Source organism: Triticum aestivum, chromosome 4D, assembly GCF_018294505.1.
Source record: "Triticum aestivum cultivar Chinese Spring chromosome 4D, IWGSC CS RefSeq v2.1, whole genome shotgun sequence".
Classification (NCBI taxonomy): Eukaryota; Viridiplantae; Streptophyta; class Magnoliopsida; order Poales; family Poaceae; genus Triticum; species Triticum aestivum.
The window spans coordinates 263,742,344-263,886,522 of NC_057805.1; positions in this window are offsets into that span (position 1 = coordinate 263,742,344).

Genomic DNA, 144,179 nt, shown 5'->3' on the forward strand with positions numbered 1-144,179 from the left:
CATGTACTACTACCATCAAGCATAACATGTGGCAATAATACTAGTAAGTAGTACAAGATAACAAGATGCATCGGAACATTGCATGAAGGTGAACAAGAAACCACGAGCATAACCAAAACAACGACGGTAGTAGCAAACAAGCAGGCACATAACGGGCAAACTTTTATTAAATATTCAAGTTGAATCCATGGCTACTGCATGGCTATCATGCAAGTGGATGTTGTGGCTTGCCTTGGGGTAACGAAGACTCCGGGAAGAAGTGCGGTGAAGCCACTGAACGAAACGTCGGACGGTTCTCTCTCGGAGGGGGCTGATTTGAGGAAAGGTCAAAATGGTCTTTATCACAGTGTGAACACCTTATGATAATGGTACCAACAGAAAGAGCTCGACGAGACGAAGACGTGAGCGTTGGTTTCACCTCAATCGGAGTTACGGTTGCGGAGTTATGAGGTGTGGAAGAAGAAGGACCAATATGTGAATATTTTCATCACCAACGGGTCCCTGGCAGAATAAAACAGAAACGCATTTTGAGAATACGTTTTCTGGACAGGAAAGCGTATTCTGATCCGAAGGAGAACCGAAGTACACTTTGACTAAGCGAAAGCGTATTTGGGGAAGTACTTTTCCACTTAAAACAGATGGGCCCGGGGCTCGTGTCACTTACGGAGGAGTCCCACGCGGTAGGGGGGGGGGTGCCAGCGTGGTCGTCTTCTTTCTCCCTCTGTTCCCTCACGAGGGAAACAGGAGGAGACGAGGCCAGGTAGGGGTGCTGCCGGTGGTGGCCTGGGCGACTTCGGCCACCGTTGGTCGAGGCGAGACCACCGACGGGTGCGGGAGGGCCAGCCGCACCCGTTCAGAGACGAAGGAGGGCGCGGGGAGGAGCAAGATGGCAGCGATGGGCGGTGACCCGAGAGGACAAGAAGTGGCAGGAGTGGAGGTCTCCGGCGATGGGAAAGGGGGTGGGGCGACTTGTGGGAGTGTTAGGAAGACGATTGAGGTGATGGAATGGTGAGGGGAGGCTCGGGATGGCCGGAATCAAGCCGAGGCCGAGGCGGCCATGGAGGACGGCGATGGACAGAGGCGATATGGGGGCACTCCGGTGGACTATAGAGGCGGGGGAGGGAGTGGTGAGGTGCGGGAGAGGTCGGGCATGCCTTAAATAGACCCAGGGAAGCCTCAGGGATGCTCTAGAGAGCTCCAGCTCAACGCCAATGGAGGGGACAGAGGAGACAGGTCATGGGCAAGCTCGACGGAGAGAAAATAACAGCGAAATAGGAGGGGGCCCGAGCATGGAGTGACTGAGTCGATCACGGGGAAGCTCTAGTACATGAATGGAGGTTGAGATGAGGAGGGAGCGGACGAGAAAAACGTCGAGGTCGTGCCAGAGCGCGCTGTTTGGCACTTCTGCCCGTGGTCACCGCGTTAGCTGGCTCAAGCGGCATGTTCTGGCCATACCGACTATGTCTAGTAGGATGACCATGGTACCCTATGTCCAAAAGAAGCAACAAGTCAGTCCAGGGGCAAAAAGTGATTTGCAGGAGGAGCCAAAACATTTTGGCTACAAGGTGTTTGTGCTGTCCAGAGGGGACACAGACTTGGCAACGAAGCAAGTGATTTGTCTGGTGATGATCACATACTAATGTGATGATGATAACAAAAAATCAGCTTAATAGGAGGAGTTTAGATGGGGGTTGTGTTAGAATGCACCAAAATGGCCAGAATTAGAGATTTGGATGATGCACTCGCATGAAGATGCAAGTTGAGCTAAAATTGTGCATGGCTCAATGATTTGACGATATGAAGATGCCCAAAATGTTTCATGCCATTTGGATGAACCAAACTAGCAGTTGCTTCACAAAGCTTTGCTCTGGACAGAAACTTGGAAAAATTGCACAGGGCAAATGTAGTAATGTATTGAGCCAAAACATGGTGGAGAGAGTTGATATGGATAGGAGAACGCCCTGGAAAATTTTCAGCTTAAATGATGCAATATAAAATATGGTTGCTTCACAAACTGAAAATCTGATCAGAAACTAAGATTTGGAGCTGAGCTCACATAGATGAGTTAGATGAGCTAAAATTTGGTGGAGAGTAAATATTTGATCATATGAAGGACCTTGCAAAATTTCAACTCATTTGGATATGCCCAATATGCCTAGCTAGTACTTCCTTCACAATGACTTCCCTCAGGCAGGAACTTTGAAAAATTGCTCAGGAATATTTACTAAGCAAAATGAGCTGAATTTTGGCATGGGGCAATGATATGGACAAGAAAAGATGTCCAAAAATTTGGGGTAAATCAAGCAAAGATAAATGACACTTCCTTCTCAAACCACCACTTAGGGAAGAATTCAGAAAAGGAATATTTGTGAATTATCTTTGATGATGCCAAGGAAGGATTTTGACAATTTTTAGCAAGATATGACCCAAACAATTTATGAGAATTATTTGGGAATTTTGGGAGTGACAAATATAGGTTGCTTCACAACCTAGGGGTTAAAGGGTTATTCCTTTAATAGAAAAAAGAATATTCCCTAGAAAAAGGATATTGGGTTAGATCAAGGATGAAAATGACATGATCTACGGATGATGATGAGGATGACAAGCCACTATAAAACCTACGAAGACATGATCTTCCCAAGTTTCAGAACCACATAGCCACAGAAAAGCAAATCAAGTCAATAAATCCAAGAAAATCAAAGGAAAAAAGGGCGAAATCAAGGGTGTTACAAACCTTCCCCCCTTAAAGAAATCTCGTCCTCGAGATTTGGTTGCTCAGGGATAAATATGTTTTCTTACTTGAAGAAACCGTTTCCAACTTGGGTTTCTTTTATTCATTCTCATATAATATTCCCACTGAATTGGATCTGACTGAGTGCCTTGATCTGGGGTGGTTTGCTTCACCGTATATGACATTCTGACAGAACTTTCCTCATATGTGCGTTTTCGTGTTGACTCAAATTTTCTTTCATATCTGCTGGCTTACCTGAGGTTTGAAAGATTATCATTACTGTCATATGTGTCCTTCTCGATACTAATCCTTACAGGAGATGTTATTCTTGTATCGAGTACCGAGAATATTCCACGGCGTTGGGGAACACAGCTTCCCGTGGAACAAGGAACTTCTTTTCTCCAGGCATCGGGTTCCTCGAATATATGCATGCCTTCTAGGTTCAAAACACTGATGTGGATCATACCTATTCTTCCAATGGGTTCAGAAATCTTGCAGGAGTTTCTTACTTATCTTGACTAGCTGCACAGTCTTGAGTATCCAATTTGTACCAATGGTTTGACTGTCGCTTGACGTGACTGATAGAAAAATTGACCATCTCCAGATAATCTCATTTTAGACTTGACTAACGGTGATCTTGGCAAAGAATCCCATTCACGGCAAACTATTCTTTAATTGCTTCCCATATGCGAGAGATAACAATCCTCAAAGCATGTGCTCTCACACTGATTCTTCATTTTGCCGGTATATCCATGGGGATAACAGTCCATGTGATGGTAGCACGATTACTGAGGTCAATATGTTGAGATGTCCTGCGGTCGGACTTGACAGACTCGGGTATTCAATGCTGACACCTTTGATCATATACTATTGACTGAGCTGGTTGCCTTACTGTGAGGTCCTTGCTACAATGGGGTAGACCTCTTAGGCGTATCTTCACTTGGGTTTGATGTGGAATATCAGACTCTCTTGGGCATACATACCACATTGCTCAAACAATAATCGGCATACCTGAGTTATCAGTCTTGCTCTTTCATTATTATTTTCTTCACCTTGATCCTTAACTGAAAGAGCGGGGCCTTATATATCCTTGATTATTTTCGCGGCCATGAGTGCTGTCATGAGCAATATCTCGCAATCATACCTTGGTCTTGTTCATGTCTCCAGTCTCGGTATGTTTATCCGGTCTTATAAAGATCTCATTACTATTGTTGACTATGTCGGACACTGACAGGATTAATAGCATCCCCCTGTCGGATGTGCGGGGCTGATCTCAAGAATTACTGCCAAGATTATTGCCTCAATGTCGTCTTTCTTCCAAACTTGTCGATTCTTGCATCACCCACCGGTTTTCCTTCACTTACATATTAATTGAGGTTGTCGGATGTGTACCGTGAATTCTTCCTTGTGCGAGAAATGTGCATAAACTTGGCAACATACTCATTGTATGAACAATTATCTGACTCTCGAGGCATACCTTTGTTCTGACTGATCCTTGTTTCTGACCCAACCGTTGCAGATCTGACACTTGGAAAATACTTCCATATGCTAACAACCCATTGTTTATTTTCTTGTACCAGTGTCGTACTGAAAAGGATTGGGCAGCTTGCGGTGGAAGCCACCGGGATATCATGCTGAGGAAGACTGGATAGCTTGTGCTCGAAGCTTTCTGCGAATATCTTGCTGAGGAAGGCTGGGTACCGTACTGTGACAGCCTGGTTTTTGCCCTTTCTTATTTGCTTGAAATTTCATTTGAAAGTTTTTGAAACTTGGAGTTTCTGAATCTTTTCATTTGGACTTAAACACTTGGGCATCCTTGGCTTTCACCCAAGTGTTCACTTCTCTCCCAAACCATCACTTCACTTCTGATCCACCACAAAATAACCTTTGGAATATTTTTCTTAAATGAAAAATATTCATTTTCTCTCAAAAACCCTAAGCCAGATCTGTTTGCTTGAAGGCAACCCTAATTTTTATGGCTCAGAAAATTCTAAGATGATTCACAAATATTCTAGGGACCCTAGGGCACCTCCCTGAGCAAAAATATTTCATCACTTTTTGGAATATTTTTGCTACAGAAAATCTTTTCTGTTCTGGATAGAAATGGTGGTTTCTACAGCAACTACCATTTTACTTGCTCCATTTGACCTGAACTTTCTTGTGCATCTTTACCTTAGTAACTTATAACTAGCCTCCAAAGCACAGCCCCAAACTCCCAGCCATTTGACCACAGTAATATCACAAAGTTACTGACCAGAAACTTACCTGGCTTGTAAAATCTTCTCTACTACACCTGGATCCAAACCAAACCATGGTAAACTTCAAAACTACCACGAACAACATGCCAGACATGATTTTTGGATGAAGGCTGGCCTGAGGAGAGAGTTCGCGCGGTGACCACGCATGTCCACGATGCCACACATGCGTGTCGACGCGCTCTCGGTGATGCTGAGCACTCTATTCGAGCGTGCTCGCTTCCCCCGCCTGCCCAACCATGCCAAACCCCGCCACCATCATCGCCTCGACGTCCTTAACTCCTCCCTGGCACTCGCAGACGCCGGAGCTCGCCCTAGCGAGCACGGGCAAGGTCCGGCCAGCCCAACAGTGCGGAGCACACTGTGCTCGTCGCCATCCCCTTGATCCTGTGCTCGTCTCCGCTCGCCCACGGTGGCCGTGTGACCTCCGTCGCCTTCTTCCCCTCTCACTGACGCTGCTCGTCACCGGGCGCCATGGACAGGTGTCCACCGGCGGAGCCCGAAGCACCCTCGCCGCTCGCCTATAAATAGAGCCACCCCCAGCCTCTTCGAGCACCATCCAGCACTCACACACACCCCACGATGGAGTAGGAAGCCGTAGCCCGGCCGGGCAGGCCTCGGGCCGCCGTCCCCGAGCTCGAGCTCGCCGGCGATCCCCTCTGGTCGCCGCGGTAGCTCCAGCCCCTCCCAGGCCTGGGCGACCCCTCCAAGGCCTCCGCCTCTCTCCGGTGAGGCCATCTCGCCCACTTGGAGCCTCTGGAGTGGCCTCTGCTCGCCGTCTTCCTCAACTCCGGCGACCTCCACGTTCTGCCTCCGCTTGCGAGCTAGTTTCCGACGCCGTCCGACCACCCCTAGCCAGGCTACGGGTACGGGCAGGTGCGCCATCGTCCCCTCTCTCAATCCCACCCTCTCGTTTGGGCCAAGGAGCCCTCATCGCCAGCGAGAGCTCCGGCGAAGCCGCGGCCCTCTCTGTTTCTCTCTCCCTCTTCCCCCACCTGACTAGCGGGGCCCACTAGTCAGCCACTCAGTACACGCGCGAAGCAGTACGAGTGGTGGCGCCCCTGGGCTTTACGCCTTCGACGTCACCCCCCAGCTGTTTCTGTTTATTCAAATTTATTTATATTCCAAAGAGCTTCAAACAATTTTATCTTTTTAACCATAAGTCCAAATGAGATGATTCTTTTTGCATTGTGTTGTTTGAAAGGAAATCTAACAGCTCACCAAAGATGAGATTTTTCTAAGCTGTTTAGAATTTCTGGTGAATTTCAGAAGTGTTCTTGATATTTTTTTTTGTCTTTAAAATTATTTTCAGAAGGTGAGGCTTGTCTTGAGGATCACTAGGAGGCTTGTGAACCTCATCTGCACTAAGGCAAGCCACAACAACATTTTTATGATGCCATTTCAATATTTGTGATTTTCTCACTTAAATGAAATGATTAACCCATGCATTTAAATAATTATTGAATTATTTGTATTCTGTTAAGTATTGGTCAGTTGTTATGCTTGATTTACAGAATAGTTGAAACTAGTTTAAGTGGGTAAAGCAAGTTAAAATTTATTTGAGGTGATGTTAGAAATAATTTTGTTATGCATGTTAGTAATTATTTAAAGCTTTGTGTTTGCATTCTTAAATTGATAAAAAATTGTTAGAAAATATTCTGTTAAATACTTGTTTAATCATATTACTTGTCTTACAGAATGTTTGAACCCAACTTAGTGATAAAGAAATTAAGAGTTGTTGATAATGATATCTTTTGGTCAAGCATATGAAAAATTTATCGGAGTTACTTTCTTGCGTAGGAAATTAATAAAACTTGTTGCAAAATATTTTGGTTAAGTTGTGAGTCATTTTGAGCAAGTAGAGTAATATGAGTTGTTGACGTTTATGCTTGGTGTGCATATGGATGATGTCGGTCATTTTATCAATATGTGATGCATGTGTTGTTATGCACTTCATGGCATGCTATGACACCGGTCATTTTTAGTTTAAAGTTAATCCTGAATATAACTCAACTTGAATATACCGTTGACTGGGTCATGGTGCCGCTGAATCGAGTTTCTTTCCAGTGCAACCACATTTGCCTTGTGGGAAGGCCTTGATTCGGTCCATTGACACGGCCTCTGGTCGGTGCCTCCATCTAGGGAAGATTATGTCGTGTTTGCCCTGGCCCGGTAAGCACACATAATCTTGTGTGCTCGTTGATGAGATTATGGTACCGAGTCCCCGAGTGGGAGTGTTTTGACCACGACGGTGGTCGGGGTGTCTTTGGTAGACACGGGGCCACCCAGGACCAGCCCGTTGGGGATTTGGGTCGGAGTGGCCGGGAGAGTGCTGTGGCAATGGAGGGGTTTTGTCGGAATGCCGTTGGTCCACCCGAATGGGAATGCGAGGCCATGGGTTCCGTGGTGTGGGTACAGTGTGCTACCTCTGCAGAGTGTATAATCTATCGATAGCCGAGTCCACGGTCACGGACACCTCGTACTAGGTCCCACCATGAGTCAACGTTTAATAAAAATTGCACACTAAGCTATGAACTTTGCATTGTCAATGGATGGCAGAAAGGCCATCGAGGTATTTGGGACCAAATGATGGTCGTGGTTGTGATCGCCGTAAGGATCACGAGTTGTTCTTGAGAAAGACCACTATGGTGGTGTGTTTGTGGTCCAGAGATGATCACAGTTGGTAAGCTGTCCTGAGGGACGTTCGGGCTTGATCACAGCATGTTGACATATAATGTTGCATTATTAATAATTGGTTAAATATCATGATATTGTTTGTCATTATGATTATGCTTGTTGTGAGCTTGCAAGTACATTCAATGTACTGACCTGACGTGTCATGCCAGATTTCAGGAAAGTCTCGTTGGAAAGGAGCGCTGTTCGAGTCTAGATCGTGTCCACATCAGTGTCCCTGTGATATGGAGCTTCCGCTACGACGTTATTCCGCTGCCACGTAGTTGTTCGAGTCGAGGCCCCTTTATGTTCACTAAATAATGTACATATTGTTCCGCCGCACCGAGTGTGCCGCTTGGCCTCGACCACTGTTGTAATATGAACTCTGTTCCGCTAGCATCAATAAAGCGGTTGTTTTCTGTACCAATATGTTGTGTGTTGCCAGAAGACATGATCTCTGGGGTAGAAATGCAGGGTAAACTGGTCGCTCTGAGCCGGGGTGCCACACGTACCTAATAAGCTTCCCCCCTTAAAGACTTACTAGGGAAGACTCGGTACCTTATGTGTGGGGACCCCGACTCATAAGTCGTGATCACCGAATGCACGTGTACAGTGATCCCAGAGATCAATGCTCACTGAACACACAGAAGCTGGATAACAAGAGTCTTACATCCATACATATCGTCTTACACAAATTATGACCATTATGGTCTAGTCTTACATAGATAAAGCCACAAGGACTGAATACCAAATAAACTTAAGCAGCGGAAATCTTTGTCGATAAATAGAACCCATGCCATCTGCCTTAACCCTACAGGCATTCTGACTGGGAAACGTCCTAGTTCGCATGTTCGTCTCCAAAGAACTCTTCTTCGAACTCCTGTTCTTCCATGCCTGGCCAATTAAATAACCAGTGGCAAGCCAATGAGTACTTTGAATGTACTCGCAAGCAACCCACGATTGGAACAGGGCACAATGATGCAATGATATAGCACTAAGTAGGTAGTTTGCAGAAAGCTAGTTTTGCGTGCAATGACATGATCTATCAACATTTAAAGTATGCATCATGAGAGTACAGACATCCGTATGAAGAAGTTACAGATATCAACATAAGCGGAGTTGGACACCAATCCAACTTGATCATCGTGTCAAGCCATCTGACTTAACCCAAATGGTCTTATCAACACACACACGCGCGGTTTGTAAAACTCTGGACGTAGTTTAACCAGCACCACCCAACTGTCCTTGACCTTGGACACGGCTATTTGAATAGTTTTACACTCTCCAGAGGTTGCACACTTTACCCACATGATCCGGGGAACTTCCGTGTCATCCACGACCCGCGGTACCTCAAGTACCCGGGGTAAGCACCCGATCACTATCTTTCCCTAGACGACACTAACATAGAGTCCACTCGATTGGTAGTAACCCCCGTGCTCAACATTTCACATCTTAAAATTGTGGATCCTCGCTCCCATATTCATCAGATACCACAAGCACGGGGTACCAACGGTGTGTCCGGTGCCCTGTGAAAATAGTCATGGCCGCCCTACCTGGCACGACCCCGTCCCGAGAGAGTGCAACAATGACTCTCCCGTCACTAGTAATGCGGGCTCCAAGATAGTATCGGCCTAGGTAATCGATAATGCCCTTTCCCATATAAGGGTAGAGTGGTTGCGCATGTAAGGTTGGGACAGTCGACAAATCTTAATCTAATCCGTTTTTGAAAACAACACACACACTTGCCTCGGTACACCACTTCGTCATCAAGTGGTTACCCATCTCATTATCTCCCTCGGGCATAAGTGGCACCCGACGGGGTTTTCGAAAAAGTCTTTTGAAATACTTTGTCTCCATCACCATGCATATACCCGCCCCATTTGCGTAGCATCTACTTTAGCATCCTATCTACTCCCACATGCATAACCCTCATAGGAAGGTAGGGTCATGCACAATGCAAGTATCAACAAGGAGGAAATGAAGGCAACCCACCAAAGTGGCTACCATCTCATCATGATTCCGATGCAACAATAATAAAGTGCTATATGAAATGCATAAAAAAAGTTTCATAGACATGGTCAAAGGGCTGCTTGCCTGGCTCAACAAAGTCTTCTGGGTCTTCAAAGTCTTCTGGTCCAACTCCTTCATCAGCAACGCAATCTATCGTCGCAAAATAATAACGAGAAAAATAAGGCAATAATAAAATAGAAAAACCAAAGTCCTCAGAAAAATGTCAACTCATTTTTGTTAAATACTAGGGTGAAAACTAAGAAGGGGAAAATTCCTATTTTTTGACTTGGAGTAGCAGAATAGATGAAATGGATTTTCAGGGGCTTTAAATATATTCAAATTTGAATTTGAATATGAACAGTACATAAAAGTTGGTTGGACATGAATGAAAGTTATACCATTAAATAGGTGGGATTTTTAGAAAAATATGGGAGTTTGAATTATTGCATTTGGATGAATATTTAATCCTCTGGAATTTTTACAAGTTTGACAGAAAAGAAAAAGGAGAAGGGCTTTGTGCCTGGTGGGCCAGAACAGCCGCAGCGTAGAAATGGTTTTGGGAGGTTTTGTCCAATATTTTGAACATGACCATGTGTTGAAACTCTTATATATGGAATATATATGTCCACTGAGTTTCCCTGATTTTGTCAAATATTTTTGAAACAATAAAATAATTTTTCCCTATTAAAGACCATTTCTGGTCTTAATAAAAAGCTTTTAAATAAAATAGGAAAATAACTTTTAAAATTATATTTTTGTGGTTTATGGGAATCCTATATCTAATAGGTTTCAAATATACTCTTTGAAATATTTTTCATACCCCAAATCAAGTACTTGTAGTGCAAACCTCAGTTGAGGGTTTTTTGGAAAACTAATTTTTGAAAATACTTTTTGGCCAAATTATTTTTGTAAGAAAATACTATATTGCACTATACACATGGTATGATCATTGGGCAGAAGTTTGGAGCAAAGGGATGAGGTATATAAGGTGGAGTAGTTGACTTTAAAGAGCACTTGAAAATCACAAAGAGAAAACCAACTCCAAAATAAAAAGCCAAATAATGCAAAAGTTTTTGTTGGTCCAAAATTTCATGCTTTATTAATGCAAATGACATGTTACAAAATGCAGGGTGTGACATTATGCCAGAAGATGTTGCGGTATCTTACTGAAGACTGAATATCTTGCACTGGAATCCATTCATGTCTTTCTGATGCAGACTGAGGAATCTTGCCTTGTATGCTTTGCTGATAAATTATGGAGAAGGACATGACTATTTTTCCTTTGTGAACCAAATAATATATATATATATATATATATATTCTTGTCATTCCGGCTGCTGATTGCTTGTATGACAAGAATTGTTTGACCATCCTTCTTGCCGAATTCATTGCATATTTGGGCTGACTTCTGGGTGTCGCATGCTTCAAATATGACTCATGGCAGTACCACTCACTTTGTACGGACCATACCTTTGACTTGAAATGCATTGTTGGACTTGGATCTAATTTTGTTCTCCTGCTGGTTCAATCATTGCTGCAATAAAGGTGTACCTCTGACTGGTACTTGTTATTGAAAGTCTGAGCAAAATATACCTTGTATTCAGACCGGATGTCTGCAATACAATGTTGTCATCTGAAAATCTCATTGCTTATAACTGAGTTCCTTGGTATATGTCTTTACTTCCCATGGCTTCCTCTGATCGGTGGCGGTTTATGAGCAATTTCCAAAAGGGGGTGAGGGAGTCCTAGATTAAGGGGTCCTCGGACGTCCGGCCTGTTTGACATGGGCCGGACTGATGGGCTGTGAAGATACAAGACCGAAGACTCTCACCCGTGTCCGGATGGGACTCTCCTTGGCGTGGAAGGCAAGCTTCGCGTCCGGATATGAAGATTCCTTTCTCTGTAACCGACTTTGTACAACCCTAGTCCCCTCCGGTGTCTATATAAACCAGAGGGTTTAGTCCAAAGGGACAATCATAATCATACACGCTAGACTTCTAGGGTTTTAGCCATTACGATCTCATGGTAGATCAACTCTTGCAATACTCATATTCATCAAGATCAATCAAGCAGGAAGTAGGGCATTACCACCATAGAGAGGGCCCGAACTTGGGTAAACATCGTGTCCCCTGTCTCCTGTTACCATCGACCTTAGACGCACAGTTCGGGACCCCCTACCCGAGATCTGCCGGTTTTGACACCGACATTGGTGCTTTCATTGAGAGTTCTACTGTGACGTCGAAGACAAGATTGATGGCTCGCCTTGTTATCAAGGACGGTATCACCTCCGGAGGAGCCCTGGCCTCAGGCCAAACCCTCTGGCTGGGCAGTTTTACCATGACCGCCCGTACGGCCGTCAAGCCGACGATGACCTCTCGGGTCATCGAAAATCACCTCCGTGTTTACTCCAAATACTCCAAACGGATGGATCCGACGGAGTTGTCGTCTTTAAACGAACTCCTAGATCGCGTTTCTGCCTTGGGGGTCGCTACAGACTACGATCGGATTGGGCCTAAACCTGATCAATGAGAAATCCAATCTCCACCGATCACCCATCGGATAGCGGTAGTAGAGGAGCAAAACGACAACTCTTCCTCTATATTGAGGACAAACTATGTTCGGATTTCCGAGCTTGAGTCGGATACCTGTCCACGGAACGACGTGCCCTGTCCTCCGAACATAGAATTGGATGATGGGCCTGAAAAATCAGTTGATATCCCGGAGCCCGAACCATTAAGCTCGGATATTTCTTGAACTCTGGATCCTAAATTGGGTCAGGGTTCGGATTTAAAACCACCCACCCACCCAGATATACGCGATCTCATGTACATACGGCAACAGTCTCAGGAAACAGTCCATCACTTTTGGGCCAGATTCCTCCTTGCCAAAGACAAGATTGAAGATTGCTGCGACGAAGACGCGATCTCAGCATTCTGGAATAAATGCACAGACGTAGGAATCCTCAACGCCATCAACCGCCGTCGCCTATTACACTTCGCTGACTTGGCAACCATCGTACAGAAGTACTGCCCAATGGAAAGCGCCTGGAAAACTCAGATAGCTCTCTGAGAACCACCGATTTCCACTCAACCCTTCGTCCGGGCAAAAAGGATGCACCCTCACGGGGCACCCGAACCAATAGTAAAGACATATAAGCACATGACGGGGTGCGGAACCATTCTGGAGGGATGGCTCGATAGGCCATGCAAAATACACACAAGACCGAATACCATACCAACCCACAGCCTTAGAGCATGTTGGATACTCCGGCAAGTGGCCAAGAGCGGTGAGGATATCCTCACCAAAAATACCCCAAAGCAACACCTCTCAAAACACGACGACCTCAGCGTATTGACGGTCTTCGAGACTTTTGCTTCAAACAATCGGCGCAAAAGGGCCCTCCACGACCTCGCTGAAGTTTGCCAAATTATGGCAACAAACCCTTGGAACAACACGGCCATAACTTTCAATGGCAGTGACGAACCAAAATTCCGGACAGTCGGGGCACCGGCCGCCTTGGTCCTCAATCCAATTGTAGACGGTTTTTGGCTCACCAAAGTGCTCATGGACGGCGGCATCAGACTAAACCTCATCTATGAGGATACACTCAATAAAATGGAAATAGACAAGAGCCGCATTGAGCAAAGCAGCACGACGTGCGGGAAAAATCATTCCTAGTCGGGAGGCACGATGTGCGGGAAAAATCACACTTGAGATGGTATTCGGCATGCCGGAGTACTATCGGTCCGAAGAGATAACTTTCCAAGTGGCCCCTTTGAACAGCGGATATCACGCCCTATTGTGGCGAGATGCATTTACACGCTTCCAAGCTATACCTCATTACTGGTACATGAAGCTCAAGATGCCTTGGCCCAATGGTATCATCACTCTTGCCAGTGATCCGAACATAGCGCTCCGCGCCCAAAACAAAGCCGCATCCCTGGCCCTCGAGGCATTGCTGAAGCCCTCACGGCCGAAGAGCTAACCGCGCTGCGCTCCACTGTGGATAGGGATGTGGTAATCCTGGACAAGCGACCCAAATCCACCTCCTTTACACTAGCAGATGAAATAGTCAAATGTCAAGTCCACCCGACGGCCCCCAAGAAGACAGCATCCATCGAGGCACAACTCGACCCAACAGTTGACACCGCGTTATGAGAGTTCCTGCGCGAGAATTGGGATATATTCGTTTGGCACCCTTCTGATATGCCAGGGATCCCATGTAGGTTGGACGAACACAACCTCAACATACTGAAGGGATACAAACTGGTCAAGAAAGCACTGCGATGCTTTTCCGAACCCAAACGACAAGCCATGGGGGAGGAGCTAGACAAGTTAATCAAGGCCGGATTCATCAGAGAAATAAAACATCTGGACTGGCTAGCAAATCTGGTGATGGTGCCAAAGAAGGATAAATCCTAGCGCCTATGTGTCGATTTTAAAGACCTCAATAAGGCCTGCCCTAAGGATCCCTTCCCCCTCCCTCACATCGATCAGATTATTGATGCTACTGCAGGACACGACTCACTATGTTTCCTCGATGCATACTCCGCATACCATCAAATCAAAATGAAGGAGTCCGACCAAGCCGCAACGGCATTCATTACCCCATATGGGCCAGTCTGCTTCAACACCCTGCCCTTCGGGCTCTAAAACACCGGGGCCACCTACCAACGCATGATTCAAACATGCCTGGAGAAACAGATCGGAAAGACTGTTGAAGCATATGTGGATGATGTCGTCATCAAAACTAGACATGTCGAGTCATTGATAGACGATCTGTGTCTCACATTCGACAACCTCCGTACATACGACATCAAGCTTAATCCGCAAAAGTGTGTTTTCGGTGTCTGTCGGTGTCAAAACCGACGAATCTCGCGTAGGGGGTCCCGAACTGTGAGTCTAGGATCGATGGTTACAAGAGACATGGGACACGATGTTTACCCAGGTTCGGGCCCTCTCCATGGAGGTAATACCCTACTTCCTGCTTGACTGATCTTGATGAATATGAGTGTTACAAGAGTTGATCTACCACGAGATCGTAATGACTAAACCCTAGAAGTCTAGCATGTATGACTATGGTAATGAGTATATCCTTTTCGGACTACACCCTCCGGTTTATATAGACACTGGGGGGATCTAGGGTTACATAGAGTCGGTTACATAAGAAGGAATCTTCATAGTTGATCGCCAAGCTTGCCTTCCACGCCAAGGAGAGTCCAATCTGGACACGGGTAGAGTCTTCGGCCTTCATGTCTTCACAGCCCACCAGTCCGGCCCATGGATAACAGGTCGGACGCCCGAGGACCCCTTAGTCCTGGACTACCTCAGTAGCCCCTGAACCAGTTTCAATAACGAAGTGTTCGGCACACAAATTGTTTTCGGCATTGCAAGGCGGGTTCCTCCTCCGATGAGCTCCAAGTAATGTATTCGGCCATTGATCACTGTTGCTCCCCTCGGCTTCTACGCGTCAAATAACTTCGTCTTCCATGTGTCGAGCGAATGCGGAAGGTCAGGGTATTTTTGCATGTAGCACCCCGTCCAGGCAAGGAAGAGCGCCTATTTAAAGAGATTGGATCCTAGATCCATTCGGCACCACGCAGAGAAAAATCCCCAGAGACTGCTAGGAGAAAGCATTCCAACATGGCTAGCGTTCCCAGCTCCTCCTCCCGTTCCGGCCCATAGAAAGGCGGGTGGGAGAGGTGTTCTATGTCTTACAGTCAATTGACGAAGCTGCAGATGCAGGGATTCCTTCCTCCTGAAGATCTAGTCCTTGTTTGAGCAGGGCTAGCTTCCTTCAATGGTGAGACTCAGGCAGAGGGCTTCCCCAATCCATCTGGGGGAGAGCGGGTGTGTTTCGTCCCCTACCTGCTAAGAGGCATCAGATTTCCAGTCCATCCGTTCCTCCGAGGGCTTCTGGAATATTACGGCCTCCAGCTGCACAACTTCACCCCTGCCTCCATTCTACACCTCGCAGGTTATGTCGCCTTATGCGAATTATTTCTGGACATTGAGGCCCATTTCGAGCTGTGGAGGAAGTTGTTCTGTCTTGTCCCGCGTAATCATGAGGGGTCAATATTTGAAGTGGGCGGAGCCGAAGTATGGCGTATCACTGACACCGGATATCTGTCCGGCACACCAAGGAAGGCATCTGAAGAATGGCCTTCTGAATGGTTCTACATTGAGGATGTCGCGCTTCCTGACCCAGTTCGAAAGGGTCTTCCTGAATTTGCGAGTATTCCGCTGAAGAAACGCCACAGTTGGCGTCCCCGGAGTCTTGAAGAGGATGACAACGCAGAAGTTCGTCAGCTCATGAGCAAGATAAAGACGCTCGCTCAGTCCGGACTCACAATAGTCGAGGTAATGGCGACCTCCATAGTGTGAGGGGTTCAGCCGCTACAATACAGAGGGCTGCCAATATGGCACTATAATGGGGAGGATGACGCCTCCCGCTGTGGCCGGAAAGGTCCGGATACCCCCGTTGCTATGGCCAAGATATTGGCCGAGCTGTTTAAAGGGGAGGAAGAGGAATTTCTTCACATTAAGCGTAGAGATGGGTATTCTATGTATGATCCTCCCTGTTGGGTAAGCCCCAACCCCTCTGTTTCACTCATTCCACTTCCAGATTACTTTTGATAAATTTCAAATCGGTTTGTTATGACAGCACTGGCGAAATGTCACCGAAGGACTTCATAGTCCCGCCCCACAGCCGGAGAATCACAACCGGGAGCTTGACCTCGGGTTTGAAGAGGATCCAGATATATATGTGGTGCTCGCGGAGGGGGTGTTTTACCAAGCGAGCTATGATGGCACAGAAGTGGCCATCACCGCCGACTACCCTGGCCTCCTTCCTGCTTCACACGTAAGTAATCAAGAGACACCTCCTCTAAAAGAGTGCTCTTATTCTGCCTCACCCACCGCACTGTCTTGTGCTCCAAAGAGGAGGCGTTCGGCAATTCCGAAGAGATCGGCTCCCACGCTGGGCAAGCCTTCGAAGAGGAAGGCCGGTGAAGACACAGCCAGGCTCTCAGCGAAGAGGTATGGATTCATAAATATGTTTTTCAGCAGCCGCACCCGACTGTGACTTTGTGCGTTTGTCTAGTTCCAGGAAAAGGGTCCGCAAAACTATGTCCGGGGGCCCGGCCGGCCGTGCTCCTATCAACCGGGATTTAGATCCTGCCGGAGAGACGGGGCCGGTATGAGGACAACCCCGGATTGTCCTTCGGCCTAGGGTTCGAAAGACATGTCCATCACCAACTCGGAAGTAGAGAGCGCTATGAACCATCGGCGCTACAGGGCTTTCTTGCGAGACACTAAGTTCTCGGAAGAGGCATTCAATGCCTTCAGCTTGGGTGACACATAGATCCGGGCTGCTCGAGATGGACTTAGAGAAGTCACGAAGCAATATTTGACAGATGTGCAGGTAAGTATTTTTTGTCCAAAAGAGCATAACCATACGCCCATATCCCCCGGGAGTGAAAGCAGTTGGTACAACTGATTTAATGATCATTGTATAACCAGGTCCTTACAGAGAAGAATGGCCTGCTAGCCCAAGAGCTGGAGCAGTGTCGGGCGCAACTGAGTGCCGCTACCGCCGATCTGGAAGAATTCAAGAAGGCGTCTTGTGGTAACGTTCCCCTCCATTGAGGAACAATAATTGTATCCCCACTGTACTAATACTGTGGCTGATCGGATAATAGGGTCGCCCGATCAACTTGAAGAGAAGTTGAAGATCGCCCAAGAGGGAGAAAAAGAGGCGAAAAGACTACACGCCGCAGGCGAGCGAGTGCAGACCCGAGTCAGAGGGGAGAAAAACAAGCTACAGGATTCCAACACTACATTGGGTGAAGAATTGAAAGATGTGCGAGCCTAGCTAGCCGACTCCATAAAGGAGAACAAGAAGTTGCGGGGCGGCATATTCAGTATGTGTCGGAACTATGTTTAAAGTAGTTCGGAGATAAATGGAACCGATATGGTTATGATTGCAGGTATATTGATGGGCTGTCCTGAAGGGGAGGTGTCCGGATCATCAAATGATCTATTGCAAAGACTGTCGCAAGTGCACGAGCATGCTCGGCTGGCCATGCGGACTGTTGCCAAGGACTTATGGCCATCCGCCTCCCCTCCAGGAAGTATGGAGGAGCTTGTAGAGCTGTTCAAGGGAGCGCGGCGGCGTATCCGACTATGGAAGATATCGGCCTACCGAGAGGGTGCGCGAGAGGCCTCAGCCACGGTGAAAACGCGATATACCAAGCTGGATCCTAATCACATGGCCCGGGTTGGACCGCTAGGGTCAAATGGGGAAGAAATTTTTGTTAGTTTAGTATATGACCAAGTAGAGGTGGCCGCCAAAAATTCCCAACAGGATTGTAAGTTAGACTGCCAGTTGGACGGTGTAGAGGAGGAAGTGTTTGAGTCCAAGTGACTATGTACTTTCCTCGTCATGTGGAACTCTAGCTGAATTGTATATCATTTGTCGTGGCAGACCTTTTCGCTTCAACCTCCGGACCCGAAGGTGCGGAGTGTTTCCGAATACCGTCGCGGCCAAATAAACAGGGGTATGCATGGAAAAATAGGCGTAGGGGTCATAGTTGCTTGAACAGACAAGTTGTATCCGGCTAGCTATATTATATTACATTGAGATTGTAAGAAACATCTTCCAGAGAGAATAGTTACGTTAAGGGTTCCCTTCCCTGGGTGTGCATGCATTTAATGTACATGTCCGGATTGTGATGGGAAAATCACAGTGTATGTAACTTCTGGGGGGTTCGCAATGGAGTAAATGAAAAGACGTCTTTAATTCACCGACCGAATATTCCCTTAAGAACACTAGCTTTCGGCTTCACCCAGTCTGAGGTACACATCCGGATGACCCGGCAGTAACAATCACAGAGGTGCTCCCTTGATGCCCTAGCCGAACTAACGGGAACGTAGGGCATAAGCACAGGAGCCACGCAACCCAGCTTGGCCAAAACTTAAGTCATATCGATGCATATAATGGCGAAGAAAAGGTGCATATGGAAAAACTCATATGTGAAGAGCTTGATGCTCGAGGAATAATAATAAAAAGCTTCTGTCCAAGCAAACCCCAGGTATAATAGACATACATCTTTAAAGATGTATGTGTCAGGGGTGTGCGGTCTAACCGTACGAGAGCTTTAAAGCGAGAAAGAAAAAGTAATCGGAAAAGAGAGAAAAAATAATGGAAACTACAGGGGAGAAGGAGACGAACAAGGAGTTCGGCGCTAGGCATAGAATCTTCGGAGTCTGGCCGCGTTCCAGGGGTTCGGCTCGAGGCGATCGTCTGATGCATCACGAAGACGGTACGCCCCTCCGGTGTGAACTTCATCAATTATGAAGGGACCCTCCCATTTGGGCTTGAGTTTGTCCTTTTTCTTCTCTGGCAGGCGTAGAACGAGTTCGCCAATGTTGTAAGTCTTGGCCCGTACTTCTCTGCTTTGATATCTTCGAGCCTGCTATTGGTAAAATGCTGACCGGGCTTTTGCGACATCGCGCTCCTCCTCCAGGGCATCTAGGTTGTCCTGCCGATCAAGCTCGGCTTCTCTCTCTTCGTACATACGCACTCGAGGTGAGTCATGGATAATATCGCAGGGCAATACAGCCTCCGTGCCGTACACCATGAAGAAAGGTGTGTATCCGGTAGTACGGTTGGGCGTGGTCCGCAGCCACCAGAGTACAGAGTCGAGCTCCTCAACCCAGTGCTTGTCTGATTCTTTCAAAGACCGCACTAGTCTAGGCTTAATGCCGCTCATAATAAGACCATTGGCTCGTTCGACTTGACCATTGGTTTGCGGGTGATAGACGGAGGCATAATCGAGTTTAATGGCGAGATTAGTACACCAGGTTTATACCTCGTCGGCTATGAAATTAGAGCCATTGTCGGTGATGATGCTGTGTGGGACACCCTAACAGTGCACAACACCGGATATGAATTCTATCACCGGGCTGGACTCGGCCGTTTTGACCGGTTTAGCCTCTATCCACTTAGTGAATTTGTCCACCATGACCAGCAGGTATTTTTTCTTGTGGCTTCCGCCTTTAAGGGGTCCAACCATATCCAGTCCCCGGACCGCGAAAGGCCAAGTAATGGGGACAGTTTGTAAGGCAGTTTGGGGCATGTGGCTTTGGTTGGTGAAGAGCTGGCATCCGACGCAACGTTCGACAAGGTCCTGGGCGTCTGCTCGGGTTGTCAGCCAATAAAACCCGGTACGGAAGGCCTTGCTAACAAGGGCCCGAGCTGCGGCGTGGTGTCCACTAAAAGTTGCCGCCCCTCTTCCTCGGAGATACATCTTTGAAGTACTCCGGTAGTACTTTTCTTGTAGAGCTCTCCGTCCTGAACCTTGTAGGCCTTCGAACGCCGGACAATGCGGCGAGCCTCGTTCTGGTCTTCGGGAAGCTCCTTCCTATTAATGTAGGCCAAGAAGGGTTCGGTCCATGGGGCAATCACTGCCATAATGAGATGGGTCGACGGTGTTATTTCGGTGGCTGAGCCCCCGATACTATCGGTGTGTTCGGGATTTGGGGTTGTATTCGGATCTGGACTGTTGTTGCCACCCTCCCCTTGCCACACCACGAATTGCTTAAAGAGCCTTTCCAAGAAGATGTTAGGTGGGACGGGGTCGCGCTTAGCGTCAATGCGTGCAAGGACGTCCGCCGCCTGGTTACTTTCTCGGGCAACGTGATGAAATTCAAGCCCCTCGAACCGAGCCGACATTTTAAGACGGCATTATGATAAGCTGCCATCTTTGGATCTTTGGCATCAAACTCTCCGTTTATTTGAGATATTGCGAGGTTCGAGTCCCCGCGCACCTCCAGGCGTTGTATGCCCATGGATACGGCTATCCGAAGACCATGCAATAAGGCCTCGTATTCGGCTGCATTGTGGGAGTCTGTGTATAATATCCGGAGTACATACCGTACGACATTTCCAGTGGGGGACGTTAGTACGACGCCCGCTCCCAGCCCCGCCAACATTTTGGAGCCATCAAAATACATAATCCAATTGGAATATGCGCCGTACTCTTTAGGGAGTTCGGCCTCTGGCCATTTTTTTGACAGAAAGACTGTAAGGGAACCCCTTATAGTATAATTGGTGCAACAAACCCAAATTGCAAGTACCATGCCTTGAACCTGGGTGGGTGGGAAGGCCTCTGTCCATTAGGCGACAAAGTCAGCCAACACTTGGGATTTGATGGCTCGGTGTGCCTTGTATGTTATGTCAAATGGAAGTAGCCCTATGGCCCATTTGGCGGTCCATCCCGTGACATCACGGTTGTTTATTATGTCACTGATTGGGACTTCAGAAGCCACCGTGATTGAACACTCCTGGAAGTAGTGTCGTAGCTTTCGGGATTCCATGAAGGCCGCGTATGCTATCTTTTGGTAATGGGGGTACCGGGATTTGCATGGTGTGAGGACAATAGATACGTAGTATACTGGTTTTTGAAGTGGGAATTTGTGTCCGTCATGTTCTCGTTCGACGACGAGCAAGGCGCTCACCACGTGATGTGTTGCCAATATGTATAGCAACATGGGTTCCCCAGCGTTTGGTGCCGCCATGATTGGGTTGGTTGCTGGGAGGGTCGTTATTTCCTCCAGTCCGGCAGTCGCCGCGTCTGTCCATTCAAAGTTGTCGGTGCGCCGTAAGAGGTGATAGAGTGGCAGTGCCTTTTCTCCTAATCTGGAGATAAAGTGACTTAATGCTGCCACACAACCAGCTAGTTTTTGGACTTGTTTGAGGTCTGTTGGCGTAGCCAACTGTGACAGAGCTCGGATTTTAGCTGGGTTTGCTTCTATTCCTCTATTGGAAATGATGAAGCCCAGCAGCTTTCCAGCGGGGACGTCGAAGACGCACTTTTCCAGGTTGAGTTTAATGTCATACGCACGGAGGTTTTCGAATGTAAGACGTAAGTCGTCTATTAGTGTTTCGACGTGCCTAGTTTTGATGACAACGTCATCGACGTAAGCTTCTACTGTCTTGCCGATCTGTTTCTCCAGGCATGTTTGAATCATGCGTTGGTATGTGGCGCCGACGTTCTTGTGCCCGAACGGCATGGTGTTGAAGCAAAATGGCCCATATGGGTAATAAATGCTGTTGCAGCTTGATCAGATTCCTTCATTTTGATTTGATCGTATCCGGAATATGCATCGAGGAAGCACAGTGAATCGTGTCCTGCGGTGGCGTCAACGATTTGATCAATGCGGGGGAGGGGGAAGGGATCCTTAGGGCAAGCCTTGTTGAGGTCTTTGAAATCGACACACATGCACCAGGAGTTGTCCTTCTTTGGTACCATTACCAGGTTTGCCAGCCAGTCCGGATGTTTGATATCTCTAGTGAATCCGGCTTCGATAAGCTCGGCCAGCTCCTCCCCCATGGCTTGTTGCTTGGGTTCGGAAAAGTGCCGCAGTGTTTGCTTGACCGGTTTAAATCCCTTTAATATATTGAGGCTATGTTCGGCCAACTTGCGTGGGATCCCTGGCATATCTGACGGGTGCCAGGCAAATATGTCCAAGTTTTCGCAGAGGAATTCTCATAGTGCGGCGTCAACTGTTGGGTTCAGCTACGCTCCGATAGATGTTGTCTTCTTGGGGTCCGTTGGGTGGACCTGGAATTTGACTATTTCTTCTGCTGGTTTGAAGGAGGTGGATTTGGGGCGTTTATCGAGGATTATGTCGTCCCTGTCCACCATGGAGCACAGTGCAGTTAATTCTTCGGCCGCGAGAGCTTCGGATAGCACTTCAACGGCCAGGGATGCGGTTTTATTTTCAGCATGGACTGCTATGTCCGGATCACTGACAAGAGTGATTATACCGTTTGCTCCGGGCATTTTGTGGAGTGTGTCCTCGTAAATGAGGTTTAGTCCGCGGCCGCTGTCCATGAGGACCTTGGTAAGTCGAAACGTGTCCACGATGGGACTGAGGACTAACGCCGCTGGCACTCGGTCTGTTCTGTACTTCGGTTCGTCACCGGCATTAAATGTTATAGCCGTGTCGTTCCAAGGGTTTATTGCAGCAATTTGGCAGACTTCGGCGAGGTCACGAAGTGCCCTTTTGCGCTTGTTGTTTGAAGCGAATGTCTCGAGGACCGTCAAAACTCTTGTGTCGTCGTTTTCTGGGGGATGCTGTTCTGGGGCGTCATTGATAAGGATGTCCTCGCCGCTCTTGGCTACCTGCCATAGTATCCAACATGCTCTAAGGTTGTGGGTTGCCAAGGTATCTGGTGTCATGTGTATTTTGCATGGGCCATCCAGCCATCCCTCCAGAACGCTGCCGTGCCGCATAGTGGGTTTATGTTTCTTGACTGTTGGACTGTGCGTGCCACCGGGATGCACCCTCTTCGCCTATAGGAGGAGTTGAGTTGGGACCAACGGTTCCCACCAAGCTGCCTGAGTTTTCCAGGTGCTTTCCATCGTGCTGTACTTTTTTATGATAGTTGCTAAGTCAGCGAACTTCAGTATGCGGCGGCGATTGATGGCGTTGAGGATTCCTTCGTCCGCGCAATTGTTGCGGAACGCTGATATTGCGTCCTTGTCACGGCAATCTTTTACCTTGTCTTTGACAAGGACGAATCTGGCCCAGAAGTGGTGGACCATTTCCTCAGACTGCTGTTTTATGCTCATGAGAGTGTTTATGTCCGGGTGGGTGGGCGGAATTAAATCCGAGCCCTGACCTGACCTATTATCCGGAATCTGAAGACCTTCCAGACTCAATAGTCCGGGCTCTAGAGTATCTTCTGATTGTTTAGGATTGCCGTCCGATTCTATGTTCGGAGGGCCGGTCGCATCCTTTCGCTGGTGAGTATCCGATTCTTCCTGATCGGCGATCCGAACATAGTCCGTCTTGGATATAGAATAAGACTCGCCGTCTTGCTCCTCGACTACCGCTATCTGGTGGGTGACCGGTGGAGTTTTGATTTCTCCTTGATTGGTTTTAAGCCCGGTCCGACGGTAATCTGTAGCGATTCCCAAAGCGGCGATACGATATAGGAGCTCGTTTAAGGACGAAAACTCTGCCAGATCCATATGTTTGGAGTGTTCGGAGTTGATGCCAAGGGGGTTTTCGATGTCCCGAGAGGTCATCGTCGGCTCAACAGCCGAACAGGCGATCATGGTAAAGTCGCCTAGCCGGAGGGTTTGGCCTGGGGCCAGGACTCCCACGGAGGTGATGTTTTAAGGACAAGGCGAGCGATCGAACCTTTCGTCGATGTCATAGTGCAACTCTCAATGAAAGCACCAATGTCGGTGTAAAAACGGTGGATCTCGGGTAGGGGGTCCCGAACTGTGCGTCTAGGATCGATGGTTACAGGAGACAGGGGACACGATGTTTACCTAGGTTCGGGCCCTCTCTATGGAGGTAATACCCTACTTCCTGCTTGATTGATCTTGATGAATATGAGTGTTACAAGAGTTGATCTACCACGAGATCATAATGACTAAACCCTAGAAGTCTAGCCTGTATGTCTATGGTAATGAGCATATCCTTTCCGGACTACACCCTCCGGTTTATGTAGACACCGGGGGATCTAGGGTTACATAGAGTCGGTTACATAAGAAGGAATCTTCATAGTTGATCGCCAAGCTTTCCTTCCACGCCAAGGAGAGTCCAATCCGGACATGAGTAGAGTCTTTGGCCTTCATGTCTTCACACCCCACCAGTCCGGCCCATGGATAATAGGTCGGACACCCGAGGACCCCTTAGTCCAGGACTCCCTCAGTGTCCCTGCTTGAAAACTGTTGGGCTTCATCGTTTCCAGTAGAGGAATTGAAGTAAACCCAGCCAAAATCCAAGCTTTGTCACAATTGGCTACGCCAACAGACCTTAAATAGGTCCAAAAACTAGCCGGATGTCTGGCAGCTCTAAGCCGCTTTATCTCCAGACTAGGAGAAAAAGCACTGCCACTCTATCGCCTTCTCCTATGCACCGACCACTTCGAGTGGACGGATGCAGCAACGGCCGGACTAGAAGAAATAAAGGCTCTTTTAGCGAGCAACCCAATCCTGGCCGCACCGAACTTCGGCGAACCCATGCTATTATACATATTGGCAACACACCAAGTGGTGAGCGCGGTGCTCGTCGTCGAGCGAGAGGAGGACGGACACAAATTCCCATAAGCTGGTATACTACGTGTCCACTGTCCTCACACGATGCAAATCCCGGTACCCTCATTACCAAAAGATAGCATATGCGGTCGTCATGGCATCCCGGAAGCTGCGACACTACTTCCAAGAGTGCTCGATCATGGTGGCTTCCGAAGTACCACTGAATGACATAATAAACAACCGCGATGCCACATGCCGGATTGCTAAGTAGGCCATAGAGCTCCTTCCATTCGACATAACATACAAACTGCGCGGAGCCATTAAATCCCAAGTACTGGCCGACTTCGTCGCCGAATGGACAGAGGCCAAACTCCCTAAAGAGTACGGCACATATTCTAACTAGGTCATGCACTTTGATGGCTCCAAAATGCTGGCAGGCTTAGGAGAGGGCATTGTCTTAAACTCCCCCACTAGAGACACAATTCAATACATACTCCAAATATTATACACAGACTCCAATAACGCAGTCGAATACGAGGCCTTACTGCATGGTCTTCGGATGGTCGTCTCCATGGGCACACAACGCCTGAAGGTGCGCGGGGATTCAAACCACACAATATCCCAAATAAATGGAGACTTTGACGCCAAAGATCCAAAGATGGAGGCCTATCATAACGTTGTTCTCAAAATGTCAGCTCAGTTCGAGGGGCTCGAGTTTCATCATGTGGCTCAAGAAAGTAATCAAGCGGTGGATGTCCTTGCTCGCATCGGCGCCAAGTGCGACCCCGTCCCACCTAACATATTCCTGGAAAGGCTCTTCAAGCCATCCGTGGTGTGGCAAGGGGAGAGCGGAAACACCATTCCAGACCCGATTATACCCCCAGATTCCGAACACAATACCGATATCATCGGGGGCTCAGCCACCAAAATAACACCATCGGCCCATCTTATCATGGCAGTCATTGCCCCATGGACCGAACCCTTCTTGGCACCTTCATAGGCGAGAGCTCCCTGAGGACCAGAATGAGGCTTGCTGCATTGTGCGGCGCTCAAAAGCCTACAAGGTCCATGACAGAGAGCTCTACAAGATAAGTGCTACCGGAGTACTTCAAAGATGTACCTCCGAAGAAGAGGGACGGCAACTCTTGGCTGAAATTCATGCCGGTCTCGGTGGTCACCACGCCGCGGCTCGGGCCCTTGTAAGTAAGGCCTTCCGTACAGGTTTCTATTGGCCGACGGCCCGAGCAGATGCACAAGACCTTGTCCAATGGTGCGTCGGATGCCAGTTTTTGCCAACCAAATCCATATGCCACCCACTGCTTTACAAACAATCCCCATCACTTGGCCTTTTGCGGTCTGGGGGCTTGATATGGTCGGACCCCTTAAAGGAGGAAGCCATAAGAAAAAATATCTGCTGGTCATGGTGGACAAATTCACTGAGTGGATAGAGGCCAAACCAGTTAAAACGGCCGAAGCCGGACCAGTGATAGACTTCATATCCGGTGTCATGCACCGTTATGGTGTCCCACACAGCATCATCACCGATAACGGCTCCAATTTCACAGCCGATGAGGTGAAAACCTGGTGTGCTAATCTGGGCATTAAGCTCGATTACGCCTCCGCCTACCACCCGCAAACAAACGGTCAAGTCAAACGAGCCAATGGTCTTATTATGAGCGGCATCAAGCCTAGAGTAGTGTGGTCTTTGAAAGAATTAGACAAGCATTGGGTTGAGGAGCTCGACTCCGTACTCTGGGGGCTGTGGACCATGCCCAATCGCACTACCGGATATACACCCTTCTTCATGGTGTACGGCGCAGAGGCTGTGTTGCCTTGCGACATTATTCATGACTCACCTCGAGTGCGCATGTATGAAGAGAGAGAGGCCGAGCTTGATCGGCAGGACAGCTTAGATTCCCTGGAGGAGGAGCGCGATGTTGCAAAAGCATGTTCCGCATTTTATCAATAGGAGGCTCGCAGATATCAAAGCAGAGAAGTGCGGGCCAAGACTTATAATGTTGACGAACTTGTTCTACGCTTGCCAGAGAAGAAAAAGGACAAACTCAAGCCCAAGTGGGAGGGTCCCTTCAATATTGGCGAAGTTCTCACCGGAGGAGCGTACCGCGTGCATGATGCATCAGACAATCGCCTAGAGCCGAACCCATGGAATGCGACCAGACTCCGAAGATTTTGCGCCTTGCGCTGAACTCTTTGTTCGTCTTCTTCTCCCTTTTGTTTCCATTACTTTTTCTTCTCTTTTCGCTTTTTTTAGCTTTAAAGCTTTTGTGCGGCTAAACCGCGCACCTACGATGTACACATCCTTAAATTTTTACGCCCATAATACCCGCATATGTACCTTTTCTTCGCCATTATATGCATCGTTATGACTTAAGTTTTGGCCAAGCTGGGTTGCCTGGCTCCTGTGCTTATGCCCTACGTTCCCATTTGTTGGCTGGGGCATAAAGGGAGCACCTCTGTGATTGTTACTACCGGGTCATCGGGAGGTGTACCTCAGACTGGGTGAAGCCGAAAGCTAGCGTTCTTAAGGGAATATTCGTTCGGCAGACTAAAGATGTTATGTATACTGCGATTTTTCCACCACAGTATGGACACGCATATACCCGCATGTTCACCCAGGGAAAGGAACCCTTAACGGAACTATTCTCTCTGGAAGATGTTTCTTACAATTACAATGTAATATAACATAGCTAGCCGGATACAACTTGTCTGTTTAAGCAACTATGACCCCTACACCTGGTTTCCATGCATACCCCGGTCTATCTTGCTACTCAGGTATTCGGAAACACTCTGTACCTTTGGGTACAGAGGTCGAAGCAAAAAGGTCTACCATGACGATCGTTTTACAGTCCGGCTAGGGACAAATCTGTCAAGGAAAGTACATAGTCTCTGGGACTCAAAAATTTCCTCCTCTATGCCATCTAACAGGCTGTCTAACTTGCAATCCTGTTGGGTTTATTTTGCGGCTACTTTTACCTATTTATATACCAAACTAATGGGAATTTCTTTTCCACTAGACCCTAGAGGTCCAACCCGGGCCATATGATTTGGATCAAGCTTGGTGTACCGTGTCTTCACCATGGCCCAGGCCTCTCGCGCACCTTCTCGGCAGGCTGATATCTTCCATAATCGAATTCGCCACCGGGCTCCTTTGAATAGCTCCACGAGCTCCGCCATGGAGGGGAGGCGGATGGCCATAAAGCCTTGGCAACACTCCGCATTGCTTGCCGAACTTGCTCTTGCCTTTGGGAAAGCTCTTGTAGCAGGTCACCTTGAGATCCGGACACTTCCTCTTCGGGACGGCCAGTCAGCATACCTGCAGACATAAATCTATCAGTTCCTTGCCTCGCCGAATTACAGGGAGACAAGTTTAGAAAGCATACTGAATATGTCGCCTCGTAGCTTTTTATTCTCCTTCACGGAGTCGGCTAGCTGGGCTCGCACATCTTTTAGTTCTTCACCCATCAGAGTGTTGGAATCCTGCAGCTGATTCTTCTCATCCCTGACCCGTGTCAGCACACGATCGCCCGTGGCCAGTTGCCTTTTCGCTTCTTGCGCGACTAGCAGGGCCTCCTTCAGTTGATCTAACGATCCTACCATGGGAGATACAAAAAGCATTAATATTGTTGGTGCATGATTATATTTTCTCGATGGAGGGGAACATTACCAGGCGATTCCTCCTTGGATTTCTCAAGTTTGGCAGTAGCAGCAGCCAGCTAGGTCTGACATTTTTCCAGTTCTTGAGACAACAGGTTGTTCTTCTCTGTGAGCACCTGGGTATACAATGATCCTTAAAATAGTTGTATTAACTGCTTCAAGTCTCGGGGGCTACTGGTATATAATTATCAGATTTGTACAAATGAGTACTTACCCTCATATCTTTCAAATGCTGGTCTGTGGCTCTAGTAAGCCCGTCTTGAGCAGCTCGGATGTATGCATCAGCCAAGCTGAAGGCGTTGAATGCCGCCTTTGTAAAGCCGGGGTCGCGAAAAGCGGCCCGCCAGCGCTGATGATTCATGGCGATTTCCACTTCAGAGTTTGTGACGGATACATCATCCGACTACTGTGCCGAAGGACAATCCGGCGTCACTCCCGTATCAGCCCTCGCCTTTAAAGGAGGGTCAGGAACCTGACTTGTGGAGGTGCGGCCGGCGAGATCCCCGGACATAGTCCGGCGAATGTTTTTCCTGATAAGACACAACGGATAATGTCACAATTTGATGTGACTGTCAGGGGGCATGATAAAAAACCATACCTCTTTGTTGAAGGCCCTGCTGTGTTGTCGTTCGCTTTCCTCTTTCAAGATTTGCTTGGTGCGGACGCTGCTCTCTTAGGAGATGCCTCTGGCGCATGTTGGGGCATCGAGCGCCTCCCCTTTGGAGCACAAAATAGTGCGGTGAGTGAGGCGTAATGAGGAAGCTCTCTCGAAGAAGGTGTCTCTGGATCACTTACATGCGAGGCAAGAAGGAGACCGGGATAGTAGGCAGTGATGGCCACTTCTATGCCGTCGTAGCTCGCCTGGTAGAACACCCCATCCTCGAGCTCCACGAATATGTCCGGATCCTCTACGAATCTGGGGTCAAGGTCCTGGTTGTGATCCTCTGGCTGTGGGGCGGGGCTATGGATCCCCTTGGTAACCTTCCGCCATTCCTGTTACAAATGGAGAAGTTAATGTCCATTAAACATGACTTAGGGAGAGGATTGAGTAAAGTGGTGGTATTAGAACTCACCCAGCTAGGAGGAATGTACATGGAAAATCCATCTTGACGTTTAATACGAGTGAACTCCTCTTTCTCCCCTTTGTACAGTTCGGCCAATATTTTGGCTAAAGCGGCGGGGGTGTCCGGACCCTTCCGACCGCAGCAGGAGGCGTCATCATCCCCATTATAGTGCCACATGGGAAGCACTCTGTATTGGAGTGGCTGAACCCCCCGAACTATCGAAGTTGCCATTACCTCGACTATTGATAGTCCGGACTGGGCGAGCGACTTTATCTTGCCCATCAATTCACGGACTTCCGTGCTATCTTCCTCCTCGAGGCTCCGAGGGCGCCAGCCGTGGCGTTTCTTCAACGGACCGCTTGAAAATTCAGGAAGACCCATTCGGACTGGGTCGGGAAGGGTAACGTCCTCGATATAGAACCATTCAGAAGGCCACTCTTCGGACGCCTTCCTCGGCATACCGGACAGGTATCCGGTCCCGGCGATGCGCCATACCTCGGATCCACCCACTTTGAATATTGATCCCTCTTGGTTACGAGGGACGAGGCAGAATAGTTTCCTCCATTACTCAAAATGGCCCTCATAGCCAAGGAATAGCTCACAAAGAGCAACGTAACCTGCAATGTGCAGGATGGAGGCAGGAGTGAAATTGTGCAGTTGGAGGCCATAATACTCCAGAAGTCCTCGGAGGAACGGGTGGATTGGAAATCCGACGCCTCTTAGCAAGTAGGGAACGAGGCACACTCGTTCCCCCTGGATGGATTGGGGAAATTCTCCGCCTGAGCCCCACCGTTGAAGGAAGTCAATCCTGCTCGAACGGGGACTAGATCCGCGGGGGGAAGAAATCCCTGTGTCTGGAGCTTCTCTAGCTGACCGTGGGATACATAACATCTCTCCCAATTGCCTTATTCGGAGCCGTGGGGACGGGAGGAAGAACTCGGAGCGCTAGCCATGTTGGAATGGTTCCCCCTAGCAAGTTCTGAGGATTTTCCGTGTGGTGTGGAATGGATCTGAGATCCAATCTCTTTAAATAGACGCTTTTCTTGCATGGCCGGGGTGTTATGTGCAAAAAATACCCTGACCTCTCGTATTCGCTCGACACGTGGAAGCTGAAGCCATGGATGCATAGAAGCTGATGGGTACGACATTAAATGGAAGGCCAAATACATCTCTTTGAAATCATCGGAGGAGGAACCCGCCTTGCAATGTCGAAGACAATCTGCGCACCAGACACATCGTCATTGAAAGCCTGGTTCGGGGCTACTGAGGGAGTCCTGGATTAAGGGGTCCTCGGATGTCCGGCCTGTTTGACATGGGTCGGACTGATGGGCTGTGAAGATACAAGACCGAAGAATCTCACCCATGTCCGGATGGGACTCTCCTTGGCGTGGAAGGCAAGCTTGGCATCCGGATATGAAGATTCCTTTCTCTGTAACCGACTTTGTACAACCCTAGTCCCCTCTGGTGTCTATATAAACCGGAGGGTTTAATCCATTGGGACAATCATAATCATACATGCTAGACTTCTAGGGTTTTAGCCATTACGATCTCGTGGTAGATCAACCCTTGTAATACTCATATTCATCGAGATCAATCAAGCAAGAAGTAGGGTATTACCTCCATAGAGAGGGCCCGAACCTGGGTAAGCATCGTGTCCCCTGTCTCCTATTACCTTCGACCTTAGATGCACACTTCGGGACCCCCTACCCGAGATCCGCCGGTTTTAACACCGACAGGGGTAACACCGAAGATTCAAAGCAAAGAAGCACGAGAAAATGATCGATTGCAACAAAGCACATAGCAAACAAGCTAGATAAGCACACAACAAACAAGCTAGATAAAGCATACGCAAACAAGCTACAAAACTACTCCACGCAGGCACACACAAGCACACACAAGCATAAACAAGCAATGACACTACAGCAGATGCACATGCACTACACGACTGACTACACCCTACACTTGAGCAAACGCTCGGGAGCTGACGAAGAAGCTAAGGGAATAGCGAGCGGAACTGCTGACTCCGAAACTCCGGAGGGACAAGGTGGAGGGGTTGGTGAAGCTGGCGGAGATTGAGGTAGGGTGGCACCGAGCGATCTCCTGGCTCGAATGGCATCTCGGACTAACTCGGAAATAAGAAGACACTCGACCGTCATGTTACAGGACATGGTGAAGATAGCCGGGTCTTCTAGGGGGTTGACAGACGGGAACTTGATCCGCTTAGGATTCTCGACAATGATGGGATAGAATTGATTGGAATGGTTCTCTTGCACCATGCTCTCTTGATGACGAAGGCCGGTGATTGCTGCCATTTCAGCAAGCTGAACAGCACGCTCAAGAGTAGCGCCATAACCACCATGGAAACTATAGGTGCGCTTACCAACAGGAATTGGAGCTGACAGATGGAAATGAGCAACATACTCTAGGATTCATCCTCCGGCAGAAAACTGGAATTCTTGGTAATGGGGTGGATCTCCGCGGGGATAAATGGTACGCCACAAGGGCGGCGAAGCTGAGAGGTGCAGGAGTGTGACTGAACACAATAGGAACAGCACCAGAAGCTCTGGGGAGGGTATTGAACTCGTGGAAGATGACCGCCATCTACGCACGAAATACGGGTTAGGGGTAACCGAATAGGACTATATGCAGCAAACAAATGCAACAATCAAATGCAGCAAGCAAGGGCAACAACCAGACCCTATACTACCGTTTTCTAATGTTCCAGTGGACTAGGACAGTCTACAGCCAGACCTGCTCTGATACCAAGCGTTGTGGCATCCCGGCTCAGAGTAACCGGAACGCCCCGTATTCCAGCCCAGAGATCGAGATGAAGTCTTCTGGAATACGACACTACTTAGCATAGAACAAACCACCTTTCTATTACAACACGAATAGGAATACAAGGTCTTCGGACTACAATGACATCGGCACGACGACACTACACCAACCACAGTTGCTCTATGCAAGCAGCATAACAACTTGAGGCAGCGGAACCTCTATTGGCAGCGGAACAACGAACGATGGTGATGGACTCCAATCCGCAGGGACTCTGGCTGGAACGTTTATCCTAGCTCGCGAACACAGGAACTACACCAAACAAAAAGCACTCCAGGCACGACCTACAAACTGGCATGACATGCCAGGTCAGTACATTGAATGTACTTGCAAGCTCACAATAACCAAAAGCAATCAAGACAGACAACAGCACGGCAATTACAGGTTAACAAGGATTAATATTGTAACAGCCCCAAAATTGGGTTATCAATTTTTGTGTTGTTATTCCTTCCTGGCACTCATTTTCAAAATTTTCTCCTGAGTTTGCTGGATGACACTGAGAAATTTTGTCATTTCCAACCTTTCAAAACCTTGCTCATGTCTTTGTCAATGGGCAAGACCCTAATTCCAAATTTTGGAATTTGAATGTGGCCTTTGTGATTACAAAGGAGCCATCATTTTCCTTGATCTGTTGATCATCCCATCTGTTCCCAAAGACCCTCCTATCCTCCTAATCCTTGGATATGCAAAAATATTGCTGAGTCCCATACAATATTTTTGAACTATGATTTATTCCTTTTCTTGCCTTTCTGAGGAATAAAATCCAAAGGCATATCTAGTCCTCTCCTAAATTCATGAGAATTGGTGGAGTTGATATTTACGTCTAATCCAAGCTCTGGCAAAGATATTGGCCATAATTAAATATGGAAAATTGCCTTTTCCTATTTAATACCAATATTGCATTTCTGCCACTTTCCAAAGGAACTACTATTTTTATAGCAGGGAAAATTCTCACATAAATTGTGGAGCTTGCCCTTGCTATATAATCACTAGTTCCATTCTTATCTCTTGTCCCAGAGTTAAAAATTTGGCACATGATCCAATGCAAGTTTCTGCCTTCTCTGAAATTTTGCAAAGGAAGTGGTTTATTCCTAATTCCAATTGAGCTGCAATTTGGCAGGTTGATTAACCTTGTTAATTAACCCATGGACACAAAATATGAGCTCAATCCCTTCCTCCTAGCTCCCTGTGCAATTTTTCAAAGTTTCTGACCAGATTGTAACTTTGTGAAGGAAGTACCTTCATAGAGTTTCCAAATGGGATGAAACTTTACCATCCTCTCAAGTATATCAAATAATTGACCTCCACCTAAATTCAGTTCAATTCATTGAACTATGTGAGCACAGCAGCAATTCTTGGTTTATGTCCAAAATTTTAGTTTGTGAAGCAAGTATATTTTATCTTGCTCCATTATGGCTGAAAATATTCCCAGGCCTTCTCCTAGCCATATAACCTATCTCCAACAAATTTTGGCTCATTTCATGTAGCCAATATTTTCCTGGATTTTTCCAAAGTTTCTGGTCAGATGTGATGCTTGTGAAACAAGTACCAATTTGGCAGGTCCATTTGGTATGATCTTTTTGCAGCATCTACATATGATCAAATCAGGAAGCTTTGCCAAGTTTTAGCCTAATCCAATAATCCTAGTGAGTGCTCCTTCATCATTTGGTTTCTGGACTAGATTTGGCTATTGCACTGCAACTATGCTACATCTTTGTCCTAATCCTCTCAAACTCGCCAGGACCGTAGTCCTTGCTAGCCTAAACCTCTTAGACATCAAGTTTCCCACTTAACCTCTCTGGTCTAATCACCAAGAAGTGGCCAAGTTTGCATCAGCAAACTTGTCGAGCTCGGTTCCCTCTGCTCTCTACAACTTTGCTCGTGCCATCGCCTCAGTCTTAATGATCTTTGTAAGGACTATGCTGTAGACATCGTTTGGCACCAAGTAGATGACCAGAGCATGCGTTGTTGATGGTGACCATGGGCAGTGCTAGCCAAATCGGTGGTCTGCGCACTGTTGGCCACAGTGGAGCTGCTTCGGCTGGCTCTGGCTCGTCCAAGCTTGTCAACCAGCTCAGCCATATCGTCGCCATGCGCCTTGGCCCGTTACCGCCTTTGTTTGCTTCCTCGTTCAGCCATCGCCATCGGCGAGCACAGTGCACGCCCCTGCACCGTCGTCTTCCTTGCTCTTGTCCCCTTCTCCCTCTTGTCCGTGAGCGCCCCTCGTCTCCGCGAGCCCCTGTGCGTCGTCCGCATCCCCCTCGTCATGTTCCCGTCGCTTCTCGTGGCCTTTAGCCGCGCATGCGCATGGCCGGCGCGTGGACACGTAGCCGTCCCGCGTGTCGCCCCCTCCCCTCCCCTTGAGCTCATCTCCGCGGCTATAAGTAGAGCCCTCGAGCTCTCTCGCAGCCACAGCGCCTCCCGTAGCCTTCCCCCTAGCCTTAGAGCTCCTCTATTCGCTCCATGGCCGAATGGTCGCTGCCGATTCCCCTCGGCCACTCTCTCCCTTGGCCATCGCCTGCCCCGTCCGAGCACCCCACTGGACGCGCCTCGCTCTAGCGCTCGTCCCCACCCCCTCGCCCCCTCCGTTGCCCCACCAGAGCACCTTGCTCGATGATAGCCGAAGCCCTCTGCGCCGTGAGCCTTGCTGCTCCGTTCCCTGTCTTCCTCGTTGGCAATGGAGGCCACCACCGGATGCGCCATTCCACCCTGAGCATGTGGGTAGGTCGCGCGCCCCGGGAAGTGGCCGGACGCGCCGGCGATTGCCGTCGGGGCGATCCCCTCCCTCGGCCTAGCTCGATCCCGCGCTGGAGGAAGAAGAAGCCAGGCCAGGCGGGCCCCACCCTGCAGGACCCACTTGTCGGCGAGAGGAGGGCGTGGCCCCACTGGCCACATTGGATAAGTGGACGCGCCCGCCCCCGAAGCCGTTTCCCTGCTCTGGAAACGTATTGATCGTGAATACGCTTTCCGAGTCAGAAAACAAATTCCCTGGGCACCTCGGATCAAAATGTGTTTCCCTGTGCGGAAAATGTATTCAGACCAAAGGCGCATTCAGTTTTTCCTCTAGGGGCTTGTTTGCTGAAAAAAATTCACCTATAGGTCCGTGAGCTTCAACCCTCCGTAAATTTTTAGCCGTAGCTCCGAATCAGGTTATTCCAAAGCCCACGTCTTCACTTCGTCGGGCCCGTTCTAATGGAATCATTTTTCACCATGTTTACACATTCTGAAAATGACCATTTTGCCCTTGCACGTAAACAGCCCCCTCCGAGAGAGAACTGTTCCCGGCAAATCTTTCCGCGATCGTTCCGCATTTTTTCCGGAGTAATCCTCAACCCCCAGGCAAGCCAACCTCTTATCATGAGCCCCGAACTTGCATGTTGACTTTGCTTGCACCTCGTGTGTGTGTTTAGTTGCAGTAGTTTCTTGTTTGTTCCGTCTGCTGTTATTTTAGTCGCACTATATGTTTTTGTTATCTGTCTTGCATGATTATGCTTTCATAAAATAAGTTGACATGCTAGTTTGATGTTGTTAGTAATAATATCATGCCTCTGTCTAGTTTAGTTTCATGTTAGCAGTATCGATACTTCTGTTGCACTGCTAAGTTTGCTAGTACTTGGTATTGCCATGTTTCGCATGCTATCGTTGTTTTTTGATATGCTTGACGTTTTGTTACTGCATCGGTATGTTGCATGTTAGTTGTTGCATTCATGTTAATAATGCTCGCATGATGATTGATGATGGAGAAGTTAATAATATGGCTTAATAACCAACTTCCTCCGTCATCGCTGGGATATCTTAGTGCCACCCAAATCGGGCTTTCTCCAGTGCAACCACATTTACCTAATGGGAAGGTCCTAGCTGGGTCTATTGTCATGCCTCTCGCCGGTGCCTCCCGTGAGGGAAGGTTATGCGCGGGCGCTACCCTGATCAGGTAGGACGACATATGCCTTGTGTGCCCGGGTTAGGTTTTGAGCTCATGTCCCCGTTTGGGACCGTTTTGCCATGACGGTGGCCGTTGGTACCTTTGGTAGGTACGTGGCCACCCAGGAATGAACCCATAAGGGGTGTTGGTCGGAGTGGCCGGGAGAGTGTCATGGCAGAATGACGGTTTTGTCGGAACGCTTTGGTCCACCCGAATGGGACTGCGAGGCCAGGGTTCCGTAGTGTGTGTAAAGTGCGCTACCTCTGCAGAGTGTATTCAATCTATCGATAGCCGCGTTCTCGGTCATGGGAAAAAGTTCGTAGTAAGGTCACACTATCGGGTCTCGGTCGTAATGGAGGATAAACCTAAAATAACTAAGTTGATGAATAATGTGAAATAAACGAATGTGATGACTTGGACTATGAGATAGTCGTGAGCAATCACGATGATGAGTTGGTATGATCATCGAGACGAGGTCTCGGTGAGTGCTGAACCAAGTATGGTTCCGTTGGTGATCCAAGTATGATCATCGCTTGGTTGCGAGGCAACCCGCCGGTAAGAGAGTCCAAGTGACTCGGTGCACAAGTTTGTTTGCATTGCATGAGTAAGATGTTGTTATTTGCATCATAGAGCATGAGATGATTACATAGAGTTAACATGTTATGTTTGCATTGAATATGACCAATAGTTTATTTTTAGCATAGTTTTATGATGCCATGTCATGTTTTGAATGAATTTATGCCATGCTTTGATATGCCATGTTCTGATTGAAATGCCATGCTATGTCTTGCGGTTGCCATGTTAGAAGTAAGTTTGATATGCCATTGCAATGCTAGTAGATGTTATGATGTTCATGCTTGTTTTGATACATGTCGATAGTTAATATCTTGCCATGCTTAGTTTCTGATATGAGGTAGGTTATTGCAGACACTTGGTTCTTGCTTTGTCATCTGTTTGTTTGGATGCTATATATTTGGTTGTCTTGCAAGTACATTCAATGTACCAACCTGGCGTGTCATGCCAGTTTTGTAGGTCGTACCCAATTTGTTCGCTTGTTCCATCGTGCTAGGCCGTAATCTTGCCAGTCCTGTGAGTTGTGGAGCCCAGCCTGAGAGAGACGCTGCCAAACCAAGACTTCCGCCGCCATTTAAATAGACTTCCGCTGCCGTTTAAATAGCCTTAGGGATATGCCAGATGATTGTATTCATCAATGATGTAATCATATACACATGTATTTGATGAATATTATTGTACCTGGAATGCTGTATCATGGACCTGTCATGCGTCAGGTGTTATCCTGGGCTGACGTGCGAAGCCCCCTGCTCCATGCGGATCAGGGTGCCACAGGGCATGGTATCAGAGCAGCCAGGCTGGCATAGGTTATCCTAGCATTAGATCACCGCTACCCTTAAACCGTAATAACCCTAAGGGACTTGACCCATCCTTGGCATCCGGCATGGCCACTGTTAATCCACAGGTGGCGCAGTCGGGACCGACACGTCCTCACCCCGCTATCCCTGCCTAGTTATCCGTAGCAACCCTATCCTTTCTGGTCGGCCGCAGCGCGTACCCTTCGCCATTAAGGGAAATGGGCCACGCCATGCGGGTCTGTCCCGCATAGCTGCCTATAAAACCCCCTTTCCACTCGCCGTATCGCTCACCCTTCAGCCAGCCATGTCCCTGCAGAGAAGCCTAGCTAGCAACACTCCAGCCATGGCTAGCACCTTCAAAGCTCCCAAGTTTCATAGCCGCACCTTTGCCGTCAACCACCCTGCCTTTCCACCCGTTCTTACCGAGATGCTCACCAAAGCCTTTGGCTGTAAGGCTAGCCCCAATTACCTGGTGTTCCAATCGACACCCGTCCCTCACCTTCACCGCTATGATGCTAGAGTGCACATCGCCCCGGGTCCTGCAGTAGATGGCCAGCCTTTGGTTTTTCAGGGTAGAGCCATGCCTACCACTGATTTAGCCATTCAGGCCGCTGCTGTGGAAGCTATCCTATACCTCTGAACCAAATTCCAGCAAGTGGCAGGAAGGCGGGAGTTCTGCGTTTCCCTGTTGTGACAGAAGCAGGAATTCAGCCTCCTACCGCTATTTCGGGAGATGACCCCACAATCACTCGCCTGGTGCAATATATCATTGCCAAGGGGATGATGATTTCTAAGATACTTGCCGAATTTAGAACCCTGGACAACGATGCGGTACGAGTTGTCACGGAAGCTTATCATGAGGATCGCAGATTCGCATCTCAAGCCATTCACCCCATGCCATCCGAACCATTGCTACCCTCTCAGACGGTGTTGTGGCCTAGGACAAACATCATCACCCTCGACAAGGTTCTTTTACGGGTCCACCAGCAGAATCTGGTTGGATCGATTTCAGCCACACCTCCAGCAGTCGAACCCCAACCCATAGTAGTGTCGGACGATGAAGATGGAGATTCGCTCAGTCTTCGTCCTCCAGGAGAGACCCAGCCAGGCCAGTCCTCTACAGTCGAACCCCAACCCATAGTAGTGTCGGATGATGAACACGATATCAACATGAGCATGGCTGTGCAACCATAATAAATCATCGAGCATAACAACAATGAAGCATATATCCAACTGAGCATGGCATATTGACGAGCATGATCATAACAATACACATGAGCATAGCATGAACACCAGCATCATAAAGAAATACCATGCAAGAATTTAACCAGAATACTATCAAGTAAGCATATAACCAACTGGATGCAAAGTAACATGCATAGCAACGGTACTTGATAACAGATGGTAGACATGCATCAGAAAGAACACCACTACTACCAGCATGTACTACTACTATCAAGCATAACATGTGGCAGTAACACTAGCAAGTAGTACAAGATAACAAGATGCATCGGAACATAGCATGAAGGTGAACAAGAAACCACGAGCATAACGGAAACAACGACGGTAGTAGCAAACAAGCAGACAGATAACGGGCAAACTTTTATTAAATATTCAAGTTGAATCCATGGCTACTGCATGGCTATCATGCAAGTGGTTGTTGTGGCTTGCCTGGGGTGACGAAGACTCCGGGAAGAAGTGCGGTGAAGCCACTGAACAAAATGCCAGACAGTTCTCTCTCGGAGGGGGCTGATTTGAGGCAAGGGCATATTGGTCATTTTCATAATGTTAACACCTTATGAAAGTGGTACCAACATAAAGAGCTTGACGAGACGAAGACGTGAGTGTTGGTTTCACCTCAATCGGAGTTACGGTTGCGGAGTTATGAGGTGTGGACGAAGAAGGACTAATTTGTGAATATTTTCATCACCAATGGGTCCCTGGCGGAATAAAACAGATACGCATTTCGGGTAATACGTTTTCCATGGAGAACATATGTACCCTTTCACTAGGCGTAAGCGCATTTGGGGAAGTACGTTTCCACTTAAAACAGATGGGCCCTGGGCTCGTGTCACTTACGGAGGGGTCCCACATGGCAGGGGCAGCTAGCGTGGTCGTCTTCTTCCTCCCTCTATTCCCTCACGAGGGAAACAGAGGAGGAGACAAGGCCAGGCAGGGGCGCTGCCGGTGGTGGCCTGGGCGACTCCGACCACCGTTGGCCGAGGCGAGGCCACCGGCGGGTGCGGGACGTCCAGCCGCACCCGTTCAGAGATGAAGGAGGGCGCGGGGAGGAGCGGGACGACAGCGATGGGCGGCGACCCAAGAGGACAGGAAGCGGTGGGAGGTGGAGGTGGAGGTGTTCGGTGATGCAGGGCGGCCCGGCGATGGGCAAGGGGGTGGGGCGACTCTTGGGAGTGTTAGGAAGATAGTGGAGGTGGTGGAACGGTGAGGGGAGGCTTGGGATGGCTGGAATCAAGCCGAGGCCGAGGCGGCCATGGAGGACAGCGATAGACAGAGGCAAGATGGGGGCACTCCGGTGGACTATGTTAGAAGGGAGAGAGAGGTTTGGTGGAATTGTTCGTTGTATTGCTTGAGCCTCATGAGCATATATATAGGAGTACAAAGACCAACTTGGAGTACAAGATAAGGCAGGACCAAATCCTAGTCTATCCTATACTTCCTAATAATCTTTATACTCAACATTCCCCCGCAGTCACAATGGTAGCGATGCAGACGGTGAGACTGGAGAAGAATTCGAAGGCAAGCCGACGGACACCCCCCCTCCCACGGTCGTAACGGTCGATGCATCGCGGAGTCGTGGCAGAAGTGAAAACTGACGAGGTTTCTCAAGCAGGCGGTAGCCCTTTGTGCCATTTTTCGATGAAGCCGAGAGCATGGGCGGTGGAGCCGTGGTCGAGGTAGCCGTGCGAAGAATGCCATGGTCGATGTCGACTCGGGGTGGAGCCGCGGGCGCAAGGGGGCACCGATTTAGCATGGGCACAGTGGTGTTGAAGTAGTGGTGCGTCGAAAGGAGATGTTGTTGATGACACGTCGCGGCGGGTTTGCCGAGCCCGGGGACACATCGTAGACAAAGGCACGCACCAGTGTTGCCAGCACTGGGCATGCGTAGATGGACGAAGACAAGGTTGACAAAGCGCTGCATTAGGCTTGCCAGGCTCGGGGACACGTTGTGGATGAAGGCACGCAGCGGTGTTGCCAGCACCGGGCATGCGCGACTGGGACCTGCAGACGTTGTACGCCATGACGAACAAGTCAAAGAAGCCAATAGAGAAGGCTCGACGACGGTTGCGATGCCAATCGGCGCGGGGCCGATGTCGCTCGCGGTTGTCGGAGTAGACGAAGTGGCTGGGGTAGATGACGGCGACGCTGGCGACGGGCTGGTGTTGGACGAAGACGAAGGAGGTGGAGGGGCAGCGGCGGCGGCTATGGGGGTAGCGGCGGCAGCGGCCTGACGGCGCTAGCGGCTGTTCTCGAATTAGGCAAAGAGCCCTGACAGCGTGACGTATACCGGCATGGACGGTGGCGTTCCCGCGCCAAGGAAGACAGTGCGGTGAGGCGGAGTGGACCATGGGCCGCAGCGCTACGGCCCGAAGGGGCGACACAGTGACGACGTGTAGTTCGGGGCGGCGGCGGGGACCGCGGGCCACGGCGCTACGGCCCGAAGGGGGGGTGCAGCAGCGGAGCTCGGGTCGGTGCAACCGCGGGGATAGCCTCGGGGCAGCGGCTGGACCCCGTATCGTGACACTATGGCCCGTAGGGGCGACGCAGCAGCGACGCATGAGTCGATGCAGCCGCGAGGAGAACCACGGGGCGGCGCCACTGGGGCCCGACGGGGTAACGGAACGGCAGCCCGTTGCTCGATCGGTGGAAGGGCGCGCTGAACTTGGGGACGATCTTCACGGGACCTACGGAGGCGCGCATAACCAACGGGCCAGGTCGGTCGCGTGGCGTACATGAGGCAGATCGCGGCGGCGAGTGGGTGATCAAGCCGATCGCACACGAGGTCGGGGTCACCGCCCGGTGGAGGCGTGGTGGCGGCGTAGTCCGAGATGAAGCCGGAGATGATGGACGACGTGGGACGCCGTGTGGACACCGGCACCCGGGCTGCCAAAGTAGCGCCGGCGCCCGGGCTGCGAGGCCCGAGCGACCAACGGAGCAGCGGCGCCCGAGTTGAGGCAGCCGACGAGCCCGATGCAGCCGTCCCGATGCAGCCGAGGACGAGGCCGGCGAGGAAGACCGCCGGGCCGCCGTGAAGACGCAGCGGAGGCGGGTGACATGGATCGATGGGCGGGCCGGCGCGCGAGCGACGACTATGATTGGCCGCCGCATGGCGCGAGGCCGCCTGGTCGGGGCGATGCAGGTTTCCCGATCAGAGCAGGGTGGTGACGGCCCGCGCAGGGCGACGGGCGGACTGACGCGCGGACGCCGGTTGGCCTTGACGGGCCGCCTAGGCACGTGTGGACGGCGGCTGGCTGGTGGCGCCGGGGTTGGAGTAGAGGCGCACGGGGGTCGACGGCGGCGGCGGGCGACGCAAACCTATCAATATTAGATCGGAAAACCAAAAAGAAAAATGCCGATCAAAATGACCGGCGAGAGAATGAAATAACCAGGAGCAAGAGCTCGGGAAAAAGACTCTAGGGCAGTCGGCCAACACTGCCGGCGGACGAACCCTAGGTACGGGCGGCGCGGCCCCCGGCGGCGATGATGGAGACCGACTGCCTCAGGTGCGGCGCGGAGCGGAAGCGACGGGCTGCTAGGGTTTAGAACCCGGAAACTGATACCATGTTAGAAGGGAGAGAGAGAGGTTTGGTGGAATTGTTCGTTGCATTGCTTGAGCCTCATGGGCATATATATAGGAGTACAAAGAACAACTTGGAGTACAAGACAAGGCAGGACCAAATCCTAGTCTATCCTATACTTCCTAATAATCCTTATACTCAACAGACTAGAGAGGCGGGGGAGGGAGTGGTGAGGTGCGGGAGAGGTCGGGCATGCCTTAAATAGACCCGGGGAAGCTTCGGGGATGCTCTAGAGAGCTCCAGCTCAACGCCAATGGAGGCGACAGAGGAGACAGGTCACGGGCAAGCTCGACGGAGAGAAAACAATGGCAAAACAGGAGGGGGCCCAGGCACGGGGTGACTGAGTCGATCACGTGGAAGCTCCAGGACATGAATGGAGGTCGAGACGAGGAGGGAGCGGACGAGAACAGCGCCAGGGTCGTGCCAGAGCGCGTTGTTTGGCACTTCTGCCCCGTGGTCACCATGTGAGCTGGCTCAAGCGGTGTGTTCTGGCCGAACCGACTATGTCTAGTAGGATGAACATGGTACCCTGAGTCCAAAATAAGCAACAAGTCGGTCCAGGGGCAAAGAATTGATTTGCCGGAGGAGCCAAAATATTTTGGCAGCTTGGTGTTTGTGATGTCCAGAGGGGACACAAACTTGCAATGAAGGAAGTGATTTGTCTAGCGTTGATCACATACTAAGGTGATGACGATAACCAAAAATAAGCTTAAGAGGAGGAGTTTAGATGGTAGTTGTTGTAGAATGCAACAAGATGGCGAGAATTAGAGATTTGGATGATGCACTCACATGAAGATGCAAGTTGAGATGAAATTTTGCATGGCTCAATGATTTGAAGATATGAAGATGCTCAAACAAGTTTCATGCCATTTGGATGAACCAAACTAGCACTTCCTTCAGAAAGCTTTGCGTTGGACAAAAACTTGGAAAAACTTGCACAGGGCAAATGTAGTAATGGATTGAGCCAAAACTTGCTGGAGAGAGTTGATATGGATAGGAGAACGCCCTGGAAAATTTTCAGCTTAATTGAAGCAATATAAAATATGGTTGCTTCACAAACTGAAAATCTGACAAGAAACTAAGACTTGGAGCTGATCTCACATAGATTAGTTAAATGAGCTAAAATTTGGTGGGGAGTCATTATTTGAACATATGAAGGACCTTGCAAAATTTCAACTCATTTGGATATGCCTAGCTAGCACTTCCTTCACAATGAGAATTATTTGGGAATTTTGGGAGTGACAGAAATATAGGTTGCTTCACAACCTAGGGGTTAAAGGGTTGTTCCTTTAATAGAAAAAAAGAATATTCCCTAGAAAAAGGATATTGGGTTAGATCAAGGATGAAAATGACATGATCTACGGATGATGATGAGGATGACAAGCCACTATAAAACCTAGGAAGACATGATCTTCCCAAGTTTCAGAACCACATAGCCATAGAAAAGCAAATCAAGTCAATAAATCCAAGAAAATCAAAGGAAAAAAGAAAAGGGCGAAATCCAGGGTGTTACATCCGCCTATCCACCACCAATCCGAGTCCACAAATGCATCTGCCTGTCCACCACCAATCCGAGTCCACATCTACATCTTCCTGTCCGCCACCAATCCAAGTCCACATATACATCCACCTATCCACCACCAATCCGAGTCCACATTTACATCTGCCTGCCCACCACCAATCCAAGTCTTTTCATATTAGCTTTGTTTTCGAGATCCATCTATTTTCAGGTTCGTGTTTCCTTGCCTGAGTAGGTTTCGGAAAAAATAATTGTGGCTATCCTGTTATTTTGTCTTGGGAAGAGTTTTGAGACACTCGCCATTATAGTGAGTTTCGGCAAAAAAAAGAAGAGCGCAAAAAAATCATAGTGTGCTTTTCCTTTGTTTCCATGTCGCGCCGTGATTTTCTTTGTGTTTTAGGCTCGCGTCTCTAGCACGGTCTAGCCTAAGACCAGCACAGTACCGTCGTTGAGCGTTTTTTCAACATTGCATCTCTGGATTGATTATTGCTAATCTTTTGCTACCAAATATTTAAGCCTGCCAAGCTCCACATATTTTTATACCGTGTATATGTACGTTCCCCTGGCGATCACTTTAGTCAATCTTTAGAGTTATTTGACACTGTTGGTAGCCTACCACCACGTGCTGCATGGTAAGAACTTGTAAGATATTGATATTTGATTTACTGTGGGCGCTTTACCACCACATCCTAGTAGTTCATAGGAACATTATTCTCGGATTTTGTATCTTGTTTCTACTAATCAAGGCAAGTTCCGGAGTTGTTAGTTCTTGGGCTTCATCGATCATGGGAGATTTGCCACCACCTAAGAAAATACGACAACCGTCACAAAGAGGAGCAACAACATCAGAATGCACCATTTAGTGGTTGTTTTAGGCCTGATTTGTATATTGAATGGGAGTAAAAAATAAATGCTATATTTGCTTCTCATAATTTTGATGAGCATAGAGAAGTTAAAGCTGCGGTTAGTATGTTCTATAGCTTTCCTTTAGTTTGGTGGAGCGAACATTGTCAGTTATACCCTGATTATATATCTACTACATGGGACGATTTAAAACTTGTCGTGAGGGATAGATTCGTCGATGTTTATTATACCCGTGGCATGATTAAGAACAAGAACATTTAAAACAAGGTAGTGACACCGTAACAAAATATTATGATGATCTACAAACTACCTTGTTGCATTCTTTTCAGAAGAAAGTGAAGAATATTTAATGAATAAATTTTGGGGAGGATTAAACCGTGATATTCAGGAGATACTATTTCATGAAGAGTGTTATCCTATGGGCCATTTGTTTCGTCTTTCTTGCAAAGCTGACCAGGAGATAAAATGATGTGTTGCCCATAAGGAGAACAAGCAGAGGGTGCACATTCCAAGAGTTTATATGGTTGTTCTTTCAACTACCAGTTCTAGTATGACAACCAGATCCGTTGTTGTGAGGGCTACATCACCTCCACCAGGTGACACATCACCCTCGAGAGTGGCTACATCATTGAGTTGATCATAAGAGGTAATGACAAAGGTATTGATCTTCCACCTCTACTTGAGAATGATGAATGCCTTGTCAATTTAAATCCACCATCTGATGACCTACCCACTACTTTGATCACACCACCTATTTTAGAGGACTATGTTGATGATTTGACTTTGCCATGTGATCAAACAAATGCAATATTGGGTTTTTCACTAGACTGTCTGGCAACTTTGTTTCTGCCCATTGTTTTCAAATTAATTGAACTCCTAGGCGACTCTTGCGCCGGTGGCCACTCCGGCCTCCGCGGCCACCTTCCCTGCCGGTGTTCACTTCGGCCACGGCATCCACCTCCTCTGTCGGTTGTCACTCCGGCCACGACAGCCACTTCCTCTGCCGGTGGACACTCTGGTCACGGCCATCACTTTCCTTAGATGGCGCCCTTCGAGCTCAACTTCGAGAGGGGCAAGGCATTTCAAGGTGACATGAGAAGAAAATTTTGTCATCCGGTGGTGTTCTGCCTGGCTTCCGCAAGCATGAATTCACCATTGTGGTCTCCTTCTGCCGATCCACTTTCAAGATTGATAATCATACAGTTAGTGTTGCACTACAATCATGCTTTGGTGGCTATCCGCAAGATTCAGAGTTGCTATGTTAAGAGATAGATCCTTTCGTTTCTCTGTGGCCCCCAAAGAGGTTGACTTTGAGATTTATAATGATGTCCATGTAGTCGAGCATAATTTTGAACTACTTTAGCCACTGGGGTCATGGTGGCCCGAATTGGCAATGTGAAGAAATGCTCGTTTATAAGGAAGAAGACAATGAGTGGACCTTACTTGGTAGAAATGGTCGCTCGGTGTCCAACTCTGGCGATCGCCGGATTGCTCCGGCATCAATGAGGCATGGAATTTCAGTTTTCAATCAGCTTTCGATGCCACCTAATGCCCCGAGTAATCCTGGGGTGCCTGAGGTTAATGCCTCGCTTAATGGGAGTGAAATTGTGAATGCTCCATTTGCGGAGACAAATACACGGTTAAGTTCTGGCTCACTTATGTGGGAGGTACGTTGCCGTGCATGCAACCTTTTCGGCCATTTTGCTAGGACATGGAGTGCTCCAAGATTATCTGGGTTGTGGCCGTTCTTGGGCATTGACACATTCCCTGGGCCACCATAGGAGGCTTGGCCAACGGGGTTGTGGAAAACTGGTTCACACACACTGGGCCCGCTCCTCTGCTTAAGGAAGCTACAAATTTCTCTGAGCTAATTGAGGGTTTCTTTCCTAATTTCCAACCCAGACCCCTTGCCTCCTCGTCTTCCTCTGCTTCTGCCACTATTCAAAATACATAGAGAGCTCCGCCTGCAACCTCTCCGGCCATTGTTCCACCTCCTTTGCCACAGTACCTTCCCGCATGGCCAACATTCCAATTGATCTAAGGCCCTTCGTGCCTCCAGGCTTCCAGATTTAGCAAATCGTCGGGCGAAATGCAGTCGAGAGGGTGGTTCTTCATCACAGAGCTCATCACCATGTGGATTGGGCCATCGTGACAATCCATCCTATCCCAGATGAGGTATTTTTTCCCAATGTTAGAGAGGTGGTTGAGGAGTTCCTCCAGGAAGTGCAGACTGAAGTGAGGGATGTGCAGCAGGCCCTTTTGGCGAGGCCTATGTGCAGCTTGCTAGAGTTAGGGACAGAGACAGGTTAGTGAGAGAGAGCCCGCACCAGTTTGGAGATATCTTACCCACTTCTCTTAAGCATAATGAAGGGGGAAACTAGAGACATTCTTATTTCAACAAATCTATTTGGTTGTTGCTAACTAGTGTTTCATTAAATTTCTGGACTACTGAAGATCTGACTTGTGTGATTAGTAAGTTTGGGAAGTTGATTATGTGGGAAAGAGATGATACCGGAAAGGGTAGGATTTTGATTCGTGCCAGAGTTACTGAACTGATTGATATCCCTAAGAGTTTGAGATGGTCATAGGGAGAAAGAGATGAGGAAGACACCTAGTCCTGCTCTGTAGAGATCTTGCTTGACAACATGCTTGGAGGTGGACCTGCAGATGAGGACCCAATCCCACCACCAGATGTGGATCCTCACACTCTTCCAGAAAATGCAGCCAACCAACAGCATTTCCAGCCAGCAGACGACCAAGAGGATGAAGATCCTGAAGAGGAAGATGGCTGGGAAGAGGATGGACACTGGGCTCTGCCACAACAACAAGCCACTCACATGCCTCTGCAAGAGGAGCTCCAGTTTGGAGAGGAGGATCAGCTTATGTTGAAAGGTGACGGTAGCATTACATCCATGATTTCAGTTTCAGATGGATCTTCCTATAAAAATGCTGGTGGAGTGGAGGCCCTGCCTGTGCTTGCTCTACCTGCCCCTCAGTTCCAACCAGCTCCTGTTGTGTGTCTTCGAGAGGGGCTACAGAAACTGATGGATGCTTATTTAGAGGATGAAAAGGAAAGACTTGAGCCTATCCCTGATGAAGTTTAGCACAATGCACAATATGATCAGGTCCCTAATTGCAACATAGCCCCATCTTCCAGTGTTGCAGCTGAACCTCTAGCTGTTGCAGCATTGCTGCCTGTTGCAGTACAAATGTCTGAAGATGCTTTCATTCAACTTGAAGATCTGTAGTTAGACAAGATGGGCTCAGGTTCTGTTGTTGCAGGCCCTAAAATATATGATGCCGTGGACACTTTTGTAGAGGACAATGCTGCTCCCTCAGAACAACCTTTGAATGAGCTTCCATTACAAGGTGAACATATTAATGTTAAATGCTTAAAGCTCTTAGACGATAATATCTTCAAATATAGTCATGATGCAACACTACTTGGTCTCAAGCAAGTTCAATTAATGGCACTTTCTTCAAATCGTACTACAGTTTCCGAAGAAGGACTTCACATCTGGGGAGAGAATTTTGCAAGTAAACCAAAGAGCGCTGAGAAATGTATTTCTGTTAAGGTACCTGGTCGTTGGTTCAACTTTATTGTCCATCTCCTCATGACACCTGATAGATTTGATTGGATCACACACATATTGAAATCTCCTTTATGGGAACTGCTCTCTGATGTTGAACCTACTCAGCAGATTTTCACTTTTCATATCCCTGACAAATGTTTGGCCACTCAGGCACCTAACTGCAAGGCCATGGAACAAGAGGGAGAGACCAACAAGGAGAATGAAGAAAGTTTTATCAATCAAGAGGAACATAACTCAGAGCAGGATCTTCTGATGCCTTTTGGTTCTGCAAACGTCAGAAAGAGAAGGGGACGAAAGACACCTCTTGTTGAAACAGAGTTAAGGAGAAGTGATAGAATCAAAAAATATAATAATGGTTTTAGAAGAAATTCATGTACCACTTCTACCTGTTTACCTTGCAATGCAATCCCCCCTTGTAACCCAAAAGAACACTGCCAATCTCACTAAGACTTTTTGCAAGGTGGCTGATGAGGATGCAGAACAGAAGCTCTCCAAAAGGCAGAACAATAAGTCAAGTGATGGCCCTGAAGCAGTGTCCACTAGCAAGGGAAAAGATGCAGTCAGCCCAGCTTGCAAATGATTTGTCTTATGCATGGCCAAAAGTTCGTGCTTGATCTATGTGTTCCTGAGGCCCAGCTTGCAAATGATTTGTCTTATGCATGGCCAAAAGTTCGTGCTTGATCTATGTGTTCTTGAGATCAGGCTTCCTATGCTCCTATTTTGTACAAATAAGTTGAACAACTGTTTGAGCTTTTTTGTTCCGATGAAACTGGATCTATATATGGACAATTGCAACTATGGCTATGGTTAGACTTTTATTATGGTCTATTGGAACAAACAGGAGTTGGTTCTTGTTTTTTGGATGTTACCTGATGCTTTGCCAACATGAATATGACTAGAAACTGGAACATTTTGAATTGGAATATTAGGGGAATTAATGCACGAGAAAAAACGCTTTAAGACAGAAAATAGAAGAAAGTGCTGCTGCCATTGTCTGCATACAAGAGACCAAAAGAGAACACTTCAATCAAAACTACCTGAGAAATTTCTGCCCCCAAAGGTTTAGCAAATTTAATTAACTACCATCAAATGGGGCCTCTGGTGGGCTACTGGCTTCTTGGAATGGCTCACTTTTTAAGGGGGAACTGATTTTTCAAAACGGGTATTCTTTGTCTATTCAGTTCTCCAGTACCATCTCTAATCAGACATGGATTTTAACCAATGTTTATGGCCCTTGTGCCCATGGAGATAAAATTGAGTTCGTTGAATGGTTTGCCAACATTCACATGCCTGCAGATGTGGATTGGATCATCATGGGTGACTTTAATTTTATTACAAGCCCCACTGATAAAATAGGCCAGGGGAGATGTGAATGAGATGTTGCTTTTCAACGAGGCCATTAGCAATCTAGGATTAGTGGAGCTGCCTCTTAAGGGGAGAAGATTTAGTTGGTCTAATATGCAGCAAAATCCGCTCTTGGAGAAACTAGACTGGTTCTTCACTTCTGCTTCTTGGATGACCACTTCTGCTCCCTGATACTATGGCTCTTCCATTATCTAGGCCCATTTCAGACCACCTTCCTTGCATGATCAAAATTGGTACATCAATCCCCAAGTCTAATGTATTCAAATTTGAGAATTTCTAGCTCCAACATAGTTCTTTTAAAGATGTGGTTGCCAATGCATGGAATATTCCAGTGGGTTTCACAGATGTAGCTAAAAGTATTAATGCCAAGTTTAAGAATCTCAGGAGAGCTATAAAGCAATCGGCCAAGAGCCTATCCAACCTGAAAAAGCAGATTGAATCTCTAAATGAGTGTATCTCCCTTTTTGATGTCTTTGAGGAGTTCAGAAATCTGAGTAGTTTTGAGTGGAGCTGTAGGGACATGTTGAAGGAGGAATTACTTGTGCTCCTTAAGAACCAGAGGATTTACTGGAAGCAAGGAGGCAAAATTAAAGGTGTTAGATTTGGAGATGAAAATACTAAGTTCTTTCACAGAAAATCCACCATTAATCACTAACATAATCATATTGCAATTCCACAAAATGAGGATCAAGTGGATATCTCTGAGCATGCTGGCAAGGCTACAATACTTGGAATACATTCAAAAAAATATTGGTGGTCTCTAAAGAAACTACTATGCACTTTAATCTGTAGGGTCTTTATCAAGAGCAACATGATCCCTCACTCTTTTAGGATATTGAAAAGCCTTTTACTGATCAGGAAATAAATGATGTTGTCAAGGAGCTGTCCAATGGCAAGTCACCTGGCCCCGATGGCTTCAACAATGAGTTTTATAAGGCTTGTTGGGACATTATTGGACCTGATGTCATAAAATTGATCCATGATTTCTATGAGGGTAATATTAATTTGGAAATCATTAATGCCTCCTACATCACCTTGATCCTAAAGGTGGACAACCACATCATCCCTAATGATTATGGGCCTATTTCTCTCCTCAACAACTGCCTCAAGATGAACACCAAACTCTTGGAAAATAGACTACAGAAGATTATTCTAAAGATTGTGCATATAAACCAGTATGGTTTCCTCAAGGACAGAGCAATACAAGACTATTTGGGCTGGGCATATGAATATTTGCATCAATGCCATGCTTCACAAGAACATGTTGTTGTCCTCAAGCTTGATTTTGAGAAAGCATTTGATACAATAGAGCACCAAACCATTTTGGATACTTTGAAAGCAAAAGGTTTTGGAACTAGATGGATCAACTGGATGAAGCTTTTAATCAACTCTGCCACTTCCTCTGTTCTCCTAAATGGAGTTCCTGGGAAGAAACTTTATTGCAAAAGGGGTGTTAGACAAGGAGATCCTCCCTCCCCTTTGTGTTTTGTTCTGGCTGCAGATTTGATAGAACTTGTCTTGAACTTGGCCATGAATAGATAGTTAATCATTTCACCTTTGAATGTCACTAGTTGTCGAGACTTTCCAATTGTGCAGTATGCTGATGACACTCTAGTTCTTATGAAGGCAGATACTCAACAACTACTTTGTTTAAAAGCTCTGTTAAACACTTGCAAGTGCCACAGGACTAAAAGTCAACTATAATAAATCAAATATGGTCCCAATCAATGTCAGTGAGGAAAGGGCTGAAGTGCTTATTAACACTATGGGATGTAAGAGTGGGGAATTACCATTCACTTATCTTTGAATGCCTCTTGGATTATCAAAACCCACAATGGAACAGTGTTTACCTCTGGTTCAAAGGATTTAGAAGAAGCTGATGGGGCTAGCAACTTTCATGACTCAAGGAGTGTCGCGGGATATGCGGCCACCTATGGGACCGGGTGGCCCCTTGCTGGTTTGGCGGGGGGACGTCGCGTTGCACAAAGAGCAGATCAGCGTGCGGCAGCACGACAGAGAGCACACGAGCAATTTACCTAGGTTTGGGCCACCGCGAGGCGTAACACCCTACTCCTGCTTTGTTGGATTGATGATGGAATGAGTGTGGTGATGCGTAGTACACTTGCCCACCGCGTATGGTGGCTTGGGTTCATCAACTTTCCAACCCTTTCCTACGAGTGCCATGGGCCTCCTTTTATAGATTAAGTGGTCACCACAGTGGCAAAGTGGTCATTATCCACTGATATGATAGCGAACAGTGCAATCATACATAACTCTGCGGGCTGACAGGGTGCATTAAATGCGCCGCTTAGTGTCACATCATTGGTTGCCCGGCAAGGCCTGCTAGGCTATCTTGCCAGCTCCGCATCTATTCTCTTAACACATCGCAGGACGGGTGTCATCTGCGGGTTTCTTCTGTAGGAAATGGCTGCCATGTGGCGAATGGCTGCCACTTAATCATCTTGCGTCTTGACACCACACTGATTGATGACGTGAGTCATGTTTGAGTGGTTGGTGGGGTGGTTTTGCCCCCGCGAGCCCCGGCAGGCTCTGTCGGGGAGCCTTGATTGCTTGCTTTTTGTGGTGGCCTCGCCCCTTGGCGGGCTCGCCCGCCCGGCAAGGGAGGCCCTGCTCTTGTCGATATCTTGCTCCTCTGGCTCGATCTTAGTCTCTCTGGGCTGCTTATTGGTTCTTCAAATCTCTTGGCTCTTCAATCTCCAACTTAAGCTGGTGCTTCAATGTTGATCTTGTGCATGTGCATAGTTGAGCAACAGACCCAGGGTTTGTTGCACCGACAGAAGCCCCCGGGCCTTCCCAGAACGCGCTGCTGAGCATCGCCCGGGTAGGGCCTAATAAGTGCACAGGCAGGATCGCTGAAGGGGTTGGCCTCTTGAGGTTTCCATTGCTGCTTCATTAGTCTTGATTTCGGGGAAGTTTCTGGTTTCCTCCGCGTGTTGTGCGCGTCGTCATGGAAGAACACGGATCGTGGCCCGCGGCTTCTTCTCGCCCTAAGATCACGGGGCGAAAAATGCCGCTCCACTCGCCCCTGTTCCGCACGCACTTCGGCACGTGTCCCGCATGCATTGTGCATGGTAGGTGGTGGATGCGGAGGACATGGGGGAGAGTGCCATGGCTGAAATCCGAGTGTCGATGGTTGGAGCCGAGGGGCGGCCTCGACCCTCAGAGTCATAGTGAGTGCAGAGAGGCCGTACTGGAGGAGAGGGGCGGCTGTTTCCGGTAGGAGGAACCAACCCCTGCCCTGTTTCCCTATAAAAGGGGTCGGGGCAGTGTCCTCCTACACACACTTCTCCTTCTCCTTCGTCACCCTTCTCATTTAGCCATGGTGCGAGGGCGAGGTCATGGTGGAGTTCCGGTGGTGGCGACGAGGGCTTCTTCCCGACAGCGCGCCCCTCCTCCTCTAGACCCTAAGGCAGGGGAATCCTTCGCAAGGAGAGGGGGAAAGGGGCGTGGTCATGGTCGTCGCGGTGCTTGAGGAGGCGGAGGGCGGGGTGGTGCCTTGGTGACGCCTCCGCCGGCGGCTCCACCCCCGATGGAAGGCCACATTGGTGCCCAACCCTCGGAGTTCGTCATCAGGCTGTACAAGCCCTTGTGTGGTCACCTTCGCCTCCCAACTCCCTTTGCGTGGGAGATGGAGCTTGAGTAACCACGCGCTCTGCGGCTGCACATGAGGGGCTATGGGAATGGAGGTATAAGGGTTGATGTCGACTTCCCCGCTCCTCATGTGATGTATCTTCGGCGCGACTGGAAGACCTTTACCCGTGCCCATGGCTTCTCGAAGGGGCACGTTCTCCTGTTCAAATTAATGAAGAATGGCTTGCTCTCCATAAATATCTTCGGACACTCGGGTGGTCGCTTATGGTGCTGCGCGGAGAGGTCGACTGATGACGAAAGCTCCTCCTCGAGCGAAAGCGACGAGGAGGACGGTGAGGGCGATGACGATGGCAGCGGGCGGAGGAGCGACGACTCTGACTCTGGCTGATCATCGCCCGCACCATCTTCATCAGGTGGCAGCACCATCATCTGCATTTGCATCTCCTCTCTGGCAGTGCGATTTGCCGGGGAGTTGGATGCAGAGGTGCGGATGGTGCTGCCGAGATCCTCCAGCAGTCTTCCAGCTGGACCCTGACAGGCTCCCTCTCGGGTTGAAACTCCGTTAGCCCCCTGCCGGGTCCTGCTGACCCTGGTGATGGTGGTCAGTGGGGCCGCCTTCCGCTGTGCTCTCCATCGATGCGTTCCCTCGCGCTTCCGTTCCCCCCGGGCTACCTCTCCTAAAGCCCGATGAGAGCAGGCTCGGCCTCCGCGCAGGCACTCCTTTTGCCCTCCTCGCCTTCGATGGCTGCACCTAGGAGGAGAGGGACAAGAAAGGGAATTACGGAGCACTTATCTTTTTTCAATCTTAAACTTTTAGGCAATTGCCTTATTTTAATTCAAATAATGTAATCTCTCTTGTGCATCTTTTTGTTCTGTAATGCTTGTACTTGTTTTAGTATGAATGAAAAAGACGAACCTTGCCGGGAAACCGTGCATGTGTATGTCCATGCAGAGATGGAGTGCCTCTTTAACAAAAATAAACGAGTTTCCCCCGAGAGGATATCCTGCCGGCACCCTCTTTGTCTGCCGGAGAGCTCCGTCTGCCGGGGAACAGACAGAGGGGCCAGCCCCCCGCCAACTCCTTTTTACCAAAGGCTACTACGACCATCCTGACTGAAGCAACGTTCGAGTCATAGATGGGAGCACCTAAGTATCAAAAGAGAGGCGAGCTTTTCTCATGCAAAGTTATAGCTTTATAGAACACTAATGGATAAGAGGTAAAACTTATCTGTTTGGCTTTGTCGGGGATCGTTGTACCGTGCAATCTTCTCGTCCTTTGTCCAAGCCAAGTTCACGGCAGGAACCTGCAACTCCATGTAGATGAGAATGAATGCAGGATGCAATCCTATCTATATGCATATGCAAATGCTCATGAAATGCTTATGCAGTGATCTAGGTGTGTTCGTGCATGCATGCAATCACTACAAAGAAAAGACACATCCATGACATTTTGGGTCAAATGAATTTTTTCTGTCATGCTTATGACACTTCTATTATGATAATTGTGACAAAACCCGGTATCATCATCCATGTGGTGGGCTCCTACATCTATGACAAAAAATCATGATAGAAAATGGGCTTTTCGTTCTAGGCGGGCCGGAGACGCAACTACATGACATTCTTTGGGCCGTCCATGATGGAAAAAACCATGGTAGAAGCAAGGGCGATGAAAATATCGGAGGAGTTCAAAATTACGGTGGATGGTCAGGGGCCGAGCGATGCGCGTTTCTCTCGTATGTACATGCGTGTGTGCGAGGCATTGCGCTCTAACTGAACCCGAGCGAGGCGTTGGGCTCTAACTGAACCCGAGCGATTACACTACAGGCTACGCGTTACTGAACCCGAGTGATTGATCGATGGCTGTTAACTGAACCCGATCGACTGATTCCTTCGCTACTGCTGCTAACTGAAGCCGATCGATGCTGTCTCTGGATGAACAGTGACCCGGTGGGGGGTTGGATGAACAGGACCCTGTGGGGGGTTGGATGAACAGTTCCCGGTGGGGGGTTGGACGAACAGGACCCCGTGGTAGTAGAGGTTGTTGCCGCTGGATGAACAGGACCCCGTGGAGGGCTGGATGAACAGGACGACCCCGTGGAGGGCTGGTTGAATAGTAGCCGGTGGAGGACTGGATGAACAGTACCCCGTGGAGGGGTGGTTGAACAAGACCCCGTGGAGAGGGCTGGTTGAACAGTAGCCGGTGGAGGAGCGCGCGGATGAATAGTCACAGGTGGAGGCTGGAGGAGGTCGACGGTGGATGAACAGTAGCCCGTGGAGACTGGATGAATAGGAGCCCGTGGGTAAACAGTCGCTGCTGGAGGCTGGAGGAGGTCGACGGTGGATGAACAGTAGCCCGTGGAGGCTGGAGGAGGTCGACGGTGGAGATGAAGAATATCCCGTGGAGTCTCGTTTTGTGATACGCCACATCCCACCCGATGAACTGGACCCCCGTTTCGACCATAGCGCTCCAACATAAGTTTGTTTCCTCCGTTTTGCGGTACGCCACACCCTCCTGATCAACAGGACCCCGTTTCGACCATAGGAGGTCCAAGAGAAGTCTGTTTCCTCCGTTTTGTGGTACGCCAGACCCCTCCCGATGAATAGGATCCCGTTTCGACCGTGGCCGGTCGAACACAAGGCCGTTTCCTCCGTTCTGCGGTACGCCAGGCCTCGTTTCCATCGGTTGTTCCGTCGAAGCCGGTTGGCTCCCGATGAACACGACGATGCATTCCGTTCCAACCCAGCCGGGTAGCTCCCCATGAACACGACGATGATGCAGTTTCTCCGTTCTGACCCAGCCATGTACATGAGCCCTGGCCGTACATATGATTGAGTAGGCGTTCGAGACCCCGCCTGTATGTACGTATGTGGCCGTATTTTCTTTCTTGCACCATGGTTGTACGTACATGTACATGCTACGTGCACGCCTCTACTACGACACGTGCGCGCCTCTACATCGACCAGTATGTACGTACACGTTCGGGACCAAAATGACAACGCTACGTACGCTTCGACCAGGTAGGTCTCGATTGTCAAGCACTTCCTTGCGTGCGAAGATGTAGCTGGTGGGTACCAGCAGTCAGGGGGAAACGTTTTTTTCGTGAAATATGGTGGCCCGTCCGGTGGGTCCCTGCTGTCTGGTGGAGGAATCATTGTTTTCCGCGTAATAAGGAGGCACTTCCTTGCTACGGCTGTGGACCCAGCTGTCAGCCTCTCCACGTATAGTACTCTTCCGATGGAAGTCTTTCATTGACCACGTTAACCATGTCGCGCCGAGAGCACCAAGGTGGTGGATGACGGCGAGGCCTAGGAAGGGGACAATGCGGAGCCGGGGTAGACGCGGCAGTGGATGCCCACGCGGAGAGGAGTACGAGGGTTCACTGGTTCGGTTGCGGTGTGAGGCTGCCATCACCGCAGGGCCTGGCCAGCGGTGGGAGTAGTAGGGGCAGTGAGGCCTCCGCGGTAGCACAGCCGGCCACGGGAGGCAGGAGAAGGCGGCATGACCGATGCTGCTTTGGGCGACTGGAGCAAGAAGACCAGAGGTTGAAGAAGCACTACAGCCGTTGGATGGACATCGTACCGTCACTGGAGCTAGAATCATTCATATTGACTAAGTTGACAAAGCCCTCCGTCCGCATCAACTTAGTAGGCCCACAAGTCAGCCTCCCATATGGTTGGTCCCAGCTAGCAGGGGGAGTATTCATTTTTTTGTGTGTAATAAGGAAGCACTTCCTTGCGTGCGAAGATATAGCTGGTGGGTCCGAGATGTCAGCGGCGGGAACGTTTCTTCCGCAAAATACAGAGGCCCTTCCGGTGGGTCCCAGATGTCACGTGGAGGAATCATTATTATGCGCATAATAAGGAGGCATTTCCTTGTGTGCGGCCGTGGGCCCAGCTGTCAGCCTCTCCATGTATAGTCCACTTCCGATGGATGTCGTTCATTGACCACTTTGACCACGCCATGCCGAGCACATCCAAGGTGGTGGACGGCGGCGAGGCACTGGACAGCAACGAGCCGGAGATGGGAAGACGCGGGAGTGGAGTCGCAGACGGAGAGGTGTACGAGGGTTAACTGGTTCTAGCGCGGTGTGGTTCGGCAGTCGCTGGAGAAGAACAGGAGGTGTGGATGGGTGGAGGGATGGCCTGGCCAGCGGTGGGGTAGCGCTTCATAGCATAGCGTGCTAAGTAGAGCTGGTAGCAGCAGGAGGCGGGAGCAGGTGGTCCCGGCGGTGCTGGAGGAAGAAGACGAGAGATTGAAGATGGATGCCGGTCGTTGGATGTAAATCCAACGGCTAACGACGTCGTAATCATTTGTTGACTAAGTTGACAACGACTTGTGTTGGCTTTGACGTATTGGCCCATGTTTCAGCCTCCAAAAATGTGGCACGTATTCAACCCATTTTTCAGAATTTACAATCAATTTGATCCCTTTTTAGAATTACAGTCCATTTGCTGGGCTGGGTGAACAAATAATGTAGCATCCATGCAGCCCATTTATTTTTTACTAAAAAATTACAGGCCATTTGCACTTTCTCGAAGTACACGATTTTGATAGGCTGATTCTAATTATAATGTTGGGTTGGGCGCAAAAATGTTATCAAAAATAAACAGGGCTGAGCATTTTGTTATAAATATATTTAAATAATAAGTGATTCATTATTGCATTGGTCCTTAAATCTTACCAAGCTTTTGTACAAAATCACCAGGATTTCCGTTGCCAAAAAAATCCAGGATTTATTGTTAAGAATTTTTTTTACTTAATAAGACGTGGGATATTGTTTTCTTACATATGTAAGTATCTGTTAAATATATGATGACAATAACAATAATATATAATAACATATCAAATAATTTAAATATATATAATATAGTTAGAAGGGAAAAATAAGTTGGACTAGGCGTTCCTATTCTTATATAGAAAAATAGAATAGACCTCTATGTTTTCTTCAAAAAAAAATACATAAACTGGGTTGCCGATGTTTCAGGAAAAATAAAACCTCGAATTTGAGGTCCATAGGCCGGTCGATACATGACGGCCCTCAAGAAAATACAAACCGGCATGTCGTGGGCTGCGCATGTTAAAAAAGAAAGCCTAGATGGGGCAGCCCACAACCCAGCTGATACTTGCTGCCCTAGTGATAATAAATGATACCTGCCAGCTCCCCGGATTCATTGTGAATTTATCTCCTTTAGTAACTACGTTGAAGCACCTAAAAATGTAACTATGTTGACAAACCCATGGGCCCTAACATCAGAATAGCATTAGGAGGAAGCATTTTTTCTATGTGGCACTTGCTTGCGTACGGCCATAGACCTGGTCGGTGCCGACTGTCCGCCTCTCCACGTACAGTCCTCTCCAGATTGCTCTCGTTTGTTCAGCATGTTCACAATAGCAGACAGCGGCGCCGCGGCGAGCGCACAAAGGCGCAGGAGGAGATCGGACCACCTGAGGCAGTGCCTTATTTGTAACGAAAGTACTGAACTAGCCCACTGGCCAAGTGACACTACCAACAGCTGTGCCGCCCGGGTTCCATTCCACCTAATACAGGGAAAATATCTCCAATTTTTTTTCATCTTCCATTATTGACATGTGGGTCCCCATTGTCATCTACGCACACCATGTCCAGCACTTACCAAAACTTCGTCCCCCGTTTTCTCTGTTTTTCGCACACTCGACATTTTGTGGGCATTTTGAAAATAGCATATCTTTTTGACTGTGCATCATATGAAGATGTGCTATGCATGAATGTTGATCAGCATGATGTTAACTGGCTGGTAGTTCCATTTTCGACCATGAATAAAACTTCCGACATGATGTTATTCCTGTTTGAAAAGGCCGTGTTAATATAAATGCTCTGCCTCTGAAAGTTGCAGTTTCTTATCCGAAACTGAACTTGCAGTTTCTTATCTGAAACTGAAAGTTGCAGTTTCTTCTCTGAGAATCACATTGTCTGCACTTTTATACTCCTATGAAACTACATATTTTCAGTGCTAAAAATAGATCTCTAGAATTCATAAAATACTTCATATGCTCAATACTGCAAATCTGAAATTCAAAAGACATTCATATCTGAAAGTACTCTCAAAATACACAACACAAAACACAATTCACAACCTGCAAATACTGACAACCCTAAGCTCCTCCTGACAATTCACAACCTACCCGACTATTGGGCTAGGGGGGGGGGTGCAGTCCCCTCCTATTCCTCGGCGGAAGACAGCCGCCCCATGAGACGATGTGAACGGCGAGGGAGAGGATGGCGGGGAAGCGTTGTCGGGCCAACTGCTTTTCTCCTCTTGCAGTTGGGTTCGGTCGACGAAGACTCCACCAGCTCGCTCTGGCACGACACCCTCACAAACGGCACCCTCTAGATGCTCGATCCTTCAATCTTCGGTGGATGCTCCATCTGCGATCGATACTCCCACCACCGCTCCCTCCCGATCGGATTCGGTGAATTTGTTTCCTCCATGGCCCAGAGGAGCAGCTCTATGTACTCCCGCGCAACTCCCTTCGGGAGTATCACTTCCTTTTCACTCTGTTGTAGATATTTGTCCATGTCCATGGATGTCACCGTCGCCGCTAGGTTGTCCTTGTTTTCAAACCAAGACTGTATCTCCAACATCCTAGCTAGCTTCACAGGGTCGCCGTCTGCAATCCTCACATATCATTTGTACTCATCCATCGATCTACTTCTCCACAACACCTTCACTCGCTGGCGGTGGTTTTTGAATGGAAGAGGAGAGGATTAGCGATGGTTTTGGATTAGAACGGGAGAGGAGCGATGCTGGTTTTGGATTGGAACAGGAGAGGAGGGGCGGTGGTTTTGAAATGGAAGAGGAGAGGAGCGGCGCTGGATTTAGATTGGAACAGGAGAGGACCAGCGGTTGTTTAAGAGGAGAGGAGCAGCGCTGGTCTTGGAAGTATTTTTTTGTTTTGCGTATTTTGGGTCAAAGTTTGACCACGTACTGTATTTGACAAGCAAAATGTGAATGCATGCCACCAAAAATTGTATCATTTGGTTCGTATCTGAATGTACTATAAAATTATATTATTTTTGCAATGTATAACTTATATTTATTTTGTGAAAAACATGGTCAATTATGAACCAGAATAAAAGGAAGACTAATTAATGTGGGGTCGCTTTCTTAATTGAAGGTTAAATTGATTTTGATTTTGATCCAGTCACAGCGCGCCGGCCCTCTCGTCTAATCCTAAATTGCTGTCGCACGCTCCTCTCCCTCTTCTCCATTGCAAAACCAACTCCTCTCCTCTCCATCATCTCCATTCCAAAACCACCGTCTCGCCTCTCCCTCTTCTCTATTGGAAAACCACCTCCTCTCCTCTCCATCATCTCCATTCCGAAACCACCGTCTCGCCTCTGCCTCTTCTCCATTGCAAAACCACCCCTCTCCTCTCCATCATCTCCATTCCAAAACCACTGTCTCGCCTCTCCCTCTTCTCTATTACAAGACCACCGTCTCTCCTCCCATCTTCCAAAGCAAGCACAGGACCACTCAGAAGGACATCTATGGAGAGGATGCAACAGTGAATCAGGCAGATTGCCGGCGGCGACCAGGCAAAGTTAGCCAGGTTGAAGGAGATCCTTACTTGGTTTGACAATGAGTGGGAGATTTCGAGGACGGTGAGGGCCATGTGGCAATGTATGCGAATAAGAGAGACAACGGCGATGAGGGCGGCGATGTACTCCTCGGCGGCAGTCACGCCGCAGTCCTTAGAGTTCATCGAGTATCTCCTCTAGGCGATGGAGCAGACAGATTCACCCGAGGCAAAAGTCAGGCGAAGGTTGTGGGCGTATAGGTCTAAGGTCGAGCACCCAGAGGATAACGAATCGATTGAGTACGGTGTGCCACTCGTGAGGGTGCAGAGCCAGCCGGAGCCACACGAGTATTCGTTCTCCCACCGCAAGAGGAGGCCGGATGGCGCGACGTCGCTTCCCCGCTGTTCTCCACGGTTCCCTCGACGCTCGCCTCGTTTCAACGACGGTGGTAGAGTTTATGGTAAGCTTCACACTAACCTAATCTTCCATCTGCTCATGCTTACAATCAGTGTGACAGCTAATGAAAATCATGCTTACAATCATTCTCTGAGTACTATGCCAATCACCCTAAAATAGCTCTGGACCTTTGTGTCAAAGTTGTGACACTGTGTACAAATAAATAAAAATAGATTGGTGCTTCTTTCAGAAAAGAGTACTCCCTAGAAAACTGATAATATAAGCTACTAGTATATGGTTAGAGGATTTGCTGCCGAGAAAGATCCGTCCACCGAGAGCACCACACATCCCACTGCTGGTGGTGGATGCGAATGTGTGCACGGAGCATGGTTGGTGTCGGTAATTTTTAGTTGGCACACCTCGCACTCTGCATATATGCCGGTTCCATCCGTACATTTGTGTAGTTCCACCAAAATGTAGCTGAATAACCCTGTTTGCACAGATAATGAAAAAGCGTGATTACATTATAGTGGCACTAGTTTATGAAACATACACTAATAAATAGAAGAAAATATTGCGATAGTATCATAGTATGCCATGCTGCGAGGGCGAGATGGGCCCTGCGACGCCTCATATGGTACGCCCCATACTGGAAATCGACCCAAGTCTCCCCGATACACCTTCTGCCAGTGATGAACATCAGTGTACAACGGTAGTACAAGGAGGGGCCTTGAGACATTCTAATCTCTATTTTTGTGCAGATCAACTAAAATTAAGCACCCCAGTTTGCAGAAACGCTCAAACATTAACAATGGGACTAGTTGATGAAACATATACTAACAAAGAGAAGCACTTTATTTATCTACATTGGAAATGAAATGATAGAGAGGACAATCACTCTATTTTAACTGTATTATTACTTCATTTTATCAGTGGCACTAGGGTCGAGAAGGTGGCAAACAAGGTGTACCGTGTGTCGCAAGGATGGAGGCCGGGGGTGCTTAGACTGGGATGTTGAAGCTGGCTCTATCTTCCCCCCTCATGTTTCTGTGGTAGAACTTGGGTTGTAATCCAAACTTGGTCGAGCTGGTGAAACGTCCCCCTACCTGCCTAGCTTATGCGGCGAACTTGTCTCCTGCTAGTACTTAGTCCGTTCTAGTAGTAGTTGCATAACTGCCTGTTTACACTGAGATGTTGTCGGATAACGGTTGTCTATGGTAGGGTTTCTTTAATGAAATCAGAGGAAACCCCCTCTTTCGATATATAAAAAAAATAGTGGCACTAGCGGTGCCAAAACATTGCCTCAAATTAATAGTGCCACTAGATTAGGGTGCAAAATAATAACATTACTGCTTTATCATGGCAGTGCCAAAAAAGTAGCACAAGAGCATACTCAACATGCAGGATCTTTGGCAAACGGTCAGGCAAAAAAGGAACATACCTCGTGATGGGAACCATAGCTGCAGTCAACACCATCGTAGAAGGGACGACACCAGTCACCAACATGGATGATTCAATTCATGGGACCTTTTGGTGCAGTTCACTTAAAATGAAGTAATGTCCCATGAGCTAGGAGCTTCTTCATTTTATTTTTAAGAAAATGGCTCCAGCCCCAGTTCCATTTCCATCAGAAAACGAAACCCACAGAGCTTCTTCTTCATTAGTTGCAATAAAATTGAGCAACATCAAGGTTGGTTGTGAAGCTCCTGGAATGTTCAACTATAATTTGGATATCATTTGTGAAGTTCAACTAAGATCAAGCATGAAATGTAAATCTCTGTTTGCACAAAAAAGGTGGAAAGGAGGGTGACTAACAAGTGATTAAACATACATCAAATGAAAAGAAGCATGTTCCTTATCTGAATGGCAATCCTACAAGGATAGTAGCAATTTCTTAAGCAGCAGCATTGCTAGATATTAGTGTGGGCATTAGGATTAACTATAACAACCGTTAAATACGACATTAATTTAATGGTGCCATTGCTTCATTTTACCAGCAACATTACATTAACAGCTGCTACATAGTTGGTATTTGGGCACGGGATAGTAGGCGGACCAGGACAGTTGTGTTTCTAATGAAAAGAAGCAACTTATCTTAATAGGAAATTTATTAGGGCATGAAAAAAAGTGCCATTGATTCATATTACTGGAGGCATTACATTGAAAACAACATTGGTTTAACGTGTCATTACTTTTAACAGTGCAACTGCTACATTTTACCAGTGGCAATACATAAGAGTGGCTCGGGGCAACAAACATCAAAACATGTAGGATCGAAAGTATGTCTAGAGGGGGGTGATTAGACTACTTGACGAAATAAAAATCTAGCCTTTTCCCAATTTTAAGTCTTGGCAGATTTTAGCAACTTTGCACAAGTCAAGCAATCAACCTACACATGCAACTCTAAGAGTGTAGAAGCGGAATGTAAATCAATTGCACATGAAGGTAAAGGGAGGAGTTTGAGGGAGAAAACGCAATGTAGACACGGAGGAGTTCGATAAGTGGTGCTATTGTACATCCACGTTGATGGAGACTTCAACCCACGAAGGGTAACGGTTGCGTGAGTCCACGGAGGGCTCCATCCACGAAGGGTCCACGAAGAAGCAACCTTGTCTATTCCTCCATGGCCGTCTCCCATGAAGGACTTGCGTCAGTAGGGTAGATCTTCGAAAAGTAGGCGATCTCCTTGCCCGTACAAACTCCTTGGTTCAACTCCACAATCTTGACGGAGGCTCCCAAGTGACACCTAACCAATCTAGGAGACACCACTCTCCAAAAGGTAATGGATGGTGTGTTGATGATGAACTCCTTGATCTTGTGCTTCAAAATGATAGTCTCCCCAACACACAACTCTCTCTCATAGGATTGGATTTGGTGGAAAGATGATTTGAGTGGAAAGCAACTTGGGGAAGGCTAGAGATCAAGATTTATGTGGTTGGAATGGAATATCTTGAGCTCAACACAAGTGTAGGTGGTTCTTTCTCAGAAAATGTATGTCGGAAGTGTAGGCATGTTCTGATGGCTCTCTCCATGAATGAAGAGTGGGTGGTGGGGTATATATAGCCTCCACACAAAATCTAACCCTTATACACAAATCACCAAACTCGGTGGGACCGAATAATGAAACTCGATCAGACCAATTTAGTTCAAAATGTGAACGTTAGGGGTTTTGGTGGGACTGACATGTCAACTCAGTGGGACCTATTTCATTAGGGTTAGGGCATAACGTAATCTCGGTGAGACTGATTACACAAACTCGGTGAGACCGATTTTGGTAATAGGCTAAAAGAGAGTTGGTGAGGCCAACTCGGTGGGACCGATTCGCTCATCTCGGTTGGACCGAAACGTTACGAAGGGGAACAGAGAGTTTCCATTGCGAACTCGATGGGACAAATCACTCATCTTGGTTGGACCGAAACGTTACGAAGGGAAACATAGAGTTTGCAATCCCATCTCGGTGAGACCGAGATCCCTATCGGTGAAACCGAAGTGACTAGGGTTTGTGGCAGTGGCTATGTCAACTGAACTCAGTGGCGCCGGATAGAAAGTTTCGGTGGGGCCGAGTTTGACTTTCAGTTTGGGACATGTGTGGATGTGAGAAAGTGGTTGAGGGTTTTGGAGCATATCACTAAGCATTTTGAGCAAGAAACCCATTAAGCAACACCTCATCCCCTTTTAATAGTATTGGCTATTCCTATGGACTCAATGTGATCTTGGATAACTAAAAGTAAAATGCAGAGTCTTGAGCTTTAGAGCTTGAGCCAATCTTTTGTCCTTAGCATTTTGAGGGGTCCACATTTCTAATCCATGCCATGCCAATCATTGAACTTTCCTGAAATATTCATCTTGAAATAGCATTAGCTCAATGAGCTATATGTTGTTAATAATTACCAAAACCACCTAGGGATAGTTGCACTTTCAATCTCCCCCTTTTTTGTAATTGATGACAACATATAGATCAAAGCTTCAACAAATGATAATAAGATTGAAGTACCTCGTCGCTTTGAGAAGTATGTGATAAGCAAGAGCTCCCCCAAAATTTGTGCATTATTTAAGATTTGATTGTGAATGCAAATGCACAATCGATTAGGATCATGGGTTACTTTTCCATGTCACATACATCTTGGTGGAGTGCTCAAAATGATATAAATTAAAAGCATGCACTCATCACCAAGCAAAGTGAATGATCATATATGGATATAAAGGATAATGTCATCCAAGCAAGCATTAAAGTAGCATATGATCAAACACATGATCATACAAGTATCTCACACAAGGACATAAAGTATAAACCAAGCACACAATAAAGTTCAACCAAAAGCAAGAGAGATAAAAGAGAAAACACTCTCTCACGAAGCCTATGATCTATACATATTTCCCCCCCTTTGGCAACAAGTTACCAAAAAGTTCGAAAATGCAGAGAGCTATGTGAAAGTGCTAGTTATCGACTAGAGGGGGGGTGAATAGGCGATTCTTATGAAAGTCTTCAAAACATGGTAGTTTCGAAGACAAACGATAGAAATAAACCTATTAACATGTAGCGAAAGGTAGACTACACTAGGCAGGCCATAGTCAAGTATTCAATGAAGTGAAAGCACGAAGACTAATAGCAGCTAGGTAGTAAAGATCAGGATGGAAGATAGTGTGAAGCCAAACAACAATAGAAGTCACACAGTGAAGTCAAACAGGTAACACAAGCAGGCAATGACTTCACAAAGACAAACTGTAAATAAAGAGAGGGAGAAGATAGAACCAGACGCTTGATGAGGACAAGGATTTGTTGGACCAGTTCCAGTTGCTGTGACAACTGTACGTCTGGTTAGGGAGGCTGGGATTTAACTCAGAAGACCGTGTCTTCACCTTATTACCCTTGAGCTAAGGACACCCAGGCCTCGCCCAATCACTCTGGTAAGTCTTCAAGGTAGACTTCCAAACCTTCACAGACTTCGTTCACCGGTGATCCACAATGACTCTTGGATGCTCCGAACGCGACGCCTAACCGGCTGGAGGATTCACAGTCCTCAAGTGTAACAAGTCTTCAGGTCACGCAGACAGAAAGACATCAGTGATGCCTAACACTCTTTGGCTCTGGGTGTTTGGGCTTTGTCCTTGCAAGGATTTCTCTCTCTCAAAAGCTTCGGAGGTGGGTTGCTGTCAAACGACAAAAGCCGTGCACTAACTCTGAGCAGCCACGAATTTATGGTGTAGGGGGTGGGCTATTTATAGCCACTGGGCAACCCGACCTGATTTGTCCAAAATGACCCTGGGTCACTAAGGAACTAACACGTGTTCCAACGGTCAGATTTCAAACACACGCGGCAACTTGACTTGGGCTACAAGTAAAGCTGACTCATCCAGCTCTGGACAAGATTTTCTCTCATTGTCTTCGTTTGAAGACATAGGATTTGGTTGAGCATCACTTCAGTCACTCTCACTTTGTTCACTTGGACCCCACTTAACTGTACGGTGGTTCCTATGACTCAACAAAGAAGAAAATGAAACTACGGAACAACTATGTCTTCGCGCTCCAAAGTCTTCATGCAATGTCTTCTCATGTCATAGTCATCAATGTGAATATCTTCACATACCACCATTGTCTTCAATGTCTTCACACATTTTTAGGGGTCATCTCCGGTAGGTAAACCGAATCAATGAGGGACTACTACATGTGTTATCCTGCAATTCTCACAAACACATTAGTCCCTCAACCAGGTTTGTCGTCAATACTCCAAAACCAACTAGGGGTGGCACTAGATGCACTTACAATCTCCCCCTTTTTGGTGATTGATGACAAACTGGTTGAAGTTTTCACGGGGATAAAATTATGTGAACTTGTAAAGGACTAAGATATTGTCTTCATAAGTAGCAAAAGGCTCCCCCTGAAGATGTGCATATAAGTATTTTGCTTTTGGAATGCAAATGCACATGGCAGGTTGTACTTGTGGAGATCCTCTTCAACTTATGAAGGCGATTCATCATGCATGAAAAGATATAACAAAGATAATGACATGCATAATGAAAAATGGACGTCTGCAATATGACTTCGTGCGGGATTTATCATCGCATATGCGGAATTTATCATCGCATCACAGAATAGTAGAAAAAGTAGCAGACGACCATCAAGTTTAAGTGTTACAACTCAAAGAACCAAAAGTATGAAGAGCGAGAGTTGTAAGCACTTGGCAAAATATGAAGCAACCACCCATATGGACCCGCTTGAAGACTATCAACTCATATGCTTCTCCCCCTTTTGTCAGTAAGGACCAAAAAGGTTTGAAGACATAGAGCTTCTACTCGTTCCCATGAGAAGTAGGTGAAGCAGCAGGGTCGATACGCGCCGAAGTTGGAGGTGGTGAAGTAGCATCATCTTGGTCATCAATGACTCTGGCATTAACAGTTGCAGTTGAGGAGGAATAGTCAGAGTCTTCAAGTGAGGGAGTCCGACGCAAGACGGCATTCCTGGGAGGAGTGGAATCAAACTAGAATCTTTCAGTGAAGCCATCGTCTTGAAGACCAGCTTCAGCACTGAGCAATGTCAGACTCTTCCATGACCTCCTATAGGTCTCATGTGTGACAAAGGCATTCTTGGTGGCAAGATTGCGAATGCGGTTGACATCCACCAAGAGGCTCTGCATCTGTCGCTTCAGCCAGTAGTGATGCTTATCCTGTTTTCGATGCATGGCGACGAGAAGCTCTCGGTCATTAAGAACACGAGATCGCTTCTGAGTCCTTTGAGCAATAGTGCTTTCAGGGGCTTCAGTATGGGCATGGTGAGGTGCACGTGTATTGCCAGCCAAAGGATAAACACGAGTGACGGCCTGAACTCCTTCAATGGGCTGTGTGAAGCTTTGGTGATCAGCATTGTGAAGATAAACAGGCTCTTTGGCAGGCTCTGGTAGATGGCTTCAATAGCAACCTCTGGCAAGAATATCAGATGGTTGCGTGGAGTGGGCTGATAGTTGATAGCTGAATGAAGCTTGATAAGGCACATAACCCATGGAGCGTAGAACTTCAGGCCAAAGAGGTCAGAGCCAGACGCGGCCAATTGCCTGATGAAGAAGTCTTGAGCATTGAAGCTGATGCCATTGAAGATATAAAAGACCAATGTCTTCATTGCTCCTTCAAGCTTCGCTGCAGAAGAATGTCCTTTGACAGGCCATAGAGTTCGCCTGATGATATGATAAATAGTGTGGGGCAGATACTCTAGGTCTTCAACAAAGAATTCTCTCGGGTATTCAGCGTCGCGTGGCAGTGGCTTCATCATGCTCAGCATTTGGCTCATGTTGGGCTCTGGCTTCTAAAAGATGCTCTCCAAAGCATTACGGTGAAGCTCACAACCAGGCTAGAAGAGTTCACCTGGAGTGGGCAGGCCAGTTATCTCAATGATATCAAGAGCTTTGGCTTCGTGATGGACATTGCCTGTCATCCACTCAAGGATCCATGTCTTCCAATCCCTGTTGAAGCCGCGAATGTGGAGGGTAGCATAGAATTGCAGCAGAAGCTCTTCATTCCAATTCTCTTTATTAGTCACAAAGTTCAGAACACCAGCATCACGGAAGCAGTCAAGGGCTTCTTCTAAGCAGGGCAGTCCAGCAATAGCTTCACAGTCTAGACGCATATGTGGAAAGATGCGCCCTTGATCATAGAGAACACAGGAATAGTAACTGCACTGCTGATAGCTCCAGAACCGATCAGATGAAATTCTTGGCTTGGAGTAGGAGTTCTTGGCACTATCAAAGAAGGTATTGTGTGCAATGAAGCCATTTGCATTGAAAGATCCGGGTGAAGTTGCAGTACCTGGAAACCTTGGCAACCTTGGCTTAGGCTTCTGGACCTGAGGCCTGTGCTCTACATGATAGTCAAATTGCAGACCAACAGCAGGTGGAGGAACCAGAATGGGCCATCTGACAGTGACCAGCTGACCTTGATCGAATGCTTGCTCAATGGTGTGTGGCCTTGGAGGCGGTACAGGAGCAGTGGCATTGGCATGAACGTCAGGCTGCAGATTTTCTTCAGGTGTAGCATTGGCTTCAGGTGCAACAACTTCTGGCACCACATTAACTTCTAGTGCCACATCAGCTTCAGCCATGACAACGTCACCGGCTTCAGTAGTGTTGTTTGTGGCTGCCGCAGTATTGTTAACCTCCACTTGAGTAGCTGGAGGGTCAGACACGTTCTCCTCGAGAACAACTTCAGGGTTGGACGGGGGTGTAGCAACACGTTCTTCTTCTTGTCTTGGTTCTTCTTGTTCATCGGCTGATGCAGCCGGAATGTCTTCAGCAACTTTGGCTTCAGACTCGGAGATGTTCACAGTTGGAGAGGCTTCAGGAAATACTTGGCGAGATACTGATTGGTGCTCTTCTCCTTCTGGAACACTCGAAAGAGTGACTTGTGGCCTTGGTCCTTTGCGAAGCCTGCGGAACGCTGGCGACGCTTGTGGAGATGGAGTTGTCTGGGCCACAAAGTCTTCACCTTCAAGTACCGGAGTGGTGACTTGAGTTGGGGGAGTAGTTGGTGTTTCTTCTTCATGGGGGGGAGTCTTGAGAGTGATCAGCCCATGAATCATCCTGAGCAATTGGCGTCAAAGGACGATCAATGCTGATGAGTTTGTTGTTCATGAGAACAGGCGATGATACCACGTTGTGCTCGATCTGAGGAAGGACTTCATCATCTTCTACATTGTCTTGGTGACCAATGTCTTCAGCTGCGGTGGGTCAACAGCTGGAATCTCTTTAGTTTCAGGAGCCTCTGTGGTAGCAGGCTCATGAACTATCAACCGACGCTCTTGGTGTGCAGACGCAGGACGAGCAACTGAGATTGGCTCGACTACGAGGGGCTCTGTGGGAGCAGCCCGATCTTTCTTCTTGGTTTTTCTCTTCTTGGTTGGTGGAGCTTCATTAGTGGTGTTCTTGGACTTGCGTTTTCTGGCTTTGGCTTCGCTGTCCTTGTTTTCTTGAGATCTGAAGCCATAGTGGGGACCTTTGGCTTCACGCCTGTCATACTAGCGGGGAAGACAATACGAGGTTCCTCCTGCCTGGATGCTTCAGCTTGGTCCACAGCAGGCTTCTTCTTCTTCTTCTTCTTGGCAGCCATCTTGGGGTCGATGCCAGGACGCCCAAGTGCCTTGCGCTTCTCAGCTTCATTGTAAGCTTGAACACATTTGGCAGCAAGGAGTTTCATGCGCTCGCGTGAACCTTTAGCTTCATCACGTTTCTTGTGAAACGCCTCCTTGAGCTCATGCATCATTTGCTTGAAGTTTTGGACATCAGTCACACTAGGCTTGGCCATATGCTTCTTGAACTGAGCCTTTTCATAGTCAATTTTGTTCTTTAGCTCAACAATCCTTTGAGCAAGAGCCAGCTCAGGAGCAATGGCTCCATGGAATGAAACGCTGAGGCCAATAGGAAGCTGAAGATCATCAAAGCTGAGGTTTGGGCTGTCAAACCATTCATCAATGAACTTGTTCAAGATGTCCACATCAAAAAGGGGAAGATCGTTGAAGATTTCCGCCTCTTGCTTGCTCTTTATCAGCAGCTCAAGAGCATCATCGCCAAGATTGTCGTCACTAGACAGATCAATGGCTTCGTTCTCATTCCTCAGAATGGCACCTGGGTCAGTGCTTGACCAGTAGTTTGTATGGGCTTCTTCTTCTTCTATCTTTGAGATGCGAGAGAGATCTTCAGAATGCACACTAGGTGCAGGAGGAGCAGTGGCCAGAGGCTTCGCTCGCGAAACTCTTGGTGCAGAGGAGGGCTTTGAAGCCTTGGGTTTCTTCTGCTTTTGAGGCTTTGGTGGAGCAGGAGCCTCATCAGAATCAACTTCATCTCTAGACTGATCCACCATGGCCCTCTGAGCAGCGATGTAGGACAGGAGACCATCAAAGTTGTCGAAGGGGCCGATGACATTTGGATTGGCATCCCGTGTGCCATCAGCCCGCGGAGCAGAAGGCCCTGGGTTGAAATCGCATCCGAGACTCTACTTGTTCTCTTTGGCCGATGCCTTTGCATGCTGAAAATTGCGCTTGAAAAGATTATCTTCATGACACCATAGCAATGATGATGGGTTGGCATTGGCAGGCTGTGGTCCACGGACCATACAAGGGTAGAAACCCTGAGCAATGGCTTCAACTTTGTTCTTGGGTTGAAAATTTCGAAAGAGAATATCTCCCCAAGGACTCTTGATGGCATTCTTCTCAGCATAGTCCTGGGTCACAAACCTGTATTTGAACCATTGCTCGGCCCAATATCTTCGAATCCATTGGATTCGTGTTTTGCGCTGATTGTAATCCTCTTCTGGATCAGTCTTGTACACCTCATAGAGATCTGGTGGCAAATCCCTTGATGTCCCCCACGGCGCTGTCTGCCTCCCTTCCTTGTGGACTTTTCTGTTGCCATGAAGTTCGGACTGAATGGCTTCAACACTCTCAGTGTCTTCCGTCTGCTGGTCAGACAAGAACTAGCTTCGGGAGAATTAATGTGATGCTGTAAGAATTCTGCAAATGAATGCAGACTATGAAAACCAAGGGATTCTCCCACGGACATGTACTTGTGACAGCATTAGAGATGCGAGGGAAGGGGAAGAGGTCATATGCATTCTCAGAAGATTTTGAAGATAAATAAGTTTAGAAGACATTGACCTCATAGCGCGAAGACACTCACTTATATGTTGAGAGTTGGTTCCAGATTTGTACGAATCCAAGAATAGGTACAAGTGAGGAATCTAACTATGTGTGAAGCATAAGTGAATATACTAGGCATATTATGAGATGCAGAACAGGATAGATCCAACTACTTTTGGTAAGGAAAGATGAATCCATCGGATCAAAAATATAGTAAAAAGAGAGTTTTAATTTACCACGCGATGAACTGCTAGACGGAGTAGAAGATGAGGCCGAGCAGTTCGATCTTCCGTGCCCTAACTTGGCGACGGAGGACACCTACGGCGGCGGCAGAGAAGACGATGTCCACGGCCGGCATGAAGACGGCGCCGGTGAGGTCGCGGTAGCTAAGCGCTTCGTCGGCGGCGTCGTCGAGAGCTAGCGGTGGTGCTAGGGTTTGTCTAAGGTGGAGGCTGGAAGAAGTATTTGGACCGCGACGTGATGTGTATTTATAAGGAGAGGGACGGCACAACACAATTACGCAGGTGCCCCTGGCGGTTCACATCTGAGGGACACGTGGCGAACATGCAACACATTGGGAGTTGTTCCATGTTCCCATGCACGCCTGAACTGTCGGGTGGTTGTTCCGGCTTCTCCGGGTTTCAGGCAATAGGATTGAGCATTTAAAACAGATTTAATGTTTGTCTTTGTATCATCTGCTGACAAGGACACAAAGAAGACATTCGACGGTTTCAATAGAATGCATATGATTTGGATAGATAGATTTGAGAAGGAAGCATAGAGAGGTTAGGTTCCGATCACATTCACTTAGTTTAAAAGATTCAAACAAGAGACATAGCTATAAGTGAGACTAAATCATGAAAGTGAAGATCATCATGAAGACAAATCAATGTTGAAGATAAATCAAATGCGAAGACTTAGCAAATGTAACGCCAAGAGAAAACACTCCAAAGAAGAATTTGGTTGTGGCGTTACCCACCGTATAGGAAGTATTAGACCCAGACACGGCGCACAATTGTCGTGGCGCGCCGAAGTCAAATTCCGCATTAATGTATTCACACTCAAAGTGTATGTCTTCACTGATTGAAGATATACATTACTTCGTGTGTTGCACATCTAAGTCATCAACATGCATAAGTGTTAGGATGTGTGCCTGATCACACGACATTTGAGGATTCCAAGATATTTAGCTCACACCGCAACTTGCAAAACCTTTTCTCATCCAAGGGCTTTGTGAAGATATCTGCCAATTGCTCTTCTGTGTTAACGTGAATGATATCAATATCTTCCTTCATAACATGATCTCTGAGAAAGTGATGACGAATTTCAATGTGCTTTGTCTTCGAGTGCTGAACTGGGTTGTTGGCAATCTTGATGGCGCTTTCATGGTCGCAGTAGAGTGGTACTTGCTTCAGATGGATGCCATAGTCCTTGAGTGTTTGCTTCATCCATAGAAGCTAAGCGCAGCAAGATCCAGCAGCAATGTATTCAGATTCAGCAGTGGAGAGAGATACACAGTTCTGCTTCTTTGAATACCAACAAACAAGTGATCGTCCCTGAAAGTGACATGTGCCTGATGTAGACTTGCGATCCACCTTGTCACCAGCATAATCCGCAATCCAACTAGATCAAACTCTGAGCCCTTTGGATACCATAATCCTAGTGTTGGGGTGTAAGCCAAATATCGAAGAATTCGCTTCACTGCTAAGTGATGCGATTCCTTTGGTGCCGCATGGAATCGGGCACACATGCAAACACTAAGCATTATATCTGGCCTAGATGCACATAAATAAAGTAAAGAACCAATCATGGAGCGGTATACCTTTTGATCGAATCTTTACCATTGGCGTCAGGACTCAGATGACTTTTAGTTGGCATTGGCGTCGTGTAACCTTTGCAGTCTTGCATTCCAAACTTCTTCAGGAAGTCTTTGAGGTATTTTTCTTGAGATATGAAGATGCCGTTGCTTTGTTGACGAATTTGAAGACCAAGGAAGAATTTCAGCTCACCCATCATGGACATTTGATATTGCCCTTGCATCATGTGTCCAAACTCATCACTGTATTTCTGGTTAGTGCAGCCGAAGATAATGTCATCCACATATATTTGGCACACAAACAGTTCACCATCATATGTCTTCGTGAAGAGTGTGGGATCCAGGGAACCAGGATTGAAGCCTTTGCTCTTCAGGAAGTCTTTGAGTGTGTCATACCAAGCACGAGGGGCTTGTTTGAGGCCATACAATGCCTTGTTGAGCTTGTATACCATATCAGGATGTTTTGGATCTTGAAGCCAGGTGGTTGTGCAACATACACTTCTTCTTCAATCTTGCCATTGAGAAATGCACTCTTCACATCCATTTGATACAGAAGGATGTTGTGATGATTTGCATAGGCTAGCAGTATGCGAATAGCTTCAAGCCTAGCCACAGGAGCAAATGTTTCATCGAAGTAAATCCCTTCAACTTGAGTGTATCCTTGGGCAACGAGACGAGCCTTGTTTCTGACAACTGGACCATGCTCATCTTGCTTGTTGCATATATCCATTTGGTGCCTATTATGTTGTGCTTGCGAGGATCAGGACGCTTGACTAGTTCCCACACATTGTTCAGCTTGAACTATTGAAGCTCTTCTTGCATAGCTTGAATCCATTAAGGTTCCATGAAGGCTTCAAGAACTTTCTTGGGTTCTGATATTGAGACAAACGCAAAGTGCCCACAGAAATTTGCTAGCTGTGTTGCTCTTGAACGGGTGAGTGGACAAGGTGCATTGATGCTATCAATTATCTTCTCAATCTGTACTTCATTTGCAACACGAGGATGAACTGGACGAAGATTTTGCTCTCGCTGATCATTGTCATCATTAGGAGGATTGTCTTCAGGCTGAGCATTGTCTTCAGGTTGATTAGGTGCAGAAATGATAAGTTCATCTTCAGCCTGAGCTTCAGACGGTATGATTTCTCCAGTTCCCATAAGCTTGATGGATTCACTAGGTGGAACTTCATCTATCACATTTGGCAGGTGCTCTCTTTGTGAGCCATTAGTTTCATCGAACCACACATCTACAGTTTCAACCACTTTATTGTGAAAGAGGTTGAAGACTCTGTAGGAGTGCGAATCCTTTCCGTAACCAAGCATAAAACCTTCATGTGCTTTCGGTTCAAATTTTGAAGTGTGATGTGGATCCTTGATCTAGCACCTAGCACCAAATACTCTGAAGTAACTTACATTTAGCTTTTTACCAGTTAGGAGCTCATAGGATGTCCTCTTCAGAATCTTGTGAAGATAAACTCAGTTGATGACGTGACATGCAGTATCAGTGGCTTCAGGCCAGATCTTTCTTGGAGTCTTGTATTCCTCAAGCATCGTCCGAGCCATCTCAATGAGTGTTCTGTTCTTGCCTCCACGATGCCATTCTGCTGAGGTGTATATGGAGCGGAGAACTCATGAGTGATGCCCAATGTATCCAGCTAAAGGTCGAGGCTGGTGTTCTTGAACTCTGTGCTATTGTCACTTCTGATATGCTTGATCTTGACGCCATAGTTATTCATGGCACGGTTGGCGAAGCGTCTCAAGACATCCTGCACTTCAGTCTTGTAGAGAATTATATGCACCCACATATATCTCGAATAATCATCAACAATGACGAAGCAATAGAGACAAGCAGTAGTAGTGAGAGTGGAGTAGTGAGTAGGGCCAAATAGGTCCATGTGTAGCAGCTTGAAGGGTTGAGATGTCATCATGATTGTCTTCAAGGGATGCTTGGCCCTTGTCATCTTTCCAGCTTCATAGGCACCACATAAGTGATCCTTTTTGAACTTGACGCCCTCAATGCCTGTGACGTGCTTCTTCTTTGCGAGAGTGTATTGGTTCCTCATGTCAGCATGCCCTAGCCTCCGATGCCAGAGCCAGCACTCTGAAGATTTTGCTAGAAGACATACGGCAAGCTGTGGTCCTGCTGAGAAATCTACCATATACAAATCCTCTTTCCGATACCGTTCAAAGACTAGAGACTTGTCAGATTCCATTAGTACAAGGCAACGATATTTTCCAAATATCACAATCATGTTCAAGTCACAAAGCATTGAGACAGACATTAAGTTGAAACCAAGGGATTCAACAAGCATTACTTTATCCATGTGCTGATCCTTTGAGATTGCAACTCTACCTAGACCCAATACCTTGCTTTTACCAGTGTCAGCAAATGTGATGTCAGTCTTGTCAGATGGACGTAAGGTTGAGTCCATGAGAAGACTTCGATCACCAGTCATATGATTAGTGCATCCGCTGTCCATAATCCATTCTGAAGACTTTGGTGTCATACCTTAGAGTACAGTTAGGGGGATAGGCTTCACCAAGAGTATTGTGAAGCATAAACATTTGACGGACATGAGGATTATCAAAGCTCAGATAAATGTTAGGACTTATAGGATGTTTGGCAAGTGATTCAGGAACAAAATACATAGTGAGACCATTTGGGCATTTTATCTTGCGCCCTACAAGATGTTTTAGGTCCCCAGCAATAGCATCGGATGCCTTTGATTTCCGGCTGGAGACCTTTCCCTACAAAAGAAAGTTAATTCTTCTTAACCACCCACATCTTCAGGGGTGGCTTAGAAGCAATGAGTCTAAGTGCAGCGTGTGAGAACTTCGGCTTTGGAGCCCTAGCAAATAGCCTTGCAGGAGGAGAATAATACGCATATGAATAAGCAGAAAAGTTCTTGGTCTTATGAACATAGCGGTTTGAGGAAACACGCTCATATTCATAAATCTGAGTATGATTTCCCTACAAAACATTGGCATTAGGGTAACTCAGGTGAGTCCTGTGTCTGTATGAAGCCTTTGGACCATATGAAGCCTTTGGTCTAGGGTTTGTCTTCTTCCCTTGTGTTGTCATGATGACATTCACAGGAAGATTCTCAAGACAGCTTTTGGGTACCCAGATCTTCTTCATAGGTGGCCCATTCCTGCAGTTAGTACCAATATACCTGGCAAACACTTCACCATTCTGATTGTTAAACAGTTTATAGTTTGCATCAACGGATTCATCAATGATAACGGGGTTAGCACAAGTGAAGCCAGATAAGGTGGATGGATCCACTTAAGGTTCCTTTGCAGCAACCCATTTGGTTTTGGGGTACTGCTCAGGTTTCCAATAAGAACCATCAACATTCATTTTCCTCTCGAACCCAACACCCTCTTTCCTAGGGTTTCGGTTCAGAATCTGCTTTTTGAGGACATCGCACAGTGTCTGATGCCCTTTGAGACTTTTGTACATCCCTGTTTCAAGCAATGTCTTCAACCTAGCATTTTCATCAGCAATAGTTGTGGCATCCTCAGCAGAGGGGTTAGTTACCACATCAACAGTTGAAGATATTGCAACAGTAGCAGCAGTAGAGCATTTAGCAACAGAAGTAGCATTATCACGCTCAAGGCATTTTAGACAAGGTGGTTCAAATCCTTCCAGAGCGGGACTGATCTGTTGAGCACGAAGTGACTCATTCTCTTTTTGAAGATCTTTATGAGCCGCTCTCAGTTTTTTCAAGTTCTTGCTTCCTTTGAAGATAATCATAGGAAAGCTTTTCATGAGTTGTTGAGAGTGTTTCATGACGACTTTGAACTTCCTCGTACTTAACATGACGAATTTTTATGTCTTCAATTAAGGACTGAGATCGGGTCATTTCCGCGTCCAACAGGTCATCACTTTTGTCTAGCAGTTTTTGAATATGTTCCATAGCTTTCTGTTGTTCGGTTGCAATTTTAGCAAGTGTTTTGTAGCTGGGTTTGGATTTACAATCAGAGTCATCTTCACTTGATGTTTGAAAGTAAGCATCACGTGAGTTTACCTTGGCACCGCGTGCCATTAAGCTGTAGGTGGGAGCGCAGTCGTCCTTGTCATTAGCATCAGCATTGGTGACGGAGCCATTGTCTTCAGTGTTGAAGATGGACTTGGCAACGTAGGCTGTAGCTAGAGCCAGACTTGCAACGCCGGAGTTGGACTCCTCCTCAGACTCCACCTCCGCCTCCTCAGAAGCAGACTCCTCCTCTGAATCCATTTCCTTGCCAACAAAAGCACGAGCCTTGCCAGATGAGCTCTTCTTATGTGATGAAGACTTAGACGAAGACTTGGAAGAAGACTTTGAGGATTTCTTCTTCTTCTTCCTGTCATCAGAATCATATTCCTTGCTCTTCTTCTTCTTGTTCTCATTGTCCCACTGGGGACACTCAGAGATGTAGTGTCCAGGTTTCTTGCACTTGTGACATGTTCTCTTCTTGTGGTCATGAGTGGAAGCTTCATCATTTCTTGAGCTGGATCATGAAGACTTTCTGAAGCCTTTCTTCCTAGTGAACTTCTGGAACATCTTCACAAGCATAGCAAGCTCCTTTCCAATATCTTCAGGATTACCAGAACTGCAGTCAGATTCTTCTTTAGATGAGGAAACAGCCTTTGCCTTCAAATCGCGAGTTCGGCCATAGTTGGGACCATAGATATCTCTTTTCTCAGATAGCTGAAACTCATGTGTGTTGAGCCTCTCAAGTATGTCAGACGGATCGTGAGTCTTGAAGTCAGGGCGTTCTTGAATCATCAAGGCTAGGGTGTCAAACGAGCTGTCAAGTGATCTCAGGAGTGTCTTGACGATTTCACGCTTTGTGATTTCAGTGGCACCGAGAGCACGAAGCTCATTTGTGATGTCAGTAAGGTGATCAAACGTGAGCTGGACATTCTCATTGTCGTTTCTCTTGAAGCGGTTGAAGAGGTTGCGAAGAACACTGATCCTTTGATCTCTCTGTGTTGAGACGCCTTCGTTGACATTGGAGAGCCAGTCCCAGACTAGCTTTGACGTTTCCAGAGCACTCACACGGCCACACTGTCCTTTGGTCAGATGACCACAGATGATGTTCTTGGCAGTAGAATCCAGCTGAATGAACTTCTTGACATCAGCAGGGGTGACACCTTCACCGGTCTTGGGAACGCCGTTCTTGATGACATACTAGAGGTCGACATCAATTGCTTCAAGATGCATGTGCATCTTATTCTTCCAGTAGGGATATTCAGTGCCATCGAAGACAGGTCACGCAACGGAGACTTTGATTATCCCTGCAGTCGACATAGCTAAAACTCCAGGTGGTTAAACCGAATCACACAGAACAAGGGAGTACCTTGCTCTCATACCAATTGAAAGTGCTAGTTATCGACTAGAGGGGGGTGAATAGGCGATTTTCATGGAAGTCTTCAAAACATGGGAGTTTCGAAGAAAAATGATAGAAATGAACCTATTAACATGCAGCAGAAGGTAGAGTACACTAGGCAGGCCATAGTCAAGTATTCAATGAAGTGAAAGCATGAAGACTAATAGCAGCTAGGTAGTAAAGATCAGGATGGAAGATAGTGTGAAGCCAAACAACAATAGAAGTCACACAGTGAAGTCAAACAGGTAACACAAGCAGGCAATGACTTCATGAAGACATACTGTAAATAAAGAGAGGGAGAACATAGAACCAAACGCTTGATGAGGACAAGGATTTGTTGGACCAAATCCAGCTGTTGTGCCAACTGTACATCGGGTTAGGGAGGCTGAGATTTAACTCAGAAGATCGTGTCTTCATCTTATTCCCCTTGAGCTAAGGTCACCCAGTCCTCGCCCAATCACTCTTGGATGCTCAGAACGCGACGCCTAACCAGCTGGAGGATTCACAGTCCTCAAGTGTAACAAGTCTTCAGGTCACGCGGATAGAAAGACTTCAGTGATGCCTAACACTCTTTGGCTCTGGTGTTTGGGCTTTGTCCTCGCAAGGATTTCTCTCTCTCAAAAGCTTCGGAGGTGGGTTGCTCTCAAACGACAAAATCCGTGCACTAACTCTGAGCAGCCACCAATTTATGGTGTAGGGGGTGGGCTATTTATAGCCACTAGGCAACCCGACCTGATTTTTCCGAAATGACCCTGGGTCACGAAGGAACTGACACGTGTTCCAACGGTCAGATTTCAAACACACGCGGCAGCTTGACTTGGGCTACAAGTAAAGCTGACTCATCCAGCTCTGGACAAGATTTGCTCTCATTGTCTTCGTTCGAAGACATAGGATTTGGTTGAGCATCACTTCAGTCACTCTAACTTTGTTCACTTGGACCCCACTTAATAGTACAGTTGTTCCTATGACTCAACAAAGAAGAAAATGAAACTACAAAACAACTATGTCTTCGCGCTCCAAAGTCTTCATGCGATGTCTTCTCATGTCATAGTCTTCAGTGTGAATATCTTCACATATCACCATTGTCTTCAATGTCTTCACACATTTTTAGGGGTCATCTCCGATAGGTAAACCTAATCAATGAGGGACTACTACCTGTGTTATCCTGCAATTCTCACAAATACATTAGTCCCTCAACCAGGTTTGTCGTCAGTACTCCAAAACTAACTAGGGGTGGCACTAGATGCACTTACACTATGCGTCTCTCAGGCTTGGTCTTCGGGAGGTGGTGTAGAGAGAACTCAAAGGGTGAAGGCATCAGTTGATCTTGTTGGAGCTGGTGGACTGGCTGCTGGAGGTGGCACTGAAGCTGTGGCTGCTGGTGCTGATGTGGTGGCTCTAGTGTCAGCCATGGGTACTGCAGCAGACCTCTGACCTCTAGGCACTCGCTGAAAAGCATCAGTAGTCGCCTTCCCTTTCCTCTCTTCTGCTTCCTCCTGGAGCTGCTCAACTACTGTTTGGATCTCAGTTACCTTCAGATCAAGATCATAAAATTTTGTCTCTATGATCCTCTTCGAACTCTCCTGATTCTCTGGGTGGCCAATCCCTTCTCAATCCTCAAGGTAGCTTGAATCAGATATCCAAGCTGGTCTTGTTTGCTCTTGAGGAAAACTTGAGATGCTTCCTCAACACTAGGCATCTTGGCAGCTTTCTCTGCTTTAGCTTTTGCTCTCTTCTCTTGTGCTTGAGCTGATGAAGGTTCATTCTCATTCATGACAACTTCATTATCTTAAAACTCAGGGAGCAAGGGTAAGTGCTCTTTTTCCAACAAGTATAGTCCTGTGCCCATCTTAGCATTGATGAGCTCCTGAATATGTGGAGCATACCGACAACTCCTCTTTTGATCAGCAGCTGTCCTCTTGATTGTCTCTACAATCAGGCTCATGACTTTGAACTTTTGAGGGACATCAAAAATTTGCAACATGTTGATGCAATGTCCTCTGATCATCTTGTGATCTCCTGACTTTGGCAGCAATGTGTGCCTTAGAATGGTGTTGATGGTAGGCAAACCAGACAACAAAATAATGTACAGACCAAAGCTTGTGTGTCTCCAAAGCTTTATCAGGGATCTCTTTGTACATGTTAGCCATAGTGTTGTGGTCTTTCTTCTTCATTGCATACACATCTAAGTCATCCTCATGTTCCTCTGGGGCATTGATTAGCTTGGCCCATTCTTCAACAGTGGATTGGTACCTAGTACCTTCAGACATCCAAATGATCTTCCCATCTGGGTAAAAGTGAGCAGTGGAGTAAAACTGCATGATCAACTTATCATTCCATTTTGTGAGCTTCTGCCCAACAAATTTGTCAACTCCACATGCTTTGAAGCTGTCATAAACTCCTGGGAAGTGATCTTCATTCTCCTTGATGTATTCCCAATCAACCCATCTCATGTCACAGACAATTGGCTTCCTGTCAAGCAGAATGGTCTCATAAAAGTATTGTTGTTCCTTTGTATGAAACATGTAGTCAACTGCAGTCCTCCTCCTCACAGCATAGGGATCATACTGTCTCCACAATCTCAGTTCAGCATCCTTTCTAATATGCATGTCCTCAGCCACTGGATGAGCATCATTGTGGTCTTGAATCTTGGGTTTCAGCTTTCTCAAAACAAGTGACTCTTCATCCTCTTCTTCAGCTTGAGGCACTGGGGCCTTGTTCTTCTCTCCTGCAGGAATGCTTCTAGTGTTTCTCTTGGGCTTTGGGGGTTTCTGAGCTTGAGCTTTGGGAGCAGACTTGGGCTTAGATGGAGCAGCCCTTGACTTAATTGCATCTCCCATTAGCTTCTGAGCTTTGGGTGCTAGAGCATCTTCTTCTTCTTCTACTGACTCTCTAACCATAGTTGACTTTCCAAGAACTTTTGCAGTAGTGGTTCTTGCCCTTTTCTTTTTCTTGTCATCTCATGCTGCTTCACCATCATCTGATTTCTATGGTGAACTTCGTTATGTCTCTTGTTGCAACCTTCCTTGGCTTTGACATTGGGATTCTTCTGGAAGGTGCCTTCTTGTTCAAGCTTGGCTTTGCAGCAGCTGTGCCATATTCTTTCTTCAACACTTTCTTCCTTGAGGTGGCTTCATCCTCAACACCCACCTAATCTTCATCCTTTAGAGTCTGAGGTTCTCTTCTTCCTTGCTCTAGTGGCTTCCTTGCGCAAGTTACTAGGTGTGCTTCTACTGCCCTCATCATAGCTGCTTGAGGGATCTGAACCCTCACTCAGTTGCACTTGTTCCTCAGATCTGTTCTGACTGTCACTCTGGTCAGACATCTTGGAAAACACACTGACAGCAGACCCTGTGAATAGATGTAGATGAGGTAGAGTGGATGAGCATCACAAAGTGCAGAGTTTTTGTAAAACAGATGACTTAAAAACTTAGTTTCAGTTCTCCACAGAAAGCATTTCGGAGCTACCAATTTGATAAACTCGATGATACCGATGCAATTTTTTGGAGCCTAAACATGTGAACTCGGTCAGACCGAGTTAGAGTTCGGTGGCACCGAGACTGCTGGGGTTTCACAGAGAATTGAACTTCGTCACACCGATGTGCAGTTTTTGGTCAGACCGAAAATGCATGTGCTATGGCCTAAGCCAAATCAGTGAGACCGATTTCTACAACTTGGTCGGTCCGAGATGAGTTCGGCAGAGACCTAACCCTAAATTTTCAAATCAAATCTAACATAAGGGATGTTTTCAGTGGATAGATAGTTTGCATATGTGGTAAAGATCATGGCAAAGCAATGTGCTATGAATCAGAGTTAATGGAATAGCACACAGAGTCGAACCCATACCCTAGTTCGGCGGAGGTTCGTTATGGCGACAACGGCGGAGCAGATTTCCATTGACGGTGATAGAAACCAGCGGCGGGAGGTCACTGGCGGCGAGGAGACGATCCGGAGACCCGAGGAGGCAGAGCAGGACACAAAGGGTTTTGGAGGAATTTCCAAAATTCAACCAGTCGGTATATATCCCGACCCTGTCGGTGTGACCGAGTGGAACAAGTTGGTGGCACCGAGATGTAGAATCGCAAGCGATTACTGCAACTCGGTGTGACTGAAAGGTTCAAATCGGTTGCATTGAGATAGAAAACCTAGATCAACTTAGTGAACTCGATCATACCGAAATGCACAAAGAGGTTTTGGAAGTTTAAGTCTATGACGAATCGGGGACTCTGAGTGCTCCTTACATAGAGTGGTTCAAATCTGACTTGATCAAACTTTGTGATGTAGCATGAATAGAGTTTGAGACGAGAAAACCATAGATAGCTAGAGGGAGTTCTTAGGCATTCTTGTCCATCCATTTGGCAAAAGAGAAAAAGCCAAACAATCAAAGCAACAAATCGATGTCCTTGAATGATTAAAATATTCAATCAACATGCTCACACAATAAAATGGCAAGTGAAATATGTGACAAAGCATGCACAAACACTCTAGCATCTATCAAGCAATTGGCGATGACTAGGTCATCTATATATGAGTATATTGACTTTGGAGTCAAATGAGAACATTTGATCATAGGTCATACTCGTCGTTTAAGCACAAGTGGGGTTGCCACTTTTATAGAAAGCATTGTTGTGTTCACATCATTAGAGTTGCTTTAGCTCAATTGATTAGAGTAAAGCTCCCCCTAGATGTGATATCCCCCTTAAGAGGGATGAACTAACCTTGAGTTTTGTCGATGATGACTTCATGTAGGTGTTGAAGATGTGGACGCTCAATGTTGACGTAGATCATTTGGAGCAATCCATTGGAGTGAATTGCACTTTCAATACCTACACGGGTTAGTCCCACAAGGAACAAACAAGGATATCCATAGACATAGAGTGATATATACACAAGATGATGTCCATGAAAGCATTAGGTTACCTTGTCCCTTGTCTTACAAACAAGAGGGTTTGTGACTCCTTGAACTAGTGCATGATTTGGAAGTTGTTTGCACTAGTTGTTGGCGGAGTCACCCTCAAGAACTCTCTAGTCCTTCTTCTTCGGGATCCACACCATCTTGATGGGAATCCTTGGAGTTGTGGTTGTACTTGATGAAGTAGAACTTGATGTAGTCTTGGGAACCCACTTGACCAAGGCCTTAGGAGCTTCTTCAAATGCATCAATCTCCTCTTGAAGCTTATCCTCGCCTTTTTGCTTGTGGTCTTGTGGTGGAAGATCATCTTGAGCTTGTGTTCCTTGGAAGGAAGTAGGATCATACTTCTCTTGTTGAGGAACAAACTTTGTCTTGGGGTATTGATCTTCTTCCCACTCAACTCCATTGGCATTGAACTTTCGTTCAAAACCAACACATTGATTCTTCCGGTGTCTTCCTTGCTTGCGTACAATTTCCTCAAATTGCTTACTTCCGGCAAGGCTCTTGTAAACACCTTTCTCTATAATTCCCTTCAATAAGCTATTTTATTGCTCAAGTGTAACTTGGCTAAGAGAATCATTAGTGGAATCAAGAGAACTACTAGAAGCAACAATATTTGATTTAGCATGATTATTGTTACTACTAGATGAAGAATCTTTCTTACTCTTGTTGCTAGATTTTACTTGTGGCATGTAAGTGGACAAGAGTAAATGTTTGGCAATGTACGAAGAAGTTTTCTTGCGAAGATCATCATTGATTTCTTTTAAGAACTCATGCTCTTGCTCAAGGTTGAGCTTATCAAAGCGTAGCTTCTCATGAGTCTTTAAAAGTTCTTGATGATCTTCCAAGGTAGTTTCATGTGCTAACTTAAGAGTGTTTAGCTCTTTAGTTAGACGCTCAATCTCCTTCTTATCATCGTCATTCGTTTTGTCTTGATTAGCATGATTAATAGCAAGTTCATCATAGTTTTCATCACTAGAGTTGTCAACAAGTAAATCATCATCAGCTAGCAAGTCATCTTCATCACTATTGAAATTAACATACTCGGGGTGTGATACCTTTGGGCCTTTAGCCCTGAAGCATCTTCCAATTCCTTCATTTTGCGATTCAAATATTTCATGGGAGTTGGTTGACATAAGTGTTAGACCGGCAACACCTTCATCTTGAGTATATTCGTAGTCGGAGTGATAACTTCTTTCGGAGTGATTATCGGAGTCGGAGCCGGATACCCATTCACCAACAAGAGCTTGATGTCTTCGTTTTGTGTAGCTCTTTGATGATTTGTCCTTCCTTTCTGAATCCTTGCTTCTCCGAGAGGTTCTTCATTCATAACGATCATCTTTACTCCTTCTCTCTCTTTGTGGTGATTCTTCTCTTCTACTTCTTTTGGGAGAATCTTCTCTTCCTTTGTAGGGAGCCGTACACTCATTGGAGTAGTGTTCGGGTCTTCCACAATTGTAGCATTTACATTCACGACTTGAAGATCTTTTGTCATTGTAGGACCTTGACTTCGAATTTCTCTCCTTGCTTCTACTCTTGTAGAACTTGTTGAAGTTCTTCACCATTAGGCTCAATTCTTCATTGAAGGTTTGTTTCTCACTTGAAGATGTGGGAGAATCACATGAGGCTTTGTAAGCACCACTTGACTTGTTGTGTAGCTCTTCCTTATCCTTGAGTGACATCTCATGAGCAACAATTCTTCCAATGACTTCCATAGGCTTGAGATCTTTGTAATTGGGCATCATTTTGATCAATGTGCACACGGTATCATATTTTCCATCCAGAGCTCTTAGGATCTTCTTGATGATGAATCTGTCGGTCATTTCTTCACTTCCTAAGCCGGCAATCTCATTTGTGATGAGAGCAAGCCTAGAGTACATTTCAGTGACACCTTCACCATCCTTCATTTTGAACTTGTCAAGCTGACTTTGAAGCACGTCCAATTTGGATTCCATGGCGGAGTCGGTACCCTCGTGCATATCAAACAAAGTATCCCAAATTTCCTTTGCATTCTCGAGACGGCTGATTTTGCTGAATTCTTCGGGGCACAATCTGTCGAAGAGAATATCACAAGCTTGAGCATTGTATTGCAGCATCTTCAATTCTTCCGCGGTAGCTTCACGGTTTGGTTCTCTCCCATCAAAGAATTCACCTTGCAAGCCAATACACACAATTGCCCAAACGGCGGGGTTATGTCCAAGAATATGCATTTTCATCTTATGCTTCCAACTAGCAAAATTAGTACCATCAAAGTAAGGACCTCTACGGTGGTAATTTCCCTCGCTAGACGCCATACTCTCCTAGGTTGTGAGACAAAGGCTATGATTACCAAAAGCTATGGAAATCAAGGCAAATGGAGAACATAGCTCTAATACCACTTGTAGGATCGAAAGTATGTCTAGAGGGGGGTGATTAGACTACTTGACCAGATAAAAATCTAGCCTTTTCCCAATTTTAAGTCTTGGCAGATTTTAGCAACTTTGCACAAGTCAAGCAATCAACCTACACATGCAATTCTAAGAGTATAGTAGTGGAATGTAAAACAATCACACATGAAGGTAAAGGGAGGAGTTTGAGGGAGCAAAAACAATGTAGACACGGCAAATTTTTTTATCCGTGGTTCCGATAGGTGGTGCTATCGTACATCCACGTTGATGGAGACTTCGACCCACGAAGGGTAACAGGTTGCGCGAGTCCATGGAGGGCTCCACCCATGAAGGGTCCACAAAGAGGCAACCTTGTTTATCCCACCATGGCCTTCGCCCACGAAGGACTTGCCTCAGTAGGGTAGATCTTCACGAAGTAGGTGATCTCCTTGCCCGTACAAACTCCTTGGTTCAACTCCACAATCTTGACGGAGGCTCCCAAGTGACACCTAACCAATCTAGGAGACACCACTCTCCAAAAGGTAATAGATGGTGTGTTGATGATGAACTCCTTGCTCTTGTTCTTCAAAATGATAGTCTCCCCAACACTCAACTCTCTCTCATAGGATTGGATTTGGTGGAAAGATGATTTGAGTGGAAAGCAACTTGGGGAAGGCTAGAGATCAAGATTTATGTGGTTGGAATGGAATATCTTGACTTCAACACAAGTGTAGGTGGTTCTCTCTCAGAAAATGTATGTTGGAAGTGTAGGCATGTTCTGATGGCTCTCTCGACGAATGAAGAGTGGGTGGAGGGGTATATATAGCCTCCACACAAAATCTAACTGTTACACACAAATCACCAAACTCGGTGGGACCGAATAATGAAACTCGGTCAGACCGATTTAGTTCAAAATGTGAACGTTAGGGTTTTCGATGGGACCGACATGTCAACTCGGTGGGACCGATTTCATCAGGGTTAGGGCATAACGTAATCTCAGTGAGACCAATTACACAAACTCGGTGAGACCGATTTTGGTAACAGGCTGACAGAGAGTTGGTCAGACAAACTCAGTGGGACCTATTCGCTCATCTCGGTTGGGCCGAAACGTTATGAAGGGGAAACAGAGAGTTTGCATTGTGAACTCGGTGGGACCGATCGCTCATCTCGGTTGGACCAAAACGTTACGAAGGGAAACATAGAGTTTGCAATCCCATCTCGGTGAGATCGAGATCCCTATCGGTGAAACTGAAGTGACTAGGGTTTGTGGCAGTGGCTATGTCAACTGAACTCGGTGGCGCCGGATAGAAAGTTTCGGTGGGGCTGAGTTTGACTTTTGGTTTGGGACGTGTGTGGATGTGAGAAAGTGTTTGAGGGTTTTGGAGCATATCACTATGCATTTTGAGCAGGAAACCCATTAAGCAACACCTCATCCCCTTTTAATAGTATTGGCTTTTCCTATGGACTCAATGTGATATTGGATCACTAAAAGTAAAATGCAGAGTCTTGAGCTTTAGAGCTTGAGCCAATCTTTTGTCCTTAGCATTTTGAGGGGTCCACTTCCTAATCCATGCTATGCCAATCATTGAACTTTCCTGAAATATTCATCTTGAAATAGCATTAGCTCAATGAGCTATATGTTGTTAATAATTACCAAAACCACCCAGGGATAGTTGCACTTTCAAAACAGGATATCTGGGTTGGTCCCATTTTTGTTCGGTATAGCCACCTTATACTGTGTGAGGCTAGAAAATCTGGTGCTGGACTTACTCTGTTGACTTGTCCCCCAGTCCCCACTTTCTTTCCTTTTTCAACCAATAGATCGGGTTTATATTGAGTTTGTGCTGCGTTTCCCTTTATTTACCTATTAGACCAAGAGACCAGTTGGATAGCCAGTCTCTGCTACTTTTCGCCCCCATTATTTCCTCTTTCAACCAAGTCCTAGATTCAGGTAACAGATCTTCCCCCACCCCCACCCCCTTTCTTCCTTGTTTGAACCAAGTAGTACTAGATTCGAGTGCATGAACTAGTTTTACCTCTTAACAGTAAAAATTTAGGTGGCTTTCGAACAGCCGATCGATCCTATCTACGAGGGGGCCTGGGAAATAGTAAAAGATACAAATGCATGTACGTCAGGAGCTCGGGAAGTAGAACAAGGCCGGTTTCGATGGAAGTTATACCTGAGGGTCGCTGGGATGTCGCTAGGTGGGCGGCGGGAGGCCGAATTTGCCCACTCTACGACAGCGAGGAAGAAGGGGTCGGAGGCCCTCCCTAGCCGGCGGTGCTTGGGAGAGAACAGTAAGGCACGGTGATCAGGATGCGCCGACAGTGGGTAAGAGCCATTGCCGAGGACAACCGCGTGAACGTTGCACCTTCTCACCTTTCCCGACGTAGAGGATCCGGCTGGATCTGTGACCAGTGGTGAGCAGAGAGAGAGAGAGTGTGGCCACCACTATCGTGTTTAGATCTGGAGAGGATGAGACCATGTGAAGAGAGCAACACTAGCAAGCAAGCGCGGAGGCTCCTGCCTATATACTGGAGTACTAGTTTTCTTTTGTCTACAGGAGCCGGCTTGACCTCATCAATGACTGTCGAGAATTCTTCATGCACGTGCCCCGGAGGCGCAGTTGTCGTCATTTTGATCTGAAGCACCGGATTATAAAATATAACACAAAAAATGCCACATGACAAGAAACCATAACCTAACTGCCCAAAGGAGACAACATGAATCCTGATAGACATGTCGGATCACGGGTTCCGGCAAAACCCTCAAGGTTCGAACTCTGGGGTGCGTGCGAAGTTCTTTCCCTCCTACAGATTCGCGTCCTAACTGGCTAAGATCTCGCGGACTAATTCGACGAACTCACAAGACAAAAGACACAAGATTTATACTAGTTCGGGCCACCGATGTGGTGGAATACCCTACTCCAGTGTGGTGGTGGTGGATTGCCTCTTGTGCTGATGATGAACAGTACAAGGGGAAGAACAGCCTCCTGAGGTTGAGGTGTTCTTGTGCTCAATGAACTTGTGGGTGTGAGGATGGAAGATGAAATCGATCCCCCTACTGTGGTGGCTAGTTCTACTTATATAGGCCCTGGTCCTCTTCCCAAATATTGAGCGGGAAGGGAGCCAACAACGGCCAATTTGAAAGGGGACAGCTAGTACAGCTTATCCTGACAAAAGCGGTCTTCGATTGCAAAAGCTCTGGTGGTGACGCCGCCTTGGGCTCCATGGTGACCACCGTCTTGCCGTCATGCTGGTCTTGGTCTCGTTGCACTGGTATGGAAACCTTTGCTTGATGCCTCGGTACTCTGCGCATGCGTTTGCTCCCTTAGCACCAAAGAGGAAACAAGGATAGTGCGCGCGCTGGCGCCTGCCTGATCTTGATCGTCATGGCTCACGTCACGAGAACCTCGCGAGGTTTGCCCTGCCTTGATCTCTCCGCTCCTCGCGAGGCAACCTGGTGAGGCTGCTCCCGAGGAGGTCTTGCGTCATCCGCCTCACGAGGCATGGCCCCTCGCGAGGGTCTTGAATGCCTTGTTGATGAAGATGGGCTGTACAGGCCTGCTAGCACAGCCACACCGTCGGCCGCAGGCAGGCAAGTCTAGGGACCCCCGTTCCCAGAACGCCGACAGTAGCCCCCGGGCCCAAGGCGCGCTCGTGCTTGGCTTCGAGGCGAAGCCAAAGGTCAAGTGCGGAGCGCCGCGGGCCCCAAAAGCATGCGGCCTTGGTCGAAGCGTGGCGGTTGATTGGACGTGGGCGGCTCCGCTTCCCCATGCCGCCTCAGCAACTGCCCGACTTGACAAAAGGCTGGCGCGGACAGCGCTTGCCTTCACTGCTCCCCTTCGCCTTGCTCCAGATCCCCTTTCTTGCGCCCTGCCTCCGAAATCGTCAGATCTGCTTCTATCTTCTTCTGCATCAGCGACTAATGGCGCCGTGCAAGGTCAAGCCTTACGCATCGCCGGCTTGGTACGAACCAGTGCTGACGGCGGGGGACAGCAACGAGAGGGGGAAGACGGAGCTCCGGCTTGCCTCCGACGTGCTGGAGCCTGAGGGGAGCACGTTCTTCCCCTTCTTCACGAGCAGCATCGCCGCCGGGTTGGTTCCCCCCTTCTCTGACTTCTTCTATGAGGTTCTCGACCACTACGGGCTATAGGTGCTGCATCTTCATCCCAACTCCATCCTTCTCCTGTCCGTCTTCGCCTACTACTGCGGGGTGTATCTGGGTGTGATGTCGTCCGTGGCTCTGCTGCAGCACTTCTTGTTCCTCCGTACCACCGAGGGTCATATCTCTGGATGTGCCAGTTTCTTCACGGCCGGCAAGGCCAACTCGATCTCGAACACCAGGAAGAGAGACGACAACCTCCGGGCCAAATGGGTCATGATGGACGCCAAGTGCGTCCACCCGCGCTTGGCATTGCCGAGGGAGGCGCCCCAGTCTAACAAGGGGTGGCCTCATGCAGAGCTCACTGACGAGCGGGCATCGTCGGTGTTGGAGCAGATGAAGACCGACTTGAAACTGGGCAACGCGAAGGCGGCCAAAGTGACTGGGGCTATGCTCCTGAGGGAATTCTTGACGTTGCGCGTTGCTCCATTTCAGGCGTGCGCGCCCTTTGTGGAGGCTTGGAGATGAAGAAGACAAGATTCGCCTGAGGCCGGAGGCCCTACCTGACGATGAGCTGGCTGCTGTCCTGCGCCTCCTGGTTGGGGACAACCAGGAGTACCCGCCGAGCGCCTTCGTTCCCTTGTTCTGCCGCAAGGACTGGGAGCCGATCGTGGCGTCCATGCCGACCTTTGACGCGCGCGGGCTGGTGCCGCTCGTGCCCACCAGGGCCTCTGCCACGCCGAAGCTGGTGGAGCTGTCCTCTGACGAGTCCCGCGGGAAGGAGGAAGAGGAGGTGGACTCGGAGGAGACCCCCGAGGAGATGGGAGAAACCTCCCCCTTGAGCAAGGCCGATATCCTCCCCGCCCTGCTAGACGATGCCGAGATCGACGCCCGCCGGGAGGAGGGGGAGCTGCCCTTCATCCCCACAAGGGGCAGATCGTCGCTGGTCTCCCGAGATGCTGCCCCCGCCTTGACGCTACCCGGAGCTGCCTCCAGCCCTTCTGCCGCGCCGTCTTCTGCTCCCGGAGCCCGTGTGCCCACTTCTCAGGCTCCAAAGCTTTCGGGTTTCAGGCTCCCCAAGTGGAAGGTGGACTATGTTGCGGTGGATCAGTAAGTGCCTCGAGCTTCATCTTGTTCCTGCTTGTACTTGCTATTTTCTGACGTTCACCTTTGGTTGATCAGGCCAATGCCTTTAGCGAAGAAAAGGAAGGAGGATGCAGCGGCCGTGCCCCCTCTGCGGAGAATGGAGACGACAGCACTCGCACCTCCCCAGCATGGTCGCCCTCGCGAGGCCAGGAGGAACATCATCGGCAGGAGTCAGCTCCCGTGGCACCGCTAGCTCCGGAAATGCCGGTGCTTGGCTTGGCTGATGAGGCCCCGAAGGCTCAGGAGCCCTTGATTTCCGAGGCTCTGGTGACGACGTCGATTCTTCCTCCTGCTACGCCACTACTCCCAGGTTCTTCTGCTTCCTCCGCCGCCATGGAGCGCGTTCTTTCAGAGATTGCCCAGCTGCGGGAAGATCTCCTGGGCACGAACCCGCGCCTGGTAGTCGGGCGCCTAGAGCTGGCCTCCGGCTGGCTTCATTCTGACGCGGCGGTCCGAGCGGCACTTAACCAGGCCACGACGGCCTCCGAGGAGGAGGAGCGGGCCACCGCACAAGCTGCGGCCGATCATGAGGCGGCGCTGAAGGACGCCAAGGCCGCTCGCGACCACTGTCGGGTGCTCGAGGACGAGCTGAAGAGTCTGTTTGACCAGCAAGCCGAAGAAACCCGTGGCCGCCAGGCGAAGGAGGAGGAGATGAGGACCCGGGAGGACGCCGTCAGGGACCGTGACGCCGAGCTGGGGGACGTGGTGAAGGCGTAGGCCGCGGAGCGCAACCGGCTGGAGGAGCTAGAGTGGAAGGTGAAGGCGAAGGAGGTCGACCTTGACGCCAAGGCGAAGGTCCTGGCCGAAGACCGCGAGGCCTTCATGCTTCTCGAGAAGAGGTCTCACGTGGCGCTGAAGGTGCTCTATGAGAAGGGCTTGGAGAGGCCACTGTTCACCGACGAGGACTGCCCCGCCAAGCTTCTTCCCTACTTGGTTGACGCGCTTGAGGAGGTCGTGACCGGCATCGGCCCCATGGCAGAGGACGAGGCACGCGTCCTTTCCTTGTCTGCGCTTATGCAGGTTTTCAGCCACCTTTACCTTCGCGATCCCTCCGCCCGCCTTGACGAGCTGCTGGAGCCTGTAGATGAGGAGCATTGTGCGGCCGCCGCCGCCGCCGTGAAGGGCCAAGTAGAGGCCCTGCTGAAGAAGTTTCGCGCCTTAGCTCTCGCGCCTTTGGCCGACGGTGCAGGTGAAGGCGATGCTACCAAGGAAGGAGCACCTCTTGTGGGTGATGGCGGTGTCCAGGGGTGACTTGCTTGCGGCTGCTTTCCTGCTTTTATCCCTGCAACATGTAGCATGCCTCGTGGAGGCGTTTAAACTCGTGCTTGGTACCTGGGAGGATGATATGGCTTGTAATATTTTCTTTGAGATCTTGCGATTTTTCTCCCTATTTGCTTCGTGTTCTGCGTCGGCAGAGCCCGGCCCCGCGCATAGCTCAACCGCCGTTGGGCCGACCGGAGACCAGGACGGACCAAGGAGTGAGGGGCTACGTGACCAGTTAGGCTCCTGAGTCGCGATGCTTAGGAGTCCCCCTTGACGCGCAAACAACTTATAGGAAGAATGCGCGGGGATAGGTTAATGTTCTACGTCGGCAGAGCCCGGCCCCGTGCATACCTCAACCGCCGTTGGGCTGACCGGAGACCAGGACGGACCAAGGAGTGGGGGGCTACGTGACCAGTTAGGCTCCTGAGTTGAGATGCTCAGGAGTGCCCCTTGACGTGCAAACAATCTCCATACCTTTGCCCTCGCTAAGGCCCGGCTCAGGACGGGCGTGCGACAACCAGGTTCGGGAGACCTGGTTGGGTGGCGTATGCTTGGGCGTGACCCAAGTGCAGGCCCCGTGCCCAGCCCCTTCGCGCGGCTCTCTCGAGGGGAGGCGTTGTGGTGAGGCCAGACACTGAGCTCTGGGGCTCCGTGAGGTTGGTACGGCCGTGAGGCCGCCCTCAGTTGTTTATCACCAGCGCGGAGCATAGTGCTTTCGCTTGTGCACGGGCATAGCCGCTCCTCGGCAGTGTCGACGGCCAGCGTGGAGCATGGTGCTTCCACTTGTGCGTGGGAGGGGGGCTCCCTCTGCGGAGAGCCCCCTGGGCGTGTACAGCCCCGCCCTGACACGTGGCTTGCACGACAGGGCTAGACGAGGTGTATCTGGGCACTCGTGAGCCAGCGCGGGACTCACGAGGCCCTACCTCAAGGCAGGTTGCGCCTGGTCTTGGTTCTTGTTTGCTGTGTTGGTCCTGCGAGGTGGTCAGACAACCTGCGCCGAACGCATCTCCTGAGGTTATCGCGTGAGAGGGCCGAGCACCAACGGCCCCAGGAGGTGACGTGAACGGGGCCGGGCCGCCAGATAGAGCTCATCCGTTGGATTTATCGACGCTGCAGGGACGGGCCCGAGCAGAGACGCCGTGCCTAGCCTACTCACGCAAAGGATCCTGAAGAAAGACGGCCGGCGCGCGGCTCCCATGATGGATGATGATCGAGCAGGTAATAGTCATAGATAGGTTAAGCATGGGAAGCGAACTAGCTTAGGTAAATGCAGGGAAGATACACGCCACTGGGTCCGCCCCGAGCGGCTTAGGGAAGATGCAGCCCGAGGGGCGCCCCCAGCAAGGTACTCTAAAGACATAAGAAAAGGATGCATTCCACAGGGACGGACCCACGCGGCCTGGGAATGATGCAGCCCGAGGGGCGCTCCCAGCTAAACAAACTTGGAAAATGTCACCTGGTCCTGTCGATGAATAGATGTCAGGGCAGCTGAAGGTACGCGGTGCAGGAGTTGCTCCTCATGAGCCGCCGGGGCCCTGAGCCTCGGGAGGCTCTGGGGGTCCAGGCGGTTCCTTGAGGACCATCTCCATCTCCGTCAGCACTGCGTGGTGCTTGGCCTCCTGAGCCGCCAGGATGCGCTGCAAGTTGCGCTGATAGGCGGCCGACACGCTCGGCAAGTCAAAAGGCATGCGAACGTAGCTGTGTGGTGGACCCTCGTAGCGGGCCACGCGCGAAGGCCAGAAAGGCTCCTGAGATGCGGCCCGGTTGAGCCCTGGGACGTCGATGCAGACGCGCAGCCCAGCATCCTCGCCTGGATGGGGAGCTGCACCTGGTGAGGGGCGGTCGCCGCGCATGGCCCTTGCGTCTTGTAGTTCTTGATTGGTCTTGGTGATGAATTCCTGAGCGATGGGTGCTCCTCACCCTATGTCCTCCTGAGGGAAACGTGCCGTGAAGAACGCCTCCAAGTGGTGCCCGAGCGCCTCCCTCGTGATGTTGGCAAGGTATGAGGCCCTCCAGAAGAGAACCCCCGAGCCTTGCCCGAGAAGTGCGCCGGGCGTGCCTTCCTGTCAGGACCCCGATCCTAAGTCACACCGATCTAGCATATAACACATCATATCACTTTGCGGCCTCATGCACGGTATTCCCACGAGTGCCACCTTACCTGGCCCGGGAACGTGTGCGCCTTTTGGCTCACGTATATGATAGTGTCGCTAGCATCCATATGACAGAGAACCCGGGCCGACATGACTAGTCGTGAACCCAAAGTGGCGCTAATTTACGAGGACAGTCATACATGAACCAGCATCGAACGTGTCGGTCATCAGCTTGTGAATCCGGGCTGTAGCAACTGGGCTAACAGGACTCCAGGAACCCGGGCTGTAGTAGACTAGCAGGACTCCGGAAGTCACCACGTGACATTTCCCCAAAGGGAAAGACACAGGAACGAAGTGGATCACATGCCGGCCAGTCTAAGTGTTCCGGAGCAGTAGTAACTGGGCTAGCAGGACTCCGGTAAACCGGGCTGTAGCAGACTACCATGGCTTAGTGGAAGCACTAGACTACATTTCCCCATAAGAGAGGCTACCAAGGATAAACAAGTAGGTTGTTGGATCCCACACATACCAAGCATTTCAATAACATACACACAATATGCTCAATATGTCCAAATACAACATGGCATCACAACAAAACTCTACGACTCAAAGTATTTATTCATTAGGCTCCGAGGAGCCAGATATTACAAACATGGGTCTGATGACCCAGCATTCAAGTCATACAAGCAACAAGCACATGCGGAAGCTTAACTTGTCTGAGTACAGACAACTACAAATTAAAGGGGCTGAGAAGCCTGACTATCTACAAGACCCTGCCGAGGGCACAAGATCGTAGCTGAGGTAACAAGCTAAACGTCGAAGTCCACGCGGAACTGCTAGTGAGACTGAGTCTCTCTGGAAAAACATAAATTAAGCAAACGGGAGTACAAAGCATCAGTTTCAACAAAGCGGGTGGTGGAGTTTAACTATAGAAGGCCAGCTTTGACCCAGTGGCTATCCGGAACTACGACTGCAAGTAACTATTTTGGGGTGGTGCACACGAGTCCACATATTCACCAATCAATACACCACTATAGATCCGCTCCCATCTTCCTACGAGAATGCCATCCGTAGCACTCACGCTTATCTTGCGCATTTTAGAGTATCCACTTTCACTTGTCTATGAACTGTACACGCAACCCAGAAGTCCTTTACCACGGACATGGCTATTCGAATAGATGATGTTAACCCTGCAGGGGTGTACTTCTTCACACACGCTCTCGCCACTTACCACCATGTACACATCGTGTATCTCGGCAACCTTCAAGCGGAAGCCTGGCGAGGGAGTCAGCCACGACCTGACTAACCATACGAGTCCCTAGTCCACATTTATCGCCTATTCGGTTTCCATCCGCAAGGAGATCCGGCCGGGGTGTCGCTCACGGCCCCAAATGATGTGAGCAGGGTTGCCAAGCCCACCATCCGGATGCAACTTGGTACACCGTGCCACTGTGCCTAGTCTATCCCAAGCCCACCTGTACCGGGTGCCACTTGGTAGACTACTAACACTACCTACAAACACCAGAAACTAGTTGCAACTCCTAGACAGAGGTCAGGTTGATTAATAAGCCGAGAGGGGCACTTAAGCATTCCAATGCGTGCTAGTAACTGTTCATGGATCACAAACACAGAACTGAGTTCCTGAGGACGGTTTCAATGAGACAACCCACCATGTACTCCTACATGGCCTCTCACCGCTACCTTTACCAAATCGTGTTCACACACTTAGCTCTCAACAGTAGGACGTGTTCGCAACTTTCCAACTCATCCCCGATGAATCAGACCTGACACAACTCTAAGCAATAGCAGGCATGACAAACAAGCATGAATGAGTAGGCACATCAGGGCTCAAACAACTCCTACTCATGCTAGTGGGTTTCATCTATTACTGTGGCAATGACAGGTCATGCAGAGGAAAGGGGTTCAACTACCGCAGCATGAAACAGTTGAATCGTTGTAGTCCTAATGCAATAAAAGAGAGCAGGAGCGAGAGAGTGGGATCGTATCGGAATGAACAAGGGGGTTTTGCTTGCCTGGCACTTCTGAAGATAGTATAGCTCTTCATCGGTGTCATCGAACTCATCGTCAAAACTACGTCCACTGAGAGGGGACAAATACTGGCAACAGAGAAAGAACACAATCAATGCAATGCAACAATATGATGCATGATCATGACATGGCAATATGTTGTGGTTTGAGCTAAAGCAACTAGCAACAATTTAAATGGAGTTGGTTTGAACACTAGATTCACATTCAAACTCCACATAAGGCATTTCAAACGCCGTTAATTGAAATTGTCATATACAGTAGCTTTAAGTTGCTCAAACATGCATGAAAATAATACAGATGGATAGATTGGATTTTTATGATAATTTTTCATATATAAATTATTTCATTCTGAGCTAGGTTAATTTTCTATGAATTTTTGAAGTTTAAACTAATTTCTGGAATTTCCTGGATTATTTTTAATCCAGAAAACGATTAACTGCGTCAGCATTATGTAAGCATGACGTCAGCAGGTCAAAGGAGCTGGTCCGAGTCAACCTGACAGTGGGGCCCATCAGTCAGTGTCTCCGGGGTTAGTTAAGGTTAGAACTAATCTTAACTATAACTTAGAGCCTGGGGCCCACTGTGAGTGACCGAGTGGGGTCGTTAGGACCTAAACTAATTAGGCCACGTCAGCCGCCGGAGATTAGCTTGCGACGACCACAGCCGACGGTGGGGGTCCACTGGAGCTGCGCCAGAGGCGACGGATCGACGCGCCGAGGGAACCAGAAGGTAGTCCGTGCCTGGGTGCATCCAGAGAAAGAAACGGGAGGGCGCGGGGTGGCCGGAGTTCGCCGGAAGCGAGCTCGTGGCGGCGGCCGGAGTACGGCATCAATGGTGGGCTAGCTAACGGGTGCAAATGACGGCGGAGTTAGATGGGAAACGGACGATGAGCTCACAGCGGGCTCGTAGAGGTGGTCGGCGAGCTCGAGGGAGGCCGGACGGCGTCAAATGGTCGGCGGTTGTCATCGGATCCCTCGGAAGAAGACGAAGGCGAGGACGACGGCACAGGGCTCCCGGTATCACGTGGCTTGGTGACGAGGAAGAGGGCGTCGCGGCGGAGCCGTTGGACAGTATAGAGAGGGGTAGGGTGGACGGTGGCCACGGTGATCGTCGTCGGTGGCGATGGCCTCGTTCAGGTGTGCATGAGAGAGCGAGACAGAGGAGGGGGAGGAGCACGGGGAGAGTGAGAGAGACCAGGGAGGTGCGTGGCGACGCGAGGGAGGTCCAGGCAGGCAGGGAGAGAGGAGGTGGCCGCAGCGCGTGCGCGCACGCGTGGAACACACGCCCTCCTGCCTACCGGAAGGAGGTTGAAGACGGTGCAGCGGCCGGGCTGGGTCAGCTACAATGCTGGGCCGGCTGGGCTGGACTGGTAAGGTTTCTGTCCTTTCCTGTTCTTTTCTAATTCTGTTCTGTTTTCTATTTTGCAGGTTTGTTTTGAATTTTGTTTTGAAACCAATTCAATTTTGTTGCTTCTGAAAATATTTTTGGAAGCTAAAAGAATTAAACCAAAGCTCCACAAAATATTTCAGAATTATTGGACCTATATTTATTTAATAGTAGATATAAATCCAATTCAAATAGCTATTGATTTAATTTAAAGGCCCAAAATAAATGTTTCTGAGACACCTAAAATATTGGTTTGGATTTTACCTCTTGCCAATATTTCCAGAGGATAACAGGAACATTTTCTTGGACTTATTTGAAGCAATTTTATCTTGATCATTTTTAAAAGGATTCTGAGGCTTTGAAAATTCCCCAATTCAAATTTCATTTGAATTTAAACATGATGCAACAACCAAGCTAGTCCAAGGCCAAGGTAAAGCTTGGGATGTGACAACTCACCCCCACTAAACAAGAATCTCGTCCCGAGATTCAAGACGTGAGGTAAGAAGAAAGGAGGTCACAAACTATCACAATCTTCTCGATCCAACTGCCCTCTCAAAGAAGTAGCTTCATTGCATCATATTGATCTTGACGTCTTTGCTTTAGAGATCTTCATCCAACTATGAAGATGGAAGAGAGGAAACTATATTGGATTCGATCTTTACAAAATCGAGCGATTCACGATTAACTCATGGAGTGAGACGTTGAAACATCTCTTGAGCTAAGACACAAAACACACATCGGAAGGGATGGAAGAAACAGATGACGAAGGTTCAATTTGGTAGGAAACAATCCCACACTGGAGTAGGATGGTGCATGGTTTCAAAGTAGCGAGGAGATAATTGTCATGATTCCATAACGGGACACCTTAGAAGAGGTGACTCGTAGAATTATTCCCTTAAGTGGCAAAAAGAATTACTTTTGATGCATAGATCATTGAAACTCTCTAAACCAGCCTAAGGAAAATCATAAATGCTCGTTTCAAGGAGTTCGGCGAAATGGCATACTCAGTTTGGAAAGGATACTAGAGTTACAAGAGAACTCAGCAAGCGGAGAACACATTCCAGGTGATGTCGAGGATATAACCAAGTGACTGAGCGTGCTCTCAAGAACTTGAGAATTTCCCTACTCATCAAGGTATTACCAACATCCATGCCGAGGATCCTGGCAACACATCTTACTACCATGATGAATAGTGATGGACAGTGCAGATGCAAAGGAAGACAACAGTTTCTCAGATTTCACCTTAGCGAGGCCAAGGGAACGAAATCTGCATGATCGACCGAGAGACATTTAGCACTCCGCTTCCAATGTTCCCCTTGATGTACCAGCTTAACCCAATACCATTCGGTATCTGGAACATCAAGTGAAGGTCTGACTTCGGGAGCTCAAGGAGCCCATAAGGAACAACTGATGTACAAAGTCATACCAACTCCTCATGGAAGAATGGCCAAATTGCTGACCCAAGATACTACAATAAGGGATCTCCCGGATAAGTGTGTTGGCCATGACATCCACTTAACAGTTCAAAAGACCAATATTATAATTCTTGGGAACATCCCAACCATCATATCTGCCTGAGATTCAGATCTGGTTGGCGTCAGGATATTTCAGACTCAGCATGTTCGAAAAGAAGGTTTGCAACACAAATTGACGAGATGACGTTGCGAGATTCTCAGGAAATGTACTATGGTAGTAAGCTCCAAAACATGAGCTGGTTCTGCTACACCCATGTGAACACGCTGTCCCAGACAAGCATGACCACATAGTAGTCTTACAACAAAACACTACCGAGTTCTGGATGGAAACCATCATTGCGGAGAGCAAAGCCCTTGCATAAGTCATATGATTAGCTCTTATGAAGGAACTTCTTCTCCTTGAACAAGTCAATCAGTGGCTTGGTGTGCTAGGGATTATATATGGAATGGAGATGATCAGTCTATCAGACCATAGAATGCTTCGCACGTGCATGACTGACTTGGGATGATTCCAAAGGAAGCAAAATACAAGCTTTCTCGAATTCATGGCGGCAACTTGCTTCAAATGCACATGAACTAGAGGAAGTCACTTCTTTCATCCAAACATATGCTTCATGAACGGGACATGAAGATAATGCTTACAAGAGTTTCCAACACTAGCTTCATGTTCAACATGAATCATGGAGGAGACAAAATGCCGCTGATGGGCTCAACAACAACTCATCGGAATTTCCATATCACTGGACTTCCACCATTATGTGAACAATGTGATAGTATTGGTCAGACCAAAAGATGTAATGGTGTATGCTCGAGGAATCAACCACGAGTAAGACAACATTACGAATATCGTTGGTTCTGATTTGATTTGAAGATAGCCCATACCCAAATCAAAGTTTTGATAAGTCAATAGGCCCAACAACTGATCAGAGGGACCAATCGATGAAGATATCATCTTTCTTCAACAACCACACAAACACAAGGATATCCCATTGAAAATGAACTAACTGGGACAAGCTTTCATCTTCCAACTCTCCAAGTTATTGTTTAGCTTATCGAACTAGTTCTCGGGTATCCAACACGGAATCTTGGAGAATGGGTGGTTTAGAGGAAAACAAACATGATCACGAGCTTAGCATAATAGTTAGGCAAAAACCTGGTAATACTTCCGAGAAGATATCCGAAAAATCATGAACCACTGATATGTCTCTATACTCAAGAGCAATCTTGCTTTTCAGGGCAAGACGATGTGATCGAAAGAGCGAGGGGTTGATACAATCCTAACTCGTTGATCGAAGAGTGCACCAGGAAATATGGACCAGGTACCACGATCAATCTTAAGATGACGATTCGATAACCATCACGCAAAGAATGAAATTTATCATCCATTAACTACCAAGCAACGGAGTTGCTAGCAGTATTGATTTCACACATCACGTTTCATTTGTCGGTATTCCGGTTGCAACAACATAGGGACCGAGGAATGAAAAATGATGGCGAGAGTATCACTGTATCAAGAATTCATAAGAGGCTGTGCAATTCTCACGTCATTCTTGATAAGAAAGAGGGTGACACTCCACGGTAGAACAGAGCAAAACCTGGTGGCATTTTGATCTGCGGAGCACTACTACTTTGACCCAACCCAAGATATGGATGAGGTACTGGAGTTTGTTTCTCCTAGTCATTCCGGAATAGAATTGACTGACGGACCTCAAGAGTAAAAGGCAACGATGAACATGAATGCACACCTACTCTTGACTATCAACTGATAGACTAAGGGCGGAATACCACTAAAGAGGGACAACTGAAGGAACGTATGATTTTCTGAGTTGTGGATGCATGGATTGGTATGTCGAATGAGTTCAACATATTTCTTCCGGACAACCCATGCAGAAAGGTAGAACTGGCAGAGTCACAACATAGAATCGAGAACTCATCAAGAGCTCTGGTTGTGATCTTTTGGTTCAAGAACTTCTGCCATATTGTTTCATGGTACTGGAAGAATGATATACCACAAACCTCGAGGACTATCACAAAGGTTTACTAATGTCCTAAGGAACTAGCAAACACTATCAACATGAAGCAAGTAGGGTGAATCTCGGGTTCAATAACCCAGGAATAGAATGCCTACTAACTAAATGGCATCACGGGATGCTTTCAACAAAAATGGCCAGAATCATCACACTGGGAATACAAAACATGGCTAGATTACTATGTGATCCTCTAAGACACCTAGGGTCATCATAATAGCTCCAACACATATACTGAGGCAATGAAGCACCTCAACTCACCAATTAGCGTGGTTAAACTGGCCCAAAGGGACATCGGGAATGGGAGGAAGGGATTTGCAAATGCATCAGACTAGTAAGAAACCTGGGATGCGTCAGACAACATAATGGCTGTAAATGCTAAAAAAGATTGGGACATTCTGCAAAAATGGTGGCATAACCACTCAGAATCACAATATCAAGGTTCCGAGATCAACTGTCAACATACTGAAGTAGTAGAAACTGAACTGGGGCTTAAATTCAACAATCTTATAAGTCTACACATTAGTAACACGTGATCCTGATAGAAAGACGAGAAACCTAGTTCTTAATCCCCGTAGAAAAGAAGGGGTTGACTCAGATCAGAAGGCCATAAGGTAAAAGAGTAAAAAGAGCCTTACGTTCCCTTCCACAATCAATTCCCTTATATAACTAAAGCATTTCTAGACTCAACTTCGACCAGTTTGGCTTGGTAATCCTACAGGCAGTCAGGCTCTGATACCAAAGCTGTCAGGACCCCGATCCTAAGTCACACCGATCAAGCAGGTAACACATCATATCACTTTGCGGCCTCACGCACGGTATTCCCACGGGTGCCACCTTACCTGGCCCGGGACCGTTTGCGCCTTTTGGCTCACGTATATGATAGTGTCGCTAGCATCCATATGACAGAGAACCCGTGCCGACATGACTAGTCGTGAACCCAAAGTGGCGCTAACTTACGGGGACAGGCATACATGAACCAGCATCAAACGGGTCGGTCATCAGCGTGTGAATCCGGGCTGTAGCAACTGGGCTAACAGGACTCCGGGAACTCGGGCAGTAGCAGACTAGCAGGACTCCGGAAGTCACCGCATGACATTTCCCCAAAGGGACAGACACACGAATGAAGTGGATCACATGTCGGCCAGTCTAAGTGTTGCGGAGCAGTAGTAACTGGGCTAGCAGGACTCCGGTAAACCGGGCTGTAGCAGACTACCATGGCTCAGTGGAAGCACTAGACTACATTTCCCCATAAGAGAGGCTACCAAGGATAAACAACTAGGTTGTCGGATCCCACACATACCAAGCATTTCAATAACATACACACAATATGCTCAATATGTGCAAATACAACATGGCATCACAACAAAACTCTATGACTCAAAGTATTTATTCATTAGGCTCCGAGGAGCCAGATATTACAAACATGGGTCTGATGACCCAGCATTCAAGTCATACAAGCAACAAACACATGCGGAAGCTTAACTTGTCTGAGTACAGACAACTACAAATTAAAGGGGCTGAGAAGCCTGACTATCTCCAAGACCCTGCCGAGGGCACAAGATCGTAGCTGAGGTTACAAGGTAAACGTCGAAGTCCTCGCAGAACTACTAGTGAGACTCAGTCTCTCTGCAAAAACATAAATTAAGCAAATGTGAGTACAAATGTACCCAGCAAGACATACATCAGAAGTAGCTACATATGCATCAGTATCAACAAAGGGGGTGGTGGAGTTTAACTGCAGCAAGCCAGCCTTGACCCGGTGGCTATCCTGAACTACGACTGCAAGTAACTCTTTTGGGGTGGCGCACACGAGTCCACATATTCACCAATCAATACACCACTACAGATCCGCTCCCGTCTTCCTACGAGAACGCCATGCATAGCACTCACACTTATCTTGCACATTTTAGAGTATCCACTTTCACTTGTCTATGAACTGTACACGCAACCCAGAAGTCCTTTACCGTGGACACGGCTATTCGAATAGATGATGTTAACCCTGCAGGGGTGTACTTCTTCACACACGCTCTCGCCACTTACCACCGTGTACACATCGTGTATCTCGGCAACCTTCAAGCGGAAGCCTGGCGAGGGAGTCGGCCACGACCTGACTAACCACACAAGTCCCTAGTCCACGTTTATCGCCTATTCGGTTTCCATCCGCAAGGAGATCCGGCCGAGGTGTCGCTCACGGCCCCAAACGATGTGAGGAGGGTTGCCAAGCCCACCATCCGGGTGCAACTTGGTACACCGTGCCACTGTGCCTAGTCTGTCCAAAGCCCACCTGTACCGGGTGCCACTTGGTTGACTACTAACACTACCTACAAACACCAGAAACTAGTTGCAACTCCTTGACAAAGATCAGGTTGATTAATAAGTCGAGAGGGCCACTTAAGCATTCCAATGCGTGGTAGTAACTGTTATGGATCACAAACACATAACTCAGTTCCTGAGGACGGTTTCAATGAGACAACCCACCATGTACTCCTACATGGCCTCTCACCGCTACCTTTACCAAATCGTGTTCACACACTTAGCTCTCAACAGTAGGACATGTTCACAACTTTCCAACTCATCCCCGATGATTCAGACCTGACACAACTCTAAGCAATAGCAGGCATGACAAACAAGCACAAATGAGTAGGCACATCAGGGCTCAAACAACTCCTACTCATGCTAGTGGGTTTCATCTATTACTGTGGCAATGACAAGTCATGCAGAGGAAAGGGGTTCAACTACCGCAACATGAAACAGTTGAATCGTTGTTGTCCTAATGCAATTAAAGAGAGCAGGAGCGAGAGAGTGGGATTGTATCGGAATGAACAAGGGGGCTTTGCTTGCCTGGCACTTCTGAAGATAGTATAGCTCTTCATTGGTGTGATCGAACTAATCGTCGAAACTACGTCCACTGAGAGGGGAAAAATACTGGCAACAGAGAAAGAACACAATCAATGCAATGCAACAATATGATGCATGATCATGACATGGCAATATGATGTGGTTTGAGCTAATGCAACTAGCAACAATTTAAATGGAGTTGGTTTGAACACTAGATTCAAATTCAAACTCCACATAAGGCATTTCAAATGCCATTTATTCAAATTGTAGAGAATGCCCACTGGTAGTGTGTGTGCATGCATGCACAAGAGGAAGTTAGTGGTACAATTATAAAGAGAAGATGACTGTGTGGGTGTAAAAGACTAGGTGAGGTCATAATCAATGGAAAGTTGAATTGAAATATTCGAATAAGATATCATGATGTTTGAAACCCATGCATGCATGAATATAACTGAGATATGCGCAGTGTGGTTTGGAAACGAGCATGTTGTACTTTATAGACATTGAACGAGGTCAGACAGATTTGAATTTGAGATACCGATGGCAGACATCGTTTGGCCACATTGCATCCGTGCATGGACACACTATTCTAACTGGAGATGATGGGTGGCTTTCGCATCACATTTCTATATCTATACCCCTATATATATTATATATTGTATTTTTATATAGTGTGGTGATAACTTTAATTAACTTTGAAAGATGGTCGTTGGATGAAGCCAATCCAATGGTGCAGAGATGGCAAATTTGAGCACTACTAGTTGTTGGATATCATCTAGTTTCCACTAGATTTTGCCACATGTACAATCTAGAAGACTCCATGGTTGAACTTAAGCATAATGCACAAACCTCAAAACACAAGCACTTCTTCTTTGTTCTAGAATCTTCTGTATCAGAATTGCCCAAATGTGTTTTCTACATGATTTGCCATTATTTGTTTTTACTTTATGCTTTACAACGCACAATTCCATGAATCTTAAAATATATTAGCTTTCTTATAAAAACTAGATGATTTTGAATGAAATGAACTATAAGAATTAAACGAACATCTACATCATGCATATATGACTCAAAGCTTACATGCTGTAATGTGGTATTTATTCAAAATTTGGTTGCCAAATCTCATGCGTGCAATGCACGTGTACCTTACTAGTCTAAATGGTGTTTGTCTGTGTGTTGTGCGTGTTAAACACATTGTACGTAGTATCATACATGGTTTAGATTCTGAACATCTAGCTAGAGAATACATGTACTATGATTTGAATTCAACATAACACGGATACATTTATTTGGATTTGAGACTGTATGTACATGTAGTTCGTATTTATATAGGAATGTACTTCTCCTATATTCATGTCATGTGTTGTGAAGATAATATTTAGATGGTTGTATAACTAACCCGAGTACAATCCCATTCAAATAGGGAAAATGTACTCAAATTTAGTCCATATGCTAGACAACACACATTGTTTTTCTATTGTTGAGGGAAGTGCAAATTGTTTTGGTATTGTACACGTTATGTTTCTTGTCCCGATTTTTTTTATTTTTTTGTTGTATTTGAAAGCATTTCTAGTAATATAGTAAAACGGGACATGGCTCTCTCTAGTGATGAGGTGCGAATTATCTTTTTTTGGGTACACGTTAAGCTTGTTCTCCCAAAATTTCAAGTCGCGCCTTGTTATGCTGAAATTTCAAGCTAGCATCTCTGTCAATCGTGCTGCGAAACTCCTGCCTCTTCAACCCGCACCTTGTTACCCCGAAATATTTAAGATATATCTTTGTCTGGTTGTGCTCCGAAAACTCCCTCCATCTCAACCCGCGCCTTGCTATCCCAAAATTACAACGCGCGCGAAAACTCCCACCTCCTGCGAAATCCCGACGCGTGAAATGCCCGTGATACACCTGAACCGAAAAAACCGCCTAGCACAAATAGGTGGGGGTACTTTCGTAACTTACCCCACATTTTGAACAAGCGCGTCCCTAAGCCATGCTTCCCCAATCCCATCCCATCAGCCCACCTATTCGTACACCGAGGCTGCAAAAACCCGCGAAGCCCCACACCCTCCTTCGTCCGCCACCCGGCCGGAACCTCTTCCCCGATGACATCATCCACAGCAACACCTCGATTTCCCTCATCCACCATACAGGATGAGGATCCGTCGTCGATCTCATCGTCCCGCTGGTTCAGCCACCCTGTCCTCCACCTCCAAAGAGATGCCCCGACATTCCCCTCGTCTTTTGCACCACCTCCATTCCCACACCGCCCTCTTCACCTGCACCACCGGAAGAGCGACATCATCACCATTTCCTTGGATGAAGCTAAGGCCTAATCGGTGCCGCCAAAGAGGTTGTACGCTAATCGCCACATTTTCTTCTTGGTTCGATCTCACGGTGCTGCCGACGCTTGGTCCCAAGCCGACATGGCGCGGCTCCATCCACGGCGGCGTCGCAGGCCACTTCCTCCATGGTGTCGCTACCTCAGCGGCGACGTCCACATCAGTAGGAGTTGCTACTGCTTTAGCTCTTGCTCGCGCTCCTGCTCTGCTCTTGCTCTCGGTCCCCTGCCTAGTCTGCTCTTGCTATTGCTCTTGCTCTTGCTCTTGCTCGCGCTGCTGCTCTCGCTTTTTCTCTTGCTTGCGGTGCTGCTCCAATTTGGCTACACTTCAGTCGACTGAATCAACTTTTGGGTTAGCCGATTTTCAGGGGGTGGGGGGGCTCACCGGAGTTAAGGAAGAACCAGCCGCAGCGGGGAGGGGGGCTCACCGGAGAGGTACCCCACTATCTATCTTAGGGTTCAGGGTGGGGGCGATGGTGGGGCGGTGGCGTGGGGATTGCCAGAGAAAAAGCTTAGCACGGGTGGTCCTAGAGGGATGGCCGGGGCGGCGGCGGACCGGCGGTGGGAAGTGGTTTCGGGCCGCGCGGGGCGGCGCACCGCCGGCCGCCGGCGGCGGGGGCGGCGGTTTGGCCGGTGGTGTCAGTCAACTGATACTACTACATGAGTAGCTGCCCCGGCTCTCGCACGCACTGCTTCTACTGCTTTTCTGCTACTAGTGCATTCAGTTTCAACAGTAAAATTTAGTTTCGACAGCAAAATTCCGTTTCGACTGTTAAGTTCAGTTTCGACAGTTAAACTCAGTTTCGACAGTTAAGTTCCAAGATGAGAGGTGATGTATTTTACATCTAGCACTTTGTGGTTATGTATTTTACGCCATCTATTGGAGATGCTATTACAATTCCACTCAGGTTAACGTTGTCTCTCTTGTCCTGCTTCAGCCTCGGCGTCGTACAACTCATCAGAGCTACTCCAACGACGAAACCCTCCATCACAGCAGAGCAGTACCCCGGGCTCCATCTCCAGACGCCTAAGATCTTCTTCCCCTCCTCCGACAGCCAAGTCAGCCGGAGCATCCTCATTGACCAACCCAATCGTGCTGAGATCGACATGGCTTTGCCAAAGAGGTTGTACACTTGTTGCATCTCTTTTTTACTCTACATGTTATATATATTGTCCGCTGAGGACACGTAGTAACTTGAAATATGATTATTTTATCCTACTATATGACAAGCAGTGAGGTACCAGGCAACTTAGCTATCCATGATGGACTCTCTTGAACCCATCATTATTTATCTCTGCGTGTTGAGTTGTGCATTTGTCGATGGGCCTGGGAGTTGAGCTAGTAGGGCAGTGGCCTGGGTCCAAAGTAGTAGAAGTAGCAGAAAAAAATTGAGTGTAGGTTTTTCCTTGCTCAAGCCTGCCTACTAGAATCGCCAGTGCTTGAAAGGAAAAGTGAAGGAAAAACATAGGAATTGGAAAGTTTCCTATGGTACTACTATTCATGCATTTGGTTCAAAGGAATGGAGCAAAGGAAAACTGTAGGATTTGTTCCTTTAGTGTCTCCTTGAAAGAAAAACCGTAGGAATTTTAATATCCACTTGTCCTCCTTTTCAAATTCCTATTCATGAAGCACAAGACTAAGAGATAGTAGCATAATAGCATTATAGCCGTACATTTTCTTGTGGTTTGACTTAATCTCACCACGGTTCTTTGCATCCTATGATCTTCCAATTCTTGTGAACCAAGCACCCAGATTGGCAGAAATCCTGTGTTTTTAAATTCTCTGTTTTGCACGTGCATTCCTATCCCATTCATGTCTATTTCCTATCCCTGCATTGTTAGAATCCTCAAATTCAAACAAGCCCTTACTCAATTACTTCTGTTACAGATATGTGTCAAAGAAAACCTGGTGTAGTTTGTCCTGCTCCTGCTGCGCTGTGTTCCACCCCAGCTTAGCTGCTCCAACGATGGAAGGGTTCACCACAGTAGGGATCCGCTCTCCAGACAGTCTTTCGCCGCCTCAGATCTTCTTCCCTGCCGCCGGCAGCCATGCCAACTGCATTACCATCATCAACTGAGCAGATGACATTGAGGACTACACGGGTCTTTCGTGTCTGCTTATGTTATGCATCGCTTAATATGATGACAGGTCCAAACTAATGCTGCAACTTGAGTTTCTAAATGGTTGTGGGGTACATATTGGGGCAGCAATCAGTACTATCTATCTACTATCCGGTTAATCTTGGGTGTCTATTATGAGTTTCATGTTGGGTGCAAACAAACATTAAAGGAGCCATTATCTGTATTTTTAACTAAAGCGATTATCTGCCTGCTATCGTTGGTTTTGGGTTTATCCATAGTTTGCTACCATCACTCTAGATTTTTGCATGCACTCCTTACATAATCTCACTATGTTTTATTCCTATGCATGTCAGTTTTGTACACAATGGAACTGAACATGTAGAGCAAAAGAGACGAGCCTTGCGTGGCAATAAAATTTCATGCAGACGTTGCTCCATGGAGGGCGCAAAGGCAGCCCCCCTCCATCCATTTCAAATTGTAATCAAGAGGAACATAACTGTTCTGAGGGGGATTCAGAAGGAAAAGACCACTCCTATTTACCCCCTGAGGTCTTTGCTCTAACTTGGCATGCTGATGTTGGTAATATCATGCATATGGTCCCTTGCATTGCTTACTTTATACATCAAATATGTCATCGGCTTAGTTTAGACATGCTTTGTGTGAATGCCATCTGTTTAGTTTCTGTATCGTATATGTGAATCACGCAATGCCATCTTGTTTAGCCAAGCATCATATATGTGAATTTTGCAATGCCACCCTGGTTAGCCAGTCATCTTATATGTGAATTATATCATGCCATAATTTTTTATTACGTGTTAAATTTGTCAACAATTTTAGTACATTCAATTACTCTTCCTGTGCATCAGCCATTCAGCACGGTCATGAAAAATCTGGAGTGGAAACAAGGTCTTCAGAGCAGACAATGCTATCTGACGAAGCGCATGTCTTGCTAGTTACAGATAGCTCCTTAGAGGAGGATTCAGAGACAGATGACCAGACCTATTTCCCCCCGAGGTGCATGCTCTAACTTGGCAGGGTTATGTTGCTCATATCGTGCGTATGGTATCTTGCATTGCTATGTCATTTGCTTAGTTTAGACATGCTTTGTGTGAATGCCACCTGTTTAGTGTCTAATTACAATATATGTCAATTATGCAATGCCATCTTGTTGCAAGACATCATATATGTGAATTATGCAATGCTATCTTGTTGCAAGGCATTATATATGTGAATTATGCAATGCCATGCTGTTTAGCCAAGCGTCATATATGTGAATTATATCATGCCGTCCTTTTTTGTATTTCTCGTTGCATTTGTCGACACTGTTTGTATATTCAACTGCTCTTCCTGTGCATCAGCCATTTGAATTGGTGATGGAGAAATCTGGAGTGAAAACAAGGTCTTCAGAGCAGACAATGCTACCTGCTGAAGCAGATATCTTGCTGGTTATAGATAGCTCTTCAGAGGAGGATTCCGATGCAGATGACTAGTCCTATTACCCCCCTGAGGTGTATGCTCAAACTTGGCAGGGTTATATTACTCATATCATGCATATGTTGTATTGCAATGCTTAGTTTTTACATCATATACACACTATTGAATGCCATCTCCTTAGTTGACACATCGTATATGCGATTGCCCTCTACTCACTTGCTTATTATATAAATCATATATTCGAATTATCTCATGCCATGATGTTTACATAGACTGCATGTATCTGAATTATGGCATGCCAACCCATTTCCTAAAGACATAATATAGTTATATCATCTCATCCTGTTTACATAGTCATCATATTTTAAATTATGTCATTCTATCCGTGAATTATATCATGCCATCATGTTTCCATCGACGACATGTTTGTGATTTATGGCATGCCAACCACTTTAATAGACACATCGTATAGTTATATCATGTCATCCTATTTACATAGTCATCATATTTTGAAGTATGTCATTCTATCCTATTTAGTTAGCCATCATACATGTGAAATTGTGTCATGCTATCCTGTTTAATTAGCCATCATATATGTGAAATTATGTCCTGCTATTCTGTTTGGTTAGACAACATAAATGTGAATTATTTCATGCCCTGTTTTCTTCCCTACTATCCATTGCACCTATCTATCTTACAATGTCTATACATTCAATTAGTTTTCTTGTTTATTAGCCTTTTCAATTGGAGGGGGTGATGGCAGTATCTCTGGGAGTAAAAACACGGTTTTCAGAAAAGATCGTGCTACCTGTCGATGCAGATAGAACCATGGTTGTACTTGCCCAAGAACCAGCCCCACCACACATAATCCAGACTCACGCAGATTGTACCCCTACCTAGTTGGACAGAGAACCAGCTACACCGCTTCTAACCCCAACCCCAGCAGATAGTAACCCAGTTCCAGTTGACACAACACCGTCTCCACCACAAAGCACCCAAACACGAGCAGTTAGTAAGGCAACTGCAATGCCCAAAGCACAAAGACCACCACTCTGAACCCCTAGTCAACGCTTAAAGAAGAAGAAGAATTGTTCTTAGGTCAGGTTCCATAGCTATGGTTCATACTACTTTGCTCTTGCATCACTGTATATTCTCATGCCAACTAATTTCAAATTTGAAGGATGCAATTGAAACTCCAATGGCGCAACAGGTATGTTTTAAACCTATTTCTTTAACGTGTTTGTTGTTGTAACTTGTTGTATGTTGATTTTAGTTTCAATTGAATAAACAGTGATGTTCTCGTGCCCTGCACATTAAAAGTGTTGTTATTGCCGTGTAGTTTCCCACACTTATATTCTGTCTATGCTGCTTTGTCTTAAATAGACATGATTCGAATTGTCTCTATCTTGATTTGGCAACATAAACGAGAATGATAGAGACCATACAGTGACCTTACTACATAGATATATGTTCGTTTCATGCTGTTATCCTGTCCAACTTACTACTGAACTGGTTTACCAAAATGAGTTTCATATACAACATGGTAAACCTATGATGTGTTTGTTTGTTTCTCTTTTAGAACGCGGATAAAAGATTGGAGAAGAGTACCCCGTTATGCAATGGTAAAGGAATTAATGCAGATAAGTTTCAATATAGTGAGACATCCCTCTTGGTCTCCAAGAAAGCTGATAAAACTATATTGAAGACACTGAGACAACCCCAAAGTCCTATCTTGATGTAATGTTCAAGTTACTGGCTACTACTGCTGGCACCAGCTCTTCGAACTCGTCGCCTGAATCAGTTCGGCTTCTTGAGTCTCAACTTCAAGTTGAAAGATATCAATCAAATGTTATGCGACAGGAAGCCGAAGGACTGAGGAAGTCCCTGCTGAATTCAGATGCATACTTTCTGGTGCAGCAACAAGCGCTGGAGGATTTAAGCGCCAAACAAGAGAATGTTAATAAGCTTACTAAGCATCTTGCCAGCATTATGGGTACCAGGATATTGTTTCTTGAGCTCATCAGAAGTGGTTTCAGTTCTGGACTTGTTTCGCTGCGGCGTTTATTTGCACTGGTCGCCAACTTTGACAACCCGTGTATATGATATGCTGCTTTGTTCCCTATATTTGCACTGGTGGCGAACTTTGATGCCCAGCGGATGTAATATGTGTAATAGCCGTGATAGCATAGCGTAAGTTGCTTGCTTATTTATTTCCTAGTTGTCGTGTTTATTTCTTTACTTGTAGTCAGTGCAGTTCTTTTTCCGCAGTTTGCTAGTGGCCGCAATAACCATTTTTTTTAAAACTAGGCCACAATAACCATGGGCTGTTTACTGTAGTTACCGTGGGCCTCCTACGGGCCATAGAAACAATGGGCCTTCTAAGGGCCGTATAAACAATGGGCCTTCTACGGGCGATAGCATCAATGGGCCTTCTACGGGCGGTAGCATCAATGGGCCTTCTACGGGCCGTATGATCGATAGGCCAAACATGGGCCAATAACAGAACGCATTATGGGTCGTAAACGGGCTAGATTTGGAATCGTCCGTTCCTGGGCCGACAATAACGGGCCGTCGTTAATCGGCCGTATTTGATGACGCTATGAAAACGGCCCAATGGATTAACGAGCCGCAAACATGCCGATTGTAACCACGGGCTAAATTTGGCCCACAAGTAGTAAAGGCCAGTAATGGGTCGTAAGTAACCGAATGCTAGAAATGAGCCCAAGAATAAATGGGCCCTGAGAAGGCCGAAAGATAACACAGGTTCGAAACGGCCCAATGGAATAATGGGCTATTGATGGGTATAAAGCGTTACACTGTTCATTGCGGGCCAGATTCACCACGGGCCGTTAATGGGCCAAGAGTTACAAATGGCCTCGTATGGGCTGAAAGATATCATGGGCCATACATGGGCCAGAAGTTACAACGGGCTGGAATCATATTGGACTGACCAGATGAAGCTACTAGGCTTAATTCCGATAGGCCGTAACGGGCCGTGAGTTAGCGGGCCGTAAATGGGCTATATACAAACATGCCGTTAATAGGCTTTCCGTGGGCCGGCCCGTCACCTTTTGACCAAGTCAAACGGGCCGGCCTTTTCACCGGAATGGGCCTCTGTTGGGCAGTGCCACGTGTCGACGTATCATAGGCGCCTCCTGGCCAATGAATGGATGACATCTATCCCAATGGTGAGCCAACACGTGTTTCCTCTGGCCAATGAGAATTTTACACGTGGAAAATCCTCATTGGTCTGGGCTGTTAGCGGGTTATCGGATCCAAAACCGGTTATGGTGGATGCCACATGTCGGGCACCCTTGACGAAAGCACTTCCATGACGCGCCATTTATCGTCATGGAAGTGGACACTTCCGTGATGATAATTTTGGTAATGTCATGGAACACTTCTACGACAGCACAGGTATGACTATCTTGATTCTGTCATAAAATCGTCATGGATGTACATGTATGACAGAAAACGTGACCTACTGTGACAAACACGTATCATCACGGAAGTGTATTTTTTTGTAGTGAATCTTAGTTGGGGCCCCCTATAGCGCTTCTTTATTTTCTCTTGCACGGGGTCATCGCCCCGGCTTTGTACAAGGGGTTACATGCAGCTGAGGCAAGCCATGCACAAAAGGGTGGCTGTCGGGCAGTGCCCGGCAGCCTCGCACCTTACAGGTAGTACTTGCAGAGATGCTCAATATTCCATGAGTTTTGCAACTGAGTGCCATCCCCGGTCTCCAGACGGACTGCGCCAGCTCTGGTGACTCGTACCACCCGGTAAGGGCCTTCCCACTTCGGTAACAGCTTGTTTGTACCCGTGGCAGACTAAACGTGCATAAGGACAAGGTCACCTTCGTCAAAACACCGGGCATGAACCCTGCGGCTATGATAGCGACGCAGGGCTTGCTAGTAGCGTGCAGCATGCGTAACAGCCCGGAGACGGTTCTCCTCGAGTAGGACAGCATCGTCAGGCCGGTGCTGATCTTGCGCTACTTCATCGTAGGCAAGCACTCGAGGGGACCTATAAATGAGTTCTATGGGGATAACTGCTTCTGCCCCGTAGACCAGGGAGAAGGGAGTCTTCCCGGTAGCTTGGTTAGGTGTCGTTCTGGGGGACCGGAGACTACCGGCAGCTCATCGATCAACCGCCTGTCGTGCTTCTGGACCGTATCGAAAGTTCTTGTCTTGAGTCCACGAAGCACTTCAGTGTTTTCCCTCTCAACTTGTCCATTGCTCCGGGGGTGTGCCACAGAAGCGAATGAGATCTTGCATGTGAGGGTATGAACGTATTGCATGAAGGCATTGTTCGTGAACTGGGTGCCGTTGTCAGTGATGATCCTTGCCGGAACTCCGAAACGACACACCAATTCTTTCAAGAACTTGATAGCTGACTGAGCAGTCACCTTTCTCACGGCAATCACTTCCGGCCACTTTGTAAACTTGTCGATGGCAACGAACAAGAACTCAAAGCCCCTGATTGCTCGGGGGAAGGGTCCGAGGATATCGAGCCCCCGGACCGAAAATGGCCATGATAGAGGGATTGTCTGAATGGCTTGGGCAGGTAGGTGTGTGCTCCTGGAATGGAACTGGCAGGCTTCACATGTCGTGACGAGCTCGACCGCATCTTGGAGTGCTGTGGACCAATAGAATCCTTGCGGGAATGCTTTCCCAACTAATGCCCTTGATCTCAGCCAGCAGTTCCTTTCCATCCTCCCAGCAGACACACTTCAATTTCACACTGTTGGGCCTCCTTCTGTACAGAGTGTCATCAATAAACTCATACATACTGGCCCTCCAAGCTACTTTCTTAGCTTCATCTTGGTCGCCAGGGAGTTCTCCTGTTTGGAGGAAGTGGACAATGTGCCTTGCCCAAGTTGGAGCGTGGGGCTCGACAATGAGGACTAGCGGCACCTCCTCTGCTGCGGGAGCACCAGCCTCGTTCGCGGGGTCTATAGGCCCATGAAGGAAATATGCCCTAGAGGCAATAATAAAGTATTATATATTTCCTTATATCAAGATAAATGTTTATTATTCATGCTAGAATTGTATTAACCGGAAACATAATACATGTGTGAATACATAGACAAACAGAGTGTCACTAGTATTCCTCTACTTGACTAGCTCGTTAATCAAAGATGGTTATGTTTCCTAGCCATAGACATGAGTTGTCATTTGATTAACGGGATCACCTCATTAGGAGAATGACGTGATTGACTTGACCCATTCCGTTAGCTTAGCACCCGATCGTTTAGTATGTTGCTATTGCTTTCTTCATGACTTATACATGTTCCTATGACTATGAGATTATGCAACTCCCGTTTACCGGAGGAACACTTTGTGTGCTACCAAACGTCACAACGTAAATGGGTGATTATAAAGGTGCTCTACAGGTGTCTCCAAAGGTACTTGTTGGGTTGGCGTATTTCGAGATTAGGATTTGTCACTCCAATTGTCGGAGAGGTATCTCTGGGCCCACTCGGTAATGCACATCACTATAAGCCTTGCAAGCATTGTGACTAATGAGTTAGTTGCGGGATGATGTGTCACAGAACGAGTAAAGAGACTTGCCGGTAACGAGATTGAACTAGGTATCGAGATACCGACGATCAAATCTCGGGCAAGTAACATACATGTGACAAAGGGAACAACGTACGTTGTTATGCGGTCTGACTGATAAAGATCTTCGTAGAATATGTGGGAGCCAATATGGCCATCCAGGTCCCGCTATTGGTTATTGACCGGAGACGTGTCTCGGTCATGTCTACATAGTTCTCGAACCCGTAGGGTCCGCACGCTTAACGTTACGATGACAGTTTTATTGAGTTTTGATGTACCGAAGGAGTTCCGAGTCCCGGATGAGATCGGGGACATGACGAGGAGTCTCGAAATGGCCGAGACGTAAAAATCGATATACTGGACGACTATATTCGGACTTCGGAAAGGTTCCGAGTGATTCAGATATTTTTTGGAGTACCGGAGAGTTACAGGAATTCGTATTGGGCCTTAATGGGCCATACGGGAAAGGAGAGAAAAGCCTCAAAAGGTGGCCGCGCCCCTCCCCATGATCTGGTCCGAATTGGACTAGGGAAGGGGGGCGCCCCCTTCCTTCTTTCTCCTTCCCCCTTCCCTTCTCCTACTCCCACAAGAAAAGGAGGAGTCCTACTCCCGGTGGGAGTAGGACTCCCCCCTATGGCGCGCCTCTCCCCTTGGCCGGCTGCCTCCCCCTTGCTCCTTTATATACGGAGGCAGGGGGCACCCCAGAGACACAACAATTGATCCTTGAGATCTCTTAGCCGTGTGCGGTGCCCCCCTCCACCATATTACACCTCGATAATACCGTTGCGGAGCTTAGGCGAAGCCCTGCGTCGGTGGAACATCATCATCGTCACCACGCCGTCGTGCTGACGAAACTCTCCCTCAACACTCGGCTGGTCGGAGTTCGAGGGACGTCATCGAGCTGAACGTGTGTAGAACTCGGAGGTGCCGTACGTTCGGTACTTGATCGGTTGGATCGTGAAGACGTACGACTACATCAACCGCGTTGTGATAACGCTTCCGCTGTCGGTCTACGAGGGTACGTGGACAACACTCTCCCCTCTCGTTGCTATGCATCACCATGATCTTGCGTGTGCGTAGGAAATTTTTTGAAATTACTACGTTCCCCAACAGTGGCATCCGAGCCTGGTTTTATGCGTTGATGCTATGCACGAGTAGAACACAAGTGAGTTGTGGCCGATATAAGTCATACTGCTTACCAGCATGTCATACTTTGGTTCAGCGGTATTGTGAGATGAAGCGGCCCGGACCGACATTACGCGTACGCTTACGCGAGACTGGTTTCACCGTTGCGAGCACTCGTTGCTTAAAGGTGACCGGCGGGTGTCTGTCTCTCTCACTTTAGTTGAACCGAGTGTGGCTACGCCCGGTCCTTGCGAAGGTTAAAACAGCACCAACTTGACAAACTATCGTTGTGGTTTTGATGCGTAGGTAAGAACGGCTCTTGCTAAGCCCGTAGCAGCCACGTAAAATATGCAACAACAAAGTAGAGGACGTCTAACTTGTTTTTGCAGGGCATGTTGTGATATGGTCAAGACATGATGTGATATAATGTGTTGTATGAGATGATCATGTTTTGTAACCGAGTTATCGGCAACTGGCAGGAGCCATATGGTTGTCGCTTTATTGTATGAGATGCAATCGCCATGTAATAGTTTTACTTTATCACTAAGCGGTAGCGATAGTCGTAAAAGCAATAAGTTGGCGAGACGACAACGATGCTACGATGGAGATCAAGGTGTCGCGCCGATGACGATGGTGATCATGACGGTGCTTCGGAGATGGAGATCACAAGCACGGTGCTTCGGAGATGGAGATCACAAGGACAAGATGATGATGGCCATATCATATCACTTATATTGATTGCATGTGATGTTAATCCTTTATGCATCTTATCTTGCTTTGTTTGACGGTAGCATTATAAGATGATCCTTCACTAAATTATCAAAGTATAAGTGTTCTCCCTGAGTATGCACCGTTGCGAAAGTTCTTCGTGCTGAGACACCACATGATGATTGGGTGTGATAGGCTCTACGTTCAAATACAACGGGTGCAAAACAGTTGCACACGCGGAATACTCAGGTTAAACTTGACGAGCCTAGCATATAACAGATATGGCCTCGGAACACGGAGACCGAAAGGTTGAGCGTGAATCATATAGTAGATATGATCAACATAGTGATGTTCACCATTGAAACTACTCCATCTCACGTGATGATCGGACATGGTTTAGTTGATATGGATCACGTGATCACTTAGAGGATTAGAGGGATGTCTATCTAAGTGTGAGTTCTTAAGTAATATGATTAATTGAACTTAAATTTATCATGAACTTAGTCCTGATAGTATTTTGCAAATTATGTTGTAGATCAATAGCTCGCGTTGTTGCTTCCCTGTTTAATTTTGATATGTTCCTAGAGAAAAAATTATGTTGAAAGATGTTAGTAGCAAAGATGCGGATTGGATCCGTCATCTGAGGATTATCCTCATTGCTGCGCAGAAAAATTATGTCCTTGATGCACCGCTAGGTGACAGACCTATTGTAGGAGCAGATGCAGACGTTATGAACGTTTAGCTAGCTCAATATGATGACTACTTGATAGTTTAGTGCACCATGCTTAACAGCTTAGAATCGGGACTTCAAAGACGTTTTGAACGTCATGGACCATATAAGATGTTCCAGGAGTTGAAGTTAATATTTCAAGCAAATACCCGAGTTGAGAGATATGAAGTCTCCAACAAGTTCTATAGCTAAAAGATGGAGGAGAATCGCTCAACTAGTGAGCATGTGCTCAGATTGTCTGGGTACTACAATCGCTTGAATCAAGTGGGAGTTAATCTTCCAGATAAAATAGTGATTGACAGAATTCTCTAGTCACCATCACCAAGTTAGTAGAACTTCGTGATGAACTATAGTATGTAATGGATGATGAAAGTAATTCCCGAGCTCTTCGCGATGCTGAAATCGACGAAGGTAGAAATCAAGAAAGAGCATCAAGTGTTGATGGTTAACAAGACCACTAGTTTCAAGAAAAGGGCAAAGGGATAGAAGGGGAACTTCAAGAAGAATGGCAAGCAAGTTGCTGCTCAAGTGAAGAAGCCTAAGTCTGGTCCTAAGCCTGAGACTAAGTGCTTCTACTGCAAAGGGACTGGTCACTGAAGCGGAACTACCCCAACTATTTGGTGGATAAGAAGGATGGCAAAGTGAACAAAGGTATATTGGATATACATGTTATTGATGTGTACCTTACTAGTGTTTATAGCAACCCCTTGGTATTTGATACTGGTTCAGTTGCTAAGAGTAGTAACTCGAAACGGGAGTTGCAGAATAAACAGAGACTAGTAAAAGGGCGAGGTGACGATGTGTGTTGGAAGTAGTTCCAAGATTGATATGATCATCATCGCACACTCCCTGTACTTTCGGGATTAGTGTTGAAACTAAATAAGTGTTATTTGGTGTTTGCGTTGAGCATGAATATGATTTGATCATGTTTATTGCAATACGGTTATTCATTTAAGTTAGAGAACAATTGTTGTTCTGTTTACATGAATAAAAACCTTCTATGGTCATACACACCAACGAAAATGGTTTGTTGGATCTCGATCGTAGTGATACACATAATCATAATATTGAAGCCAAAAGATGAAAAGTTAATAATGATAGTGCAACTTATTTGTGGCACTGCCGTTTAGGTCATATTGGTGTAAAGCGCATGAAGAAACTCCATACTGATGGGATTTTGGAATCACTTGATTATGAATCACTTGATGCTTGCGAACTGGGCCTCATGGGCAAGATGACTGAAACGCCGTTCTCCGGAACTATGGAGAGAGCAACAGATTTGTTGGAAATCATACATACAGATGTATGTGGTCCGATGAATATTGAGGCTCGTAGCAGGTATCATTATTTTCTGACCTTCACAGATGATTTGAGCAGATATGGGTATATCTACTTGATGAAACACAAAGTCTGAAACATTTGAAAAGTTCAAAGAATTTCATAGTGAAGTGGAGAATCATCGTAACAAGAAAATAAAAGTTTCTACGATATGATCGCAGAGGTAAAATATTTGAGTTACGAATTTGGCCTTCAGTTAAAACAATGTGAAATAGTTTCACTACTCACGCCACCCAGAACACCACAGCATAATGGTGTGTCCGAACGTCGTAATCGCACTTTACTAGATATGGTGCGATCTATGATGTCTCTTACTGATTTACCTCTATTGTTTTGGGGTTATGCTTTAGAGACGGCTGCATTCACGTTAAATAGGGCACCATCAAAATCCGTTGAGACGACGCCTTATGAACTGTGGTTTGGCAAGAAACCAAAGTTGTCGTTTCTTAAAGTTTGGGGCTGCGATGCTTATGTGAAGAAACTTCAACCTGATAAGCTCCAACCCAAATCGGAGAAATGTGTCTTCATAGGATACCCAAAGGAGACTGTTGGGTATACCTTCTATCACAGATCCGAAGGCAAAACTTTTGTTGCTAAGTTCGGAAATTTTCTAGAGAAGGAGTTTCTCTCGAAAGAAGTGAGTGGGAGGAAAGTAGAACTTGATGAGGTAACTGTACCTGCTCCCTTATTGGAAAGTAGTTCATCACAGAAGTCTGTTCCTGTGACTTCTACACCAATTAGTGAGGAAGTTAATGATGATGATCATGTAACTTCAGATCAAGTTACTACCAAACCTCGTAGGTAAACCAGAGTAAGATCCACACCAGAGTGGTACGGTAATCCTGTTTTGGAGGTTATGTTACTAGACCATAACGAACCTACGAACTATGAAGAAGCGATGGTGAGCCCAGATTCCGCAAAATGGCTTGAGGCCATGAAATCTGAGATGGGATCCATGTATGAGAACAAAGTATGGACTTTGGTTGACTTGCCCAATGATCGGCAAGCCATTGAAAATAAATGGATCTTCAAGAAGAAGACTGACGCTGATGGTAATGTTACTGTCTATAAAGCTCGACTTGTTGCGAAAGGTTTTCGACAAGTTCAAGGGATTGACTACGATGAGACCTTCTCACCCGTAGCGATGCTTTAGTCTGTCCGAATCATGTTAGCAATTGCCGCATTTTATGATTATGAAATTTGGCAAATGGATGTCAAAACTGCATTCCTGACTGGATTTCTGGAAGAAGAGTTGTATATGATGCAACTAGAAGGTTTTGTCGATCCAAAGGGAGCTAACAAAGTGTGCAAGCTCCAGCGATCCATTTATGGACTGGTGCAAGCCTCTCGGAGTTGGAATAAACGCTTTGATAGTGTGATCAAAGCATTTGATTTTATACAAACTTTTGGAGAAGCCTGTATTTACAAGAAAGTGAGTGGGAGCACTACAGCATTTCTGATAAGTATATGTGAATGACATATTGTTGACTGGAAATAATGTAGAATTATTCTGCAAAGCATAAAGGAGTGTTTGAAAGGAGTTTTTTTTTCAAAGAAAGACCTCGGTGAAGCTCCTTACATATTGAGCATCAAGATCTATAGAGATAGATGAAGACGCTTGATAAGTTTTTCAATGAGTACATACCATAAGAAGATTTTGAAGTAGTTCAAAATAGAACAGTCAAAGAAAGAGTTCTTGCCTGTGTTACAAGGTGTGAAATTGAGTAAGACTCAAAGTCCGACCACGGCAGAAGATAGAAAGAGAATGAAAGTCATTCCCTATGCCTTGGCCATAGGTTCTATAAAGTATGCCATGTTGTGTACCAGATCTATTGTATACCCTACACCGTTGGCAAGGGAGTACAATAGTGATCTAGGAGTAGATCACTGGACAGCGGTCAAAATTATCCTTAGTGGAATAAGGATATGTTTCTTGATTATGGAAGTGACAAAAGGTTCGTCGTAAAGGGTTACGTCGATGCAAGTTTTGACACTAATCTAGATGACTCTAAGTCTCGGTCTAGATACATATTGAAAGTGGGAGCAATTAGCTAGAGTAGCTCCGAGCAGAGCATTGTAAACATAGAAATTTACAAAATACTTACGGATCTAAATGTGACAGACCCGTTGACTAAAATTATCTCACAATCAAAACATGATCACACCTTAGTACTCTTTGGGTGTTAATCACATAGCGATGTGAACTAGATTATTGACTCTAGTAAACCCTTTGAGTGTTAGTCACATAGAGATGTGAACTATGGGTGTTAATCACATGGTGATGTGAATTATTGATGTTAAATCACATGGCGATGTGAACTAGATTATTGACTCTAGTGCAAGTGGGAGTCTGAAGGAAATATGCCCTAGAGGCAATAATAAAGTATTATATATTTCCTTATATCATGATAAATGTTTATTATTCATGCTAGAATTGTATTAACCGGAAACATAATACATGTGTGAATACATAGACAAACAGAGTGTCACTAGTATGCCTCTACTTGACTAGCTCGTTAATCAAAGATGGTTATGTTTCCTAGCCATAGACATGAGTTGTCATTTGATTAACGGGATCACCTCATTAGGAGAATGACGTGATTGACTTGACCCATTCCGTTAGCTTAGCACCCGATCGTTTAGTATGTTGCTATTGCTTTCTTCATGACTTATACATGTTCCTATGACTATGAGATTATGCAACTCCCGTTTACCGGAGGAACACTTTGTGTGCTACCAAACGTCACAACGTAAATGGGTGATTATAAAGGTGCTCTACAGGTGTCTCCAAAGGTACTTGTTGGGTTGGCGTATTTCGAGATTAGGATTTGTCACTCCAATTGTCGGAGAGGTATCTCTGGGCCCACTCGGTAATGCACATCACTATAAGCTTTCCAAGCATTGTGACTAATGAGTTAGTTGCGGGATGATGTGTTACGGAACGAGTAAAGAGACTTGCCGGTAACGAGATTGAACTAGGTATCGAGATACCGACGATCAAATCTCGGGCAAGTAACATACCAGTGACAAAGGGAACAACGTATGTTGTTATGCGGTCTGACCGATAAAGATCTTCGTACAATATGTGGGAGCCAATATGGGCATCCAGGTCCCGCTATTGGTTATTGACCGGAGACGTGTCTCGGTCATGTCTACATAGTTCTCGAACCCGTAGGGTCCGCACGCTGAACGTTATGATGATAGTTTTATTGAGTTTTGATGTACCGAAGGAGTTCGGAGTCCCGGATGAGATCGGGGACATGACGAGGAGTCTCGAAATGGCCGAGACGTAAAAATTGATATATTGGACGACTATATTCGGACTTCGGAAAGGTTCCGAGTGATTCGGATATTTTTCGGAGTACCGGAGAGTTACGGGAATTCGTATTGGGCCTCAATGGGCCATACGGGAAAGGAGAGAAAGGCCTCAAAAGGTGGCCGCGCCCCTCCCCATGATCTGGTCCGAATTGGACTAGGGAAGGGGGGCGCCCCCTTCCTTCTTTCTCCTTCCCCCTTCCCTTCTCCTACTCCCACAAGAAAAGGAGGAGTCCTACTCCCGGTGGGAGTAGGACTCCCCCTATGGCGCGCCTCTCCCCTTGGCCGGCTGCCTCCCCCTTGCTCCTTTATATACGGGGGCAGGGGGCCACCCCAGAGACACAACAATTGATCCTTGAGATCTCTTAGCCGTGTGCGGTGCCCCCTCCACCATATTACACCTCGATAATACCGTTGCGGAGCTTAGGCGAAGCCCTGCGTCGGTGGAACATCATCATCGTCACCACGCCGTCGTGTTGACGAAACTCTCCCTCAACACTCGTGGTCCGGCAGGCTGTGAGGAGTAGTTTCCGGCAGGGTCTCTGCCAGGAGCGGATGGCTCGACCGCGAGAGGCTTACCGTAGTCCAACTTTATCCTTTTCCGGGCCATTGTGGCTTGTGATACGGAGGGTTGAGAGAGATGGAGAACAAAAGTTCCTGGTTCCACAGGAAGCTTCTACGCAGCACACTTTGACAGGTGATCAGCTATGCTGTTTTCCGCACGGAGTACGTGCTCTGTTTGCAACCCATCAAAGTGGTCCTCCAGTCTCCTCACTTCCTCGATGTATGCTTCAATCAATGGGGTTTGGTAATCCTTGTTGACTTGGCTCACCACGAGCTGTGAATCTCCTCGAATGACCAGCTTCTTAATTCCCAATTCTGCTACAATCCTGAGCCCGGCAAGGAGCCCTTCATACTCAGCTATATTGTTGGTGGCTTCTTCCCAGGAAAAGTGCATTTGAACGACGTACTTCAAGTGCTCCCCGGAGGGGGCAACAAGAAGCATGCCAGGCCCTGCACCTTGTAAAGAAAAAGGACCATCAAAATACATAATCCATTCTTGGGGTGATTCCTTGCTGGGGAGAGCTGTTTCTGTCACTTCTTCATCAGGGGTTGGCGTCCATTCTGCAATAAACTCTGCCAGTGCCCTGCTCTAAATAGTTGCTATACTCTCAAACTTCAAACCAAAGTTGGATAACTCCAAGGCCCACTCCACTACTCTACCGGTGGCCTCAGAGTTTCGGAGTATCCTTTGCAACGGGAAACGAGTGACAACCGTGATCTCATGGGCTTGGAAGTAGTAGCGCAGTTTCCTTGGGACCATGACGAGGCCAAAGATCAACTTTTGCACACCAGAGTGCCTCGATCTAGCCCCTTGTAACAAGGAGCTGACGAAGTACACTGGGCGCTGCACCAGTTTCTTCCTTGCCGCGTCCTTGGGGTTGCTCTCGTTGCCGTGCTCATTGTTGTTCTGATCCTTTTCTGACTTTGCTGTGATCTGGCCATTTTCTGCCTTATCCACCTCTCGTTGTGCTACCAAGGCTGCACTGACCACTTGGTTGGTTGCCGCCAAGTAAAGAAATAACGGCTTTTGGGGTTTGGGTGCAACCAAGGTAGGCACAGACGATAGGTAGGCCTTCAATTCTTGCAGAGCTGCATCTGCTTCCGGGTCCACTTCATAGGCCCCGCTTTCTTCAAAATTTTAAAGAACGGCAGGGCATGCTCGGTAGACATGGAAATGAATCTGCTTAGCGCGGCAATGCATCCCGTCAAGCGCCTTACATCCTTAACGGTCCTTGGTGCTTGGATCTGCTCAATGGCCTTGATCTTGTCGGGTTGACTTTGATACCCCGATGGGACATGAAGAATCCAAGCAGCTTGCTGGAGGGAACACCGAATACACACTTCTTCGGATTAAGCTTGAAGTTGATCTTGCGTAGATTAGCAAATGTCTCCTCCAAATCCTAGATAAGGGTGGTCTTATACTTGGTTTTGACCATGATGTCATCCATATAGGCTTCTATATTTGTTTGCAACCGTGGCTCAAAACCAATCTGGACTGCTCTTGCAAAAGTGGACCCGGCAATCTTTAATCCGAAAGGCATGTGGACAAAGCAGTACATACCACATGGAGTGATTAATGATGTCTTCTCCTCATCTTCTTTGGACATGAAGATCTGGTGATACCCGGAGTATGCATCCAGAAAGGAGAGCAAATCACAACCTGAAGTGGAATCCACGATCTGGTCGATGCACAGCAAGGGGAACGGGTCCTTCGGGCAAGCCTTGTTGAGATTGGTGAAATCAATGCAAAGCCTCCATTTCCCATCTGCCTTCCGGACCACCACTGGATTTGCTAACCATGTAGGATGCGATACTCCTCTGACCAAACCAGCTGCCTCTTGTTTCTTGATTTCCTCGGCAATGAACTACTGCCGTTCCAAGGTCTGCTTCCGGACTTTCTGCTTGACGGGTCGGGCATGTGGGCAGACAGCAAGGTGGTGCTCGATTACCTTCCTAGGAACACCGGGGATATCAGATGGTTGCCAGGCAAACACATCGAGATTCGCCCGCAGGAAGGCAACGAATGCGCTTTCCTATTTGTCATCAAGGGTGGCGCTGATAGTGAAAGTACCATCAATGCCAACCAGCCCTGCCGGGACCTTCTTCACTTGGGGTGCAGTAACCCTGGATCTCTTCCTGTTGGAACACTCCAGCACGTCGTCAACGGGTGCCATGCACTCGGAGGGGGCACGCTTCCCGAACTCCTTGCCGGAGGTCCTACAATCCCTCTTCTTTCCTTTGCTTTCCTTGGTGGGAGCCGCTTCTACCGCAACCTCTGCTGCGACTGGATCCCGGTACATCTTGTCCATGCAGATAATTGTATCCTTCACATCCGATGGGATAGTGATGACTCCCAGTGGTCGAGGCATCTTCAAAGTGTTATAAGCATAGTGGGATGCTGCCATGAACTTAGCCAGGGCCGGGCGTCCCAGAATCCCATTGTACGGCAGGGGGAGATCAACCACATCAAACACAATCTTCTCAGTCCGATAGTTCAGTTCTCCCCCAAACGTCACCGGCAACATAATCTTGCCCTTAGGATGGCTCCTTCCGGTATTGACTCCTTGAAACGTGTCGATAACTTCTAGCTCTTCTTCTCCTATCTGAAGCTTGTTGATGACTGCCGGGGAAATCAGATTCAACCGGCCCCGCCATCCACTAACATCTTTGTGACCTTAACAATGGCAAACACCCTACCACAGTGGTGCGGCCAGGGTGATCCTCCTCATCAAAGATGATGGGCGTGCGGGACCACTTGAGTTGCTTCCGGGCCTCTGGCGCTGGTTCCACAGCATTGACTTATCATGCCCATCGCTTGAGTTGGCGATGAGAGGTGTGCAAAGATGCAACTCCATCAATGCATAGGGCGTCAGTGGCCTTCTGAAATTCCAGCTAACTAGTTTCCTCTTCATTCCCTTCATCACTCACATCATCACAGATTTCATTCTCTTGGCCCCTGGTGAGTTTTCCTTGGTTTCGAAAGGGTTTGCCAGGGCGATTTGCTTCACCGCCTCGGCCCTTACCGCCAACGGCATTCTGACCTTTTTCCTTATCATGCTTATCATACTCTACCCTCTGTTTCTTGACAAGCTGCTCAACCTGATAACACTCCCGAAGGTCGTGGCCTTTGTTCCGGTGGATCTTGCAGTACGGCCCATCACCTTTCCCAACTTTTTCCGCGACAGCGGCTTCCCGGCAGGTACCGCATGCGGCAGCTTCCTTGCCGAGGGCCTCAGCCTTGGCCTTCTTGCCGGTACTAGGTGTGCCCGAACCTTCTACAGTCATCACTGCCTTATCTCTTGGCTTTGTACTGCGCTTCTTGCCCTTTCCCTGACTGATTGATTCATCTTCATCCTCCGGATCAACATTGATGCAATCCTCCTCTCCGGGCAACTTCCTTCCTTCCTCCATCCGAGCACACTTATCCATGAGTGTGTATAGCTCCTTCACAGTCTTTGGCAACCGCACATTCATCTTAGAACGAATGTGACGGTTGGACACATTGGACTGGAAGGCTGCTATAACAGCTACCGGATGGATATTTGGAATATTTCTATGAACTTTACTGAATCTCTGCAAATACTTACGGAGGGTTTCCCCTTTCTTCTGCTGGAGAAGCTGTAGGTCGTTGGGCCTGCCGTGCTCTTGGTGGCCACCGGTGAAGGCACCGATGAACTCGTGGCACAGATCTGGCCATGACAAAATGGAGTTCTCCGGCAGGTGCATCAGCCAAGACCTCACATTGGACTTGAGGGCCAAAGGGAAATAGTTGGCGAACACCTTCTCGTCTCTTCCCCCGTCAGCCTGAACAGCGTTGGTGTAGATGCTCAGCAACTCTGCCACGTTTAGCCTCCCGTCGTATTTCTCAGGTATCTCTGGCTTGAACGTGCGAACGGTCGGCCAACGGACTTGCCGCAGGTCTCGTCTAAAGGCAGGGCAACCGACCTCGAAAGGGAGGCACCCGCCAACACCCAGCGTAGGATCGCCGACGTTAGGGCCACCGCACCCGTTGGTCTATCGGAAGTCGTCGTGGCGCTGATCCATGACGATGCACGCGTCTCCCCGCCGCCTATCCTCCAGGGCTCGACATTGGCCTGGACGTGCTCGAGGGTCGGAAGAGGCCATCGAGACATCATGGGGGTCTTGATTCAGCTGTGCCTGCGTCGGCTGCCGTGGTGGGGACTGGACGGTTGGGACGGCCCCCTCCGTTCGGCCAGCAGTACGGGAGGTTTATGTCGCTTGGGGAGGTCGTGGCGGGCTACCCTGCCGTGAGCCCCCAGCCTCGGCAAAACCGAGCAGCCTCTAGATAGTGGCACGCCATTGATCCATCTACTCAGCTCCTGGCGGAAACCTCAACAGTAACTGAGCTCGAGCCATAGCCTCCGTGGCTGTGCTTGGCATAGATGTTGATGACGTTGACCGCACCGTCGGCTGGCTCCTGACGGTGCCAGCGGCGGCAATGACGGGGGTGCCACGTCCACGTAGCTGTGGGGAGACCACCTGGGTAGCAGTGCCGCGCGGCGGTGGTGCTCGAGGGTCAGCGGCTCCGTCGAGCGGAGCGGCCTGGTCGAATCATCCTGGAGGAGGTACGTTGGCCACAGTCTCTCCCACAGTGGGGGCGGTCGGAGGGCAATGTTTCGCCCCGGACCGAGCGTCGTTGTCGTGGCTATGCTCGTCAGTGGGGGGAGAGGGTGCAGACGGAGTGACCCCCTCGCCCGCAGCTTGTGGAGCATGACCTCCAAGGCGTTGCTAATGTTGTCCTCGTCCGACGTCTTCAGACCCCGTGTCGGCCGCAGGGGGAGTGGCGATGGAGACACCTGCTCCAACCACGCCCCTAGCAGCGTCCACGTCCTCGCTCGCCCCCGCATCCTCCGAGGCACTAGAGGCCGCGAGCGGCGGAACCTTCGAGGTGGACAGATGGGCCGAAGGGCCGGACTTCTTCTTCTTGGGCGCCATGGTCGATGGCGTCGTCGAAGATGAAGATGGTGATAAAGATGACGCGCTCCACACGCTTTTAGGTTCGCGCAAAGCGAGCCCCCTACCTGGCATGCCAAAGATGTTGTGGGATATCCGCGGCCACCTATGGGACCGGGTGGCCCCTTGCTTGTTCGGCGGGGGACGTCACATTGCACAAAGAGCAGATCGGTGTGCGGCTGCACGGCAGAGAGCACACGAGCAATTTACCCAGGCTCGGGCCACCGCGAGGCGTAAGACCCTACTCCTTCTTTGGTGCATTGATGATGGAATGAGTGTGGTGACGCGTAGTACACTTGCCCGGCAGGGTTTGCCTTGGGCCCGCGGTGACTACTTGCGTACGGTGGCTTGGGTTCATCAACTTTACAACCCTTTCCTATGAGTGCCATGGGCCTCCTTTTATAGATTAAGGTGTCACCACAGTGGCAAAGTGGTCATTATCCACTGATATGATAGCGAACGGTGCTATCATACCTAACTCTGCGGGCTAACATGGTGCTTTAAATGCGCCGCTTAGTGTCACATCACTAGTTGCCCGGCAAGGCCTTCAGGGCTATCTTGCCAGCTCCGCATCTGTTCTCTTGACATGTCGCAGGACAGGTGTCATCTGCGGGTTTCTTCTGTAGGAAATGGCTGCCACTTAATCATCTTGTAGCTTGACACCACACTGATTGACGACGTGAGTCATGTTTGAGTCGTTGGTGGGGTGGTTCTGCCCCCGCGAGCTCCGGCAAGCTCTGCCGGGAGCCTTGAATGCTTGCTTCTGGTGGTGGCCTCGCCCCTTGCCGGGCTCGCCCGCCCAGCAATGGAGGCCCTTCTCTTGCCGATATCTTGCTCCTCTAGCTCAATCTTGGTCTCTCTGGGGTGTGTGTTGGTTCTTCAAATCTCTTTGCTGTTCAATCTCTGACTTAAGCTAGTACTTCAACCTTGATCTTGTGCCTATGCATAGTTGGGCAACAGACCCAGGGTTTGTTGCACCGACAAGTAGGAAGATTGTTCCTAGTTAAATCTATACTTGCCTCTTTGCCAATCTTTTTCATGTCATGTCTGGACCTCCCTGAAACTATCAAAAAATAGATTATAAAATATCTGAGACATTCCCTTTGGAGAGGCTCAGATTTTGAGGTTCATAGACCTGCCATGGTAGCCTGGGATGTGGTGTGTAGGCCTAAAAACCAAAGTGGTTTGGGGATATGCAACATTAATGTGCAAAATAAATCATTGCTTCTCAAAATTTTGCACAAATTCTACAACAGACACAATATTCCTTGGGTGAACTTGATTTGGGGACTTACTACAATAATGGACTGTTTCCAGGAACTCAGATGGTGGTTTCTTTCTGGTGGAGAGAAAACTTAAAACTGGTTGATCTATTTAAATCATTGGCCAGATGCAATATTGGAGATGGTAAATCTGCATTCTTATGGACTGATTAGTGGCACACATCATGTCTGCACCAATGCTTCCGACATCTGTTTTCTTATACTAAGAATCATTCTATCACTTTACAAGGCACACTACAACTGGAATACCTTGAGGATCTTTTTCATCTCCCTCTATCAGTGCAATAATTTGAAGAATTTAAACTCAGATGGTGGTTTCTTTCTGGTGGAGAGAAAACTTAAAACTGGTTGATCTATTTAAATCATTGGCCAGATGCAATATTGGAGATGGTAAATCTGCATTCTTATGGACTGATTAGTGGCACACATCATGTCTGCACCAATGCTTCCGACATCTGTTTTCTTATACTAAGAATCATTCTATCACTTTACAAGGCACACTACAACTGGAATACCTTGAGGATCATTTTCATCTCCCTCTATCAGTGCAATAATTTGAAGAGTTTAAACAGCTAGAGGATATTTGTGATGATCCCAAATCTCCCATGCATATTGATTGCAATGACACATGGAGCTACATATGGGGCTTAGAGAAATTTTCCTCTTCAAAAACCTATTTTGTTATGATTGGTGTGAAAATAGTTCCACCTCACTTCCAATGGGTCTGGAATAGTTCTTTTCAACCCAAACACAAGGTTTTCTTTTGGATGGTCTTGCATGATAGAGTCAATTCTAGAAATCTATTAAGGAGAAAAATATTCTACCTGGACACTTATAACTATGCTTTGTTGGGTTGCACACAAGAGGAAACCCTTTTTCACCTCTTTTGCTGATGTCCATTTGCAGAACAATGCTGGGACTTTGTATGCCCAAGCAGAAATGCTTTCACCTCTATCCTGGAAAGCATTGAGGATGTCAAAGTTAAACTGGATTTACCTTTATCAATGGATATTATAATTTTGGCTTCATGGGCTATTTGGATTACCATGAATAACCTAATTTTTAAGCATATATAGCCCTCCATTCAGTCTTGGAAGGTCACTTACCTCATGGAGCTCAATCTCCTAAAGTTCAGAATGAAGAGGAAGTTCAATGTTCTACTTTCCTCCTGGCTAGAGTCCATCATGTAATATGTTGCCTAGTGCAGCTCGTGTAATTGGATGTTTTTTTCTCTCTTCTTTTTCCACTTCTTCTTATTTTGTTTCTTTTCTTTTTTCTTCTTATTCTTCTCTTTCCTAGGCTTATCTCAAGCCTTGTAAGACTTTTTGCTCTTGGTTTATCTAATAATAAAAATTGCAGTGGGGAGTTTTCCCTACTGTGTATAGTCAAAAAAATGCAATATCAACAATGTCGAGTGCACCCATTGAATTAACTGAGAAAGAACCATGTGAATCAGGGAATAAATCAGATTTGCATCAAATACGTTTGAAAATAATTGCGCCAATCTTTAATCATTTTGATATGACCTCTAATTTTGGTGATGGTTCTATGTTAAAAGACTTGTTGCATGTTTTCTTACTTAAGCATGTTGTAGCATGTAAATTTGAAGCAATTAAAGTGCATTCACCAATGTTGGGATGGTTTAATGATGAACATTGTCAATCTTTTGATATAAATAAGAGCTTCACTTATACGCGCAAACCGAGTTGCGATATTTTCATGCCTTCTACTTCTTGGGATACTAGTTTGGCTTTATATTTTATGAACTGTGAAAGTTACTAATGTATACATGTGTCATATGTGCAAAAACCAAGAGAAGTAAAAATGGATGACATATACATATACAACATGTACACCTTGTCTCTGCTGTTAGCCACATTTCAGATTAAGCAACGCCGAGGACGACTTTGTTTTCAAGAAGGGGAGGATGATGAGGACATGACTACCTTGAATATGACCAAAAATATTGCATACATGCATATATATTAGGTAATTTACAATGCAAACTATTCATAAATTTATTTATGTTATCCAGAACAAAAATACTTCACTGACTTTTGTGCTATGTCTAATTGCAGCTGTATGGGACATTTTTACAATCCACATATGAATATAAGGGAGAAAGGGACGTTTAGGTGATGCTCAAGAAGTTCTCTCATGTCACTTTTAGCACAAGAGATGATAGAGTCTAAGTCTCTCACATTCTGCACTCAGATTCGCACTGCACACACACATTAGAAAGTAGATTCATCCAGACTTCGAATTGGGTGATTCTTTTTTATTAGAAAGTAGATTCTGTGTACTTTCCAACCCAATTGGATTCACCTTCAAATTCGTCTGAAGCGTTGAGATAATGACGAAACAATCTGATGCTGCAGCAGAATCTGAGTCAAACTACAAGTCCAAAGGTGTTGCATCACATCTAGATGAGGGCATCAATACCATTATTACACCCACAGCCCCTGCTGCTATACCTACTGGACCAATTACTAGAGCTCGCGCACGCAAATTAAATTACCAGGTACTTCCGTTTCTTTGTAATGATTCTAATGTTCATGAGAATATGATGTTACGTAAATTGGATACATTTGTCTTGCTTACAATTGAAGAGCCTAGCTTGGACAAGAAGGATGAACATTGGAGCAAGATCAAGCATGGAGATGATGGCATGCGCAAAGGAAACAAGAACGGAGTTACAAGTGATCATTTCAGGACTTTGAAGCCACCATAATGAGTACATGAAGCCTTGGACAAAATATACAAGATGCCACTTCATAAATTTCGTCCACGGGCTATTATAGGTGCTGCGTCACCTTATTATCGGCCATTCCCATGTAATTTTGAAATACTAAAGTATAGGCTGTTTTTAGAGTCCGTATGTATGGGGAAAACAGATTTATGGTTGGTTTTGGACCCCTCCTACAAGGGGCCACGAAATTGCCCCTCTTCCTCCATATATACAACCCTTAGGGTGTCGTTTAGACTTTGGGTTTTGTTTAGATTAAAAGTTCACCATAGCTGCAACTTCGCGTACTTCATTTGTGTTGAACGACTAGACCAAGACGTCACAGAACCCCACTTGATCAAAAAAGATTTCCTCTTTATTCGCGATATCCAGATTGTAATTTCAGTTGCTTGGTTGTTCTTAGTTTGCTTGCAGGACATAGTCCTTCGTGGTCAGGTTGATCATGCTCTGGCATGGTCGATAACCTCTCGGAGTTGGTTTAGTGATTGCTAAGGCGCGACGTCCTCGCACGTTCATGGTCAGATTGTCAAAGTCTACTCCACCGAAAACGATAGCCACCATCTCATCGAAAGGCGGGAAACCTTTGCCTCTATCGAGTGGTATCAAATTTCTAGGTTGCTCGGTAAGACTTTATAGTTTTTCATAGTTTAGATCGAATCTGTTCTTCATACCTATAGTCCATGAAAAATTATGGTTAGTTCATCGTATCCGAACTAGTCTGAGCCTTTGCATAGTCTTTTAGTATTTTGCTTTGTTGAATTTGTAGTTACATCGTCGTGTCAAGTTGCTGGTCTTACTGTCTAGTCTTTTAGAGTTTTGACTTCTCGTCATAAGTTGTCACGCCGCTGCCGCACCATCGTCATCGCCCCTGCCATCTACCACCACCGCTTATCCGCCGTCGCTCTGAATCCATATACCACCACCGATCTGTATCCATATACCACCACCGATCCGTATCCATGTAACACCACCGCTTATCCGCCACCGCTCTAAATTCGTATACCACCACCAATCCTTATCCACATAACACCACCGATCCATAGCCACATACCACCACCGATCCATAGCCATATACCACCACTGCTGCCACATACCACCACTGCTGCCACATACCACCACCGCTACCATATCCTACCACCATATATCCACCACCAATCTGAGTTCTTTTCATATTAGGTTTGTTTTCGAGGTCCATCTATTTTCCGATTCGTGTTTCCTTGCCTGAGTAGGTTCGGAGAAAAAAAAGAGCCTGGAGACCCCAAGGCAGTTTTTAGGCCAAAATTTCAGCAGGCGAAAATATTTTCTCCCTATCCTATTTTTAGGCTTTTCTGAGTCTTTTGAGACACGTACCATCATACTGATTTTTTATCGCACTTTTTGGTCAACGCTGCCCTAATTTCCGAAAAAATAGTCAAAAAAATTCGTGCCTATCCTGTTATTTGACTTGGGAAGAGTTTTGAGACAGTCGCCGTTATAGTGATTTTCGGGAAAAAAAGGGAGAGCGAAAAAAGTGAAAAACAAATCAGAGTGTGCTCTTCCCTTGTTTCCATGTGGTGCCGTGATTTTGTTAGTGTTCTAGGCTCACGTCTCTAGCACGGTCTAGCCTAGGACCAGCACAGTACCATCATTGAGTGTTTATTCAACTTTGCATCTCTGAACTGATTATTGCTGACATTTTTGCTACCATATCATAAGCCTTCCTAGCTCCACATACATCTACATCGTGCGTTTCACACCACCTCGCAGTCGCTCTGTCCAAGCTTTCAGAGTTTTGACTACAACGGTTGCCGATCACCACCTGCTTCTGGGTAAGAACTGGTAAGAATTTGAGATTTGCTTGACTGTTTTGTGATACCCCACCATCACCACTTTCTAGTAGTCTTTAGTATCATGTTTGTGTGTCTTTCTATTGTTGCTAACCATGGGAGGACCACAAGCCGACGATATTGACTGGGAGAACATGACGAAGAAGGAGCTTCATGATAAATTTCAGCAAATGTTGGGTCCATAGGTGGAAGACATGATCGCCAGCATTGGAAAGGCCCTAGAAAAGATTGATGATATTGAGAAGACAATTGACACCAAGTTCGATGAAGTACTCTGCTGCACCATTGCAACAACAACAACAACAACAACAACAACAACAACCATCACCACCTACACGTCGCGATCCAATAGGGCGAGCGCGGCGTGTTCCTCTTGATCCAAGAAAAACTTCTGGTGCCGCTGCTACTGCTGTTGATGCTTCTGTAGCGCTTGCTGCTACTACAGGGGTGGAGAACCATTACGAGGATGTGGTTGATCAAAATCAGAACTACCTAGAACCACCAGCACCACCACCACCAGGTCATCCTCATGCATATCATCGCAACTGTAAGGCTGCACCACCACCTGAGGTACGGGATCATGACCATCTTCCTAAACTAAAATTAAATATTCCACCATTTGAGGAAGATATGTTCCTGATATATATCTTACTTGGGAATCAGAAACTGAACAAGTTTTACATGTTTACAATATCCTGAGGAGAGACGTGTTCATGCTGCTTTCACTAGTTTTGCATGTGTTTGGTGGTCTGAACATTATAGAGTATATCCTATTCCAGCTACTTGGCTGCTTTGAAAACTTCTATGCGTACTCGTTGGGTTCCGCCATATTATCAACGTGATTTACTTAAAAAATTGTAGCGTTAAAAGACTAGGAATTTTTTTTGTAGAAGAATATTATCAGGAATTACAAACTGGCATGATTAGATGTGGTATTGTTGAGGATAATGAAGCTATGCTTGCACGATTAATGGGTGGATTAAATAAAGAGATTCAAACCATTCTAGAGTATAAGGAGTATAATAATATCACTCATTTATTCCTTCATGCTTGCAAAGCTGAACGTGAAGTGCAGGATCGACATGCATTGGCGCGAACTAATTTTTCTGCAGGTCGATCTTCATCATGGACACCACATACATCCTCTACTCCCACACGTCCTATTGCAGCACCACTGACTTCTGCCAATTTCAACTGAGATACAAGAAAACAGGCACCACCACCACCACCTGCTAGGAGTACACCTTCGGGGCCTGCCCAGAGCTCTTCTTCATCCATGGCATCAACATGGCATACACAAGATATTATTTGTCATCGTTGTAAGGGAAGAGGCCATTGTGTGAGAGAATGCTAATCTCCACGTGTTATGATTGCTACCGAGGATGGTGGGTATGCGTCCGCTAGTGACTATGATGAGGAGACTTTGGCTCTTATTACAAGTGAAGAACACGGTGGAGATGATTCTAATCATGAGATGCAATACATGGCTGCTAAAGATGCTGACGCGTATGAAATTTAGTTTCTCAACGTGTTTTGAGTGTGCAGGTCACACAAGCTGAGAAAATCAGAGGAAAAATTTGTTCCATACAAAGGGAGTTGTGAAGGAACATTCTATTCATGCCATCATTGATGGCGGGAGCTATAACAACTTGGCTAGCATGGATATGGTGGAGAAGCTATCTCTCACCACAAGACCACATCCACATCCTTACTACATCCAATGGTTCAACAATAGCGACAAGGTTAAGGTAACACGTACTGTTCATGTGCATTTTAGTATCTCTACATATGTTGATTATGTTGTTTGTGATATGGTACCCATGCAAGCATGTTCCTTATTACTAGGTAGACCATGGAAATTTGATAAAAAATAAGTACACCATGGTAGAAACAATCAGTATACTCCTGTTCATAAGGATAAAAATATTACTTTGCTTCCAATGACTCCTGATTCCATTTTGAAAGATGATATTAATAGAGCTAGTAAATCAAAATGGGAGAAAAATAAGAGTGAAAATCATATTGCGGCAAAAGAATTTGAGCAACAAATGAAGCCTAATAATAAACCATCTAGTGTTGCTTCTGAAATTAAATGGAAAATTGCATGTTTACTTGCCATTAAATCTGATATTGATGATCTAGATTTCACCAAATCTGTTTGCTATGCATTTGTTTGTAAAGAGGCATTATTTTCATTCGAGGGCGTGCCTTCCTCTTTGCCTCCTGATGTCGCTAACATTTTGCAGGAGTTCGTTGATGTTTTTCCACAAGGCGTGCTACCGGGATTACGACCTATTCGCGGGATTGAGCATCAGATTGACTTAATTCCTAGTGCTTCGCTGCCAAACCGTGCGCCATACCGTACCAATCCAGAGGAGAGAAAGGATATTACGGGTCAAGTACTGGTGCTGCTCGACAAAGGTTATATACGCAAATCTCTTAGTCCTTGTGTTGTTCCTATTATACTAGTGCCAAAATTGGATGGTACGTCGTGTATGTGTGTTGATTGTAGAGGCTTAATAATATTACTATTCGTTATCGTCATCCTATTCCTAGGATAGATGATATGCTTGATGAATTGAGTAGCTCTACAATATCTCCAAAGGTGATTTGCATAGTGGATACCATCAAATTCGTATGAAATTGGGAGATGAATGGAAAACAACATTTATAATTAGCTTGGTTTATATGAGTGGTTAGTCATGCCTTTTGGGTTAACTAACGCACCTAGTACTTTCATGAGTTTAATGAACGAGGTTTTACGTGCTTTTATCTGACGATTTGTGGTAGTCTATTTTGATGATATACCGATTTATAGAAATTCTTTGGAAGATTTTTTAGAACATTTATGTGATGTTTCTATTGCTCTACCTAATGCACGTTTGTTTGGTAACCCTGGGAAGTGCACCTTTTGCACCGACCAAGTATCTTTTCTTGGCTATGTTGTTACTCCACGGGGAATTGAATTGAGAGTTGGCCGCAGCCCAAAACGGTCACACAAGTGAGGAGTTTTGTTGGACTCGCTAGTTTGTATAGCCGTTTTGTGAGAGATTTTAGCACCATTGTTGCACCTCTCAATGAGCTTACAAAGAAGGATGTGCCTTTTGTTTGGGGTACCGCACAGGAAGAAGCCTTTACGGTACTGAAAGATAAGTTGACACATGCTCCTTTACTCCAACTTCCTGATTTTAATAAGACTTTTGAGCTTGAATGTGATGCTAGTGGAATTGGATTATGAGGTGTATTATTACAAGATAGCAAACATGTTGCATACTTTTCCGAAAAATTGAGTGGGCCTAGTGTGAACTATTCTACTTATGATATTGAATTATATGCTCTTGTTTGGACCTTAGAAATAAGGCAATATTATTTATGGCCCAAAGAATTTGTTATACATTCTGAGCATGAATCTTTGAAACACATTAAAAGTCAAGCAAAACTGAACCATGGACATGATAACTGGGTCGAATTCATTGAGACTTTCGCTTATGTCATTAAACAGAAGAATGGGTAAATAAAATGTTATTGCTGATGCATTGTCTCATCATTATACTATTCCTTCACAACTTGACTTTAAAATATTTTGTTTGGAGACCATCAAAAATCAATATGTGCATGATGCTGAATTTAAAGTTGTATTGCAGAATTGTAAAGAAGGGAGAACATGGAAAAAGTTCTCCGTTAATGATGGATTTGTGTTTCGTGCTAAAAAACTATGCATTTGGATGTAGTGGCTCCTTTAGTAGTGTCTGGTATTTCCCATTTTGTAAACTTGTGCTACCTGTGGAACTGTGGTTGTTGGTGGATAATGTTGCTATATGTACTCTGGGTATGTTGCTCTTTGTTACTGGTCAGATGTCTGTGGAAGTTTAAGAGAATATGTATGAAATAGGTGTCCTGTTACTACTTTGGCATTTTCATTCCTGGTGGTCAATAGAGCATGGTAGAACCTAGAGGTGCATCTTGGCACTCTTAACATTGGATCAAGTGATGGAAATTGATCACTGGCTGCTTTTAACATATGGTTCTTATGAATAACACAACAAAGAATTGGAACATACTCAATTGGAACATTAAGGGGATGAATTCTGAACAGAAATGGTTGGCTCTTAGACAAAAGATTGAAGAGAGTGATTGTGCAATTTTCTATTTACAAGAAACCAAAAGAGAGGAGATAGAATCCACTTATCTCTGAAATTTCTGCACAAACAGAAGTAATAAATTTGCTATCCTTCCCTCCATTCAGGCTTCAGGGGGTCTATTGGTAGCTTGGAATGGCTCTTTGTTTGAAGGGAAAGTCATTGCCCAAAATAGATTTTCCCTCTCATTGCAATTCACAATTCTACAATCTAATCAGTCTTGGGTCCTCACAAACATATATGGCCCTTGTGAAGTGCGAGACAAGATTGAGTTTATTACTTGGTTTCACTATGTTCATATGCCAATAGATACAAACTTGATTTTAATGGGTGATTTCAACTTCATCAGAGCTCCCTCTAACTGGAGCAGACTAGGTGGTGATGTTAATGAAATGTTGTTATTTAATGAAGCCATAAGTAATCACAGTCTGGTGGAACTACCTGTACATGGGAGGAAATTTAGTTGGAGTAATATGCAACAAAGCCCACTTTTGGTTAAGTTGGATTGGTTTTTCGCTTTAGCTTCCTCGATGACCTCTTTCCCAAACACAACTTCCCTTCCTCTGGCAAAACCTATCTCAGATCACCTCCATGTGTTACTAAAATTGGTACAACAATCCCAAAGGCCAAAGTGTTCAGGTTTGAAAATTATTGGCTACAACACTCTGACTTCAAACAAGTAGTAGCTGCTGCTTGGAGCATTCAACTGGGAAATATGGATGCTGCCAAAAGTATTAGTGCAAAATTCAAGAACCTCAGAAGAGCTCTCAAGCAACGGGCTAGGACCCTTTCTTGCTTGAGAACTCAAATTGCAGCTGTCAATGAGGTGATATTTCTGCTAGACCTTTTTGAAGATTGCAGGGATTTAGGAGATTTTGAGTGGAATTAAAGATTAATCCACAAGGAGCACTTACTCACCCTCCTCAAAAATCAAAAGATTTACTGGAAGCAAAGGGGTAAAATTAAAGGGATAAAATTTGTTGATGAGAATACAAAAAAAATCACAGAAAGGCTACCATTAATCATAGACACAACCATATTGCTCTCATTCAAAATGATGATCAAGTTGGTATCTCAGATCATGCTGGGAAGGAAGCAATCCTATGGGAAGCTTTTAAAAAGAGAATGTGGACATCTGAAAAAACTTCCATGCATTTTGATTTGGACCTATCCCTGATGCTTCAGTATTTCATAACTTGGAACTCCCATTTATTAAAGAGGAAGTAAATGAAGTGGTCAAAGATCTGCCAAATGACAAATCCCCTGGATTAGATGGTTTCAATAATGAGTTCTTCAAGGCTTGTTGGGAGATCATTGAAGTGGATGTTTTTGGACTAATCAATGATTTCAATGATGGACAAATTTCTCTGCAGAGCATCAACACATCATACATCACTCTAATTCCTAAATGGCCAACACCTTTAACAGCAAATGATTATAGGCCAATCTCTCTTCTGAATTGTTGCCTAAAACTCATCACCAAATTATTGGCTAACAGAATCCAGAAAGTGATTATCTCAATGGTTCATATCAACTAGTATGGCTTCCTCAAGGAAAGAGCAACTCATGATTGTTTAGGATGGGCCTATGAATACTTGGACCGATGTCATAAATCAAAGGAAGAAGTGATTGTTCTAAAATTAGATTTTGAGAAGGCCTTTGATATAATTGAGCACAAAGCTAGAAATTCTTAAAGCTAAAGGTTTTGGAGACAGATGGATAAATTGGATTAAAATGCTTTTTACATCTGCTTCTTCTGATGTCATGTTGAATGGGGTGCCTGGGAAAAAATTCTATTGTATCAAAGGAGTAAGGCAGGATGATCCGTTATCTCCACTGTTGTTTGTATTGGCTGCTGACTTGCTCCAATCAATCCTAAACAAATGCAACTTGGGATTTTATCACCACCACTTCAAGTGAACTCTTGCCCGGATTTCCCATTGTGCAATATGTTGATGATACTTTGGTTCTCCTTCAGGCTGATGCCAACTAATTACATTTCCTGAAAGCACTCCTTCACACTTTTGCTGAGGCCACGGGACTGAAGGTGAATTATAAAAAATCAAGTCTCATCCCAATCAATATCTATGATGATAAAGTGGATATATTGACAATGACATTTCATTGCAAGATAGGGACTTCCCCTTTTACCTACCTGGGAGTCCCATTAGTACTTCACAAACCTACTCTAGAGCAGTGCTTACCGCTTGTGAACAGGATAGCCAAAAAAGTGGTGGGTCTTTCTTCCTTCATGACTCTTGCTGGCAGAATATTACTGGTCAAATCAGTTCTCAATTCCTTGATTATCTATTTCATGGGATGCCTTGATGTACGAGTGACTATCAAGAATCAGATTATCAAATACTTGAGGCATTGTCTTTGGAGGGGTCCTGACCTTGATGATCATAGACCAGCTATTGTTGCTTGGAACACTACATGCATGCCAAAAGATCAAGGTGGACTTGGGGTGTTGGATATTTTTGTGCAAAATAAAGCTCTGCTGCTTAAGAATCTTCACAAATTTTACAATAGACTTAATATTCCATGGGTTAACTTGGTTTGGGAATCCCACTACAATGATGGAACACTGCCAGGAAACAACTGGATTGGATCATTCTGGTGGAAAGAAAATCTAAAGCTCATTGAAGATTACAAATCCATGGCCAGATGCAATGTGGGATGGTAGGAGTGCTCTTTTCTGGTCTAATCTATGGCACAATGTTTGTCTGCAAAACACATTACCTCACTTATTCTCATTTGCCAAGGATCAACACTATACTATGAATTCAGCCTTATAGCTTGAATACTTAGAGGACCTCTTCCACCTACACTCTCAACACAAGCATATGAAGAATTTGAAATTCTGGAAGATATTTGTGAAGATTTAAGAAGATCAGAGTTCTTGGACTGCACTGACACATGGAGATATATCTGGGGCAATGAGAAATTCACTGTAGCCAAGGCCTCCCTGTCCCGCCCTCTAGTGGGCGGTCCGGCTATTCTATGTTTGTATACATTGGGCGTGTTGGCTTTGTAGCCTCGTCGTCGAACTGGGGCAATAGGCTTCGCTTGGGATAACTCCTGGTTGGCTGATTGCAACCATACCCCTCTTCGTCCGCTAGAACTTTAGTCCATCGGTCGTTGAGGGTGTCCTGTTCGGCCTTGATTTTGCGTTTTTGCTTCTTTAAGGTGTGGGGAGTGGCTAATAGCCTCTGCTTGAACCGTTCATTCTCTAGAGGGTCTTCGGGGACGATGAAATCATATTCCCCAAGACTGGCTTCTTCTTCAGAGAGTGGGAGGTAGTTTCTATCCATGGAGTCGTCGGGGTTTTCAGAATTGATTGGGTCCTCCTGCCCTTCTAGGTCATCCTGATGATGATGTTCGAAGGCTGCGTCTCCGGCGAGGTCATCCGTATTATTTACGGTGCCATTCTCCGTAGAGTTCATGTTGCTTGCATGGCTTCGACATGGCTTTAATCGACAATGATGTTTTCGGCGTTTGGGCGGCTCGTCTCTAGGCTTGCCTCTATCCTGATTGGGGGTGCCGTCGCCGTCCTTGGGGGGTTCCACCATGTAGATGTCGTAGGTGGAAGTGGTCGTCCAGCGGGCAGTAACGGGGGGGGCAACATCGGTACTGGCGTGGCTCCGCCCCCCTCGTCCATGTATTTGGTATTCTCCGAGTTATAGTCTACCATATCGGTTAAATTATTGATAGTGGCAACCAAATGGGTGGTGGGTGGGAGGCGAAATTCCATATAGTACGCCTCGACGGGTTGACGATCGTGAGCGGGGGAGAGATCCTCCTAGATTGTCATTCTCTGAATTTGGTCCAGCGCCTCGTTTGTCATGGCGAGGGTTGCTGAACTCGAGGACTCTAGGCCAGATTCCATTGTAACAGGGGCAGTCAATGCCCTAGCGAGTCCTTGATTTCTACAAGCTGAGTTGAGCTCGGGGTGTGGGACCGGATCCTCGAAGGGGTCCGGACAGTCATCGGAAGTCAAGGATGGATTTTGATCCCTACGTGTAGATTCTACGCCGGGGCTTGAGATCGAGCTGCCTCGGACCGGGAGCAATTTCTGGCCATTGGCCGCCACTTCGTCGTGGGGGTTCATGGCTGGGTCAGCATTGTGGAGGGACGGTTTGGCCGAGATTGATTCCTGGCTTCCACCTTCTGGTCCTGCCTCGAAGCAGAGCTCTCCTGGCCACCACTCAAAGAAGAGCTCTCCTAGCTCGAAGCTATTTGGGCCGATCCATATATCGGATTGGAGAGAGACTTTGGGGTGGGCACAACGAGGCCTACGTGGGTGCGGGAAGGGGTAGTGAATCCAGCGAAGACCAGATCGCCCCGTGAGTCCGCCACGTATTCCAGGTTGCCGAATCGAATTCGGTGTTCGGGGGCGAAGTTGTCGATCTGATCCAGACGACCAGTCGGGTTGGCATGCAGGACAGTGCCACCGAATGAGAAGAGTTGACCGGGGACAAAGAAGTCCCTGGATCTGATGCCTTCTCCTATGATCAGGCGAGCCATCAACCCTTTGGGCGACCCCATAGTGTAACTCTCAACGAAAGGAGCAATGTCGGTGTCAAAACCGGCAGACCTCGGGGTAGGGGGTCCTGAGCTGTGGATCTAGGATCGATGGGTAACAAGGGATGATGAACACAGTATTTACCCAGGTTCGGGCCCTCTCGAATAGGTAAAACCCTACGTCCTGCTTGATTGTATTGAATGTATAACATGGTTTACAGAGTAGATCTACCTCGAGATCAGCATGAGCTAAACCCTACGGCTATGAGGTGATGAATGTCGCTCTAGCCCTAAAAACTTAAAGCCCTCAGTTTATAAAGACACCAATAGGGGTAGGGTTACCGAAGATAGATTACAATAAGGAATCAAAGAGATCCTCCACCTTCTTGACCTGGAGGGCACACCACGGCTTCATAGATCTCCTGTCATAGTACGGCTCCACCAGTCCAGCCCATGTACAATGGGTCGTCACCCCGAGGACCCCTTAGTCCACGACTCCCTCAACGAGACTATTCTGTGGCATCACCGGTGGCATGGCAGCATCTTCTCACAGCACCCATGGTGTCCCAGCACCGGCAAGCTCGCAACGGATGGTGGTGCTGCAACCGACGGTGAGCTCTGAAGCACCGGTGAGGTGGCTTGCAGCAGTGTGCACGGACGACGAGGCTAGTATGCAGCACCAAGACCGCCGTGGCAGCATCTC